This window comes from Mya arenaria, chromosome 14, assembly GCF_026914265.1.
Source record: "Mya arenaria isolate MELC-2E11 chromosome 14, ASM2691426v1".
NCBI lineage: Eukaryota > Metazoa > Mollusca > Bivalvia > Myida > Myidae > Mya > Mya arenaria.
In genome coordinates, this window is record NC_069135.1 from 40,019,889 (window position 1) to 40,132,783 (window position 112,895).

At 33.9% G+C, this 112,895-nt stretch overlaps 2 protein-coding genes across 8 annotated transcripts; one reads left to right on the forward strand and one right to left on the reverse strand.

Moving 5' to 3' along the window:
- The first annotated feature begins 5,766 nt into the window (after positions 1-5,766).
- On the forward strand, positions 5,767-101,454 carry LOC128217257 (filamin-A-like). Of its 7 annotated transcripts, none has more exons than XM_052924275.1 (57): positions 5,767-5,874; positions 8,677-9,147; positions 20,102-20,353; positions 22,255-22,352; positions 38,369-38,496; positions 38,847-38,985; positions 39,389-39,629; positions 42,818-43,159; positions 43,510-43,773; positions 44,161-44,354; positions 44,685-44,942; positions 45,596-45,716; positions 46,256-46,480; positions 47,954-48,235; positions 48,476-48,781; positions 48,948-49,229; positions 49,639-49,926; positions 50,204-50,281; positions 50,465-50,746; positions 51,094-51,375; positions 51,877-52,155; positions 52,408-52,704; positions 53,074-53,358; positions 53,694-53,969; positions 54,479-54,766; positions 55,275-55,559; positions 55,876-56,160; positions 58,316-58,600; positions 59,520-59,804; positions 60,990-61,274; positions 61,490-62,071; positions 63,293-63,466; positions 63,932-64,095; positions 64,285-64,444; positions 65,221-65,394; positions 65,898-66,021; positions 66,665-66,821; positions 67,335-67,524; positions 67,926-68,170; positions 81,275-81,322; positions 82,513-82,633; positions 82,912-83,052; positions 85,250-85,378; positions 85,737-85,910; positions 88,503-88,658; positions 88,909-89,112; positions 89,537-89,689; positions 90,901-91,029; positions 92,778-92,825; positions 93,917-94,183; positions 94,677-94,814; positions 95,323-95,453; positions 95,993-96,113; positions 97,358-97,528; positions 97,943-98,158; positions 98,718-98,915; positions 99,236-101,454. In XM_052924275.1, exons 2-57 carry the CDS (start codon positions 8,811-8,813, stop codon positions 99,421-99,423), a joined length of 11,952 nt encoding a protein of 3,983 aa, XP_052780235.1. In that variant the 5' UTR covers positions 5,767-5,874; positions 8,677-8,810; the 3' UTR covers positions 99,424-101,454. The 7 variants fall into 7 exon arrangements, with proteins under 7 accessions (XP_052780235.1, XP_052780233.1, XP_052780237.1 ...); XM_052924273.1 differs by lacking the exon at positions 5,767-5,874 and adding an exon at positions 5,881-6,013; XM_052924276.1 differs by lacking the exon at positions 5,767-5,874 and adding an exon at positions 6,265-6,287.
- A 2,163-nt stretch (positions 101,455-103,617) lies between these two features.
- LOC128218418 (uncharacterized) lies at positions 103,618-106,359 on the reverse strand. The gene is made up of 2 exons (XM_052926083.1): positions 106,234-106,359; positions 103,618-106,108 (listed from the first exon to the last, which is right to left on the reverse strand). Exon 2 carries the CDS (start codon positions 105,994-105,996, stop codon positions 104,797-104,799), a length of 1,200 nt encoding a protein of 399 aa, XP_052782043.1. The 5' UTR covers positions 105,997-106,108; positions 106,234-106,359; the 3' UTR covers positions 103,618-104,796.
- Between the last annotated feature and the right edge of the window lie 6,536 nt (positions 106,360-112,895).

Sequence of the window (112,895 nt, forward strand, 5' to 3'; positions counted from 1 at the left end):
ACGTATATGTTAGAAATCAATTTTGGCCATCTTCAGAAAATAGAGCGGACGTACCTCAAAATTCATCTCTTTAGACCAACTTATTCTGTGTTTGTTCCTAATGGTATGGCACCAAACGCGAAGTGCTTACACTGGTCATAGATAGCTGGGTGGAGCAGGCAGTTGTTTGGCCGACCACTTTTGTAAATAGGTGTGCAAGAGCGGCGCTCGGAGCTCCTCGGAGGCAATTTTCGATCGAAAACAACCTCGGATGTATACCTGGGGTCATTTTCACAAAACATCTTAAGTTATTTTCTAAGTAAAGTCATTGTCTTAAGTTAAGTATCTCTCAAATTATATGAGGTAATGGCGTATTTATAATAATAATAATAATAATAATAATAATAATAATAATAATAATAATAATAATAATAATAATAATAATAATAATAATAATAACAATAATGATACTACTACTACTAATAATAATAATAATAATACTAATGATAATAATAATAATAATAATAATAATAATAATAATAATAATAATAATAATAATAATAATAAAAATAATAATAAAAATAATAAAAATAATAATAATAAAAATACTACTACTACTACTACTACTACTACTACTACTACTACTACTGCTACTGCTACTGCTACTGCTACTGCTACTTAGTAGTAGCAACTACTACTACTAATAATAATAATAATAATAAAAATAATAATAAAAAAATACTACTACTACTACTACTTCTACTACTACTACTACTACTACTACTACTACTACTACTACTTCTACTACTACTACTACTACTACTACTACTACTACTACTACTACTACTACTACTACTACTACTACTACTGCTGCTACTGCTACCGCTGCCGCTGCCGCTGCCGCTACTACTACTACTACTACTACTACTACTACTACTATTACTACTACTAATAATAATAATAAATTGTGGTGTTTGAACGTGTAATTTGTGTAACTAATTGAAAATTGATTAGCAGTGAAGTGTACAATGGCATAAATGATTAAGATTCCTACGAGTAATGTTCTTACGTTTAACTTCTAAATTGAATTTACTATGCGATCTAATTGCAGCATAGTTTAATGTAATTTAAAAGAATTCTGTCACAGTACGCCGTCAATTCTTGGATGTTTTCGATGGGAAATGGCCGCGGTGTTCCGATTGCAAGAGAAGAGCGTTGCCCCGTATCAATTTTGCCTTGTCCTACTTGTCAAAATGTAAGCCTCACTGTTTTGCCCCAATGTAAAGACGCCAGATAGTTAATAACAATGTATCTGTATTCAGGGAATCTTTACTGTGACTCGTTGCTATGCGTAGGTGTACAAAGAATACCAGCATGCATGCAGGCTATTAAATCATGAATTATGTTTATGGTTTGTCACTGTCATAATGAAAAACTAACGCCGAATCTAAACCCCGGCCCGCTCCACGGTAGAAACGTAACCCGTACGACGACGTCAGTCTGCGCTATCCATGCCTTAAGTTTAGGCACTGGCTCATCTCCAACAAGGCATTTTTTAATACCAAGTTGTAGTGTAAAATGCGCATCCGGCTTAAAAATTCACGAGGGGACATGCACTGGCGGATCAAGGGGGCGCAGCTGGAGCCCCCTCCCACTATCATCATCCAAGTTGTCTTTAATGTATATTAATTTCAGTTTCGAGGGAGGGGCGAATGTCAAAAGGTTGTGTCCCTAAGTTACATCCCCTCTAATGTCAATTCCTTGAGCCGCCCTGGCATGCCCCCAACCCCCTATAACAAACATAAATCCAGATATGCCCCTTAGTAGCAATGCGCATGCCAAATATATTAGAATCATATTTATATAGTCTAATAAAAATGTAACGTTACATACGTATGTAGTTATTTTTTTTATATTATGAGAAAGTTATATTGTTGTTCGTTCGATAACCTCAGCCACAGTTAATCCTGTGAATGTCTCTTCCTGAAAATAATCACTCGTTGAGCAGAATACCACTTGGATTATTACCACATGACGTGCAGAAATTATTATAACATGACTGAGGGGGGTGGCCAGATGGAAAGATGTATGAAGAGATTCCTGACTGATTAAGTCACAGACACACTTCTGGAAAGTTCTGTTATCATAGGTGGTAAGACTGCGTATCAAAACATTGAGAAGAGTATATAGGTGCTTTTATGATTGGTTTCTAGTACCGGAGTGATTTTAATATTGGTCAACCAATATGTTTATTGCTTTGGCCTGACCCTATCCTTAAAGCTGCACTCTCACAGACATACCGTTTTTCCAATTTTTATTTAAATTTTTTTGTCTTTGAAAGAGTTTTTGCGTAAATATCTGCAAACCAATGATATAAGACTGCTGACAAGAGATCAGATCGCAGATTTTCATATTTCTGTTCGAAAATTAATGTTTTACGCTTAACTAACGGTTTTAGAAAAATGCATAAAACCTCATTTCTTGTTCTTAAATATAAAAATCTGCGATCTTATTTTTTGTCAACAGTCTTATTTAACTGATTTCCATATATTTTTCACAAAAATTGGCTCGTTCTAAGACAAAAAAAAAACAGTTGTCAAAAGGTTCAATCTGTAAGCGTGCAGCTTTAAAGGTGCTTTTGTGATTAGTTTCTATTACCGGATTGAGTGTATAAAAGGTCCACAAATATGTTTATGGCTTTGACCTTAAAGACGTATCCTAACACTAACCTCTAAACCTTACCCCTAGCCCTAACCCAGCCCTGATATATAACCCTAGAATGGATACTATTATGAATGTGTATAACATACAACGCAATATAAAAGTATTGCACTGTAAATGAATAAGCGCCAAGTGCCCCCAACCCCACCCACCCTCCATCCCCACCACACACAAAGAATAAAAAAATATAAATAAATATGATTCGTAAATACTAATACATTCCGAGCTTATCATAAATGCTATGACCAAGAACGGATCTAAATTTAACTCTAAGAAAAACCCAGAATGTGTTTTGAACAGATGGTGAATGATGTATTTTGAAGTGAATCATTTTTTATTACCTTTGGGTTATCTTGAGTACAACAGCATGTTACTGATAAGCCTTCATGGCTACGAATGTTCGAACCCACCTTGAACATATAGCTTTTATGTAAACCCCAACCAATGTATACTTTAACCGCTAGCATTTGATGGCCACACCATGTTAGAAGTCTGACCTTTCTATAAAACAAAAATACATTTTAAAGAGCAGTTAATGTCATAACAACATCATAGTCATGCAAATCAAGATACACTGCAATAAAGTGGTATAAGTCCATAAAGTTGTGCAAGGTCGTCAGTTTCTATTTTAATGATAAAATGCGTAATAAACATACTTTGATAAATTGATGTACTGCAGTGTTGGTAGTTTCGTGATCAAAAGATTTGTAATATACACGGTGATGTTGAGGGGTCATCTTGTCAAAAGTAAAAGTTATTTCCAATCAATTATTTTGAGTAGTGGAAATACATATTTCGAAACTACGTGCTTTATTGGGTCAGTTAAGGCGAACGGTTTTTGATTTTGCCAGCAAAACTTTAAATTCGAAACACTCACTTTATATTGAACTTGAATTATTGAAATCACAATATTTTGTTGTACGCTCTTTGACCAGCATCCAGAACTCCTCGGCCATTTTCCATCGAAAACAACAACCGGAACTCCTTGGTCATTTTCCAATGAAAAACACTCGGATGTCAATCGCTACATTTACTCGGCCATCTCCGGCAAGCTTCCAATTATGTTGGGTAATGGCCGAGGTGTTCCGATTGCCTTTATTAAGTGAAGTGTTTGAACGTGTAATGTGTTTATCTAAGTTTAAAATGATTGCCAGAGAATTGTATAATTGCGAAAACAATTAAGATTCCCTTCAGTAAAGTCGTTAAGTTAAACTGCTATATTGAAATTACTACTCGAGCTTCTTGCAGAGTAGTTAAATGTGAAGATGTCATTGTAAACCGCACATATATTATACATTCGTGGTTGATTTTGATTTGGCCGAGGTGTTCAGGATGGTTGACTATATATACATTATACTAGGGCTCTGTTTCGACAGACAGCTATGGCAAGTAATAACACAATGGGCTGACTGTTCAGAACTGTGTTCAATTTAGCGACGTTGTTAACAGTTTGCTTGTTACGTTTTTAAGGTGAACTATTTCTCGACATGCCCGTAAATGTAGATAAAAAAAACATTCACAGCTGAAACAGTCGTCCAAAATCTCGTTAGAAGAACCGCAGCTCACAAATGTGTTCATTAAACATCCACAATAGTGAAAATAAGTTTTTTAAGTTAACAACGATTAAGTTAACAGCGTTATTAACTTTAACCAAGTTCTGAACAATCGGTCCAATGACAGTTTTTTTTATTAAGAAAAACAGCAACATACTTGTAATACTTGTCAATATGAGTCATTCTTAATGTAATTCAAACTTTATCAGTATATGTATGTATATTTTTGATAACTTTGGTTCTAAGATTACGCTTTTATTGTAGACCGAAACGCGCAAATAAAATTCATTCATGAGCATAGTTTTTATATGATTATTCCTATTTCACTTTTAAGTTTAACTGAATTCCTATATACATGTACTTACAAAACGAAGCATAGCTTGGTAGTGTATTTGGGGGTAATGAGTAGAGAAGATATTTTAAATATTTAGTTCAGCCATATTATCATTAAAAACGAAGTATTCAATCCGACATTTCACTTAAACCAGTCTTAAAATGAACAGCTTCCAACGATATACGGCCTCTATTTTTAAATTAGTATATAAAATGTAAATTTTCGATTAAAATGGCGTTTTCCTTCTCAAACAGACACACGAATATACATTTACGAGGGCAAAACAAACACATCAACAATTGAACACATAACGATAATATCGTTATTTGGACATTTGTTTCCAATATCACAGCTTACACACTGTTACACGTGCGTCTGTCTGCTTCTGCTGCCTGGCCGAAGTCTGCACTTCATTAACTATTGACCCTATCAGATCAGCCATGTCGTTTATCTCCACAGCGCCAGGAAAAGCCCATTTTCTGTTAATTGATAACAATAGATTTCCTAGTAATCTGTCAGCACAGATAATCTTCGAGAATAATTCACTATCATCGGCGGTATCCCCGAAAGATTGAAAGGTAAGGCGGTACGTTTGTTCTTTCTATCTAAGAATATCTTTCGTTCTTAATATTGACTGTACTGGAATATTTATCAAAACATTGTATAGGAAAAAAAATAAGCGGACCGCCACGAAAACCAAATAAACCAAACTACGACCTTGTTTTACCAAAATAAAAGGACGCGACGTGTCAAAAGCGAGAACAAATATTAAGTCATTAATGCATAATCTATAAATTACACTAGTGCATTTAAATGCAGAAAAAAGATACATTTTAAATAAATAATCAAAACATCAGTGTGTTTCAAATGTCTGATAATGGTTGCTATATCAATGCACGAGACACAAAACCCCACACCCAACTATTCATTCTTCCCGCCACGCGCCATGTGCTAAAAACCTGCACCCTACCTCTGTAGATAATCAGTTTACCTATGATGAACCCCGCTTGCACAGGTAAGTAGTTGTATATCGGCGGTAATGACAGAACGCTAGCGCGGGCTATCAGCTTACACAGATCTTCCAAATTTGGAGCATCTGCTACGGTAAAATCAGGAGAATCTCGAAGCATACTACACGCGCTGAGCAGCCAGTGGGCTTATCGGTAAAAGCATCTATGTGAAAACCCCAGACTGGTTATGATTCTATACATTGGCAGCGAAAGCAGTGTGATGCTACAGTCGAAAATATTTATATAACCATTCTCTTGGACGCTTAGAGCACAGATAGTAAGTTGTTTTTCACTAAACTTCCGTCTCGCTGAGGTTGTGAACAGAGCTTTCCTCCTGGATCATCGTGTAAAGCAGTTGTCGAGATAGGACGCTGTGTGCGGATTTTAAATAAAACTTAGAATACATTAAACCACAGGTAGTGAAACATTATTTCAAATATATCGATATATTTTCAGAGGCTGTTAACGCGGCTTTTTACGTGGGCTTTTTCGTAATGATTTAGTACATGCGAATAGTTTCATACCTAGGCGCTTAATCATATATCTTGAATATAATGCATCGCCGTTGTATTTTCTTCACAGTGGATTACTTTGGTGTTATTCAAACAACAGCATATTTGTGCTAACGAATTCGTATTAAATAGTTGTAAGTGAGTGGAAATAGTTTTATAAGAGGCTAGGAAGGGATCGGTAGGTATAAAAAGCTGACTGCACTTCGTGATCGTATGTGATAAAATATTTTCGTTAAGAGATCTGCATGCCTGTTGATATCATTGGATACACTTAGTTTGTTTGTGGATGTTCATCAAGTTTATGGTCGAAATAGGTAATTCTATTTCATTTATTCCGTAATTTTTTGTGTAGCAATAATAATTCAAAATAATATTGTATGCATTGTCGATTATAAACCTGCTGAAAGATATTTGGACGATTTAAAGATTAATAATGAAATATAAAGGGATACCACTGTTTCTGTGTAAAAGCGTAGTTTAGCAGTTATCTCTCTTATACCAGTGGGTTGAAACAAGAGTAGATGCTTATTTAGGGTATTCCAGTTAATTTAAGGGTAATAATGTAATTTTCATGATTGATGACTCCATATTATACATTATGGCATCATATTGGGTACTGTTTGCTGGACTAACTATGTATTCAATGGCTGAAAAACAGTGTGTATAAGTGATGTTATTGTCCGTTTACCTCAACTGAAATCAGGTGTGAAATGGATGTTTTGGCAGTCTTTCAATATATTGCTGTCTTTCAAGGCCAATAAGCTTGATTCTCAAATATTCGATATATAATCACATTTTCTGTCACCATGAAATACAAACCTTTTTAAATAATACTAAAAATAATTGGTTAACCAGGCATTCTTAAACCAGTGCTTAAAAAGTTAACTGTACATCTTAAACATAATAGTGCTTAAGTCAACGCATGAATTTCTGCCAGCTGCACCATATGACGATGCTTACTTCAATTAGTCTGCAACAGGCAAACATTTCTCTCAAATCAAACGCTACAAAGTGCAAAATGCTTATGCTGTGGTTTCTTCACAAGAATGTACATCCATAAAACAAATCTAAAACCAGCACATCTTTCGTCGACAAATTGAGAGCACTTCTGGTCTTTATTAGCGGTTTTGTTTATACATTTTGTGGTACGAAAACTCTGAAATTTCCGAAACCACGGGATCTAAGACGTGCTCACGAAACATGAATAAAGGGCAATAACTCTAAAACACAAAAAATGAACAAAGGACAACAACTCTAAAACACTTAAAGAAAGAGTTATAGTTCCAATGCACTGCAAACCTTCAAATAAGATAGATGTGTGTATTAAGTTTGAGGTCAGTACCTCGAATACCCCGGATAAAAATAAGCATAATAAATGAACCAAGGGCAATAACTGTATTTATCTGAATAACACCAAGTATTCATTGTACACTCACGTGCATTGCAACGTGTCCCCATATCATTTTGGTATCATTTCAAATGGTTTCATGTGCAGTAAAAATATATTGTCAAAAAGTCAGAAAATGAAATAACAAACAAGCTTTATTGGGCCCCAAACAATTCAAAACAGGTTATTTCACGTCCGAGTATAATAAAAAACAAAACAAAAAAACAACAACAATAAAAAAAAGAAGTACAAACTACAACAACTTTTAGGTCACCAGGCATCTAGATTTAACATTATTGTCCATGCACTAGCCCATGTGTGGGTCGGACTCCTTATTTGGTATAGTCCACCAAGTGTGTGTTCCTTAAGGCATATATGTATATATTATCATAACACAAATGGTATCGTTATCTTCATAATTATATCCCTTGTTTTAACACGATTTTAGTTTTAAAAGATCGTATACTATCATATTTAGTATTACTGAACATTATCAATATGAAGAAATAATGAATTAGGAGTAACAGCATGAGCAACGATGATGATGATGATAATAAAGATGATGATGACGATGATGATGATGATGATGATGATGATGATGATGATGCTGATGATGATGATGATGATGATGATGATGATGATGATGATGATGATGATGATGATGATGATGATGATGATGATTAAGATGGTGGTGGGTATGATGATGATGATGATGATGATGATGATGATGATGATGATGATGATGATGATGTTGTTGATGATGATGAAGTTGTGTTGTTGTTTTTGTACCTGGAAGTACCAAACCTATCCATCCGTGGATGCCGCTATTAATCATAGAAACTATTTGGTATGGCCTTGTTTACATCAGAGAATCTAGCTACTGCTAGTAAGGTTTTAAACACATTACGTTTACATATCTCAAATCTGAGGATAGCCACTGCTGTTGTTGTTGTTGCTGCTGTTGCTGCTGCTGTCGCCGCCGATAGTAGTAATTAATGTCATTGACTTTAAAGATTTCTTATTATCTCTTTATTATCAAAAAGTTGTCATGCGAAACATAACGCATGCATGCATATGATCAATTCGCGTGTAGAATAAACATCCCCTGTTACAGATGACATTGTTCAAGTTGTGTTGAAACATTTAATCAAATGACAATTTAATTAATTTATATTTTCAGGTAGAAGTCAAATAGTAGTGTAGGAGTTTTTGAAAGCAGCCGCAGTCCATTCAACACTTGAATATTAATAAACCGCGACGCCACTTGATTGGTCAATTTATTTATACTAGTGACACTCCCACTAAACCGTAAACATGAGTGCATTCGACGACGAGCTTTTGGACGAAGAAGCAGAGGAAATGGCGTTGAAAGAGAGAGATTTAGCAGACGATGCTCAATGGAAGATTATCCAGAAAAATACATTTACAAGATGGGCAAACGAACATTTGAAGACCGTTAACAAGAACCTTACGGAACTAGAAACGGATTTAAGTGATGGCTTGAGGCTGGTCGCTTTAGTTGAGGTGCTTTCGGGCAAAAAATTCAAGTCTGTCAACAGACGTCCAAATTTCCGTACTCAAAAGCTTGAAAATGTCACCAAGGCGCTTGAATTCCTGGAAAGGGACGAAGGAATTAGGATTGTCAACATCGGTAAGTGCATAATCTCCCATATACAGCCTTTAAAACAGTTCCAATAAGGGTTGACACACCTGTTTAAAGGTGTGTTAAGTTTGTGTCATAGTATTTCGGACAGGTGACAATTCGGCTTCCTTTTTTGAGAGGCGGGTATAATCGCTATGACAGCCTGTTGCATTCAATTACGTAGTCATAGTGAGTTGATTAATGAAAGTGACAATGACCAACACCTGAAAATGACCTGTCATAAACAATAACATGCCTTTTCTTTGCATATTTGATGCACCAGTCATAATAAATACTATTCCAACACATGTTTATCGACCTTGACACTGCCCTGAATTTAGTACTCCTGGCTAATTGAATTATAATAATGCAGGTTAAGATGTTTATTTTGATCATATTAATGGCCTTGTTTATAAACATGAGCCATGTGTCCTTACCATGCCATTTAAACTTCAATTAAAGCAAAGAGGTGTATTGATCAATACACCTTCACAGGCATACACTGATACAGAAGTAGAGACATTTGCCTTTTAGGCATGGAAAGTTTACTGGTGTTTTACTGAAGGTTTCAAAGTTACTGAGTCATGTCAAAATAGATGGATTTTAGCAACCTGTGGAAATGAATTGAATATGGCTTAGCTTTAATATACCAAATACATTATGCATATAAGGTAAAAACCACTAGGCAAGCAAAAAACAGGATTAAGTATGAAAAAGTATAATGCACATATTAAATACTTTTGCTGTAATGAACTTGAGCTCAAGGTGGGGGTGAGGGGGGGGGGGGGTGTACATGCATATTTACAGACAAAAGTTATTAGTTTAGACGGATTGTACAATGATCTCAATCCTGAAAAATCCTTGTTTTAATGATACCAAATCTGGTGTTCAGTTTCAGAGTAAATGTTGACATAGATCTTATGATACCAATTCAAAATAAATATAATTTATACCATCTTGCATAGATGGATGATCAATATGATTGAGGCTTTTATCAGTAAAGGTATTAATCAGTCATGAGTAAAGCAGAAGTAAGGCTTAAATCGATATTTTTACTCAAACACAGGTGTCAATTTAATGTACAATATCAACAAAGTTTCTCTAAGTAATAATCTTTACCCTATATTTCATAGTATTTACAAGTTTCATGTATTTTGATATGTATGTTGATTGAAATATCATATTAACATGGCTAGTTGTACATGAAGTCGCCTCCCACCCAAGAGGTTGTGGGTAGGATCATCCACTAAGGGTTACTTTTTCATGGCCTCTTAAAAAAGAAGACACTAATACTGGTCTCTACCCTTATCAGCTTTTAGCAAACTTCACTGTGTATATCTAAAAGTATCTTATTGATGCTGTGACTTTTCCTTTAAATGTTCGACACTCAATGTAAAATAACTGGGAACAGACATACATGTCCATGTATATGAAGATATTCCATTTTTATGTCAGCATTTTGTTGTACAAAACTTGTCTTCTTGCAATTTTTATTTATTTAGTGGTAGTCATACCTTGTATGACAATTTATATTTCAAGCTTACAAACTCATCTAAACTTACATACATTGTTACCAATACCTTCTATTGTTAATGTTCCTGTCATCCATGTACAAAAATGTCATTTTAAGGACAAAATAAACATGTGAACCACCATCAGTAAGAGGTTAGGATTGCGATCATTGAAATACTAGTATTCTGAACATATATGGTCGGACAAAATGCTCATACAGCAAAAAGGCGTACCCTAGTGTTTTCTAAAGAAAGGATTAATTTAAGACGGAAGAGTCAGATTAATCTGTTTGAATGCATTTACCATGTAAGGTCATTGTCACTTTAAACTTAGTGTGTGGCAGGTAAAAAAATATAACAATGAAGCTATTCTCAAATGATTGCATACATTATAGACATAACATAATCATTGACTGTCTTTATATTTGAATGAAAATACTTGATTTAATGTAAAAACAATTGTTTGCACCAAGAAATTGAACCTTTCAATGTACATACAAAACATTGGTTTTACCCTTAATTGCCTCGCAAACAATTAAGAACGACAGTTGAAAAGTACAGGAGTTAATAGATTGAATAGAACATTTTTGGCTTTTCATAATTAGATCAGGACATGTCGAGTGTATTGTGCTAAACGGTACTAACTCAATAGAAATATACCATAATAGGAGGCATTACAACAGTCTGAATGCACTTTAAGCCGTCAATGAATGTCTCATTCGAAGACAATTAAGTCCATGCCTTAGGTTTATTAAAGCCCCTCTATCACAGATTGACCATTTTTTGTCTCAGAATCAGCTGATTTTGGCATCAATGCTTTCAATTCAGTCATATAAGAGTGAGCTATTAACCAGTGCTAAACAATCTATATCATTTGATGTGATATTTGGTTAATAACATGGCTTTGATCAGGAGGAAACTGTAAGCTTTTTTATGATAAATTATTCTGTGCTTATGTACATTGAGTCTAATCAGTAAATGTTAATGTTATAACAGTTACTGTAGAAACCATCGACTGACAGATGCTCTTGAACAAAGTCTAGTCCTATATTGTTAAGGTCAAGGTCACACGAAGCTCTGGTTGGCACTTTATATATACATGTCTTTGTGCTTAGTATTTAAATAATGTAATGTATACATCATAGTCGTCACCTTTACAGTGTCAAGAATTGCTTAGTTTTGTATGTGTAAATGAAGCAAATGAATTGTGAAATATTTGCCTCTGGCTGCCGTTCATTATAACGAATGATACAGCTGGGATGCAGACATGAAGTGTTTTATTAGGTTTTATGAAAATGTATGTGTTACATCTATAAATAATCAACCATTCGAGCGAGTTAGTAGCGAAAGCAAACATTATTACCCAGCAGTCATCAAAATAAGTCTTTCGGATAAGAGCGAGTAAGTAGCGAAAGCAAACATTATAATTACCCAGCAGTCATCAAAATAAGTCTTTCGGATAAACATGCCGCAATTCTTTCACTTCTGTTTGGCATCATCATGTTCAACAAGCCCTGCATGCTATATTAAAATCTAGAAATTGCAAGCCTGGTTCAAGCATTTTACAAGTGCACGGCTAAATGTGCTTAAATGTTGCCCACTGACAGAGTGTATAGATTAATTGACTGTTAGGCAACAGTGAACGATATTTTTTGTTGTTGTTCAAGAATTCGCACATTAGTTAACCATTTACTTATTAAAGCCTAACTGAAAATATATACTTGAATGTCTTCTGTCAGACTTGTAAAATAAGATTATATCAGACTGGGATGTGACTAACGTAAACTTCAGGAAAGGAAAGAAATGGATGTTGCATTGAGTCCCATTTACATATTAAATGGCTCAGTCACTCCGAATAGGTGAATATCACATTTCCATAGTTGGCAATTCTGTGTGAAGTAGTAACAATGCTGCCTATTTTTCTCCAAACAAGTTCAATTTCATGGTGAATTTGCCAACATTAGAACAATTACTATAAAGTACACAAGATTAATGTAATAGGATACTTCCAAAGCTTTGTCAGCCTCGCAACTTTGAACAGTTGACATTTGTTGATGTTTTTTGTACATGCCAGTAGTGATGATGGATGGATGGTCTTTATGAAAGGGCTTTAAGCTGCTCTTGTTGACGAAATCACTTTGCATTCTCTTAAAATCTTCACCCTTTCGAGGCCAAAGTCACAAAAATTCAACTGCAGGGAGCGGCTGCACAGTGGAACTCAATAAATGGTAAAAAAAATACAAAAACAAAGAGTATAAACGCAATCTTTTCATGGCCAAGGCAAAACATTGACAGCCTGGGATATCGCTGATGTGGAATTTTTGCCACATAGAATAAATTTTGGCACCGAAAGGATGAAAGACCACTATGTCATGATTGTAAGAAATTCAGTTCTTGTAGTTCTATAATTAAATGATCTTTCACAAGGTTGTTGAACAATAGCTTTGGTTGCGGTCTGTGTGCTTTGAGTACATTGGTGTAAGATCATATTACAAGAGACGACCACAATTTATGTACTTTTCTGACAATAATGCTGATTCAGTATATAAAGTTATATTATTGAAAAATATAGTTTGTAATTTAAGTGAATATATAATCCAAACTAAAATGATCAGTTGAAGCATTTACAAGATGTTAACCATATCTCAGTAGTAAAATTGATCGATTATTGGTGCATTCAATTACTATCATTTACATTATAAGGTGTTCGTCACACATTTTATGATGCATTGTAATGAAAGTAATCATATAGTAATGTCCTATAGGTCTCTAAACCCCTCTCATTTTAAATACATATAAAAGAGAAAAAGAAAGTGTGACTATAAGTGGTCAGGTTTTGCTAAGAAATGTTTCAATTTAATGACTAAGTAGCACTTATGAGACTCTCAGTGCGATTTATATTAATGTTGCAAACATAAAGGTCAAGGTCACGTTTGGAGGTAAATGGAATGTAATTTACCTCTTTTACCTATTTTTTTCTTATTGTTTTTTTTAAATGAACACTGTCACAGATCATCCACCCCCTGCAATTGACAATTGTAAACAACTTTTCTTATGTATCAATTTTTTTGAAAATTGTTGATTCTCAGTCCTTTAAATTGAGTATACATCTCCTGAAGAGTGTTGTTTGATGCTGAAGAAATTTTAAAAAAATATAGAAAAAAAGATACCAGTGTTCACCCAACAAACATGATAAAATTCCACAGCAATGTTGGAACCATTATAAATACACAAATATAATGATTCATAGTTTATTTATAAGCAGTTACCTAACATTTCCCCAGAAAATATATTCACCCTATTTATTTCTGGTAAAGGTTAAAGCCCACACAGTCAGTGCACTTACTCATATATTGTGAGTAGACGTCAAGGAATCCAGAATATTTGTACTTTGTGGTAGTATTTTTCCAATTAATTGCTAATTGTTGCTTCTTTCTTATCGCAATCCACCCACAAGAAAAATCTCTTTGGAGTGTCCCACTTGATAAGAAAATACAGAAGTCATCAATCAAGCTAGTTTTTCAACAACACTGCTATTATTCAATTGGTCTATGTAGAGTTATAGCTGCATGCAAAGTTTTTAAAACTTATAAAGTTACTTTCAGACCAATATTTTAGGGCCATAAGAAGTTTGTAATATATGTCGGAAAATACCTCATTAAGCTTAATATATATATATATATATATATATATATATATATATATATATATATATATATATATATATATATATATATATATATATATATATATATATACGTAGTACATGTTCTTTTAGTGATCCTTTACCCAACTTAAAACAAAAAATTCTTTTCTCTCCCATCTCCGATAAGTCTAAGATCCAAAAATTTGGCCATGCTGGAATTTCTTATCTTGCCCATGGGCAAAAATAAAACAAGTACCCATATGGAACTCCTTTTTTATTGAAATCACACAATTACCTCCCTTGTTAAAGACCTTTATCTGTAGCATCATCGAAACCTTGTCTTAAACCTTAAGTCCAAATTTGTTATTTCTGCTTCAAATTGCATCATAAAAAAGTTTTCACGCTCCATTCAAGAAATAATGCTGCACTCAGAACTATTTACAAATCTGAATCACCGCCCGCAATTATCCATGACAACGGCGAATTATCTAATTTTAGTTGAAATTAGCCTCTAGTTATTTTTAGAGATTGATTTCTCGGCTTTATTCTCTAGCCATACTTCATTTTTTGTTCACAATATACCCTCATTTGACCTTACTGTACACATTCTTATGTATGTTTATTTAGATTTTAGACCATATTTCACCTGTTTTTTGTGTGAAAGACTTGAAATAATGGCGTCTGGAATATATTTCAATGTAATGTTTACCTTACATCTTTATCATAGTGTTTTTTAACCAAAAGATTAACAGAGTTTGGTGAACTTCTAAAATAAACATTTTTCTCAAGCCCTGTGATATTTTATGTCCACCCCAAGCTAAACTTGATCTGCTCACAAGGAAATATAATCAGGATAACTAGTAATTCCATGTGGTTATATTTAGCAATTTAGGGTATCAGGGAGTCAATTAGGGGTTTCACTTGTGGGGTTATCTGTTTAGGGGCTTAAAGTGAAGGTCAAGAAAGGTCAATGTTCATTAGATAGTGATTGACCACCTGTGACCAAAACTTGGCCTAAATGTTGGACATTTGTGGGAAAAGAGGTGTTGCAAATATTGTTTTCACAGATTTATTAATACATCTGAATACTCTCATTCTGTAGCAAATTAACACAAACATCAATAAAACAGCTAGTGGGGTAGTTCTGTTCAACTGATTTACCAATATTGATTTGTGATCAGCAAAAGAATTTCTCAGAGAAATCAAACTTCTGGAGCTGCAGCCATCTTAACTGTTTTAATTATCCCTGCAAGCTACAGATTTCTTTTCAATTACCGTATATGTCCAAATACAATCTAATAGATGCACCAGATGCATTTGAAGAAATTTACTATTTTAAATCAAGGTTTATTTATGATTAATTTTGATAATTTGTCAGACACTATAAATATTACTAAAACATGGGTATCAATGAGACTGTCAACAATGACAGCCTGATGAAATCATAGTTCAAATCTTATCAAATTTATGTTTACCAATTTTATTACAATTCCATTGATAAATGTGCTCAAATATGATAATTATCCGACTTTTATCAGTCTGCTGATATGTTTACAAAAGGCAGTGTTCAATGATGATTTTTTTATCATTGTAAAGTAGGCGTATAAAATTGACATATACAAATATTTACTTCGTTCCACTGTACAAGTAGATTTTTTCAGCTTTCGGAAATATCACTGATTCAGGTTCTTTTCAAGTTGAATAAAAATGCACAGCGCACCTTTCAAAATCTTGACACCGAAAAACATGTCAATGAAATATTACATATTTTTAAAAACCTGAGTACAATTGCCTAATAAGGAGAGAAAGCCAGTTGAACACTCATAACAGAATGTGATTTAAAGGTGTTACGATGATGTCGACCTGGTAGTTTAAGTTATGTGAAGTAAAATTGTTGGCGTTTACTCGACTAAAACCAATGTAGACTAGCCTGTAATAAAAAGCCATTAACCGCAGTCATGTTTACAGTGGGTTATGTCTGATTCATATCTTGAAAATTTGCTATGATAGTAAATATTTTTGTTTGTTGAAAATGGGAAATGACTACATGCCATGTTTTTGAATGTAAGGATTGTCTTGGTAGAATAATAACAGGTCTCGCTGCAGATGTATATTTTTTTATTTTGCATTAAGTAATCTTCTACATGTACTATAGTGGAAAAACAATTAAATTGTATTGATTACAATAATTCATTTCAAAACAATTTTCATTGTGTTGTTGATGTATTCAAAACATACTTGACACCGCATTATTATGAAATTACCATTATGCGATTATTTATCAGGTATAAAATTGTATATGTACAGTATGCAGACTGAATTCAATGACTGCATTCATATAATAGTAAAATATAAACCTACGTGCAAAGTCTTGGGTTCATATAAAGGCCCCCCTGTTCTGTGAAAAATGGGCTTACTTTGTATGCATTTGATTAACTCCATAGGAGTGCATTTAATATTACAGTACAATGGGGCTAAATTACAGAAAAAATCATTAATTTTTGTAATTTCGGATCAAATTACCCTCAACACACAGTATTTATTGCAAGTGACTTCCTAAGTGACCGCAAAGGTGGATAGCCACATAAACAGTGCATTAACTGTCATTTATTTCATTAAGGTGTCGCTTTTCTTACCATTTCTAGTTATCTTTGTCTATTAATTGGTTTGTCTGATTTTCAGAAGAAGAAAAAACAATTTGTGGTATTGTCATTATTAATCAAGTTGGAAAGCTTCTTAAAGACCGTGTCATTGAGGTTCCCAAACTTGGTACAATCGCATGTTGCTTAAATGAGAATTCTCCTTGTTTGACTGGGAAGATTTTACTCATTTTTTTCAGGCTGTTCACAACATTATTATGAAACTTGGTACAGTCTCAAGTTGCCCTAGAGTTCTCCTAATGTTTAACTAAAAACAAGACAGATCAGTGTGTAGGTGACTGCGCTCTGCGGTGCTCTTATGTATACAATGATGATTTTCTAGGTTTTGTCTTGGCCGAAGTAAAACATTATGGGACATTTTGTTTACAAAATTAGTTATTATGAAATTTACTGGTAACATTCGGTATAGGTTTTAAAGTCTGTTAAAACAACTTGATAAGAAAGATCTTTTTCGTTCTCAGGTGCATATTTCTGATTCTAAATCTGCAAAGAAATGATAAAAAAAACTCTCTAAGCAACAGGTAATTTTGTGTGGGTGTTTTTTTCTGGATGGGGAGATTTAACAGACAGCTACTTTTGTGTCAGATTTATTTTCTTTCGGAAATCTTTACAAGAATTTTGATAACATTTATTTGGCTGTGCATTATGCACATTTTGATTTATATCATTTACCAATTTATTTTACTTGCAAAAAACCAAATGTCTATTGATGGTGGTTTTCTTCAACTGGTTGTGTGAATTATATGCTTATTTTAGCGACAAAAAACAGATGTGATTGAATTTTGTCAAACAGTTTATTTCATGCATGTAAACTCTTCACAATCTTTCACTTTGCTGTCTTGATAAATTATTTCCAAATCTTTACATATAAGCCTAATGCGCATTAATTGGTAGCTGCCACTTACAGGCTCGAACCTTAGAGCAATGACACAAGGTGCATATTGTAACTGAACGACTTAAGCACTGTTAATAAATAATGAGCCTGTGCAGTTAATTAATTAGTAATAAATATAAAGTTTGCACAGCCATTAGGAAAGGCTTATTAGCTAATGGTGGATCCAGATATGTATCATATTGGTTGTTAATAATTCCTGAGCTTCTCAATAGTATAGGTCACATGGTGCCTATCGCATGGTTGATTATTGAACACATGGCAGCGCTCATCAAATATTTATCTCTCAGATCATGATTTGATAGGTTCTTCAGTGAGGCAAAAACTCATAGTTACAAATTCCTTAGAAAATAAAACAGACAGCAACATTTGAACTTTGAAGTTTATTGGATATCTGAACAGAGATCTCCGAGGCGGTCTCAGATGAGCAAGCTTGAATTCATACTCTAGTGCTCGCCCAAATTTATACACTACGGGCAGTGCTGGCCTCAATTCATCCTCCATTGCTTGCCCAAAATCAAAGACTTTGCTTGCCCAAATACATACACTTTTGTGCTCACCCGAATTCATGCAACTCCAGTGTTAACCAAGTACAAACATATACCAGTGCTTGGCCAAATTCACATACAAGCGCTTGCCAGAATTCATACACTATGCTATGTAATTGTTATTGTTTAGCTTTATTTTCTAAACCATTTATTGCGACTGTGGCTGGGCACAGAAGATTAAAAATAAATAATAATGCAAGTGTTTCGCGCAAAATGTCTGTATAATGTCTAGCAAGCATGCACAAACCCCTGCACTTATGATCCTCTAAGTTAAACCACGTCATAACCAAATGGTATTATTTCATCTCATTCAAGATGAATTCATGTATCTGCATAGCTACCATGTAAGGTTCATGATTTGCTGGCTATCTGGTTACAGTTAAGCAGTTGCATCTTGTTAATTTAAATTTTATCTTAATGAATCATGACTGTTCTGTGCATGTACTCCATCCATGAAATTCATTGCAATCCAGTCTTCATGGACGGAAAATGGAGCTAAGTCATTTTCGATGTAAAAGGCATCAGTAGTTGGGTGAAGGGCCCCATGTCCCCCTCTTACTTTTACCATGCCTTTTTTTCACTATAGTTACCAGTATACAAATTTGCATTCCCTTTTGCAAGTTCTTTCATGCGTATGCGAAGAAATGGTCTTTCCATATTGCTTAATTAAAACTGACATATTTGTATGCCCCTGATCAGTTGTATAGATGAATATGTGTGTGTGTGTGTTTATATAATTCTGTTATACATGTACATGATTATACATGTTTATTGGTTTATGAAATCAAAGACCATAACAAATTGTTATTAGAAATAAGCAAACAAATTTGTGTGTGTTTATAAACCACCCACAAAGTTATTGCCCAAAGTAATTGTTATGCAGTTGTATTCTATAGAGCAGTGTTAAGGTCTGACTTCAACAAAATAAAGCAAAGCATTGTTTCAGTTGGGTTAAACAATATTGTTATTGTATATAAAAACAACCTTGCAGCCTTGAAAATTTAGCATACAAAACACATTTTTTTGCAAGTATCAAATGTTTCATATACATTTCTTGTTATGCAATCCAAATATTTTATCAGGCATATCAGAGATAAGCAAAATGGAAGCTTAGAGTTCTTCATTTCTCAAGTGTGTTTTGATCATATATACTCACTGTGCGTCAAAGCCAGTTTATTGCTCACTCAAATATAGGAAATTGTTTTTTGATGGCCTTCCGATGATGAAAAAGATAGTTGATACACTTTGAATACTAAAATGACAAAGTATTTGGTATTAATTGTTAGTCCTATGACTCAATATCAAAATTGCTGACTGCGCTATTATTTGTGTGTGAAGAGATACATTGTTAACAAGTAAATAAGTACTTGTCTAATTAATATGTTTATTGTATTTCATACAATTATAAGACTAAATTTATGTCAGTAATGTAAATGACTTCTGTGAAATGCACAGGTGTTGAAATTGTAGGTTCAAAAATCTTTAAAACATAAGACAGACACACACACACATAGACACACACAGACTTGCACATACATTGCCCTGCAGACAGAGGAAAATCTGGATTATCAGATTGACATTCAATGAGTTTTTAGTCCAGGTAATGAAACCACCATTTACTGCACACATTTAAATGTTTGCAATAGTTATTGTATCTGAAAAGGTGAAAAATAAATCTTAACCTATGTAAAAAATGTATTTTTCAGATTCTGGTGACATAGTAGACTCCAAGCTAAAGCTGATCCTTGGTCTAATATGGACCCTTATTCTGCACTACTCCATCTCGATGCCCATGTGGGAGGGGGAAGAACAGCAGCCCCAGGAGGGAGGCCCCACCCCAAAACAGAGACTGCTCAACTGGATCCAGGGCAAGGTCCCGGACCTACCCATCAAGAACTTCACAACCGATTGGAACGATGGCAAGGCTATCGGTGCTCTGGTTGATGCAATTGCTCCAGGTTTGTGTAATGTTTGTGACCCCATTCCTTACACCTAGATTTATTATAGAGTTAAATTGAAACTAGATACACTCATTTGCCATTTTGTGGCAGAATACAAGGTCATCAGTGCTATGGTTGATGCAGTGGTTCCAGGTTTGTACAGAGTATACCATTGCTACTTTGTGGGAGATGACAAGGCTATTTGTGCTGTAGTTCTTTAAATAAAAGTCAGCACAAAGGAATTATATAATAACTCTTGAACCACATGTTATCAAGATACAATTAACAATCTTTATTTAAAGTTGGGGAAATAATAACAAAATACTTCAGCTCAATGAGCTTATAATTTTCCGACATGAATTAGAAACATATATAGCATAACAATACAAGTAACAAGGAAAAATGATTTATGACTAATAAACTAACTTTACCAAGAGTAAGAGCTACTCACAAGACCAGTTGTTTTATAGAATGTTAAATTCTAGTGGGGCTGGTTATGTTCTGTACTTGCTTCAGACTGGGTGAAAGTTTGCATCCCCATTACTCACAACCAGCTAGTTTAATAAGGCTTAGTGTAATTTTATACATAACCTGGTATAATTATGACTACTGGCAGTGCAAATTGATCCTGATGCTTCAGGTTTGTATTTGTTTAAATGGAAATGAATATTTATGTAATCAATGAATGTATTGGAATTTTGGCAAACTGTGACTATCTGGTGGATTTTATAGAATGTACTGAGATGAATTGCTTATTGTTTAAATATTTTCAGTATCTTACCAGACAACAGTATGATATTGTTTTATCATCAAGTACATCACTTTGCAATCTGCTCAAACACTTTAATAAGCCTTCGGGCAGGCAGGAAACATACTGCAAGTGGTTCACTTTATTGAAGTTAAAAACAATTAAATTGGTCAGACTGAACTATTCATGAAATTCAGTACCAAAACTATTTTATCATGTATGATAACAAATCATTTTTAATAGTATTGGTAGCTTAATTTAACATGTTTATAAAAATCGTAAATCAGTCTAGTCTTTTTTAATCATGTTAATTGAAATGTTTATATGAAATGTCTGGCCACCTTGGCCATAGTTTGACCTTAATAGGAAGCTTGGACATAAATCTCCATTCAATAAGCAAGTCACTCAAGTGTCCGGATTATTTTCTGTCATCACAAGTTATTATTATAACTAATGGTAAAAGGTTGTACAGTATTTACAATATCTAACTGGCAGGGGGGAAATAAATGTGTCTGTTTAAATCCTAATCATATTTAATAAGCTTGTCATTAGCAAGTGCCAAAAGTCACAGAGACTTAGCTGTTTATAAGTTGATAAATTCATGGTTAAGGTATTATTTGATTAATTGGCTTAAACGGTGTCTTTGTTCTCTTCATTTTAGATTTTTGTTGGTATTTTAATTTAACAATTATTTTCAATGTGTCAATTGCAAACTCTATAACTTCCATTTGACCATTTGTCATGACCTTAAGTTGTCAATTATAACAAGCCAATATATAACTTTCATTTGTCTATGACCCTACAAATATCACATTAACCCTAGAACGTCCTTGACCTTAGAGTAATTAATCCAATTCCAAACTGACCATTACAAGTCCATTTTTCGTTGTTTTGTTTTGGAAGAAAAAATTGAGGTTTTGTGATAGTTTCCATGTTGTTGGCAGAGTTGGAATTGTTGTGGCACAAACAAATCAACCTTTTGTCTATATAACTGAAGAACCGTTCAAAAATTCTCAAAAATGGACGAGCATTGGCATAGCGCTCTTGTCTTGAGTTTTCTTGACCTTACAAATGTTGATAAACTTGATTTCACCTATCTACATATACTGCCAATTACAAGGCATATATATACACTCATTTATGACCTTGACCTTGTTATATTTTAATCCAGGTCTGTGCCCCGACTGGGAAGACTGGGACCCCAAGAAGGCCAAGCAAAATGCCAAAGATGCCATGGACGCTGCTGAGAAATGGCTCGATATTCCACAGGTAAGGGGTTGGCTGTGGGGATTTGTGGATAACAAATGCATTGATATAGGGATGCCAGAGAGAGATTGAGTTGTGCTGTTGATGTTACTATTTTACAAACTTCTTCTGCACGTTTGGGATCGGGATCACAGGGCTTGTGATTGTTTTGTTTATATTAATGCCAAGATCTATTGCATTCAGAACCTTTTTATGTCAGTTATTAAGCATAATAAAAAGCTGTCATATAATAAAAATAGTTTGCAAAAGAAAACAGAAACTAATTAAAATTTATGTATTCAGCAGGAACTTAATACACCATTGCTACTAACTGATACACATCTTTTTATAAATACAAAATGTGCAGGTTCAATGTCTTTTGTATAATGTTAATGAATTACGATTGGTCATTGACCTGGCTCATCATTATTTATATTTTAATAGTCTCTCTTTATAACAAATTAATTGCACAGCAAGTAGGGAAATGAATCAAAGCCGAAACATGATCAGAGGTATCAGGCTGTAATAGACATTAAATACAGTAATAAAAAAGCACTGATAAACAACAAAGTCAAGATAATGTATAATGAAGTATAAAGAATATCAAGTGTGTAATATAGGTAAGGGGAAGATACAATGTTTGATGTAATTTAAAAAGATAATTTTTTTGAATTATCAGAGAATCTTTAGAAAAGGGTCCATCTTGATGGAGGTTTAATTAATTTCATCAGTTTTGTTAAAGATTATATAAACATTAATATTTAAAATACCTTCGTTTGGCCAAAGAAAATAAAATGGTTTGGTTAAGGTTTCATCCTTTTCAAAAACAGGTAAGGTAGGTAGGCTTTTTTATAAGCCTTTATGTAAGAACGTAATTGTCATCATTGGAGAATGGTGGTAAATTAATATTCTGTTTTATAAAGGTTTTAAACAACTTATATTGAAACACACACACTAAATTTTTTTCATTTCTTTTACTAACTGACTACAAAAACGGTAAGGTCGGCACCAGTATATCGTAGGTTGGGTCTGGTTACCCGAAACCAATTTTTTTTAGGCCTTACTATAATTAAGTGCTCGTGAAATAGGGTTACTTTGCATTTTATATACATACAGCATCCAGCGCCTGTTTGCTAACTTCCATGTTAACCTTAAAAACCTTAAAAACTGCTGATATCAAAATGCAGGGTAAAACAAGTGGGACTATAATAAATTATGTCTTGAACTTTTTAAAGCTCATGCAATACTGTCTTAAGCAGTAAACATTAAATTAAAGATTCAAGCTTTAAGTTAAAAAGTTTCAGTTGTAAATTTCTATGTGATGCTATGATAAGATATTTTCCGTATTTGGGGCATTAACTTATTTTATAGCAGTATGTTTTAAGCAAACTTGACAGAAATTGAACTAGTTTATTATGATACATTTTTTAGGTGTAACTCGAATATTTAGAACACTTAGACACACTTATGACTGCCGTTTAAAGTCAGAGATAACATTTGATTGATTATATGCGGGTTTATGTAAATGTTTTAGAATACATGGGTGCTTAAATGATGTTTAAGGAGTTGGCCCATCATGGATTGAAGATGTCGAGCTGTCAGATAGTAGCTGAAAAGCCTTTTGATGTAAAGCGATATTATTGATACTTTAAATATGACTTTGATTTCTGGCTTAATTTAGGTCATGGTCAATTACGAAGTTTGCAAAAAGTAATTTGAAATGACCTGTTGAATATTTGAATAATGTCTGTTCTATGCATTTGGTTATAAGTGACAAATATATAGTAATTTCAGTTATCGAGTAAATAAAGTTTGCATAATTATAAATAGGGTATATATTTTAACCTTCTTAAAAGTGTTTTGAAAAACAATGGTAGACTTAATATGTATAATATCATTTAGATATTATAATATTTGATTTATTTCAGTTTTATTACCCATTATATGATTATAATAGAGAATATTATGATTCATATCAATTTTGAAAAGTTTGATATTGAAAAAGTATGCTTTTTTGTAACATACCCTGAAAAATAGTGATTCAAATCTACCTGATACGAACTGTGGGGGTGTTACATGTAAATACGCAATGAAAGAGCGTAGTGCTAAACTGAATTAAATATTCGAATGCATTAATATGATTTAATTGAGTTTAGTATGCAAAGCCCTTTCAATCTTGCTGATGCTCCTTGAAAAGTTTAAATTATTCATGAAATAATCTATCTTAAACACAACCTATAAATTGCAAGTTTGCTTAAAAGAACTGTGACTGTCTGCATATGAACTGTTTTAAATTTTCTCAAAATGATTATGTATTTTGTTCAAAGTACAACCATTACATGACGCTATATATATTTGGAAATAAACCTTGCCCCGTTTAAAATATAACATGCTGTATTTCAGTGGATTCAGTTTTGGAGTGCAACCAGCTTTATGAGCACATTTCAAAAATTTGTGCAACCCCAAAAAATTGTGTTCCCATTTTTAAATGTCAAAATCTGGATCTGGTGAAAATTTGACTTTCATATTTTTCCTCAACAAGTCATGTTTGTTTTTCATGAACTGTTCATGCCAGAATCATGTTTCAAACAGCTAGACAGTTAGAGTCTATTTAGATTTAGGATTAGAAATTATCATGACTGATGCCAACTGACTATCAATATGGCAGATTACCACAATAAATTAGATTATATTTGATGATATCAGTTCTAATTGCTGTAAAATTTATCAAGAAATAGGAAATCTGCTACTTTTTTAATACAGGTGCCACACCAATCATGTTAAAGGCATGTTAATATTATCAACGAAAAAATTATTCCTGAAAAAAAAATATTTTGGATATTTTTCTTCCAGTTATTTTAACACAACATGTTTTCTTTGAACAGCGTTTTTTTTTTTCCAACTTGAAAGGGATAGTGGTGTGGCTGTTTGATTGGGAAAAAAATATAGTTTTGTTTTTCAAAAAGGGGAAAAATTTAAGTAACGCATGATTCATATGCTTAACTTGTTTTCGAACTATTTTTTCAACAATCTTTTATCGACATATTCATGATGGGCACTATATACTGCTACATTCGCTCAATGCTTCTCTTAAAAAGTTAAAAGTTATTTTTTTACATGGGTGGGAAAAAGTATATATACCTTAATTTTCAGAAGGCGAATGGGGCCAATTTGGGCCCCAAAAACCAAAAAGGGCAAAAAAACACCTCTGACAATGAATATAACACAGGCATTCAGTCAAACATCATATTGAAAAAATGGAATTTACTTCTTCCTTGTCTCTCCTAAATATGTACCAAAACACACCTTAGGTTCTTGAGATGAAATGGCCCGCTGTATTTGAAAAAAAAATCCTTATGTTGGTAGTTGAATCATCTTTGCTGCTAATAATGACGTAAACCTTTTATCATCGGAGGCAACGTGTTTCTAACTAAAATTCAGCAACTGCAGGTAAATCTGCTGAAAGAGTTAAGACATATCTTATGAAATAATGCAGTTCTTTGTGGTTGCAGCAAATAATTGCAAAAAACCCTGCTAATTTACAGTTCAGAAACGACCTTGACACTGTGTTGTGGCATCTCTTGGCATCTTTGCAACTTTACCTTGAAATATTACTACTTAAGGATATCGCCATGGAAATGAATTAGGCAACACATTAATAATTATTGCGCAATCAAAATTGAGTGGCTTTCATACTGTTAATGAATTGGCTATGAATAATGAATATGCAGATAGACTTTATGGTTTTATTTATTGCAATTCAAACTGTAAAAAATGCAAGTAAGTGTCAGTCATTGATCATTATTGATCATCGACATAACAGCGATTGATAACCATTTATTAATCATGATATTCTATGCAATGCATTGACTTCAACAAAATGATTTTTTGAAATATGAAGCATTCAGTAAAATGTATTTTAGAATAACAAAACATTCATTTTCCTACTTCGGATACCATTTTCTGCAAAGTCAGCAGTTCTCAGTGGTATTACAAATATGTCACTCTTATTGTTACCGAGACAATTTTTATCATTTTTTGTTCTCGTTTCATATGAATAGAGTTACATAAAATACAGGTAATCCAAAATACTTCCGGAAACTATGCAGTTTTTTTGGTGTTTTTTTCTCTAGCGCAATTTTATTTATGAATATACATTTATAATTGCGTGTCATGGGATTCAGGGTATAGGTAAAATTCACAACATAAATATTGCAATCTTGCATAAGAGTTTTATACTGAAAATGTATCAATAGATGGACTGCCACGTGATTCTGGTGGCCTTCCCTATTCGAGCGTGATATCCTAAAGCTGCAGTTTGTTGCTTTTTTAGTTTGAAAATACAATCAAATGTCAAGGTTACCTGCTGACAGTAAGTTAAAATGTATCATCAGAATAGACTCACAGAGATTTGAACCAGATTCTGGTTGCTGGCCTTCAGCGTGATAGCCGTGATAGCCATGATAGCAGACATTTTTCATTAATTTGATCATGCGATTAAATGTCAAGGTTACTTACACTGAAAGATATGAACAGTATAGACTTGAAACAGAGATGCTGGCTGGCCTTCCAGCATGATCATGCTGTTACACTTGTCTGGAATATGATTGTACAATTAAATGTCAAGGTAACGTTAACCTACCCTAAAAATGTACTGACAGAGTACACGAACCGAGGATTGAACTTTATTCTGGCACCCATCTCCATAGCCAGACACATGGTACGATAATACAATTAAATGTCATGCTTTTTTAAAATATGCATAGTAAGCTGGTTTCTTCGTTCGTCCTCAAATGTACCTAATTTTATTGTTGATTGTATGCAGTAATTTTCCTGAAGATATTATCAAACTTATAGGCTCAGTGTACTAAGGTAGCATTTGGTTCAAAGTGCATATCCGGTTGATTTGAAAGATCTTGAAATTCTTATTTTGAAAAATAAAAACAGATTTTACATGATTACCCCCCCCCCCCCCCCCCGGTACAACTTGGTAGGTTGTTTGGAATTTTATTATCTTTTAAAACTGCATCAAACTCACCCAGGCATTTTATGGCAGTTGGGTCTGTTTTGGAATTTGGAGAAATCATGAATAGAGTATTGAATTATTTCGAAATGAAAACCACAACACTGAGATTGTGACATAATTTGTGCATTTGCCTTCAGGATGTGCAAGAGGCAGAACACTGATTACAAACAATTTGAAGCTATAAGTATACATTGCACTGTTGTACAAATGGCTTTAAAATTAACTGTTTACTTGTTGACTGTCAGGTATCACTTTGAATAATTGCAAAAACATAATGCGAAAAAAGCTAAATTTTCTTGTCCACTGTTTCCAAATCTTTAGGCTCATTTTAGCTAAAGTGAATGGATCAAGGGCAGGGCTTGGGACTCAGTTGTGTGCTATTTGTTTTTATCAAAATTCTGCACTAATTAAACTAAGGGCATAACCTGCCCACTGTTAGTCTAATACAGGGGTATATTTTTACTTACATTAGTTGATACCCAGGGCTTAATTGGGTTTTTCCTAGCTTTGACCACAATTCTGCCCTAAAACAAGACCTACCTGCCCATTTATTATTAATCTGGGGACTCAATTAACTTTGTTACAGTAAGTGCTGGGCTTGTGCTGGATTTTCTGTATGAGAAGAGACTCACCTACCAGCCCACTATTTTAAATCTGTCAGGACTTCATTTACTAACATTAGTGAACAACTTGTGGGCTAAATTAATTATGTGCTGAATTTGACCACAAATCTGCACCTAAACCTACATTCCAGCCCACATGTTTATAAATCTGGTGGCTTATCATACCAATGATACCAAGATGCATGATGTATTTTGAAGATATATTCTCTGATACTATCACAAACAGTAACAGATAGCTCCTTATCTCAAACATGCATATTTCTACAGATCTACAGTTGCTGATGATACAATTAAAATGAGAGGGATTGGGCACGTCTTATATTTTAATGGTTTTATGAATAGATAACAGAAATTTGGCTTACAATATTAGTTTAACCATTACCTACAGTCTTAAATATTAATTAAAGCCTTACTCTTACACTCTTAGTGTTCGGCATCAGAATTTTTCACCAAGCCCGTGCAGTGCTATGTAAACTCCAGAATTTATTTGAAAGCCCTGAGAAAGCCTTTGACGACTGCCTGGCTTGTGGGCTTGCAGGACTTGTGGGCTTGCACTGGGCTTGTGGGATTGCACTTATTTGACCGCTGATCATATTTTTGTATTTAAATTATTATATTTAAATTTTACATTGTAAATTTATAAACTGATATTTATAATCTGTAATTGTTGATTCATGTTTTCCAAAAAAATCAGAATGTAACAAAAAACGAAATTTTTGAAATCTTTTATCGAATTCTCAAATCTCTCAAAATTAGTGCTGTTTTCTGTATTTCCTGATAAAATTTGACTTGATCTGACAGAAAATGCCAACTGTATCTTTTCTGGTGGTGAAAAAGTGCTGGAATGTTCACATGGTGAATGCATTATAATTTGTTAAGAGACTGCCAATATATCTGGTTTTCCAATCATTTCCTTAAAGTGCATTTAAAGCTGCACTCTCACTGATTGACCGTTTTAAAAACTTTTAATTATTATTTTGTGTCTTAAATGAGCCAGTATTTGCGTAAATGCCAGGACACCTGAGTAATATAAGACTGCTGACAAAATATCAGATTGCAATTTATCATATATCAGTTCGAAAATGGATGATTTATGTGGCTTAAAAAGCATTACTTAATGCTTTCAGAAAAATGAAATTTTCGACAGTTTACAAAACAATTGAGATCTGTTCTATTAATTTTTTTGTGAGTTATCTCATATGACTGAATTAAAGGGATTGACACCAAAATCAGCTGATTCTGAGACAAGAGTTTAAAAAAATGTCAAAAGCTGTCAATCTGTGAGACTGTGCAGCTTAAAGAGTCTGCCAATCTATTAATTTTGCTCTGCCATCATTTCCTTACAGTGCATTTAAGGATGGAATTTATACCTGAACAGACTCACTATTGAATATCAGTGGCTAAAACTAAAATAAGGATGGCTTTGTTATTTTGCTTAAGTGCTTTTAACTGTTCAAAAAGTGCATTTGTAATTTAATATTGATATAGGATATGACTCATATCATTGAACACCTTAAATGTACTTGAGCAGTGTTTGACCACTATTTTTCCCACTTAAAATATCTCTTTCCTCTGTTCATTTTCAGTATAATTACAAGAAAGAATAGACATATACACTGTATATTGACAATTGTTTAAACCGTGATTGTGGTTTTATAGAAATGAAAATCATGAAGTCAATAATTTTATGTGGTGAGTTTATCAATCCCAGTGTCTGTCATCTACATAAAACAGATAGCTTAATAATTTGAAATGTTTATGTTTTTGTTAATAGTTTGATCATGTCAGGGAGAGGTGTGGGGGTGTATGCATGTAGTGGGGTGTGAGTCATTTAAGGGGACGTAATTCTATACCACAGGTGCTTGTTTGGACAGATTGGAGTGTAAGGCAGAGGTGTGGGGGTGTATGGGTGTAGGGGTTGTGAGTCATTTAAGGGGACGTAATTCTATACCACAGGTGCTTGTTTGGACAGACAGGAGTTTAAAGGACAGATTTGGGGGTGTATGGGGTGTGGGTCATTCAAGGAGAAACACCCCAGGTGTTTTTCCAAGCAGAGGGGAATGTAAAGGAGAGGTGTGGGGGACGTTTGCGTGTTTGGGGTGTAGTCATACAGGGGGACTTAATCTAAACACCCCTGATACTTTTTCAGTCTGATGGGAGAGACTGTAACCATCTTTTTAAAGGGCACAATATTCAGGGGCCTCTTTTTAAAGGAGTTGTCCGGACTCAAAAGAGTCACATACTCAGAAACTCAAAATTTGGCGTTTTTTAATTGATATGCAAGGTCACAAAAAAACTAAATTCTATATTTTTCATGCAGGATATGGATAGAAAATGAATGAGCATTTGATACGCAAGGGCAAGTGGAGGGGAGGGTGGAGCACCACCAAAGAGAGGGGTGGGGGTCAAAAGATTGGTAGAATTAATACAGCCAATTTAAAAGATTATATGGCATTTATGGTATTAAATTTTTACCATCTTTTTTGGCATACTTGTTTTTTTTTTCTGGGAGTGGGGTTTTAGTGTTGAATAAAAGAATTAATATCTTTTCATAGCAAGACTGATATATGTTTCAAGTCCATTTTGTTCCTGCTTCAAAGAATGTTTGATTAAAGTGTTGAGTAGCATGCATGCAGGATGCTTTATTTACGAGTGTTACCCTGGAGATATATCCATTGCTTTAAAGATACAAGATTAGCGCCTGTCAAATCTGAAACTGGCCACTCAAAAATGTATCCATGCTTAAATCGCTATGAAAATCCCCCATGAAAATTGATTAATATCTGAGTATAATCTTCATCTTTCTAAAGTTCTTTGATTCTGAAAAATAGTGTGGATATATAATGTGACCTTACATGACCCATATTTCACCTGGGAGGGTGTTGTTTTTTTGACCAATGGGTGGGCAGGAACTGATTAGAGTCAACAGGTGATTGGCTTATTACAAGTGTTTACCTTGTAATATTAACTATGATTGGCTGAAAATCTGTTTAAAACACAAGAGGTGCTGATAAACAACTGGTGAGAAAAAGAATAAAAATAAATTTTCGCTGGAGCTGTTCTGTGGCCAAAGAAATTTCTTTTCCATAGTAGTATTCTTTACTCAGTTTGGCAGAAAAAGATATTCTTAAATGTCAGAGCTGCAGATAAGCAGTGAATTTGCATAATAAGCAATTCAATTCACAGAAATTTGCCATTTAAAAATCGTTTATAAGCATGAATACAATCCCACACAATTTGATGGTTTATACAGTTGATGAAAAAATATAGCGTCATGTTATAATGTCTTTTCAGCATAAGTTGTACTAATGTTTACATCAAATAACCAATCAAAACATCAGAAAAAAAAAAGACTTCTCAGCTTATAGCTCAATTTATACAGCAAACATGAATTCAGCATGTGTATACATGTTTAGAATTTAATCGTAGCCTTTGATAAATTTTATTTTGTGAAACATGCAAGTCTGCGTCTGTATTTACCGCATTGGCTTCCAAGCAAAACAATATAAATAGTATTATAAATAACTGATTCATCCCAAATTCTTACCTGGGGCTCTGAATGTATTTCTGCAGACAGTAAAATAGATAAAGTATTCTTTCCTAAATCATTCTTGCTTAAAATACTTTGTGAAACGATGGGCTTTCTGATATGTGGAAATCACCACTTTACAATGAAAAAAGGGAAGCTAATCAAGAATTAAGATAATTGATACACAAGAGTTAGCTTTCTTTGTTTATTTCCCCATCTAGAGCTATAGCTAATAACTTACACCTGGGTAATAAAATAATGAATGCTGATGGAACCGTTGGAGATAAATCATTGGTTCGTTATTATTTCTTGTAGACTAAACAAATGGAAAGACCAATTTAATGTCTTAGGCCAAGAAATGTACACAGAATAGAATAATAAAATACTTAAGTAGGAAATTACTTAAAGTATGTGCCTAATGTAAGGCATTAAAAAGCAAACAGAAGTTTGGAGATATATATATAATGTAAATTGCACATAGCAATATAATTACCATGCCTGTGCATTTAAAAAAAAATAATCACAAGTGGCATATTCCACAGGCAGTAGTTATGTTGACAAGACTGATCCTATTTGCCCCCCCCCCCCCATTGAATTATAAGTAATAATAGAATACATTGGGATTTTTTGTCATGGAATTTTGGTTGATACGATTTAGGATTATGTGATTAATGATAATGTTCCAATTCATTTTGTCTTGAAAAGGTGTAAATAGAATCGGGGGGGGTCTTGGCAAAAGGGTGGGTCCTGTCAACATTATAGCCACCTGTGGCATATCCAGGAGTGCAATATATTAACTTTCGGTGTTAGTAAAATAAACAAACAAAAACAACCCATTCATGCAAATTGTGCAAAAAAATGTTCCATCCTGATCCAATTATTCCCTACGTCAGCAAGAAATATGGAGTCTAATGCCGAAGATATGTTAAAGATAGAAGTACTTTTCATCTGCATACTGAAGACAAGTTACGATCATCATAGATTCCATCAGCATTTAGGCAAGGCTGTCATAAGAATTATAGATGTCAGGTACGTTAGATTCTGTCATTCCTGATGTTGTACCTGGTCCAAGTAGGCTTATAAGTAAACAGAAATGCTTGTCCATGGTTTCCAATGGTGTTGGATTTCTACTAACTATACATAATATTGTGCTCTGTTTTCTGAGGAGAAAAAATACGAATCCTTGCATTAGTTTTTGACCAGGGCTTCTAAAAGTTTGGAACCTCAATCGGTCTGGACCCAGCGACACCCCCCCCCCCCCCCCCCCCCCCCCTAAAAAAAAAAGATAGACCTGTTGAAAAGTCCGATAATATAGGAATGTCACACATTTTCGTGACATGTATTCTGTCAATATTTTTTCGCGATGTGCCCGGCCAATTCGTAAGAGGGCTTATAGAGCCATCATAGCCGATTTAGATAGTCATTGATACAAGCTTACAAGCTTAATTCAAATGAGATCCATATCGAGTTCTGCGGCATTTTTAACAAGAACGACTGCGATCGTAATTTACTGCGGCCGGCGGGAAGAGGTCAGACGACAAAAATTTATTTGCTTAATGCTTCTACAGTGGGTTAATATTCAACTGATTATCTTAAATAGTAATATATATCTAGATTTACAATCGGGGCTTTAAGCTATAAGTTTGATATCGGCGACAAATTTTTCATTATTGCGAATTAAAATGACGTAAGCGGCGCGCTCAGCTCTCAGACTCTGTAGTTAATCAAGGGCGTCACTGTTGATATCCGATATATGATGAGGCTAATTAATTTGGAATATTAATGCTTTCGCGGATTAACAATGACAATTGCATTTATCTTTAAAACCGTTTTAAACCAGCAATGCTTCTTTATTACAATTTAAATTTAACAGTTTGGTAATCAACAAACGGATATATCATGTAATGGCCGACGACGACAAAGCATTGCCATGTGGAAATATGGACCGATTTTAACACTCAATCAAGATAGCTGCAAGCACATCATTAACACATAGTTTGTTTAATTGTGTCTTCTGCGACCTACCAATACACGTGATTAGACCGATTGCAAGCGTCTGCTAATTAACAGATAGGCTATAGAGTTCAGCGTAGTGAAAATAGCAGCTGGTTGCATTGGTCTGATGGTAACTAGGACACTTTTATTGGGGGTAATTTTGAATGTGTGAATGACCCAACAATGTTTGTGTATTAGAATTTTTACAGACTTAGTTGTTTTGGACTGAAATTATAAAAAAATGAGAACATTTCAGACCAATTTTTTTTACCCTTTTTGAAACTGAAATCGGTCTGGCTTGGTCAAAATCGGTCCAGACCGGCAAATTGCCGATTTTTTGAAACCCTGTTTTTGACCATTGCAATAAAACTGATATTTTATGAACAAAACTCCAAATGCACAACAACTAATCATGCTTCAGATTATTTCAACTTCTTAAAAGTTTTAACCTATTTGTCGTATTTCTGGATCACATGAACAATATTCTTCTTCCAACAAAGTGCAGAGTAATATAACTAAAGATAGCAATGTGTACATGTTACAAATCTGTACTTCTACTGGTGGAAGCAGGTACCAAAATCGCTGATGACTCTGTGGAAAGATGTCTTAATTACGGCCTCTTAGACACCCACTGCCTCTACATGATCTTTCTCCATGTTTAATTCCATTGTATTTCTCAACGCTAAAGAATTAGACATGCTGAAAGGTGAAAGAATTGGTTTCCAGCTATGCTTGTTGGTGCTGAACCTCAATTGCCCCAAGTTATTATTTTTTTGCAAAAAGTGATCATGTTTTTGCTTATTGTTGAGTGATATTATGATTCTCAAGGCTTGATGTTGTCGGTCTTTTATTATCAAGCCAATTTTCGTAATAGGTTCTTAAAAGCTTGTGTTTTCCATAAGTATATATTGTCAGACCAAAGGTTGGATAGGCCTCAGATATTCTGATCAATTGACTGGCCTTGAATATAAAAACATACAGCACAATCAGCATGTGCCTTGCCTAAATATTCCTAACAAGCTATATAGTCGATACTGTGAGATTTGTAGAAAAGCATATGTGTTTTGAATGAACCAGTAAATTTCGTATTTTCGTGCGGTGAATGCAACAAATAATGCCCCGCCAGGCCCGTCATGCGTATAAATGAAACAGTGTCAAAAGAGTTTCCTTAAGATTTCATATTGGCAAATTAAGTTACAAAATAAATTTTATAAATGACTCCAAAAAAATGCACCAGTCAATTGTAACCACGCCCCCCAACCACCCTGGTCAGGTGGTATACCGGGGATAGCTGGGGAAATGGGCCTTCCATGTGGCCCCGCAGTGTGGGTTGAATGCTGTGGTTTTGTGTTCACGCCAAAAAAAGGGGGGAATGGGCCTTACCTAGGGTCCCTTGGGTGTGGGGGCATTTAGCGGGGATTTTACCAGCAGTTTGTCACCACAGGGTGGGGATTTTACCCGGGCTTGGCAGGACCGAAAGTCAAAAGTCCCCGCTATTCCCCGGACCGGGGTGGGTGGGGTGTGTGGTTACAATGGACTGGTGCATAATGCTGAGTGCATTTGCATGCACAGTCTGTACCAATTTGGTACACACCTGAAAGCCCTGTTCTGATAATAATGCTCTGCTGTAGCTAATGCTTGAATTCTTGATTTTAAGTAGCTGCTTGCTGCATACTTAAAACTGTTAGTGCCAAGCACCTGAGTAAGAACATCAGACTTGTTCATCCAAAAGACTGCTATAATATAATTAACAGGAAAGAATCTGAATGCTTTCCTCTCATTGTGTTTCCTAGGTTCTTTTTACCTTGACTTCTAAGTTTCCCTGTGTGTTTTTGGCATTAAATTCTCGGTGTGGGAATTCCAGGCAGATTTCCATGGTTTTATTACACAGTGTCTGCAGGAAAAACCTGCATATTTATCATCAAGTGTCTGTTTACCTGTTTGCTTATTTTGTCAGCGCAATAGTCCAGCTGTCTGTTGTGTGTAAACAAAATATGTTGGCAGAGTTCTTGTCTGAATCAATGTTCAGCCATTTATATCTCCTGCAGAAATTTTACTTGAAAACCTTTGATAGAGAATAAAAAATGCCTGATTTAAAATCAATTTGCTTTTGAAGTATTATTAAATTATGATTCATGGGTATCCATTCAGAGAAGGAAGTGGGTGGTGAGGCTATGTGAGGGTGGGGCTACTATCACTATTAAGCCACAGGGACGACCACTGAACATATTTCAGAGCATGACGCCGATTATCTTTTACAGATACTTAAACCAAAATGTCTTTAATACCTATTCTTATAGTTAATTCATTTTGTTCTATTAATTTTGAGCATGATTGTGATTTCTTGTAATATATGCTTCACTTTGATAAGTATATGAAAGTGATTTTCTTTTACAAAATCTGTAATATTTCAAGTTCTGTCTAAGGTATGTTAGCAAAAAAACATATTAGGATAAAAGATATGTAAAAAATAGGCCTAAAAAAACATTTGTTTCAGGTTAGCCGACCCTACCGTTTTTATAGTCAGTTGGTAAATAAATAAATAAATGAATAAAATGAAAAAAACAAAAAAAACAAGTGTGTGTTTTAATATGGTGTGTAAAACCATTAAAGCTCTATATCGAATATAACCATTTGGTTTCTCCAATGACAATAAAGTTCTTATAAAAAGCCTAATGAAAAAAAAAAGAAAAAAAGAAAAAAGCCTAAATAGCATAACCCAACCTGTTTTTTTAAAAAAGATATAACCCTAACCAAACCATTTTTTTTTGGCCTTACCAACAACTATAGGAAAAAATGCCTACACAGCAAATAAGTGCATACTTGTTGGAATGATTACCTGGGAAATAGTCTTTGATTTTTGTGTCGTAACCATGGCAATATGAAAATAAAGATATGTTGTAATAAATGAATAAACCAGAGTTGGTATGCTTTTAGATGATTATTTTGTAATGTAGCCGAATAATGACTGAGTTTAATGGCTTTGATTTTTTATATTGGTAGACATCTTGCTTGTTCTTATAAAAAAAAGTAGTTAATGCACATTAATTGTTTCTTGAAGGGTATGAAATCATCTATGATAAGATATCAATAAATATAACAGAGCCTTCAGTGCCTCCAAAAAATATTTTCAGAATTTTAACAATATGATTGATTCAAAAACGAAAAAAAGGGTTTTTGTGAGTGCATTATAGTGGTTGAAACACAAGCCCACCGTACTGGTAAAATGCCTTCCTGACTTGCTCAATTCCTGGATTCTATGTAGCGAGCTCAGTAAAAAGAATTCAGGCCTGTGTTCATCAAAATTTGACGCGGATTTATTTTAAAATCAGTGGATGAGTTTAAGTTTCATCCCCTTGTGTAAAATTTTGGAAATCGAGGCCAAAAATGTGTATTTAATAAAAATTGATAGATTTTAAATAAATTGTGCAAATATAATTGTTTTGTATTTATATATCCTTGTTTATGAATAGAATGATGAGTCTGTCTTTATTAATGAAAAGAGACCAATTTAAAGGATATGGCTCTTTATTATAAATTTTATTGTAAAAAAATCAGAGATTGAGATTTTGTTATTGAATTTCATTCTGTAACCCAATATAGTTCATTAAAATCAACAAGTTTATCAGATATTTACTTACAAACGTTTTTCTGACTGTGTTTTGTATGTTTGTTTAGTGTATGGAACTCAGATAGATCAAGTTACTAAACATTTTAATACTTACGAGTTGTAAAATCTTAAGATGTGCTATAAATTATTGATAAACTTATAATAGGAAAGTAAACGTTTGCTAATTTGAAGACCTCTGTTATATTAAGTTTAAGAGTGTTTTAAAATCATTGAATTATTTTGATGAAAGGGTAAAAATGGATAAACAATCGGAATCTGAAGGCAAGGGGGCTACTGGGGTATGTCACTCATATTTTGGCTTTTTTTGCCTTCTATATGATATTTATATTGCATGTGTTGATATAACATGTTGGTTGATAAATACTGTTTTATTTTAGGAAGTATATGTTTCATTCCTGTTATGTTTTATATTTCTGTTACAGAATGGGAAATCAGTAGTTATGGTACATTTCTGTTACACCCTGCATTTCCATTACACCTAAAATGTACATTCCATTACACCCTACATTACCCTTCATTTCCATTGCACTTTATATTTCCATTACACCTTACATTACACCTTCAGGGATGTGATTTGTCCGCGGATTCGCGGAATTCCGCGGACCTTATGGCCCCAGAGACACACCCCCCCCCCCAAAAAAAAAAAAAAAAAATACCTGAAAAAAATGTTGCTTTCGGTTGTTTTAAGTTAATATTCCAGTTTGCTTCAAATTTAAAGTCAGGAGAGCCCTCAAAAGAGCTTCTAAAAAGCCATTTTTTCTTCTACAGCAGTGCGCTTTTTACCCAAAGAGCACCCCATAAACCCATGGCCGAAAATGTTTCAGCCCTTTGGCTGCCAGGTCAATCACATCCCTGACCTTACATTTCCATTACACCTTATATTTCCATTACACCTTACATTTCCATTACACCTTATAATTTCCATTGCACCCTACATTTCCATTACACCTTACATTTCCATTACACCTAACATTACACCTTACAATTCCATTACACCTTGCATTTCCATTACACCCTACATTTCCATTACACCCTACATTTCCATTACACCTTACATTTCCATTACACTTTACATTTCCATTACACCCTACATTTCAATTACACCCTGCATTTCCATTACACCTTACATTTCCATTACACCTTACATTTCCATGTTCTGTATTCCCCATTTAGCATTCCCAATTCCTGTTGTACTACCCCCGTTCTGTACTCTACCTTTCTTTTTATCTATTCCAGCTGATCAAGCCCGATGAGATGACCAACCCGAAGGTTGATGACCTCTCCATGATGACGTACCTGTCCCAGTTTCCCCAGGCCAAGCTGAAGCCCGGGGCTCCTCTCAGGCCCCGCCAGAATGCCGGCAGGTGAGACGAATATTTGTTTGCCTTTCATTTCTACCATCCTTAGAATTTGTGTACAGAAATCTGCATCATTTATAATACTTCAACAAATACTAAGGATGAAGGCGTAATGCCAAAACATTTCAATATTAGAGTTAAACCATTATGTTTTTGTGTGATTTATAGATATATATATATAGCATAAATTATGCAGATATTTATCTGATATAATTTTAAAAAGAAAGACACCTACTTCCACCTAATAAAGGTGTGGGAGCCTCATACATATATTATTTTTTTCTAAAAAATCAAGCCCAAAACCAACACTTACTCACATTTTCAAAACTTCATCAGCAATACCTTACTATCCACAGAGTTCGTGCCTTTGGCCCAGGCTTGGAGCCCAAGGGAAATGCTGTGGGAGCACCTGCCAAGTTCACTGTAGAAACATTCAGCGCAGGCAAGGGAACATTGGAGATTCTCGTTCTGGACCCAAAAGGAAAACAGGCTCCCGTAAGTAACCCTAATTGTATGTTACATATCAGAGAACTTCTTTGGAATGGAGTCAAAGAAAAAGTGTATGTTCAAAAATACCATATGCAATTTATTTTAAACTTATTGTTTGCACAATGTTACGTGAGGGTTTGGTCTTGTGATGTGGGGGAAACCGGAGTACCTGGAGAAACCCACTTGTCCGGCTTGTTGGTCACAAACCAAACTCACATTCGAACTGGCCGGGAAATAAAGCATGGTCGCCTAGGTAAGAAGTGATTGCGCAATCAGGACAAACTAATACACAATTTAAGGAATTTACACATGAATGACCCAGCAACGCGCCAAAATTTGTTGTTTTCTTTATAGTTGCTGATAGGATATTTTGAATATTGAAACTATTGTAAAGAAATCCATCTTTCAGTGTGAGAGCAAATTTAACAATGACCGCAACCAGACCTATTCTTGCCAATACATACCATCGATGGAGGGGGAATATCGCGTCATTGTCAAGTGGGGCGAGAAGGAAATCCCTAAATCACCATACAAGGTCCTGGTTGAAGGGGCTGCTGGGGATGCCAGCAAGGTCACTGCAGCTGGGCCCGGTCTCGAGAAGACGGGTGTGACTGTGACTAAGAAGACATACTTCGAAGTATATACAAAGGGTAGGTAGACTTTTGGTGAAGTGTTTTATAGATTGATTAATGAGTCATAATGTACATTTAATTTTCCAGACCTGTTGATCTATATTTATAGAGATAAGAACTATTCATGCAAAATTCCAAAGTCAGTTTGCTGGTTTGAAATTTGCATCTCTTTACTATTTTTGTGGTGGAAAACTTATAAGCAAGACTTTATAAAAAAACATATATTTATATTATATTAATATAAAATGTTGGTTGTATAATTTTTGAATAGTCATGGCATCATGAACATGCATTTCAGGTCATAAACATTCATTCTTGTACAGCTTCAAAATCTTTATAAGAGTTACTTATAGCAAAATCTCCAAATGGCATGATATATATCATGCTTCGATAAGTCAACTTTTCAACTTCCAGTGCCCATAAGAAACTGTTTATAAGGCCAAAAAAAAGGAATTGTTTAGGGTAACCTTCCCAAAATTTCTAGGTAGGGTAGGTAAGGATTTTTTTTTTTTAATCTGTCGTATGTTCAGAGGGTTTTCTTGCACATGGCAGTCTTTCCTACATTACTGTCATTGCCTGACTTTGTTTTATCATATAAACAATAATTCTGATTAAAATCTGCATTTATCCGCCCTTCGTAACTCTCTATTCGCTAACAAATATTTTTTTTGCTCAGAAACGGAAAAAAATAGTTATGGTCGGCACATTTTTATAGGTTGGGTCGGGTTACCTGAAACGGACATATTTTTTTTTAGGCCTAAGCTTTAGATAGTAAGCATGAAATTTCTATGCGAATGCTATAGAGATATTTAAGAATGCAGTAGAAAGTTATTTGGCATGTTAAATAAGGAACATGCGTAGATTTAATTCGAGCTCAAAAATGGAGTATATTTATTGCCATATATAAATGCTTTAATCAGTATATATTATTCTTGATTGGTATACAGTTTATTCATAAAACTATGTTATACAGTTTATTTATAAAACTGTTTTATTTTACTGAGTTTTATCAGCGACAAATAATTGTATCCAGAGAAAACTAATGGTAGTGTTTGACCTTAATGTTGCTTTGTTGCTATGGAAACCAGGACCACCAGCGAAAGGTCGATTACCAGCAAGCAAAACGGGTAGTGTTGGTGAGTTTGTAACCATCCCTGGCACCTGTATTCGGTTTATCCTAGAGTTTGGGCCCTTAAAACAGTTTTTTTCTGGTGACATACATATATTAAGTCTAGCTAGGACAAAGGCTCCATTTCGCCTCTCTCTAAAAGTGTTTATTTTGTACAATATTATATTTTTGAAACTTTGTGAAAGTAATGTTGAAACTAAGGTTGTCATAAATATGTGAAAAAAATTGCTTAGTATTTACCATGTGACCTTTTTTTCTCCCCAAAAAATGAAATATCATGTAAATATATAAAATTCAAGGTCTTAAAACATCTGAGGAAAGTCACCAGAATGGAGTGTTTCAAGGCCATCTTTTATTTTGAATATTGTGACATTTACCAGCAGGCACTTTTAGTTATCTAAAAACCTCTGACACTTAAAGTTCAAGTTGGAAGAAGTCATTTGGATACATGAAAAAAATCGCTGTTTTAAAAAGTAAAATATGCATGCATTTGTGAAAAGACGAGCCAGCTTTTTATTATTATATTTTTTTAGAGTGTTCTCTTTATTTGTGGAATATCTCGTGGTGTATGTTTATTTGTATTAGCTTGTCTATTTTTTTTCCAAAAAAGTCAAGGTATTTTCATAGCCTTGGTATTTTTGTAGGCTTTGGCATCAGAGTGACAAAACTTGGCCATGACTCAAAAAACATCATAGTTATTCAAATGCCACTGGTACAAATGTTGCCAGAAAGAATAAAAATATACAAAAAGGCCCATAACTCTGGCTATAATGATTATTGAATATGCCCCTTTTTCGACTGAAAATTTACGGGTGAGCATTCCAGGCTTTTATTCTTAGATGGTGCTCTTATATTTCATTCAAAGAGTTGGTTTTATTTCTAGGCTAAAGGGGTGCCTTTGTGACTGCAGTCAAGCAAATTTTTTTTGTAAAATTTGAATCACTATCTAAAACTAAAATAGTATAATCTTAATGATATCTTTTCAACTTTTGGCTCAAGCCTTTGTAAGATGATTTTATTTATTTTTTAAATTTTTTAAACATTGGGTTTGACAAGCTATTTCAAAAAGATTTTTTTGTGGGTGATAATACAAGTAGATGTTAATTAGTTTATCAATTGACACAGAAATTGTAAATAACTGTAATACGGAAGTTTTTTTCTTATCGAAGAGTAGAATGTTCTAAATGAAACCCATGGTCATTACCAATCACAATATTGCGATGTTGGAAATCACATTAAGAGTTAACAGTGTTTCATTCCTTGCAACCATTTGCATGTTTCTATCTTTTTTACCTTTACCACGCATTAGAAAAAAACATTGAGATCGAATACTTATTGTGAGTCGAGGGGCCTTATTCAATAACCATTTACATGTAGATCTAGTAGAATTTAAGTGTTTTGATTGGATTGTTAAAATAGCTAGTCAATAGACTGAATGGAATCGCTGAGGCATATCTAACAATGAGGATAAGAATTATATTGAATACGGCCCTAAACCCCAAGGGTCTTATTCAATATCCAACTAAGATCTAGCTGGGCTGTAAAAATAACTGGCCAATAGACTGAATGGATTCACTGAGGCATGTCTGAGGATTAAAAAAATATTGAATGCTGCCCCTGACTTATTAAGCGCCAAACTTAATGTCATGTCTCTAAGCGCTTTCAATATTGTGTGAATGGATGTTGTCATAATCAGAGAAAACGCTAAGATATTATAGTGTGAAATATTAGCGCTATCTTTTTTTTAAATTCTCTCTTAAAACTTGTAATATTTGCATATTAAGAGACATAAGCAGGTTGGACTGGTTAGAAGTTAGTTGTGTGCATTTTGTAGAATAGAGAAGTTGGATCATCGTTTTGAATGATATTTAGTAGCTACTTGTATAGTGCTTTCTATCATCTGTTCTATGCAGAACATGCATCAAGTCATAATCATTCTTTTGCACATACAAGCATAATCATTCTTTTGCACACGTTGTCATCATTTCACTGTATCCAAAAATATCTAAAGAAATCAGACAAGTTTTGTACCATATTTTTTACCTTTTTTGATCCTTGGCACCTTTGACCTTTTCAGATGCTGGACGAGGAACAGTTGAGGTGACAATTCTTGACCCCAGTGGTCATCGTGACAAGGTGAAGCCCACCATCCAGCCAATGAACAAGGAAGGTGTGTTCGTGGTTGAATACACTGCTATGGAAGTTGGTCTCCACTCCATTAACATCTCGTTCAGCGGAACCACTATCAAGAACAGTCCATATGGAGTCAACGTTGGGCCGGCTGTCAACCCCAAGGCTGTTTACGCAACAGGGCGTGGAATTCAGCCCAAGGGTGTCAGGGTGAAGCAGACTGCCGAGTTCAGAGTTCACACAAAGGACGCAGGACATGGAGAAGTCAAAGTCCAGATCATTGGACCAGGTAGGGGATTTTTTTTTCTTTTCCTTGATAATGAGACATAAGAGGCAATTTTATATATTTAAATATACATATTTATTTATATGCATTCAAAACTTGCTATGTTGAAGTCATTGGGATCTTAGGAAATACTGAATTCTAGATAACGAAATTTTGATATTACATGTATAACTTAACCCGAAATATTTGAATAAAAGTTTGACATAACCAGAACATTGAGATAACAAGTTCGACATAGCCAGTTTGGACTGTATATCTACATAATACAAATCAACAAATAAGCATTAGAGTTTGCTCCAAGGTGCTCTATTATGTTAAGTGAAGCATAAGTAATACATTATGTTTTGTTCTAGGTGGAGCCAACATCCCCTGCAAGGTCGTTCAATCAAAGACGGAGGAGGGCGTGTACGAGTGCGTCTACACCCCACCAAAGATTGGCCAGTATGTCATCAACATCACCTTCACTGGCCAGCACATCACTAAGAGCCCGTTCCGTGTGGACGTGGGTCCAGAAAAAGTGTCAAAGGTCGTTGCCTTCGGGCCCGGTCTTGAAGGGGGCGTGGTCAACCAGCCTGCCTGCTTTACTGTGGAAACAAACGGCGAAATTGGTGCTCTAGGTGCGTTTATTGGCAATTAATTCCCCTTAGAGATGATGATGTAGTACCATAACTTTTTTTCATATTATTTTGTTTCAAAAACATTAAACTATTCTTCTAATCATGCTTGTATGTCATCATGGTACTGCGTGAAATCAAGTTGTCGGTCTGTTTTGCCTATTGAGAAGAAATTAAAGAGAAAAATCTGCAAAATATTAAGTTTTTGATACTTCATTGAAAATATTAATGGTATTACATAACTTTTAAAATGAGCAAATTATAAAAGATACAAAAGGTCATTGACATTTAAAAACATTGACAAAAGAAGCATTGTCTTTACTGAATGGATTACTCTGACACTGTAAATTACATCACTTAATGTTGCTATTAATATTGTTTTATTTCCAGGGTTTTCTATTGAGGGTCCATCTCAGGCCAAGATTGACTGTAAGGACAATGGTGACGGGTCTGCGGACGTGACCTACTGGCCCACTGTGCCAGGAGAGTACGCTGTTCACATCCTCTGTAACGAGGAAGATATCCCACAATCCCCATACATGGCCCAGATTCAACCGGCAACTAACGCATTCGATGCCTCCAAGGTGAGTCATTGCATTATAGATTTACCACAAATTGACTTTTTGTTCTGCTTAATATCTTGCCCAATCCAATATGTGTTTTAATGTGTCTTTGGTAAGTTTTTCAAATGATTTACTATGCATTATCAGGAGATAAAATATTCAAATCATGGATTAAATTTTTCCTGAATTGTGTTATAACTACAGTGTTCAAATCTTATTATAAATGTTAAATCTTTCTGAAATGCTTTAGTAATGGTGTTAGAGTTAGGGGCAGCTTCAGAGATCTTTCTAAATATTAAAATCAAAAGTTAATCTGGAATTTAACCAAAAAAATATTATTTTCTCTCAAAGGTCATTGCCAAGGGCCCAGGCCTAGAAATCGACGGAGTCATGGTTGGCAAGGTGACAGAGTTCACAGTTGATGCACGCAAAGCCGGCAAGGCTAACCTTAACATCACTTGCATCGACGCAAACTACAAGGCTGTCGAGGTGGTCGTCAAGGACAACAAAGATGGGACATACACATGCAAATATCACCCGAAGAGCCCCGTCAGACACACGATTATCATCACCTGGGGCACAGTTGGGATTCCCAAGAGCCCATTCAGGGTGTGTTTAAATTTATGTTTCCTAATGTTAAGTTAATTTTTGAAATACGTATACAATTATATAAATATACTCAGAGCAAGGTCTGACCAGGTTTCTCTAATATATGTTATTAGAACCCTGAAAACCTGAACCAAATTCTCATGTATAAAACCCTGTCGATCATTTAAACGCAATGAGATGGAATTCAAACTTCTATTCTCCAAAATAGAATAGAAGCTTCCTCATCTTGAGAAGGACAACAATCCTATGTATAAAGAACCTTGACCGTGATATTCAACATTTTAATTTAGTGATATTTTCATTTGACATACTTAACTGATCTCCTTGGGTGAATGTAACAGAACCAGTGGAGCTTTGCAATGCAAAGGGTTTTTTTACCTCGGTATATAAGACTGACTTTTATACCTCAAAATAGTTTCTCTTTTGGTTGCGATGGTCAAGTGGTTATAGAATTTGACTCTGGATCAGACTCATCAGACATCTCACTTGGAGGTTCTTGGATAATTAGTCATGGTAAATGGATCTTACTCAGGAGAACATGACAGAATTTTAACAGGCTCTACATATATTTGGTTGCTAAAAAGCTCCACAGAACTTATGTCAAAAGTTCATCATTTGGGTCTTAAAAAATCTTACCTTTACATATATTTTAGGTGAATGTGTCGGAGCCAGTAAAGCCAGGAAATGTGAAGGTATTTGGTCCTGGTGTAGAAAAGGGCGTGAAGACCTTCGTGATGACGTACTTCACCGTTGACTGCCGATCTGCTGGCCCTGGTATGTACTTGTTGTATTCTTATGAAATATGAGAACAATATTAAGAGTTCTATTAAATTTTACTGTAGATAGTACAGGGTTGTTCTTCACCGAATGTGATTAAAATAATTGTTTGTTTACTGTTGAGTGTTGTTTAGATTTTGACAATTTTTCAAAGTTAATTTCTGGCTACTTAAAGAAATATATTGAAATTCATTTTGTGAATATGAAACCTTGATTTTTCTCCCCTAAGTATTAACAATCCTACTATTATCTATGGTAAAACTTTGCTACTGAAAATTGAGCATATATTTACAGAAACATTTAAAATGTTGTTCAAAATTTTTACCTGTTTGATATGATTGATATAGATGTGAGATTGTCAGTGGTATTTATAAATTAAGGTATGTGTTCTACAGGTTCAATGCACGTTATCAGTTCAAAATATTAATGGAAATGTCTTAAGCTTCTTTGAGGATGAAATTGCTAAACTAATTGAATGTATTTAATATATTGTGGCAAGAAATTTCAAATATTTTCATGATTATGGTCTACTTCAGGTGACGTGGCTATTGCCCTCGTTGATGAGCGTGGAAAAGACGTCCCATGTAACACCATCGACAACAAAGATGGGACATTCAGAATTGAGTACGAGCCCAAAACTCCGGGCATGTACGTCGTTCAGGTGTACTTTGCCACCCAGGAGATCCCCCAGTCGCCCATCAAGGTCAAGGTTGAATCCAGCATCGACCTCAGCAAGGTCACTGTGAAGGGATTGGAAACACGTAAGTTTGATAACGTTCTGATTATTTATAGCAGTAAATTGGATTATAACCATATATATCTTGTATTGTGTAATGTTAAGGTTTAATTGGGTACATTGTTACTTTATAGATTTCGGAGTAACTTGATTTCTGTGTGTTTAAACATGTACTATTCTTATATCTGTTAATGCATATTTTTTTGTTGAATACCAGTGGTTAGTGAACACTTGAAATTGTTTGTTGATGTTGTCACAGGACTTTATTACTTATTGAGCAATTTTTGTGTATAATATCAAACACAAATATTTCATTTCAGATTGTTCATTTATGATGTAGAAATGATACTATTATGTTAACCTTATTTTATGGTACTGTTATTTATTGTTCTTATGTTTTAGGCTACTTGATATTTACATGATAGCTTTTACATTTGACTTTACGTTATTAAACTCATATACATTGATGTTCATTTGTACATGTCTGTGTTTGATGTCTCGCATGACCATGTTCTTGATGTAAAAACTGTATGCTTATACTCTCTCTCGTTCCCATTCTTTAGCTATAAAGATCACTGAGACCAGAACTATTACCGTAGTTACCACAAAAGTAACTAGGAAGGACGCCCCTTGTACTATTACCATAGAAATGCCCTCCGGCAAGAAAATTGAAATGACCTTGACCTTTACGGTTGAAGGTTACACAACAAATTTCACGCCGACGGAAATAGGGGAGCATAAGGTGTATGTCACTTACGCTGGGCAAACTATTCCTAGCTCACCTATTAAAGTCATGGTGGAAATTACCATTGATGTGTCAAAGGTCATAGTCCGAGGATTAGAAACTCGTAAGTTTATCAGAAATTTGCTGGCCTATTTTCAGAAGCCTGAAAATTCCTTTTCATAGCGTGATGGGCCTTATCATTCTAACAGAGTTCAAATCGCCTAGTGCTGACTTAATATTCCTAATCCCTAAAAGGTTCTTGGAACTTCTAACAACTTTGAAATTGCCGCACTGACAAAAACTGTTTTCCATCTCTCATGCCTTCTATCTTCTTGGTGATGCCCCATTTCCTTGCCAGATGCAGAATTCACCAAATCATCCAAAATCTCCTTCTTCATTGCAGCCATTCAGTATCAACACTTGATGCCGCTGTTGCTATAATAACCTGTGCTTTTGGTTTTTTTTCATCATAATTCTTCCCTTGCAGGTTGATTAATAATTCCTCTTTCAGCAATTTACAGCAAACAGCTACAAAATTTATAGAGAAAATTACAGGAGAATATTTTGGGTGACATCATTTTCATATTAGCAGCAAGGTGGTTTGTATTAAATTTTATGTTACGTCTTGTATGTGTCGTTGTTTCTTGTTTTCATTTTGTCACAAACTCGAATATTATCAGGGCTCTGCCCAGATCGCTTCAACAAATGTGCATGTTTCGAGGGCTCATTTGTTTTTCAATTGAACATAGAAACTTAAACGTCTTATTTCTGTAGCTATAACTATCGGCGAAACGCGAAAGATTAGCATAATCACGACAAAAGAAAAGAAGAAAGACGCACCATGCGTGGTTACGGTGACAACGCCAAAACAGAAAACTGTGGAGTTGAAAGTTGAAAAGGCCCCGGATGGGTATACAACAGATTTCAAGCCAACAGAAGAAGGGCCTCATGAAGTTACTGTGGTATATGACAAGAAGCCAGCGGAGGGCTCGCCGTTTGATGTAGATGTGTTCGGAAAAGGCGGGCCTCAAGTTGTGGTCAGAGGCTTGGATGAGCGTAAGTTGCAGGATGATGGGTGGGGTAATGAGGTAGTAGGTATTTTAAGGTATATGTATGGTGATTTAATTTTAATTGCAGCAATCACTTAGGCCAAAACTTTCATGTTGATCTTGATCACGTTTTATGATAAAAAAAATCCATTTATTAAACAATTTCTTCTTATTCAAATTCTGTCTTGTTTTTGAAAATCTATTACATTAATACAAAAATCTACAAGAAGTGCACACTTGTTTACAGCAATCGAAGTTGGTGAAATGAGACCAATAGACATCATAACTAAATCAATGCCAAAGAAAGATGCACCGTGCAAAGCTACCCTTACCTCACCAAAAGGAAAAACAGTGGAACTCCCCCTGAAAAAGGGCCCCCAGGGCTACACAACCTCCCTGACCCCTACAGAAAAGGGGCCACACAAAGTGACTATAACTTTTGATAGCAAACCTGTACCAAAGTCTCCATTCACTGTCGAAGTTTACCCGAAAGGTGCCAAGCCCAAGAAAAAGGAACCGAAAGGGGAAATCACTGTACAGGGGCTTGATACTCGTAAGTTCTGTAATGGCATTTATTTTGTATTTGCTGAAATTATCTCTGCTTGAAATTCAAGAGATCACATAATCGTAACATTCAGAATAATACTGTATGTTATTCTTATTTCTAACATTGATAGTTGATATTTTGTTCATGCTCAAGTATTGCTTCATTTCATCAGCTATTCAAACTGGAGAAAAGCGTACAATCACCATTGTCACTACAAAAATGACAAAGAAGACAGCGTCGTGTGTAGTGACAACGATAAATCCCAAGGGCCGCTCATCCATTCTGAAGACAACACAGGTCACAGAGGGGTTCGAAGCTGTGTTTTCACCCTGGGATACTGGCGTTCACAAGGTCAAAATCGAGTATGATAATGAGGAAGTGCCGAAATCTCCTTATGAAGTTGAGGTCTACAAAATCAACATTGCAGCCATAGTAGTGAAAGGGCTTGAAAAACGTAAGTGAAAAGAGTATTTAATTTAAAAAGTCAAAAGAGTATTTAACAAATGAATACATTTGGCGTAACAAATAAATTTCACTAACTTAACCAACCTATTTTCTTCCTCTAGGCCCTACACATTTCATTGCTGTATAGTGTAAAATTGTTTTACAATTTCCTAAAATATTTACATTTTTTAGCGATCATGTTAAAATTTGGCAATTTTATATTTAAATGACTGATATGATTTGTTATAGGTCGAATTTTTACAGAGTCACAGTTACCTAAAAAAAGATTTAAAAGAAAAGTTATTCCTTCCTATTTTTTTCTGAGATTTTAGTGTAAGCAAAGAGCTTGATTTTGTTTGCCTTATGACATAAAGAGCTGATGAAATTCTGATACACCATGTTCCATTTCATATTTACAGCGATACCTCTCGGTCAAACAAGAAAGATCAGTATAATCACAAAGGACTGCGGAAAGAAAGATCTTCCATGCGTGGTGACATTAATTAACCCTAAGGGCCAAAAGTCTGACCTTCCGACGAAACCGAATACTGATGGGTACGAAACCGATTTCACGCCCGATCAGCCTGGAGAATGGAAGGTCAAGGTAGAATATGCCAGCAAAGAGGTCCCGAAATCACCATTCACTGTGTCGGTTGAGATCTCTGAAACCACGCCCTCACAGGTGGCTAAGCCAGCGGAGCAAACACGTAAGATTCTTAAGTTTTAACTAAGCAGCACAGATATTTGTAATTGCTGTTATGTGTTTGCAGATTTTCCTATGAAAGTTATTCTTAAAAATTCTGAAACTTTAGAAGTACACTTTTGGCAAACATAACAAAATAATTTTTCATTTGTCTGGAGATATAACGAGAGAAAAATGGAAAAAATGAAAAACCTGATAACTTCTTATTTTAAATTTCATTTATATAGTTAATCCAACAACAAAAGTACCTGTCCTTTAACAAAAATAATTTTCTATTTCAGCAATTGTGCCGGGCAAGGCTGAACCTACTAAGGCAGCACCAGGATCTGGCCCTGTCACTGTGAAGGGACTTGAGACTCGTAAGTTAATATCCTTTGTTAACCGTACATTAGGATTTTACGGGTTTATCACTATTCTTTTCCTTATACACTTTTTAATTCATGTGAGGTGTTAAGGGCATTAGTTTATAAACTTTGTGTTAATAACTTGAACAAATTTCGTAGCAGAAATAAAATATCTATAACATTTTCTGTTGTTTTCAGCGGTCAGCCCAGGTGAAAAACGCCCAGTACTTGTTGACACAACCAAGGCACCAAAGAAAGACGCTCCAGTTAAGCTGTCCATGACCAACCCCAAGGGTCGTACGGTTGAACTCAAAACAAAGCCCGTTCCTGAAGGTCATGAAACGACATTCTCATCATGGGATAAGGGAATGCACATAATCAAGGTGGAATATGACGGGAAAGAAATCCCCGAATCTCCGTTTGAAGTCATGGTCGAGAAAATTGATGTGTCACAGGTCTCTGTGAAGGGATTGGAGACTCGTAAGTGTTTTTGGCTCGTACCACAATTAATACTATTTTACAACGCAAGTTAGAAATCTGAAGGAATTTATGTTTTCAATACAAAAATCATAAAGACTTTTTGTTTTTGTTTATATTAAGGAAGGACTACTCATTGTACGCAACTTAAGACTTTTTTCATTTATGCACAAACCAGTTTTTTTTCTGAGAAAACATGAAAAAATTATCAAAATAGTTCAGGAGACAAGGCTGGTGACTTAAAACTCGAAATTATGTTGTGTGTATCAATGAATAATATACAAAATGCATGAAATGCTTAAATTACAAATCATAAAGATGATAAAAAAAAATTTTTTTTCATTTTCCAGCAATCCCATTAGGTGAGCCCCGAAAGGTCACCATATTGACTCACATGACTGACCGCCCAGACGCCCCTTGCGCAGTCACCGCACTTACCCCCACGGGTAAGACGGAAGAAGTCCCAACAAAAGTGACCCCTGAGGGCTATGAGTGTACATTTACACCCAAGGAAAAAGGCGACCACCAGGTCAAGATCACATTTGCAGGAAAAGAGGTGCCGGATTCTCCATTTACTGTCAAGGTGGAGACGGTTGATGTGTCGGGTGTAACTGTGAAAGGACTCGATAAACGTAAGTTTGATTAAGATAAATGATTTGACCTTTTCTGTTTATAAACTTTATATTATAAAGATTTAAAGTAATATAGTCTGAGCACTTTTTAATTCCATCATTTTAATTTGTATGTTCATGTTTATGATGTGTTCTTCATAAACATTTGTACTTCCAGAACTTTTATATCAATTATGGAAAGTTGAATAAAACATTAAACTTGAATGTGGGTATACAGACAAAACCATTTAGCTCTATATCACTTGGCTCGATTTCCTCGTTGGCTCAAAACTTGATGTAAAGGACCGATTTTTTTTTACTGTTTACCCTATGTAAGCATTTTTTCTTGACTTCATATTTGCAAGACTAAAGTATTTTGGCTAGTCCTTTGAATATCGGTCAACGGGTTTCGACTGTATAAATAAGTATAAAAAAAGAAATATATGATTTTATGAAAAGACATCTTATCATAACAAATGAAGCTGAAACCTATTTTTGACGTTATTAATATTTATTTTACAGCAATCATGGTTGGAGAAAAAAGGAAAATCTCTATCAATACGACCTCCACTGGGAAGAAAGACATCCCAGCCATTGTCCATGTCACAAATCCCAAGGGTGTCACCACCGAGCTTTTCACAAGTAAAGCCCCAGAAGGGTGTGAGACGTTTTTCACGCCCACCGACCTTGGACCCCATAAGGTCAAGATTGAGGTCGCGGGTCAAGATGTGCCGAAGTCAGTATTCACTGTTCAGGTCACCAAGTTCGAACAGAGGGTGGACGTGGAAGGCTTGGATACACGTAAGTTAACACTGCAGATAGTGTTTTAAAAATTGAATCAAAAATGTTTTAAAAATTGTACAACCCCAAGTGTTTTAAAAATTGTTTGACCCCAAATGTTTAAGAAATTGAAAGACCCTTAATTGTTACAAAGTCTAAACAAACTATAAAAAATTTTAAGACTATCCATTTCTTATGAATAATTCATTTGTTAGTTTATATATGTTAATTTTTTTTTCAAATGTTAGACTTACTACGGTATTTTTATTTCAGCAATGGCCATGGGAGAGAAGAGGGTCATCAAGGCCCTAGTGACTGCTCCGGCCAAAGCCAACCGGTTCGCTCCAGAACCAACTTGCAAGGTCACTGTCCAGAACCCCAAAGGTCGCAACTTTGAGCCCAAGGTCGACAAAATCCCACAAGGATTTGAGACTTTCTTCACCTCCAACGAGCCTGGCCCACATATTTTCAAGATTGAATATAATGGAAAGGAAATTCCAGATTCCCCGATAACGTGTGAGGTCGAGAAACTGGAAGTGAGAAAAGTGGAGGTGAAGGGCCTTGAAGAACGTGAGTATAAGGTTGAATATGCCTGCTTGATTTATGACTCTGTAGGTTGAATAATTTACAACTGCTCTGCTTGATGTGATCACATGCCCAAAAGGCTTGGTTAAATTTTTGCTTGGCTTTCTCAAAATCTTATATGGCTGGGCTTGTTATTTGTAAATATAATCCAAAAAGTATGTGATAGATGTTTGTTATAGTGTTCATGTACACTGTCCGTTTTCTAAAGATTGTCTTAAGTATTATATTTGGATACAAATTTGCGTAAGCAAAATGAGGATATTTTTATAGAAGTATGTTTTAATGATATTGTGAAAAGATCTGAGCAATGTTTTGAAATAAACTATTTAACCCATTTCCTTATTTTTTTTTCAGCAATTGAAGTTGGGGAAACACGACCCATTACTGTTGACACCACAGGCGCTGGCAAGACTGACGCACCTTGCAAAGTCACCGCCATCGGACCAAAGGGCGACACAAAAGATCTTCCAGTGAAGAAGGTGCCTCAGGGTTATGAGGCTTTGTTCGCGCCCTTGGAAGTCGGACCCAACAAGGTGAAGGTTGAATACGCAAACAAAGAGGTTCCGAAATCTCCCTTCCCCGTCGAGGTGAAGCCAAAGTCAAAAGACGCGCCAGTAAAAGTGAAAGGGCTTGAAACTCGTAAGTCAATAATTTTATCACTTATTTATTACATGGAATGGCATCCAGTTAATTTATGTTATAATCAAGGATAATGATTTATTGCAATGTATAGTGTTAAACAAATGGGTTAACTTTAACAACATAACTGAAATTCTATCTTTGATGAAAGGTTGATAAACTGTTCCATTATATTGAAACAAAATGTTTGAAAAAAGAATATATATATATATTCTAAATTTTGATCTTACGGTAAACAAAATTATCTCTGTGATAATCTGCTATTTAATCGTCTCGTCTGTTTGTGGATCCTGATAGTTTTACAAAAACTAAGTTTCTCATACTGTACCTTACAGCTGTGACAGTCGGAGAAAAGCGACCAATCACGGTTGAGACACCCAAATCCGAAGCCCCCAAAATCACTGCCACAAACCCCAAAGGCAAACCCTCCGATCTGCCCGCCAAGAAGACCAAAGGTGGCTTCGAGGCCATTTTCGCTCCCTTGGAAGAGGGCCCATACAAAATAAAGGTGGAACAGCCCGCTGGAAAAGAAGTGCCAGGCTCGCCTTTCGGCGTTGAGGTGCAGCCTAAGACGGATATTGGCAAAGTCCAAGTTAAAGGCTTGGAGACACGTAAGTTTCCCCCTGAGGAACCATTGTCTGAGAATTATTGAGTGATTAAGTAACATTGATGTTTCTGGGGGCTGTTTCAATGATGGATTTAAGGCGTAACCTTAAATCTGTTAAAACGTCACAAAATGCAATTCAATGATTTTTTTTATTATTATCCCAGCTTTTTGTACATTTTCAAAATAGGCAACAAAAATTGTAACTATGACACTAAAAATTTAAAATTAAGAATAAAATAAACTAAAATCTTTGTTAAAAAGGCCCTTTAAAGGGTGATCTACTTGTACTTAGTGTTTTTAAATTGTGAAATGACCTACAAAAAATTATATTTCTAATAACAAACTTGTTAATGTTATTATTTGAAAGTCCTTTCTGGAAAAAAATTTTCGTAGGGAAAAGTCAGCCATTTTAACAAAGGATTAATATTCTGTAATTATTATTTGTCAGTAAATAGTATTACATTAAGGCACTCTCAATATATATCTTACATACGGTGAATAACAACATTTCAGCCATCAAGCCTGGCGAGAAGCGACAAATTGCGATCATCACTCATGAGGCGAAGGCTGCACCTAACGCACCATGCAAAGTGGTCGCCACCAGCCCCAAGGGTAAACCCACGGATCTACCCACCAAGAAAACCAAGGATGGCTTTGAGACCATTTTCGCTCCTTTGGAAACTGGGCCACATCTTGTGCGAGTTCATTTCGATAACAAGGAAGTTCCTGATTCCCCATTCAGTGTGGATGTTGTGACTCCAGTTGACTTGGCTAAAGTAGAGATTAAAGGATTTGAAAAACGTAAGTTAGAGTTAATTGAGTCACCTTAATATTTTACTTTAAAAAGAAGTTTTCCTCATATCTTCCTTGTGTTGTTTTATTGATCAGAATTTGTAATTGAAGATATAAGATTGGCACCACCATGTGATGTTAAGTAATGTGACACAAGAATTTGGTTGGATTAAAGTAATAGTCACTAACAAATTCAGCGGGAAGGCAACCCCATTTAAAATGTTAAAAATTTGGTTTAATGGAAAGGGAAATGTCAAAATGTTGTGTTCCTATGTAAGGCCCCCTCTAATGTCAATTTCTGGATTTGCCCTTGAAAAGATAACTAAAAAGTGGTCGAAGATGTTTTTAAATATTTCACTGCCTATTTTCAGTTTATCAAGTTAATGAAAATATTTTATTGTCTGTATTCAGCTTTTAAAAAGTTGTTGTTTTCAGATATTGAAGTTGATGAAAAATGATCTCGTTCAGTTATTGAAGTTGAATCTGACAAATACGATATATCATTGTCTATTTTCAGCTATTGAAGTCGATGATATTCGACCAATCCAAATCATCACTAAAGACACGGGCAACGAAGAAGCCCCTTGCATCACTACAGCAATCTCTCCAGATGGACGCGAGATATTCCTAGCAACGAAAAAGGTTCCAGGTGGATATGAAAGCACTTTCAACCCAAGGGAAAAAGGCCCTTACAAGATTTATGTCAAAGTGGCGGGAAGCGAAGTTCCGAAATCGCCTGTCAGTGTTAATGTAGAAGATAAGCTCGATATTAAAAAATTGCAGGTCAAGGGGCTAGATACACGTAAGTTGGAGACGTTTGGTTGTTGTGCGCCTTTTAGTGATAGTTTCTTTGAACATTATCTATCTTTGTGTATTTGTGTATTTCTTATTGGTTTTGTAAAAAATTCTTGTTTCCTGAGCCAAAATACAAAAAATTATAAACATTCCATTTCTAAAAAGTTCAATAAAAAAAAATATGGAAGATATCAAATCAGCTCCAACACTGATGAAGTTGGTGCAAATAACTGACTTTATTCTTTAAATTTCTTACTAATTTTAAATTTTATGATTATAGTTTTGAAAATTTAATTCACAGAACCTTTTCTCTGTACTTATAGCTATAAAACTTGGAGATACAAGGCCCATTACTGTAGTAACGGCACAAACTGGAAAGCCTGATCTACCTTGTCGTGTCCTTGCCAAAGGTCCTACAACTCCTTACACCGAACTGCCTACTAAAAAAGTCCCTGAGGGCTATGAATGTCTATACACACCTGAAGAAGGGGGAAATAACAATGTTAAGGTTGAATATGCTGGCAAAGAAGTGCCGAAATCACCTTATCATGTTCAGGTTGAAACCCCAATCGATGAGTCTAAAGTTGAAATTAAGGGGTTGGAATCGCGTAAGTGGATTAAGAATGGAAAATTCGGCTCTTGTGTTGCATTTTGGGTATTAAATTTTTGCTGTATTTTTTGGCTGGTGCACTCTGCGTTATCTATTTCTTTCCGTTTTTCTGTCTGTAATTTTTGATTTTCTTTTTAAAAGAACGCTTTAAAAAGCATGTTACATTTGAAATTTTCAGCAATCTTTTTTATTGCGGTTGTATTGATTACTAATTCTTGAGGTCTCAAGCCCATGATTGGTGTAATTGTGCATTAAATATGATTTTGAATAATGGAATGGTTTCAGAAGTTTAATGCAATATTTATGCAAGAAATTGTGATTTATTTGTCAATTCAAATTAACCGAAGGATCTTTGGCAAGACCGATGGAGCACAAGGTTTTTAAGGTAATTCCATGAATTTTTTTTTGTAGTTCCCATGGAAACCAGAATTTTCAAATATATTTGTTTGTGACTGATATTTAGATGGAAATAAAGGAACAAATTCTCCTGTCTTTGTGATAATTCATGGTCGAGTATCAAGGTTTTGTGACAAAATGAAGCCAAAGAAACAAAGCATACTTGTGCAAACAACCATCTTACGCCAAAGATTAAAAATTGTATTTACTAAAACCCGGCAGTGCTTTATTGCGTATTTGTGTAAAACCACTGTGCAAAAATTGTAACTGAACGTTTTTTGCAAGCAATATTAGCTGTTTGCTGTAAGAAGTATGCTTTATTTTTAATTGTCATCGGTGTGCTTTTTTATACTTGTAACTAACAAAGTATTTTGTTTCAGGAAAATTTGTAGATCCATTTTCAGCGCATGTTTATTGGACAGACATCTGACTTAGTTGTCACTTTCTTTTCTCCCCAAAAGAAAAAAAACATTATATATCCAAAAGTTAAACAATGACCCCAAAGTTCATTTTTGAACCAAATTTTTTAATTCCCAGCAATTGAGGTTGGGGAGCCTAGACCAGTCATGATCAACACATTATCGACCGGCAAGCCTGATGCCCCCTGTAGAGCCACAGTAACGACCCCTAGGGGCCAAGTATTTGAACTCCCTACTGAGCGAATCCCTGAGGGATACGGGACAGTTTTCGCGCCCGTAGAACCCGGACCCCATATGGTTAACATTAGTTTTGCGGGTCAGGAAGTACCAAGGTCTCCTTTCCCGGTTAATGTTACTCCAAAAGTGAACGTGGGTGCTGTTAAAGTAATGGGATTGGAAACTCGTAAGTTTCCGCATGTCGATGTCAGTGATTTTGGAATGATCGGTGTCCATATATTATATCTAATACATATACTTTTGTTTGTATGGAAATGTTTTTGTAGTAACTGGTAGTTTCTTGATAGTCCTACAGTTTGATTTAACTTGATGGAGGTGTGAAAAAAAGTTTTTTAATTGTAAATTACAAAAAACTTACTTAAAATGGCCTAATCAGAAAAAAAATCAATCACAAATACTGGACTGGTGACCTGATAAAAAAATGGTCTCTCACACCCCTTTCTCCAAAAAAACAGAGATACATTTCAGAAAAGTCAATACAGAATTGACCTAGTGTAACAATGACCGCCATTTTTTTGTATTTTTATAAAAATGTCAGCATGAGCTTGTTTTATAACATCAAACATTTAACATGATTTGCAATAGTTGATCATCTCTTATGTTTTAACAATTATCATTTGACGTTTCTATTAATATCTTGATTTGCAAATATTCTAGGAATTTATTCACTTGAAATGCTATACTTTTATTTTGTAATGCTTTATATTATAAGAAATAGCTGATTGATAAATAGTATATTAATTGTTAATTCCTGTATCTAATGACTCTCATATTTTCTCATATTTTATTTTATGAAATAAGTCAAAAATGATAGTTTAAAAACTTATATGATAACAATATATAATCAGATAAATGATTCGAGACTATTGCAATTAAATGCAGTTGTAAATGTTGTGATTTATAACATAATTATAGATTTTGATAGAGTTGAAGTATTAAATGTTGTCTACAATTAATATGAGTGTGCTGTATTTACAAGTGTGAACTTTGGGGCTGTTAAAGTCATTGGTTCTAAAGGAGTACATAGCTTACAACAATAGGACCAATTTATAATTCAGCAGGTTAATGTTAATTGACAAGTGAACTCATTTTCTTAACCAGCGATTGAAGTTGGAGAGACTCGACCGATAACGATTGACACATCAGCTACTGGAAAACCTGATGCTCCATGCAAAGTTTCAGTTACCAATCCAAAGGGCAAGACAGTTGAAATTCCAGTATCGCAGAAACCCAACGGTTACGATACTGCATTTGCTCCTCTTGAGCCCGGCCCGCATAAGGTCAATGTTGAATTCGCAGGCAAGCCTGTGCCTGACTCACCCTTCAAGGTCGATGTCAAGCCCGCACCTGAAGTTGGTACTGTTCAAGTTCTTGGATTGGAGACTCGTAAGTGTAGAGCACTGGCAAGATGAAAGCTCGAGATCTGAGTTCAGTGGGCTTGAATACAAAGCTCTTGCATGGAACGTAGCCCCAAAAAAACTGCAGTACCAATATTTACACACTTGGCATCAACACGTCTTGGCTTAGAATTTGAGTTCCAATTTTCCTCAGTTGTAGGTTAAAAATGTGAATGTTGTAGTTAGTAAAGATGACCAATATACAGGAAGTGTGGGGGGGGGGGGCTCATAAATGTTATTTTTGTTGCTTATAGAACACTGGTATTATAGATGCCTATGGTTTCAATTTTGTGTCACACTTGAACAATGATATATGAATATCTGCTTTTTCTGTATCTTCTAAACTCATTCAAATGCATATGTGACAAATGTAAAACATTGAATACCAAGGATTACAGAATTTTAAAATAGGGTTCCTCTATTTGGTCATACAGTAGTTAGTTTACTTCCAGAACAAAGATATCAGGACTTCAAGGACACTTCTTTTTGCAGCAAGGACTTAAAAGATTTTTAAAACTCTTAGATAATGCTTACATACAACATCTAGCTTTCAGATTCAATGTTTCAATACCAAGGAAACCACTTTGTGCATGTTTTGTTGCCTGTGGCTTCCTTTAATAACCATGTTTGCATTCCTTTTCTTGACTTTTATACTTTTAAAAGATACAAATAATTTTTTCTCATATAATGGTTATAAATTTCACTGTTTCAAACTTTCTCGTCTTTTAGTGTGTTAATTTTTTACAGTTCTCTTACTATTGCTCTACTTTTCTATATGTAATAGTGTTTTTTTTGTTACTAAACGAAAGCTTATCCCTCTCAATTAAAATCTGTTCACTTATGTGAACACTATTCTTAAAATGTGGCCAGTGTGGCGTTGCTTTAAGCCAAGTGATGAAATTTTATAGCTATCGAAGTCGGCGAATCAAGACCAGTCCAAATCAACACGTCAAAGACTGGAAGACCAGACGCGCCATGCAAAGTTACTACAACAAACCCACAAGGCAAAACGAAAGAACTACCTGTCCAACAAACGCCCGAGGGATATCAGACGGTTTTTGCTCCACTCGAAGAGGGACCACACAAAGTCAACGTCAATTTCGCTGGCAAAGAAGTGCCAAAATCGCCGTTCCCGGTTAATGTTGAACCAAAAGTTAACCTCGGAGCAGTTGACGTGTTAGGTCTTGACACTCGTAAGTAGGCAATGCACTCTGTTCTCGGGAATGGATAAACATCGATCTTCATCCTACCAGAATGAAAAGTCTTCTTGCATTTACCTTATACCCACATCAAGTTGTTGTACAAACAGAAGTAGCAGCTTCTGGCTGTTTTCAATTCGCTTTGCCTATGTGAAATACCATGAAAGTTCCATCCTTGTGCTTGTCGTTAATGTATGTCGGAATGATTTCTACTGTTTTATGTCGATATGATTCAAATGTTCCTGAACGTTTTAAGCTAACTTTGAGCACTGTGGAGATTGAAAATTGCTGTGCTTAAATTTGCTGTCTTTTGCACTGTGATGAAAATTGCAAAATGGAAGCTTGAATCTTTGAGCATGAAAATGAAATCAAGCATGAAATTGAGATGGAACAACTTCCATAGATAAAGCATGATTTTGGATGTGTAAGATCTACAAGAAACACTCTTTGTTTTAAAATTATAAGAATTAGATTCAATAGCTTTCAGCTCTTAGAATGTAATACAACGCTTTTATTGTAATAATCAATGTTTATAATGAAATGTGAATGCTTCTTTATACATTCTAATTCTAATTATGTGGGTTGTGATCTAAATGCTGCTCTGTTAGATAGGCTGTTAGAAATATAGACAGCAGCAAAGGCTAATTAAGCATTGAGTTTTAATTGAGCATATATTATGTAATAAGCTGTTCAGTGTCTTATCTGCTTATTAGGGCACTTTTAATATTATTGTATCTCTTTTACATCGAGCTTTACGTGTTCCACGTTTAGATACTTACAAACTGATGCTCTGTTTAGATATTTACGAGTTAATGCTATAATAAGTGTATGTGATTTGCTATTGAGAATGCTGTGGGAAGATGCTGCACAATTTGAAGTGTGGATATGCACAATCATGGGCAAACATAATTGCATGTGTGTGTCATTGGTTGGTTTATTATGTGTTTCATATTATGTTCAAGTAATTTATCTTGTAGATTTTCACAAATTACTGCTAATGAAATATATTGCTATTTATGTTTAAATTTTCGGTACCACTGTTTTAACTTTTGATCAAAGGATGAAGACGTTTTTCATTAACTATTCTAATGTCAGGATTTGTTGATGATTAATTTTGTTGTGATTATCACTAGGTTTGAACAAAAATTAAACATTTTATATCATCACCCCACTTTCTAGCAATCAAGGTCGGAGAACCAAGGCCGATTACGGTCATGACCTCTACTACTGGCAAGCCAGATGCCCCTTGCAAAGTCCAGGTCACAAACCCAAGAGGTCAGACCATGGAACTGCCAACTCGCAAGATTCCCGAGGGGTACATTGCCACTCTGGCCCCGCAAGAGGTTGGCCCCCATCGCGTAAACGTGGACTTTAACGGAAAAGAAGTGCCCAAGTCCCCATTCAATGTTATGGCTGAACCTGCCATTGATTTCAGCAAGGTCAAGGTCACTGGACTTGAACAGCGTAAGTGTGATCACAAAAATAATTCAAAGATATCAGGTTTAGTTTTAAATTGGCCATTTCAGAGATGGAAACTTATAAAAAGCCTAGAAATGTGTTGTCACTATTCTGCCATACAATAAAGCCTTTCAATCCAATTGTGTTTGATAGTATATCTGTTTCAAATATGCACTTGTTTATTACTGCAATTAAAATAATTCCTTTATTTCTGTTTTCAGCTGTTGAAGTGGGAGAGATTAAACCGATCATTATTGATACTGCCGAGACTGGAGTGGTTGATGCTCCTTGCCAGGTTACCGCTACCAACCCTGTCGGCCAGGTTAGAGAACTCCCTGTACAACCCACTGCCCGAGGCTACCAGACACAGTTTGCTCCCCTGGAAGAAGGCCCGCATCTAATTGCTGTCAAGTACGCCGGAAAAGAAGTGCCAAAGTCGCCCTTCCCCGTCAACGCTACACCCGCAGGTCCCCCATCTAGCAAGGTCAAGGCCTATGGACCTGGTCTCGAGAAGGGAACTGCTGAAGCACCTTGCCGATTCACAATTGACACAAGAGAGGTTACAAAACCAGGCGGAATCGGTGTTACCGTCGAAGGTCCAGCTGAGAGCAAGATCGAATGCGTCGATAACCAAGACGGAACCTGTGATGTTACTTACTACCCAGAAGTTCCCGGGGATTACAACATCAACGTCACATACGGTGATGAGCATATTCCGAAATCGCCCTTCAAGGCAAACGTTACTCCCAGTGGAAAGATTGATGTCAGCAAAGTGCGAGCGTACGGACCTGGGTTGGAGCCTGGTAAATTACACGGTTTATCGGCATGGAATGGAAATTTTTCTTTTGTGTTTCTGAAACTTTATGCACCCAGTTTTCTTTAGATGTTTGAAAACTGAGAATCTTAGAACTTGTAAAAATGTGCATGAAAAATGTAATAGGTAGAATTTCTTATAACAATGCCTGCATGTTGAACGAAATAAATTTTGAATGTAACATCTTAAGCAGTGTTGATTTTCAAACCTCTCTGGATGCAAATGTTTAACACTTTCTTTTGTTTTCTTTTCTTTTTCAGCATCTTGAAATGAAATTGAGTTTTCATTAAATTTAGTAGACACTAACCTTGGAGTGAATTGTCTCTCCTTATAAGATATATGTGTAATAATCATTGCTTGTAGTTAGGAAATAGCTTGAACAAATCCAACTTGTATTTTAACCTGTATTTTTTCTCTTGTTTGACATAAATAGATTAACATGTCTTTTTTATCAAGGGGTCGCATTTACAAAGCATCTTGGCAAAAAAAATAATCAAAGTAAGAAAATTTCAATTAAGTAAAAATGTGGTATTTTTTACCTTTAAGAATATTTTGCATCTCCTCTATAACGTATTAAATTTAGTTCTAATTATGTTTTAACTCAATTGACTATGTTTTTCTAGTTTTTCATTATTTTGGGGTACAAAATTAAGTATTTCTTAGATTGTTCTTTTTTGAAATTTTAAGCTAAATTGAACATTATAAAGTTGCTTTATAAATATGGCCCCAGGTCTCTGTTTTTTCAGCAAACTATAGAACTAATATTCTTTTCAGCAAATTGAGCATGGGAATGCTGAGATGACTTTTTTTGCTTTTAACAATTTGATGTAAATAATGAGCATTTTTGGTTTGGTAAAAACTCTTGTAAAATTTCCTCTGAAATAAAAATAAATGTATTGTAAGAAATATCTATAATTCTGTCGAATATACCAACTCAAATGTGTGTACAGATGAATTCAAATTTCCAAAAATTACAGCTACAAATAACCAAATTTGCTCAATGTTTTACATGTAACAAAATATTTGATTTGCTTTAATTTGTGTTTTTATAATTCATCATTAAAATGACATTGTTGATATTGATTTATGATGTCAAAAAATGAAAAATGATATTTTTCTTAGTTAAACACTTAGTCTTTTAGATTTCAGATTTGATAAGAATAAAAAACAAGGATGTGAATTTTCACCAAACCTCTTCTATATTTTCCAGGTGTGTTCCTGGACTCACCAACCGGATTCACGGTCGATGCTAAATCAGTCACCCCTGTCGGTGAGGGCAAAGTCCGTGCCATTGTCACAAGCCCCGACGGTAAACGAACAGAAAGTCTGGTCAAGAATAACAATGACGGAACTTACGATGTGCTCTACACACCTTATGAACAAGGTAGACTACTCTTGAAATCCTTTTTGGATTATTTGAAATACTACCTCCCTTTGTTGTATACAATGTAGATTACTGATGAGATAATTTTTTGGCTATTGCTTTTATTACCTCCCTTGGTTTTGAACAAGGTGGGCTACTCTTGAGGTATGTTTTGTGATATTGTTTTAATTACCTCCCTTGGTTGTTAATAAGGTAGATTTCTCTTGAGATATTTTTGGGATTGTTTTAAGATCATCTCCCTTTGATGTAAGGTACTTTGTGTCTGTGTTTTGTATCAGCCATAGTTAAAATGTATATTGAACAATATTAAGTTATTTCTGGTAAAAGACTTATATGCAGGTAGACTTGAAATTTTGACTAAGGTATTCTGGACTTAATTAGTTTACAGACATGTTGAACATGATTTTAAGTTTTAGTAACTGGGTGAATTAGCTGAATTTTGAAATAATGATAACCTTTCTTCAGGCCCGAACACTATTGATGTGACCTACGAAAACTGCCCGATCCCCCAGAGCCCGATCAAGGTGAACGCCACCCCCGGGTGTGATGCTAGCCGCGTGAAGGCTTATGGGCCTGGGCTTGAAGGTGGAAACACAGAAGAGAAACAGGTCTTCACCGTTGATGTCAAGGTATGTGTTAAAAGTTGGTCTTTCATAGTTTATTTCATAGTTTATACAAGTTACTTAAGCTTAATTTTGAGGATTGCTTCATGTGTAAGCTGTTATAAGTCATGGTCGATTCCTGTTTAGAAACCATTACTGACTGATAATTTACACCCTAACAAATCAACAATTAAAATATACAATCTTTTATAACAGGGTGCTGGACAGGGCGGTCTTGCCCTGGCTATTGACGGGCCTGCCGAGACCCAGATCAACTGCAAAGACAACCGTGATGGCACATGTGAGGTGGAGTACCTTCCAATCAAGAAGGGAGATTACGACATCACTGTCAAGTTCGCCGATCAGGATATCCCTGGTAAGATCATAATGGAGATATATTGGTTTTATTAAGTTTTTACTCAGCATTTAAAGCTGCACTCTCACATATTGACAGAATTGCCTTTCTTTAGTTTTTTGTCGCAGAATAACCTGATTTTGGCATTAATGCCTTCAATTAAGTCATGTAAGATAACTCACAATAGAACAGATCTTAATTGTTTGAAATACTGCTGAAAATTTTGTCTTTTCATAGAATGTAGTAATGCTTTTAGCCATAAAACATCAATTTTCGAAGGAAAACATGAAAGACTGCAATATGATATTTTATCAGCAGTCTTGCAGGTTTCCAGACATTAAAGCAAAAATTAGCCCATTCCAAGACAAAAAAATAAAAAGTTATCAAAAATAGTTTGTGAGAGTGCAGCTTTGAAAATTATAATCTTAAGGAGGCTTAAATTAACCTAAAAGGGTGTTACTCATTTGAAACTAATTATTACTTTTTAGAACTGTTTATTTGTGATATCTCATCACATCTTTCCATTTAACTGATGTAGTTTTGGACAAATAAAATGTGGTTTTAATTAATGGTTCATTTTCTGTGACAATAAAAGATACTATAATTGCTATAATTACTGTTGGTTGAATGAAAATAACTTTTTGAATTGGTCAAAATGGTAATAGAGACTGATATTTGATATCAGGTCAACTAATAAAATTTGGGTCTGGAGTCAGAACAAAATATTATGTTGCAAAAACTGTTGTATTTTAATATAAATACCACTTACACCAACCCATGCTTTGTTTGGTGTCCAGGGTCACCGTTCCATGTTGGAATCAAGCCAACAACCAACCCAGACAAGGTGCAGTGTTACGGACCAGGTCTCGACTCGAGCAAGGTTAAGGCCGGCAAGCCCGCAACCTTCACAGTCAACACAACTGAGGCTGGAGAGGCTCCAATTGATGTTTCCTACGTTACTCCAACCAATGGTAAATACTTTCAAAAAAATGTTTTACAGCTGGCAAACCAAATGAACAATATTTTCAAAAAAAAAAAATTGGGGTACATTTTATGTCACTCTAACCTGTTTTTGTTTTTTTAATTCATCCAATTTTCATTATCTTGTGGAAATGTCTGGAGTCCAGGAGGGAACATGCAAATATTTCCCTGTCATATGAATCTCTGAAATAACACAGAATATGTTTCTCTGTACACCTCAGATACAACCTGTTGACATTATGCACTGACAAAAGAAAATGTAACATCCCTGTTATCTTCAAACAAGATTATAGCTTAAATGTCTGAAAGACTTTTCCCATCCAACCAGAAGACAACCTGATGACATGTGACAAATACTAGTAACTTTTACGAGGTAATATAATGCACACAATATCAAAAAAAGAGAGAAAATTTACTTTCAAAGTTTCATTTTACAAAATGTCCTTTAATATTAAACATCACTATCAACAAAAAACATCGATCCCTCTTTCAGCCCAGAGGCAGCCAGCTGACATTGTACCAGTTGCGGAGGGAGTCTATGAATGCACATATTATCCAGAGGATGAGGGAAACTGTACCGTCGATGTCACCTTTGACAACAAGCCAGTACCCAACAGGTGAACATGTTTAAAAAGTCTTTAGTGATCTGTTTTACAAATATACAGAACTATGTTTATTTAAGGACAAAAAACAAAACAAATATGAACTACTGTCTAAGCTAAATGTTTACATAATTTTATTATATCAAAGATTTTGTCATATTTTTTATAATAAAGTATTGTATTCACTCATTCAAGAATATTAATAGCCCTCACTCTGGTATCATCTGGTAATCTATCCTTGAAATATTTTGGCCATCTTAATGACAAGTGTACATGTAAAATGGTAAATCCAGAAATTTAAATAAATACTAGATGAGTATCAGAAATCAAAAAAAAAATTTAATTTGCATATTGAAATAAACCTAGTGAAGTCTTTCTGGTCAAACTACTCTTTTTTTTCAAGAATATGGCGTAACAATCAGGAATGAATGTTTTGTACATTTAGTGGTGTGGTAAGCTCATTTATAACATTCCGATTTAAACCCAGGGGACAGACTAGAAAATGATTGAATAAACTCCATGGCAGTGGATAAAATTTCATTGTTCTCTTTTAAAGAACTTAAATGACACAATTGTGCCAATCTTAGTATTAAATACACATTTAGAATTTAAGCTTTTATCCCATTTCAGCCCATAACTCTTATTATCCTGATTTCAGCCCATTCAGAGTGGCTGTCCAGCCAGGCTCCCCAGCAGACAAAGTGCGCGTGACAGGTGATGGTATCCAGCCCACTGTTCTGGCCTCCATCCCACAACAGTTTGTGATCGACACCCGTGCCGCTCCCAAGCCTGCAGAGACAGATGTTGTCATTCAGGTAGGGAAATGAATGAATGGCTCTTATGGACTTTGTTAATAGTATATTGGTTGAAGAAATAGGTAGATAATTGTGATGCCTTATAATGACTAGTTGAACGATTTCAAAACATAAAAAAAACTGGTTGATTGAGAGAGTTGTCTAGTGGTATATGTGTTCAGTTCTCACCTAAGAAATCAATGGTTCAAGCATTGTAAGGGTAATTAAAATTTGTTGATCATAAGTAAAGCATACACAAGAAAGTATTTCCTCAGACGTAAAGATTTCTTTCTCCCTAATATAGAATCCCAGTCCGCCTATTCAGAGGGAAAACTGTAACCTGTGTAATATATAATGGTATATTAAATACATACAGAGCTTCTAAATGTTTGAAACCTCAATCGGTTCGGGTGCACATCTGTTCCTGAAATCAGTCCGGTACAGTCAAAATCAGTCCAGACCAGCAAACTGTCGGTTTTAAGAAGCCCTGATCATATATAATATAATATCACTATCTTTATCTCGCTTTCTCAGAGGCCCGATGGTACCTTCATCCGCCCAGCCATCCAGGATAACAAGGACAGAACCTACACCGTACAGTACACGCCTGAAGATTGTGGCCCGTACAATATCAATGTTACCTACGACAAGGAGCCCGTTAATGGAGCTCCCTTCCAAACCACCGCCCTGCCAACTGGCGATGCCTCCAAGTGCAAGATCACAGGTACGTTGATACTTGGTGGTCAATATTATGAACATGTGCAATGAAAATGAATGCGGTCAGTTTGTAATTGTGTCATAACGTGTATGTAGCTTTGTTCTCAGGTTTTGCCAGTGTTTAAAATATTTTGAGGTTTCTTTGACTTTATATCCAGTAGTTACAGGCTTTTATTTTTTTTCTTTGATCAATTTAGAACAGATATATTTGAATGCTGTCTTAGGCTCTTAAAATGCTTCTTGCTTTGGAGCCTAAAGTTGGTTCTGCCCCTTGTTACCCCCACCTAGGAGCTGCCCTGGACTCTGTGTCCTTGATTTCCTGCTTAAAGTTCAGAGATTTTTATGTGTACTCATTCTCACCCCTTTTAATCACAGACATTTCATTGGTTAAATCTTCCATCATTTCAGACGGTTTCCAGCCCACAATTCCTGTGGACAAGGAGACTGTTATCACCGTTGACGCCACAGAGGCCGGAACCGGAAAGGTCACCTGCAGAATCCGCAGTCCGACCGGCGCTGAGATTGACATCGACATCGTGGAAAACACCGACGGGACATTCAGCATCAACTTCACGCCAACGTTCCCTGGTGATTACAGCATCAGCATCAAGTTTGGTGGTCAGACGATCCCAGAGGGAGAATACATCGTACAGGTACATCTAGTTTTAAATTTTTTTATATAATATTGATGAAGATTGCTTTAAATGTGGTTTATATTTCGAGATTTTCAAAGCTTAGTTTTTATCAAGCTATTATAATACAAGTAATAAAATCTATAAAAATTAATCATTGCCTTCAAAGTGGTAGTATTTTGTTTTTAGTCAAACTGATATTTGCAATATTATGGAAAAATATCAGAGAAAATATATTCCTCATAAAACTAAAGCAATCTATAGTGTGTGTTAATTATTATGTGTGTTGCTATAACCCTTTTATTGCATGGATGGTTTGAAAATTTAACCAATCGTGTGAGACGTATGATAACTATTATAATTATATCATTCTTTAGGCTTTTCTGTCAGTATTGTACGCTTTTTTTTTTAAGTAGCATTGAATAAAGCATTAAGTAAATGACCAAACGCTGTTCAGAAAAGATGCACTGGAAAAGCTTAAACAAGTTGTGACAGTTATAGCATGCATTTAGTCTATACCTTGATTCTAAAACAATGAATATTGAATTTTAGTATATAATGATCACTAAGTCTCAAATTATTATATAACTATCTTGTCTCATTTCCCTTATAAAAAGACTTCTTATACTTCCAGGACTAAAAACATTGTACTTACTTGAAATTTGACCCAATAAATTAATTTAGCGTCTGACGTGCTCATTGAGCCAGCCCTACGACAATGGAGTTGCTGGATAGATTTACATTTAATCATTTACAAGCTCTGAAAAACATTTAGCAGATTACCACTGCTAAATTACCATTTAGTCATTTATTAGTTTTTCATTTTAAGTGGGTTATTTAGAAGGTCGTGCTTTGGTACTGTGAAGTTTAGAGGCATTTGGTGCTAAACACTAAGATTTTTTTTTTTTGTATTTTAAACAGTTCAATCAGTGCTGAGAAGCACCCCGCCTGCTGGCTCGATTGTTTAGAAGATTAAACATAAACACTTGATGTTTCATTGAAATCAAAATTTGTTAGCATATCATAGGGCAATCAAACTGTTGAAATAATGGAGTGTGATTTTTCGGCAGTTACAAACGACTATGATCAAACAGTGTTTGATTCCATTATTAATACTTATAAATACTGGTAATCATTTTGAAATAAATAAATTATTGTTTGTTGTAATAAAATATTTTGAATGAAAGCCAAGTTATAATTATCTATAATTTCACATCAAACCAAAGTATTTGGAAAAGACATTAAGTGTGAAGAATCATAATGAATCTATCAACTATCTGTAAGTCGATCCATTTGGTAAGCTTATTGACGCTTTAATATGATCATTTTTGAAAAAGGTTAATTCCAGAAATGATAAAAAATTGTTTAAAATTGTGCATCATGGGATTTTGTTACCTTTAAATACAGAAAACGGCATATTGTTTTAATTCAAATGTGCTTGATTTTCAATATGATATAAGCATATTATTTTTTATGGTTCTTGAAAAAAATAAATGATTGAGAGATAAGAATTTTTTTCCTTGAATATTATTTTTCCCCAAAATGCATAAACGAAGTAAGATTTTTATTATGTAATAAGATTATTGCCAAGAAATGCATTAGTTTTGTGACCAGGAATGTTGCAATTTTAAAGCATATTTTAAAAGTCCAACCTATAAAATAGGTTATATTTAAGGAAACTCTATCAAGGTACTTTCATGGGGCAAACTGGATTGGGCGATTTACACCTCACCTAAAAACTTTTACCATCAATCTATTTTATGAAAAAACAACAACATTCAACTAAATATGTTGGTTTTGTGAATTGGGATGTATTTTTTTTTCTTCCCAAACCAGGTTCTCAGACAAACTGTTACCCATTGTAGGGCTGAGTTCAGAAACCAGCAATGTCTGTGATGAAAACAAGATGAGTGCATACATGTTGTAATTCTGCAGAAGAATCTTGGAATGAAATTAACCAAGGTTTTTTATTTCAGTAATTGAAACAAATTGCACACGTATAGTTAAATATTTGGTAGGAATAGCATTATAGAATATACAAATTTGAAGTTAGACCCATTTTGCATTGGGTTTAGATCTTTTTTGTCCTGATACAGCCCTGGGTGGGTATTCATAAAACATCTTTACTCATTTCCTAACTTTTTATTTTCCTAAATTAAGTAACTTACTGGTCATTTGTTATAAAAGCTTAATATTATCTGAAATCTATATTTTTTATTAATTTTATTAAATAAACATACTTTATACTTAATTCCAAAATCATTTATGTTTTTTTCTTTAAATTTGATTATGAAAATTTTAAGAATTTGACTTAAGAATTATTTTTTTTTGAGATGTTTTATAAATACCTGCCCTGCTATATTTTATATCGAGAATTAATAAGCTCCGAAAGAATTTTACCAATGCAGGGCCTGCAGGCTTGTCCAAATTTAGACCAGTGACCCTTTGGTTCGATTATATCTCTGTTAACTTCTTCTTGGCAGTTCAGTTCATTATTTCCTATCCCCCATCAGCGATGTTGGTTTTATCTGGATAATATTTGTTTCAATTAGGCTCTGCAACTGTAGATGGTCAATTTGTCTTGACCATTTCACCCAAATACTCTGTTTCTATTCAACCAGAAATTTTGATAAGAAATCATTTGGTTTTGGTCTCAGTAATTGTAACATGTGATTGTAAGCAGATAAAATTATGAACAAATGACCTAAATCCGTATGGTATATAATATTGCAATTATACCAGCGATCAAAACTGTGCAAGCCCGCATTCCTGAAGCAATCCCAGGCTTGTAAATAAATTCGGCTTTTGTTACATATTTATGTTTTTATGCTTGTTGGTTATATTTGCCTAATAGGAATTATAACAACTTAAAGTATTCAGGTGTCTTTAAGAAAATTTCCATGAATGGTATACAAGTTTTTTTTACCATTGGTCAAAACTGCCAATTTACAGGAAAATGTCTATCAAAATAAAGACAAATGCAAAAGTATGTAGTTATATAGTAAGTGTCGATACTTTTGACAGAAATCATTGGAAATCCGAGAGTCATCTAGATTTGCCTGTAATCCTTCATAATCATTTAATTGAAATGGACCTTGAGATATGGACAAATTTGCTGGAGAATTTCCAAGGTATTTAGCATTTTAGTTTCGGAAAAAAAGTCTTGACATTCGAAAGCAACATTAAAAATAATATTTGTATGGCCTAAGGAATACAGTTATCACCGAAACATTTGGTCAGCTTGTTAGGCCAATCAGTGACCAGAGGTCAGTTTGATAATTGGAAATGGGATGATTTATCAACATAAATTGGCTGGCTGCATGGTTGTTGAACCATCAAAGAATCCTAGTTTGTGTACATGTAATGGCTAATTATTGGTAGAAATTTGTATTATGTAACTGATACAGGGCTATTTCAGGGAAGATCCTCATTTTGGAAAATTTGAACCCATAAAAGTATACATATTCAATTTCAGGATACATGTATATAGATATGATACTTACAAATGGCACACATTCAAACAAACAAAATTGACAATTTAACATTAAGTGACCAGAGTGACTGCCTTTCACTTATTAACAGACCTTATAGGGACTATTTGTTTTGTTGCATCAAAACACTATATTACTTTCCCACACAAATAGAAGGGGTGTGATATAGTATTTTGATAAAACAAGACTAAATATATTTATATAAACCCATAAGATGTTTTTTTTATATCTCTTCTAGTTCCGTGCATTGTATATTCAGATCAGGGGTTGTAATTAATATTCAAATTAAGTTAATCTTATGCTCATACGTCATTGACTTCATTTACTCTAATACTATTGGTCAGTTATAATAACAAGTAAGCCGATTAGCTACATCGTTCTTAGACCCAATTAAGACCAATATTGAATACCAGCCCTGATCAACATGACATAAAAAATTAGAAAACAGTTTTAAACCAAAAAAAATATGCAATTTGTTCTTTTCCATTGCAAAACATTGGTTACCATGAGGGGAGGAATAATGCATGAACATTTCTGCACGAAATGGTCTCGAATCAACTCATTAATTTTCAAGAATTCTCATTTAATGTCTCAAAGCACCAGATTTTTTTTTTTATATCTAGCCCTCGTCTGCGTTTCTTTTTTGTACCGAAGTTTCCTTTTAGTGATATTTAAGGTTTTGCTGGTTTGATAACTTATCATCAAATTTGGAATAAAAGTATAATTTAATATCCGTGAGCAAGTTTTTTATGGTCGATGTATATGAAATGCCTCGCAAAAGACAGTTTCGATAACTTGTTAAGTTTTGAAAAAAACTAACATTTTTATATATGCAAGCAAGATTTTGATAGTTGATGTATATGAAACGCCTGGCGAAAGACAGTTTCTTTGATAATTTTCAAACTTGATATCATAATACACTGCTCATGGTTTAAGTTTATAACGGTTCGTTATCAAGTCATGTTGGATTTTCTGGGAGATTTAAAAAGATAAGGTATCACTTAAAAAGAAGAAAAAAGATACCAAAGTCTATTTTTAGTGTAGATATTCTTATTTCATCATAGACATTAAGTGTAAGATTCCGGAAAAAAATGCTGCAGGCATTGAAAAAAATCTGGCATATTAACTGTTGGTGGGTGAAGTAATGAATGGTAATTTATGAAGTGAAATGTAAAAAAAAAAATAGTAACCTGGAGATTTAAAGGTAATATGGCAGTGCTAATGTTTTGCCCACTGAATAAGGTTTTGGATTCACTCTAATAAACTCCAAAAACATTTCACATATAGATTTAAAAAAAATAATAATTGGGATCTTGAAGTGTCATGAGTCACTATTGAAAAAACATATCGGTTGCTATTGAAAAATATCATGAGTCGCTATTGAAGTAAGATATGAGTTGCTATTGAAAAAAGTAATTAGTAACTAGTTGCTATTGCAAAAAGTAATGTGTTGCGATTGAAAAGAGTCAACCAATTGTGTTTTAGTCCTCTTACATAGCAGCCCTTATCTGCACCCTAAATTCATATTAACTTAATTTAGTACTGCCTGTCAACAAAAATGGTAGCTTTGTGTAAATAACATTTATTCAAATCACCTAAAACAACAAAAGTAAACATTTAAATTTTGATTTTTTTTTTGCTGCCACTTTGAAAAATTCTGATATAAAAATAGGTAAAAAAAAATCAATAAATTTCAAACCATGTACTTGTTGATGTGTTGCCACATATTTGATTACTTTAAAACTTGAACTTGAGGGACTTTTAAAGAGTTCTTATCATATCTTTAAACTTAAATCTTATTGAAGTTGTAAGCAATATTCATTAGATATACGTTTGTTTGATATATATTGTCGCTGATATTTCTTAAGTGTCTGTTACGTAATAAATATCTAAAAGATTTTTGATGTCGGTAAATTATAAATAATAAGCTGTTTTAAAGTGTTTAAGACTGCTTAAACCCTACTGAATGAGATATGATGAATTGTACTTTTTTCCATATGTTTTGTAAACCATAAGTGACAGATATAATTTAGGGAAATAGCTGGGATAAAAATGTATAGTTTCATGAGATTTAAAGATTTTAAGCACACAATATGCATAATTTTACATGCATTTTATGACAATAAAAATAATAAGCTTCACTTTCCCAAAAAAATATTGAAAAAAGATAAAATAAACAACAACAAAAATATTGACTTTTTAAGGCTCAAAAATCTCTGTCTATGTTTTGATGGATGTAAAAATACAGGTAGACTGTTGAATTCTTCAGTAGCACCTCTTTTAGCAGATACAATGTTACAGGAAATCTGATGCTAGCTGGTGGAAATTTCTTCGTTTGATTCTTAGTATTGGGACTCAGAAAATCGGTTAATGCTTTTTTGCTTTGAGTGTGCGGTTTTTCATTAAAATTGACAGAAAAAGGTGAAGTTATTTCATGTCAATTTGGATTTTTTAGGATTTTTTAAATAATTTAACTCGATTGAAGGTGTATGAAAATATAAAAGAGTACTATTTGGAAAGAGTAAGTGGAAGTTAGATTAGTACTTTGTAATGGAAATATTATTTCTGGTATTTTTTGTATGATTTGAATAATAATACATTATTTATAATTTGCATTGTATATTAGTATTTGCTTCTTTTTTTTTATAGAAATATGCATGTAGTTATTCTTTTTATATCTTAACTGTTTTATTTTAGCAGAAGAACACTATCTACAAAACATACTTTTATATCAGTCTGTTAAATTTAAAAGATAACTTTTATCAGAAAAAATTGACATCTGATTTTATTCTTGAGCGCAAGAAAAATGATCATTTTGACAGAATGAATTACAGAGTAAAGATGCAAGTTGCAAACATAGGTGTCAAAAGAATTCTGAAAATAGCTGTTATATTTAAAAGAAAAATAAACTTTTTTTGCATTTTATAGTGATAGGTGTCCCTAAGGTCTAAAATGCCCTTAAAAATGTCATATATTTATTTTCATTGCTGGTGTCTTTTAAGCTTGCTTGTATTTAAACAATAAGTTGATTTATTATCATAGCCTTCAAGTTGTCATAGGTGTAATCATTGGCATAAAAACATGAAAACTTTGGTAGTATTTAATTAAAAAATGTAAAATGATTTTAAATGAAACTCAAGGCAAACAAATTTTGTAACCTAAGAAATAAGACACATAAAGCAAGCCTATAGTTCTGCCTTAAATTATTATTGCGGAGTAATCCAGTTTGATTGACATAACTCTGTTTTAATTAATTGTTGAGTTATTCCCTTAATTGCATGGAAATTGGGGGTACAGGATACACTCCAGTTAAAAATTGTTTTACTCTCGCTAAAATGTTGAAACGGAGGTGCACACCTCTGTGGTAAAGTTATAAAAAAAACAAAGTTCCAAAACATAGTTTAATGTGTTGTTCCCCCTTGGAAAATGATTAACAAAAATCGTATTTAAATGACTTCTTCCTCTTGGATAAGTGATAAAAACAAAGTTTAATGACTTATTCCCCCTGGAAAAATGAAAAACAAAACTTTTAATGACTTATTCCCCTTGGATAAATAATTTTTAATAAATGACTTATTCCCCTTGGTAAAATGATGAAAACAAATTTTAATGCTCTTGGTACAAAGTATTAAAAAGAAGTTTAATATGTTGCTCCCCTTGGTAAAATAATAAAAATGAAGTTTAAAGTCTTATTCCTTGTTGAAAAATTATTAAAACAAATTTCATTGTCTTGCCCCTTGACTTTATTTAAGAAACAAACTTTAATGACAAAGTTTAATGACTCATGTTTCTTTGGTAAAAAGTGTAGCATCTGTTTGCAATGCTTAACATTTTGCCAATAAATGTTATATGGGAGCAATTTTTCTTTCACCTGCATAAACATTTCCATGTCAGTTAATGCAAGAGTTGATAAAATCTCATGAAACTTGGTAATGCAGTTCGATAATGCCACATTTATTGCGATGTTTTAATCTCATATCAAAATGCAAGAAACTGTTTTAATAAAATACATTCTAGAAAGTCTTAATGCATTTGCCAATTCTGTAAGGATTGAATATAATGTGAATATTAATCACAGCTGGAATTATGAAATGAAATGATAAACGTATTGAAAAGATGAAGAATGATAAGAAAAAAGCATGGTTTTGTTCCGAATTGAATAAGAAAAAAGCATGGTTTTGTTCCGAATTGAATTAGATGAATACCTGTGATGCCGCCAAAATGGCTTATCATGATTCCATTTGAATAGCCTAATGGTAAAATGATAACTATGAGAAACCAATTCCATTTGTGTCTTGATATAATATTTTATGTAACTGTCTCTTTAATTATTCCAGGGTTTTCAGGTGTGTTTTTTGTCTAGAAAATCAACCTGTTTAGCCTCTTATCATGTGTTCCACAAAATTTTACCTTGACATTGAATGTGACATTGACCTTGGTAAGGTCATAATTGATGCTAGTCTAAAATTGTAGTTTTTTAGTTCTGTCGTAGTATAAATTTCTGATCAAACATTTCATGTTTTACACATGAATTTGTAATTGAAATAAAATAATGAAAATAAGCAATGAATTCATTGCATCCTTACAAATTAGTCTGAGATTCAAAATACAGTTTGCATGATTTGATGATCTCATTGACCTGTTTAAATTTGATGAAATAAAAAAGAAAATGCAAAAGTATATGCTTCAACTAAATGTTTTGTTTTAATTAATATCATCTTCAAAGATCAGATAAAAGATTTCCAGCTCTTGTCTGTATTTACTTTCCTTCCATTAATTCTGCTAATCATCATGCAACAAAAATAAAATGATGAAAAGAATTTCCAAAGAATTTAAATAGAAATGTCAATTATAAATGAGCAGAATCCATTTTGTTTATTTCTGGATAAGTTGTAGTTTCTGGAGAAAAATGAAGAATCATCCTGGATTCTGGGAGCATTGTATCAATGAGAATTTCCTGTGGTTGATAAGAAAATGTATAAAATGTACATTTTTATGGGTTTTCAAAATGAAAAATGCATTTTCAGTTGTTTTAGTTGATAAAACACTTGATCAGTGAACAGTGTATTTATAATGGTATTTTACAATTGATGCCTTTCTGATAGATTTACTGTCTGCATTTTGTACTGGTTATAACAGTTGACACATATACTGTCGGCATTTTGTACTGTCGGCATTTTGTACTGGTTATAACAAGTGGTACATATACTGTCAGCATTTTGTACTTGTTGTAACAGTTGATACATATACTGTCAGTATTTTGTACTGGTTTTACCAGTGTGTACACTATACTGTCAGCATTTTGTACTGATTATTAAACGTCAGCTTTTGTACTGGTTATAACAATTGACACATATACTATCAGCATTTTGTACTTGTTATAACAATTGATACATATACTGTCAGCATTTTGTACTGTCAGCATTTTGTACTTGTTATAACAATTGATACATATACTGTCAGCATTTTGTACTGTCAGCATTTTGTACTGGTTATAACAGTCGATACATATACCGTCAGTATTTTGTACTGGTTATAACAATTGATACATATACTGTCAGCATTTTGTACTTGTTATAACAATTGATACATATACTGTCAGCATTTTGTACTTGTTATAACAATTGATACATATGCTGTCGGCATTTTGTACTGTCAGCATTTTGTACTGGTTATAACAGTTGATACATATACTGTCAGCATTTTGTACTTGTTATAACAATTGATACATATACTGTCAGCATTTTGTACTTGTTATAACAATTGATACATATGCTGTCGGCATTTTGTACTGTCAGCATTTTGTACTGGTTATAACAGTTGATACATATACTGTCAGTATTTTGTACTGGTTATAACAATTGATACATATACTGTCAGTATTTTGTACTGGTTATAACAATTGACACATATACTGTCAGCATTTTGTACTTGTTATAACAATTGATACATATACTGTCAGCATTTTGTACTGTCAGCATTTTGTACTTGTTATAACAATTGATACATATACTGTCAGCATTTTGTACTTGTTATAACAATTGATACATATGCTGTCGGCATTTTGTACTGTCAGCATTTTGTACTGGTTATAACAATTGATACATATACTGTCAGTATTTTGTACTGGTTATACCAGTGTGTACACTATACTGTCAGCATTTTGTACTGATTATAACGTCAGCATTTTGTACTGGTTATAACAATTGATTCATATACTGTCAGTATTTTGTATTGGTTATAACAATTGATTCATACACTGTCAGTATTTTGTATTGGTTATAACAATTGATTCATATACTGTCAGTATTTTGTATTGGTTATAACAATTGATTCATATACTGTCAGTATTTTGTACTGGTTATAACAATTGATTCATATACTGTCAGTATTTTGCATTGGTTATAACAATTGATTCATATACTGTCAGTATTTTGCATTGGTTATAACAATTGATTCATATACTGTCAGTATTTTGCATTGGTTATAACAATTGATTCATATACTGTCAGTATTTTGCATTGGTTATAACAATTGATTCATATACTGTCAGTATTTTGTATTGATTTTAACTTTTGTTTCATTTTGCTGCCAGTATTTTCATTGATGCAATGTAACACTGCCAAGACCAATAAACTGTCAGGAACAATTATTTGAAAGTGATTGAGACATTGATGGTTTTGACTGAAACATTGAATTGCTTTAAGGCTTAACATTCTGGCAACTGCCAATGATAAGAAACAAGAATTCATAGAATTTCACCTGTGAACGAATAATGTAAAGGATAACTAAGCTGTTACTTTTGTGGTAATGGCTATATCTTGCCTAAAATCATGAAAATCGGTACAATGTTCTTAGTTATCGATGTGTTCAGACATTTCAAGGGCTAAACTCTTAGAGAGTTACATAAAAACGTATTCCGAGGATATGTGTTCAGAATCCCTGGTGTTCAAATTGTTCTATGTCGAAATCAATTTTCCTTAGAAACAGGTGCACTTGTGTTAATACTGGTAATGATTTTCATTAGATAATTTAAAACTGGCAGGTAGTAAATATTTTAGTGGAAGGAGTTTTCAGTTATTTTCTCATTATCTGAAAAATAATCTTTTTATTACTAGATGTATGTTATTTTTGAAGCATAATATTATAGATAATCATCTAGTTGCTCAACTTATTGTTTCATTCCATGTTGCCACCCAATTTCTATGAGAAAATTCTCGATTAGTGATTTACCTCTAGTATGCTAAATATATGTTTTTTCCAATAATTATGTCCCTTTACAATTATTTTAGCTATTACAAAATACCTGTAGAATTTTTACTGGCATGAACATCTTTAAGATGTTGGAAACCAGTCAGTACTGACATTTTAAGCTATAAAAAATGTTTGTTGCAAAATAATATTTTGAAATGAACAGTTTCCGTGTATCGAAATGTATATGCAACTTTCTAAACACTGTAAATGTCATTGCATATGAAATATATGCCCTCAAATCATGTAAGTGTGTTATAAGACTGTGTTTCATATCTATTTATCCTTGATGATAAGCTAGTCATAAATATCTACATATTTACACAGTTATCTGCTAAATTGCATAAACAAGAAATCTTTGCAGAGCTTATCACGGCATAGTTATCTCCCCTACCTCACAACTGTCGACACAACGTTTCAACCAGGAAAAAAAGTTGACAGTTTTCTGGAAGGGAAGACATAAAGTTGTGTGCCAAAATTTTGTCATAATGTCTTCCGTCTTATCTGTATCGATCTCTGGCTGCTTAGTCTGCAAACTTTTTTTACAATTTAAGACTGGTTACCTATCGTTCAGATAATTATATCACAGGTAAATGATTCTAAGAAGTAAGTGTTTTCTTGGTAAAGGAGAAACCAGTCTAAGTGAAAGACCATGATTGTCTTGACAGTGATTGTACGTAACTTCCTTGATATTGACGAAAACATGGAACTACCTTGTTAAACGGAAGTGTTTTGTGCATTCCAAAGAAATATTTCGAAAATTGTTCTTCGATGCACTGTTATGCAGAATTATTGCTGTTTAATGGGACTGGTTTAATGAATTGTTATATGCGAGATACATACATATCGGATTTGTGTTAAGCTATTTTGTGATAAAAGAATTAAACAAAATCTTTAACAAAATGGAGTCTAGTTCATCTTTTAGTTTTATAAAGAAAACTACAAAAACTACAAGAACAGGAGTAAGTTCTTCCTTGAATTTTGAATTTTTGAGTTGTTCGTTATAATGTATTAACTTTATTGACTATTGATTGATGTTTTACTTTCTTTTTTAGAAAAAAAACACCTTCAAAACTATTTAACCAATTATAAATATTTAAGTGTTTTGCATATAAAAAAAAATGAAAAAGAAGTAAGAAATCTTCAACATAGATTATCATGATGAATTTCTCCGCAAAAAATAAATTGTTTCCCGTGAAAACAAACTGATCTTTTGTTCCATAAATAGAAACTTTTATTTTTTAAGAATTACTTTTGTAAAATATCTAATCACTTTGTGTCGTTAATTTCTGTGAGGCATTATTTAACATAACAAATAAATAAGTCAGAGTTATGTCACTTAATAATAATTTTTAAATTTGCAGTGCAGTACTTTTACTTTCAATGATATTAATATCTAAATATAATACCTCTAACATGAATGTTGATCTAATGAATCATCTCTTCTTATATATGGTTGTTTAGAAATATAGTAGACAGGTATTGAGAAACAGAGCCAAGAACAAAAGTATTTCCTGTAATAAATATGTATTCTACTTGCTATTTTAAAGGGGCTTTACTCATACATGGCAGTTTAGTAATATACATAACAGGTTGTCTACCTTTAGTTTCCAATAAATCTGAGTGGGCAGTATCATTATGTGCTAATGATGATAGTGAATTCCAGGTAATACAGCATGTTTAAATCCACTGGGCAGTTGGCAACATTTTAATGCATATCAATACTATTTACAACCACTGACCATAGTATTACATTGTTGCAGTTTTCAAAACCCAATGTCAGTGAGAAATACAATTGCCATTGTCATAATATTGATGTGTTTCTTCCAGAAACCATTAATAGAACCCTGAAAAAATCTCTTTGCCATCCATCCATGCATTAAGAGGACAGTTGATCATTATAATACTGTTGCCTTCATTATATGACTGTTTACATGTGTAGCTTCTTATAATGACTGCATATTCTTAAAATATAATTCTATAGTATTATAACATCTTTACTCAAGAAAATTTGTGCTGTGCAACTATACATTAACTAAAATAGAAAATATGATCATCAGGGTTATATCCAAGGGTTCTGTTTTAATAAAGATTGAGGTCATAAGGTCAGTAGGTTTGTTCATTTTTCTGTATAATTGTATGGAACTAACTCAGTCTAAAGTAAAATCTGATAAAAAAGTTAAAGAAATCTGAAAAAATACAATTTTTTCCAGTTTGTGATGTTTCCACAGACTTATATATGACTTCAGCAATTTTGACTTAAGTCCTCTTGTTAAAACAGGCCCCAGCTTAAGAATGGCTTGTGATACTCTTTACATATTTTATGTGGCTCAAAATAAGTGTTGCATGTGCATGTGTTGATGTGAATTTCTGCATGTTTTAGGCTGTCGATGATGCAGAGTGGCAAGAATACCTACGAAAACATCCTCCGGTAGGTGATCTTAATGTTTGAAGATTTCCAAAGATCTTAATAATGGTTCTTGGAGGCTTATCAGTTATTCCTAGATTTTATTTATTAAGGCATCCCACAGTCATGCAAGATTTTCTCAGTGGTTTTTTAAAGAAAGAGATTGTTTATACAAATTTTCTATTGTGGGCTGAATGAATAAGAGCGCTATGTAAGACCAAAAAAATGGCTAAATCAGAGGTCGAATATCAGTATTTAAAAAAGGCCAAAAAAAACATTTTTTAGCATTACTTTTGAGCATCTGTTACGCAAGTTTTGTTTATTATGCTTGAAATATTATGTAAGCTTATAGAAAGGCAGTTATGAGAATTTTGACCTTGACATTGTGCAAAAAACCTTGAAAATCAATGTTCCATCCAGGTAAAAATGTTGGAATTATAGGCTTTGGATAATATCGATTCCTTCTGATATGGCTGGATATGTATCAGGTTGTTTATGGGGCTTATCAGCACTTGTTGATAGACATAATGATTCTCAGGCTACCTGCAAAACTTCCTCAGACCAAAATAACCAGCCACGTTTGTAGATATTTAGACATATGTTTGCACTCCTAAATTGAAATTCCTTGGAGAAATGCTTCTGAATGAATAATGGAATGTTTCCTACTTGTTTTATGCTTGCAATGCTCATGGTTATGAGTGTATATTATGCATGAAATGTTTACATTATTAGAAATTTAATATCTTACATTTTGTAAATACTAACACAGCAAATGCTTGGCAGTGATTTATTTGTAATATATCACTGATCTGTCATGAGATATATATCTTGCAAATAGATAATATCTTTGCCAATCCAGCAAAAAGGCATACTACATAAGTTTGTTTCATAAACAAGAATTTTAAAATGATAACCAACAGTTCAAGGGGAGTCCAGATATTTGAAAATACTAACAATAAATATTAACCATAAAACATGGTTAATTGTTCCTACAACATGTAGGTAACAATAATAGTTGGGATTGTTGTTTTATGGACAAATTAAAAAAAAATATGAAATAATCCTTTTCAAATCATTTACATGTAAAAATAAGCCCATATGTTTTCAAGCATGAAATATTATCACTTCTGATGATGCACACTTAACTAACAATCAAGTTTGTATATATGGATGTTGACATTTAAGCTAAATGTTGGTTTTTCATGTGTTTCTAGGTTGGTGAAGACTTTATCACCGCCGACCAAGTTGATTCCACCCAGGCCGCTCCAGGCACTGGTGTTTTCCAGCCACAAGAATTCTGTATCCCAGTTGGACCTATCTTCAACTTTGTCACTGGTAGGTAGAGTTGTAAAAAATGGGTAAATTTGTTCTTAGCAAATAGGTTAGTGTGACCAGCAGAAAATATTGATTACTGGCAATACTAAAGATCAGGTTTAATGCAAAGTAGAAATGGCTATGGTTGTGCAGTATGGGGATACTGATGAGTAGATACTGTTGAATGAGTACATCAAGTATGACTAAAACTTCTATCAGACCTTTGTGTTTGTTAGTTAGATGAAATTTTTAAGAATGCCAGCATATGAATTTTTTACATATTTTTGATAATCCTTCAGCCTACATCACAATGCCATCCGGAAAGAAGGCTATTCCCAAGATTGTGGACAACAAAGACGGCACTGTCACTGTGAAATACCAGCCACAGGAGACTGGCCTGCATGAGCTTCATGTCTGCTACAACCAGCAGGAGATTCCAGGTATGGTTCTGCAATTAGGGGATGTTAAAGGGTAGAATATATTGAGTGAATGCATACAAAATTCCAAGGGCAGGTAAAAGTAATGAAAAAGGTACGGCTGGGAAATATTGGGGATGTTGAATTAAAAAGCAACAACTACTATATCAAGTTTTAAGCTCATTTTTAGCTGGTCTGTATTTTGAAGAAAAAAAAATTGGTTTGTCGTTGTTGGCAGTGTCAGCATTGTCTGTGTGAATAACCTTTCATGTTGGCTATGATAACAAAACTTTTCAAGATATCCAATTTACATTTGATACTCATGTTTACAGAGACAAAGGCACATATTCAGCAAGGCCCTTAACTTTAGCTTAAATTATTATATAAAATATTTGTGGTGTTATGCCCCTTTTTTTGACGAAAAAAACAATGTTAATGCAAAACATTTGTTCAGAAATCAAATGTTACAATATTTAGTCTGTTTGCCGGCATACCACATTGTACTTTCATGTGAGAAACATTATCAGTAAAAAACATAGTGTAATTTTTTTTCGACCAGGATGTGTAAGAAGATTAAATATGATTTAATGACTAGTCCTGTCTCTTATTTTGCAGCATTTTGCAATATTACATGAAAAATAGGATACGATCAGAACTGATCCAGACATATTATTCATAGGAGAATAATTCTGGAAAACTTCATATATATACTGCACAATTTTCTGGCAAATAGATAAACCCTGATCTTATCAATATTTTCACCTGTAGGAGAACCAAGACTCTCAGACTGAATGCAGAACTGAACTATGTTTTATAAGAGTTTTAAACAGATACATGGTTTTGTTGTAACGTGTCATGTTTCATGTATGTAAGTGTTAGGAATGCTTGTAGTACCCACATATATTCAAAGGCCGAAGGTCAGATAATAATCTATATCTTTCCTATCATTTATCCTTTTTTTTCTCTTTCATTATTCACAAATTCTTCATTACTGAGAAATTTTAAGCAGTTGGAGTGAATCAGGGTGATTCCAGAACAAACGTCTAAGTGTTAAAAGACATTTGAAAAGTTTGGAAGTTTAGTTGTCTGCATCACCAACATTGAAATTGAATCGGTTCGAAAATTGAAGTGAATTAAAATCAGGATGTTGAAAATTTCACTGAGTAAGCAACTTGTGTGATTATCTTTGTGTTTTATAGTCCATGTTAGATCATTCACATTTAATATTAAGTGTATTGATAAACGATATAATAATATCGATATTGTGATGAATGTTTTAAAAAATTATGGATCTTTCTTATCAACGGCCATAAATTAGATCAATAAAACATGCAGTTATATTGATTATGTTTAATTATCAAAAAAAAATCACATGATTTTTTTTTTTAAAGATTTACTGAACCTAATTCAATAAAATTGATTGGTTTTGAAATTAGTGTATAATTATTTGAAGAAAAATTGTAATAAAACAGTAATATATGGTTTGAAGATCTTTTAAATGGCGGTTCCGTGCACTGCAGACATTAAAGCAAATTATTGAAACATAATAAGCAGTTGTTGCATCTATAAAGTAATTAAAGATAATAATGTTCTAGTTTGTTATTAATTAGGGAGTTGGAAGCTATCTTTATGCAACATTACAAAGCTTAAAGGATTATTTCCTGATTTTAAGTGTACGTAGGAAGTTAAAATGGTGTAAAACTTCACTGAAATAATTACAACTTCCGAAGTGGTAATGTTTGATCTTAAAGGATGCAATCAGTTATTAATGTTTTTAAATTATAAATGGAACTGTCTGTTTATTGAGATTGTAATTCATTTCTTAATGTTAAATAATAAAATCATGTCAATTTATGTAATGTGCTTGTAAGATTTTGACATATATCTCTAAACATGAATGAAAGATCTGAAAAAAGTGAATGTAATAAGCAATAGATTTGGTTGCTAATTGTTTTGAAGAATATTTTGAATTGGGATGTACTAAAAAGTTTTAATGCATGTTTTAAACGATTTTACGATAATAAGTGAAGAGAATTCATTTTGCAGTTCCATGTAAATGCCACTTAAAGGATTAAACCTAATGATCTAAACGTCTTGGAAATTTCAGTACGTTTACTTGTGTGATCGCTCTGATTTGCAGGTAGTGAATTTACGCTACTTGCCATAACCTTATACTTACTTATTACAGTGCATTAACCAGTCTGGTTACTTCTATTTGCAGGCAGTCCATTCAAGTTCCATGTGGATGCAGTCAACAGTGGATTTGTGACTGCCTATGGTCCAGGTTTGAGCCACGGTGTTGTCGGCGTACCTGCTGTGTTTACCATTGTCACAAAGGATGCTGGCGCTGGTAGGAATCTTATTAGGATTTTTAATATCATTGAAATAGAGATATTTGACATATTTTTATAAACAAATACGAAGCAGCAACCAGCAGATTTGCATTTGAACAAATCAAGCCTGAAATAGTTCAATTTTTGATAACTTTACTATTGCTTTTCAGCATTTTTTTTTAAATAATAATAATATTAATTAATGATTAAGCTCTTACAGTTTTGATGATCACATTTCACATGAAATTAATTTTGCATTGTTTCACCCAAAAGATTGTTAATGAGTCCTTGGTCAAGAAAATTGAAAATTGTGTAAATGTCGCATAACTAATTCAATTATGTACCAAGTTATGCAAATCTTTGTTACTTTCATAGGTGGACTTTCCCTGGCCATTGAGGGCCCATCAAAGACCGAAATCAAATGCAAGGACAACGAAGATGGAACATGCACCGTCACCTACCTGCCCACAGCTCCAGGGGAGTACAACATCACTGTCAAGTTTGCCGACAAGAACATCTCCGGATCACCCTTCACCTCCAAAATCACAGGTAGGATCACAGTAGGCTTTTTTCGGCTCTTTTTGGATCTAAAATTCAGCCCCATTCCCCTCCTGAAAAAGTATATATTTCCCCACTTTTTTGAGGTGCCTTGACCACTTAACATTTAGCATAAATGTAGCAATATAGTGCCATTCATAAATATGATGAGAGGTTTAAAATAAAAAGGTTTAAGCATAAAGTTGAACATTATATAAATCATGCATGTTAGAATTATCCCTTTTGCCTATCAAAATGCCAGGCCACCATTCCCTTAAAAGTGGAGAAAAAAAACAGTTCCATTGAGGTATTTTAATATTGCTAGTGATCATGTACTGGTCAAGGTAATTTTTATTCACATGAAGTTATCAATTATGATTTGGTGCCAGTCTGTTTGATATGAATAACCTTTGCATTATAATGTATTTTTTGAATGAACTAATGAGGAGTTATATTTACATAATGCTTTATCATAAAATTACCAAAAAATATTTAAAACACTGGTTGGAGATACATGATACTGGTTTAAAGACCTAGATTTAAATATTGGCATGAAACTATGGAACTCTATGACATAATATTGGTGTCATTTACCACTTCATAGTTCAAGAAGTTTTATATTTTGATTTTTAAAACAGAAAGTTCCCATCAGCTGTAGATGAAATGGAAATATTCTAAGAAGTTGCTTTAGGAGTTTTTATATCACAGGAGATGCTGTTTTTTTATTGTTTGCACCTTGCTTAGTTCTGAGAAATACACCCTGTAGTGATTCCATGAGGAACAAAATTTGGGAATATATCAAAACTGCACAGACCTTGATAAAGCTGATCATCTTCGATATGGGCCTGCTTGTGGATTATAGGAGGAAATTTTGTTAATGGGTTTCAAAATTCAGTTAATAGTGTTTTGATTTAGTTCATGTAAATAATTCAAGTCATTATCCATAATTAAGAAAATTTAGTTTGCAGTAGTTAATGTTCAGAACCCACGTGGGAGGGGGGATTGCTTAGGAAAAAAGTGTGCAAAATTAACTATAAGTGTAGTTATTAATATACTTTGAGTAAAACATTAATAGAAGTGCTTTCTGAGGTTATATATTGAGAACATGCATTGTTGTTTTTCACAACAGTACTTCAGATCAAACAGAAAGCAATTAAGCAAGAATATAGTTCTGCACTATCAAGTCTAAAATTGCACCATTCTTCTGCTACATTCATTAGAAACAATATGATATACCTTTTAGCAAAACTGTTAACAGCATATAGATGTTTCTGCCTAAGCAATAATCAGTCTATTTAGATGCCAAAGACTAAAAGTGTTCAGACAGCAGTGATTCTTGGCAATTATACCAATAATAAAATTGTTCATGGGCGGACTCAAAATTTTGATGCCTTCTCTGTGATCTTTAGCAAATGGCTGGGTGCTGTTTAAAAACCATTAACATAATTATTCCCCCTATTAGAAATTTGTCATTAAAACATCATTTGTTTAAACTAAGTGAATAAATGTCTAATAAATATTATGTTTTTTTTTCTGAGAGTACAAAAAGTTCATTTTTTTTTTTTTAAATCAATAAATTACGAATAAATATTACGTTATAGTTTTGAGTGAACTAAAAGTTCCATTTGGTTAAAAAAATTCAATAAATTTCTAATAAATATTTTGTTTGGGTTTTGAGTGAACTTAAAGTTTATTTGAAAAAGTCAATAAATGTCTAATAAATATTTATTAGACATATATTTTTGTGCAAAAGTTCACTGTACAATTTATTTATAGGATGTTAGGTTTTAACTAACTTCCCACTGTATGTTTTGTGAGAAGAAATGCAGGTTACCCAAACTAAGGTCTCAAAAGTTGTAGGTAGTCTGGAAATTCCAGGAATTTAAAACTTTTTCGGATTCTCCTGAAATAATTGACAGGTTTATTTTCATGGAATTCCTATGCTTTCAAGACTTTCTAAATAGATGTGTAAATATCACGAAAGTGAAGTGAAAAAGAAATTTTGTTGTAAAAATAGTTTTAACAGGTTACAAAGTTATCCTTTGAAACAAGTGCGTCTTAAAAAGAGTTATTTACACAACAGTTGTTAAAACATTGATGTTGTCCTAATATTAGCTGGGTCAAAATATATATTTTACAGTTGTTTAGAAGATAGAAAACTTTTATCTTGGCCACAATTAGCTTGGTCAAAATTTATATCCAACAACAATGGTTTAGAAAACATCAATGGTGGTCATAAGCTGGGTCAAAATCAATATTCTATGGTTTTAAACTCTGTTTACAAATTTTTCCATTCAGTTGATTTTCTTTAGGATAACCCCATCCTAATTTTCCAGGTTTTTCTTGGCTACAGAAAATTTAATGATATGATATCTTAGCAGTTCACACTTGTTTATTTAAAAATAAAACTGAAACAGGTTGTTAGAACATATTCCTACCTCATTGGCAACATAACAAAATAGCATGAAATATAAACATTAAATTCAACAAATATTATTTTTTTCTCAAAAAAAAATACACACAAAAAAACCTGGTCAATAGATGATATGTTGACAATAAACTTCACAATTAACAAAATTTAATCATATGTGTCTCTACAAACAGCTGGAGAGCCAAAACAAAAAGCCCAGATTGGCCGAAGCAGCGAGGTATCTCTCAAGGTCACAGAGACAGACATCTCCAACCTTACCGCCTCCATTAGGAGCCCATCCGGCCTTGAGGAGCCGTGCATGCTGAAACGCCTGCCCAATGGCCATCTTGGTATGTGGTTTTGAATTTTGGGTTCAAATGTAGAAAAATGAATATGAGCTCAATTTTAATAATTTTAATAGTAGTAATAAAATTGTGTTCATTTCAAGTAATTTTAAGTGAGTTTTTGTGCATTAGGAAGATGTGCAAACCCTCTAGGGATTTTAATGGAATATATCATTGGTTTTATAAATTTGATATTAATAATTATACTAAAATTTTGGGTAGTAGTTTATCTACATCAAACAATCTAACATTACAGGAATCTCATTCACACCACGTGAGGTCGGCGAACATCTCGTCAATGTTTACCGCAATGGACAGCACATTGCCAACAGTCCATTCAAGATCACAGTCGGAGAAACAGAGCTTGGAAATGCAGACAAGGTCAAGGTCTACGGCAAGGGTCTTGAGGAAGGCATGGCAAATGAAGTTAACGAGTTCATTGTTGACACCAGGGAAGCCGGTTAGTTTGAGGACTTAAAACTCATTCTTTTTCTTCACATAGAAATTAGTGTTTGAAGATTAACTTCATGCACTGTACTTCTGTATTGTGGCTGAAATAATTTAAAAGTAAGAAATGTGGAAAAAGAAAACAATTTTCAAGTTATGATTATATGTTGAAATAAATAATTTATTATGAACTATTAGTAGAATCGAAGTTCTATCTTATGATATGGCGGCCCATTTAAGTAGGCAATACGAAATTCAGCCTTAGATGTTATAAATAGCCTAAAATTCTATTTCCTCATTGGAAAGAGTGAAATCAGGAATCATCAATTAGATATTCATCAATGATAATGTCTTATAACTTTATTCTTAAGCTTAACATGAATCTTTCAGTACTTCTGTAATGATACCAAGAATCTAATTGTGTTCATTTTCTCAAGGTTATGGTGGTCTGAGCCTGTCCATCGAAGGCCCAAGCAAGGCTGACATAGAGTGCCATGACAACGAAGATGGAACATGCAGGGTCACATACAAACCCACAGAGCCTGGAACTTACATCATCAACATCAAGTTTGCTGATGAGCACGTTCCAAGTATGTATATTACTTTAGGGTTTTAGCGAGAAAATTATGGGAGGGTACTGCACCCTGTCTTTCTTTGAAAGCACCCTTCTGCCCTCATGGAGACCAGCATGTGCACCCTCCTGCCTCTTTTTCAAAGAATTAAATGCTTAAAATTATCAAATATTTCTTTTAATTTGGTTAATACTTGGAATATGATTATGAATTCAAACAACTTAAACCTAATATTACTTCAAATAAGCACAATTTTTAAAATTATTGTATGAAATTCATATTGCTTTAATTATAATATGGTACAATATGCTGTTTTCTTCCTCAGCACTATGTCCCTTTTTAAAACCTGGCTCAAACCCTATTACTATTTATTAAAATAATTGCCAGGATAAAGTTGATTCATATCAGTAGTTATTCATTGTGTAATAGATTTTCATTTGATAAAGTTATCTCATAACATAAATAAACATAAATAAAGAAACAAATCTATGATTTTAAGTGTGAATGCGTTCTACTCAAAAAAGAGTTCTTATGTAATTCCCATTATTTAGTACCCCTATGGCTTATCAATATTATCTGAACAACAGTCGAGGTATCATTCAGACAATAATCTGTCTGGTGTTTACTGATATAAGGTGATATTTTCAACATAAGCTCTGACAGAAACAAAAAATAGTTGTTGAATGATTTCATGAATTTTGGTGAGCAGTCATTGTTTAGAATTGATATCTTGGTATTGACATTTATAGTCAGTTATAAATCTTAAAGAGTAGGTACAGGTAAATTTCAAAGTTGCTATAATCATTTTGATATGTAGACCACCCATGGTATGACAGTTTAAGCCCAGTGACCTACATATTTATTTTCTTTTAATACTTCAAAGGAAATCTGAGGAAATTACAAACAGTTATCCACTTAAATTACAAATAATTATCTTAATGTTTTCAGTAAAAAAAAATATGTTTACATTTTTTTGTATAACTATTATTTATATTACATTTAAGAGATATCTGAAGTACCCTTGACCTTACACATTTGACTGTTGTTAAGAAATTTTATGAAGCGATTTAAAGTAAAAATCTTAGAAAGAATATCTGCCAGTTACAAAGGTGCCTTGACCTATTTGTTTATGTTTCAAGCAGATTCTAGCTGGCAAAATTCAGACCTTAACATTGACAATAAACAATGACCTTTAAAACTAACCTTGACCTTCTTGTTTCTGTTTTCAGACAGCCCATTCAAGGTCAAGATTGGAGGTGAACCATCTGAGAGAATTACGGAGAGAATCATGCGTCACCGTGATGCGGTCGATGTCACCCACGTCGGTAGCGAGTGTGAACTCAGCCTGAAGATTCCTGGTATGTATTTAATAATAAATAAAATAATAGTTCTTATGGTTAAATGTTAATTGTTATAATTGCTACCAAGGTGATTTTAAAAAAAAATCAATATTTTATTTACAAAAAGTTTTAAATAAAAGATATTATTTTTTTTTATAATTTTTTTTTTTATGTCATGGAAAGATAAAAACACTCTCATAAAAAAATCATGTATTTCCTTTTGATCTATCAAATTAGTAAAACTATTTTAAGGAGAATCAAAATGATATGTGCCAAAGGCCTAAAAAAACAACATCCCTCAACATCAAGTGACATCCTTTTTTTAAAAAAATATAGCTTTATAACAACAGCAATATATGAGTGACATTTGCAAGAAATAGTGCTATTTGCAAGAAAATGGTCTTGACAAAAATCATATTTGAAAAAAAAAATAACTACTGACCCTTCCTAGTATTTTTAGGGATGTTACCCTAAACAAATAATTATTTTTGTAGGCCTATATAAAGTAGATGTTTTAGGTCTTGTTTAATGAATTTAGTTAATGGGAGGGTAAACAGATATGTAAGAAATGCGAAAATGTCAATGTTTTAGGATTTATATGAAGTTATATTTAGTAAACAGTTTAATGAAGGCTAAAAATCAATGTTTTCTTACAATCTGTTGATCTATAATCTATTAGCTATGTTTCTCAGACTTTGAGTGTTATAATTCCATGATTAGTCATTAAAAGTAGATAGTCCTCAGCCTATGATGATAAAAACTCTTAAAAACTTGATAAAAATAATAAGCAAGAAACCATGTATACTGTAAAATTAACCAATATATAAAGATATGATGATTTTATCATTGAAAATTTTTCTATGAAAAAAATAGGTTCCAGAATTTCAGACATTTAAGCAATGTACATGTAAATACAGTTTTTGTATGTTTAATTAAAATAGTAGAACAAAAAAAAGCAAAATGTATTTGGATACAAATTTTCCCCTGGAATTTATACAATTAGTTAAGGAATTTCTTGGTAAGATTGATTTGGTTTATTTTTATCTTTGATTTAATTAAGAAAATGCTTTTTCAAGCTCACAATTGGAATTACAATAATAATAGTGAGTAAAATTCTCTATAAATTTGAAATAAACTAGTGTTTGTTATATTGCTGTTCAATATAAGTTTAAATATATAAATATTGTCTCATCGTTGTATTCATGTTGTCAACTCTTGGAACAAAATATACAAGATATACAAATGCTGTATTCCGAATGTGTTATATTATCGCGTCAATGCCAAAATATACCAAGCAACAATAAAGCTGCACTCTCACAGATTGACTATTTTGACAACAGATTGACTATTTTGACAACTTTTTTTTTGGAATAAGCCAATTTTGCAAAAATGTCTGGAAACTAGTGATATAAGACTGTCGGCAAAAATTCAGATCACAGTTTTTCATATTTACAGTTGAAAATTGATGTTTTATGGCTAAACGCTTTTAGAAATAGGAGTTTATTGGCATAAAACATCAATTTTTGAATGTAAATATGAAAAACAGTTGAAAGTCTGTTTCCAATTCAAAGCTTTGATTTTTTCATTCAAAACAATTCTAAAAGTGACCCTTTTCTGCTTACCTTACATATAGATTTAGTCAGCATAATGCTTCCCATAAGCCGTGTAGTTTTTAACTTTAAGACTTGCAAAATGTTGTAGCTTGATTTATGTTTGCCATAATCATTGTAGTGTCTTACTAGAATTTTCTATTGAAACTCTTGTAGCTTCATACCTTATGAGTATGACTGGATACAAAGTCTCCCAAGAGCCAGGTTTGTTATATGAAAACATCTGAATTTTACTTGCAAACCTTTACTTTTCCCAAAAAATCCACAAATTTGTCTTGAGCCTTAATTAGCTTTGAAAAAACTGCACGTGCCAAAATATACTAGCAGCCGATCTTCGCCACAAATCTCTTTGCTTGCAACCTGTTCTTGTTGAAATTTACTGTTGAAAAGGGCAATGCCTACTTTTCCAGATATATCTTTGTTTCTTTGTCCAATTCCAGTTTGTGCAATGTTCAATGTCTTTGCGCATGATTATAAACAAATTAAGAATATGGTATTTGTGTTTTGTCTGCCTCATCCTGTCTTAATGCTGTGAAATCATCAATGAGATACTGTTATCAACACATATTTTAATTCTTATTTACTTAATTTATACCAAAGAATGCAAACAACAATTTTCCAAAATGTGCCAAAAAATAATGAAAAAGTTAGAACCAGACAAATCTGCCATTTTCCAAAATGTGCATTTTTTGGAATAAAAGGAGAAATATACAAAACTTCCATTTTTTCAATATGTGCAAAAAAAATTGAAAAGATGAGGACCATGTAATCCTGCCACCTTCAAACGTGTGCAAAAATGATGATTCCACAGTGTATCCATTTTGTGAACCACATTCTACATCATTTCATGGTTATGTTACCTCCATGTGTATTTGTGTGTGTGTTTCTGTGTTTGTATCTTCTAAAAAGAACTCTTTCGTAAATCTATCTTGATTTGTAGAAAATAATTGGCTTATATATATTCTAATGCATAGAATTATTTTATAAATTTGCAGGAGTATCATATTCTTCTGCTTTTAGATTTTGTACGCTGCTTTCAAAGTATTATAGTCACTTAATAAATAGTCTAGCCTTAAAACTACATGTACTGAATGCAGCTGGTATATCTGTGAAAACATTTCATGCTTGGTATAATTTCCAAAAGTTAATTTACTGCAATGTTATGTTTGAATTTATAAATAAAATTCTGCAAATAAAACACATCATTGCTAGGTGTTAGTTGAAATGTTTTCACATTATATGCCATCCAAAACAACTAAGCTTTGATTTAAAAGAGAACAATAACATCCTTTCAGGCACTAGTCCATTCGACATGACCGCCTCTGTCACCAGTCCCTCTGGCGTAACCGAACTCTGCGACGTTGTCAGCCTTGATGACTGCCACTACAGCATCAAGTTTGTACCCAAGGAGATGGGAGTCCACACTGTGAGCGTGAAGCACAAGGACATGCATATCCCAGGCAGTCCCTTCCAGTTCACCGTTGGCCCCATTGCCGGTGGTGGAGCACACAAGGTCCACGCTGCAGGACTTGGTCTTGTCCGCGGAGAGGTTAGCCAGCCAAGTAAGTGTTGGGTTTGATTTGAAATTATTGCCCTTGAAGTGCTGCAGCCCTAGCAAAGGTATTTTTAAAGGGGGGTAACTTTGTACAGAAAGTTGTGCATTATTGTATTAGTTATTTCTCTTTGTACAAAACATATGGTACACTGATTGCTTCCCTTTGTATTGGAATTCAGTATATTACCAAAAAAGTCATGCCCTCATGGGCCTCTTGTTTGATACTTGCAACATTGTAAAATTTTAGTATTCTTCTCAAAAGTATGAATGATTTGACATGTTGATCAAGTGTATCTTACTATTCCATGTATTTCGATATGGAATATTTAATGAACATTTGGAAATTCTACACAGAGATACAGTTTGAAATCTTCTTTTCATACCAATGAACGATAAAAATCAAAAATATTTTGTTCAAATATCACCAACAAAAGCTCTTCTTTAAATATCACACCAAAAAGCCACAAACAAAAACTAAACTCCCGACCTTTTTATGCCAGATGAGTTCAACATCTACACACGTGAGGCCGGTGCTGGAGGTCTCTCCATCGCTGTGGAAGGCCCATCCAAGGCCGAGGTGGACTTTGAAGACAGGAAGGATGGATCATGTGGTGTCACATACATCGTCTCCGAGCCTGGTAAGAAATTTATTCATAAAAATATTGAAGGGATATTTTAGGATGTAAGGGATACTAAATGATATTGTAGGGGTTTCTTTGTGTTATAGGGGGTAGTGAAGGATATTTCATGGATAGTTAATAATACTACATGGGTACACCTTGATACTGTAGGGGTACTATAGGTTATTGTAGTGATAATAAATGATACATCGGAAAAATTTGATACTGCAGGTGCACTGGTACTAAAGGGTATAGGAGGGATACTTAGGGATACTATAGGGGTTCATAATTTCACTGTACTTACTTAACTAAACTGTATGGGTACTTAAAGATACTGGAGGTGGGTACTTAAAGATACTGGAGGGATACTTGAAGATAATGTAGGCTTCATTAAGTCAAAGAAATTTTGTAGTTATTAGAGATGATTTGTTGGTAATTTGAAACATTTATGGAAATATGGACTTTTTTGGGTGTACATATAAACTAGCTCACAACATATAAAATATCACACCCTTCCTATTTGCAGGGGAGTATCTTATCTCCATCAAGTTCAACGACGAGCATATCCCAGAATCTCCGTTCCGTGTCCCAATCTCCCCAAGCATTGGCGATGCTCGCAAAATCTCCGTCAGTGCCCTCCAACAGAAGGGCTTGGCAGTAAGTATCTGAAGTAGCTCACCTGATCAAAGGAATTCTTTTGATATCATTTTGTGCCATGATAATGAAAATGTTTGTATTTGAGTACATATGATATACATGTGTCACGCTTAATATTGAGACTTATATAGAATGATGGACTTAATCATTGTCGAAGTGCAAGAAGAATAAATTTAAAAAAAGGCTCCTGCATTAGAACATTGCAAAATTGAGGAATATGTTTTTCAGAAGAAATACATGTATTATACATTGAATACTTTTTGTATTTTGGATCATTTGAAACATAATTTTAAAATTACAAAAAGAAGCTGGATGGTTTTGGTTTATAATTTCTATGCATGTTTTAACTGATCCTGGAAATCTCAAGAGAAGTCAGCTCATATATCATAGCACATCATCAGATTATAGTTTTGTGTTTATTTATGATGAGCAGTTAATAATATTGTTTCTCATGGGCAAAGTATAAAAAAGAATGAAAGATACTTATTTGATGACAGAATCTGATAAAAGAAAATATAATTTTACACTTTGCATTTTAGATTGGCAAGCCCTGCTCATTTGTGGTGAACTTCAATGGTGCGCCCAAGGGTAGACTGCAGGCCCGCGTCGTCAGCCCGTCTGGTGCTGAGGAGGAAGCCCTCGTACAGGAAATTGATGAAGGTGAGGCAAACCTGGCTGTTTTTAGGGTTTATAGGGGGCTTGTTGCTTTGGGTTTTGTAGTGTGAATGTAGTATGTACTTATGAGAGTTTGTATTTGTTGGTATTACATAATTCAGTTAAACATGGGATTAATAATATTTCAGGTTGAATAATGATAAAAACATCTGTTCTTTAGCTTATATGTCTGTAGATGTTAACAGTTGAGGATTTGTCCCAGACTTGGTGTCAAGGTCATCATTGTACAAAAACTTTGGCTGGAACTTAAATCCATTCAGTATATTTGAATGAAACTTGGTACATATGTTTCTAGAAACAGCATGAATATGTAAAGCTAGGGCCATAACTCTCAGGCTTAAATTGTAAAATTATATGACCCCTGTTTGACTGTTAAAAATCAAAACTTTCTCAATCAAGTTCTTGAAATGCCATTTTGTTTCATTTGTAGCAAACCTTCAATCATTTGCACTAATAAGTGTGATCAGACCGCAAATAGGTTTGTTGATGTCATAAGTATCATCCCATTAATATTCCAGACTTTTCACATTCTTGTTACGAAAGTACAAAAATGATCCTTTGAAGAACGTCCTTGTTTGAAGCAGTGCCCAAATTTAAATCAAAATACCATTACACCGAAACCTTTTGAAAATTTATTTCCTGTATATTTGGAGCCAGCCACCTTAACTTTTCATCCAAAACATTGACCATTTGCCTGTAATAGTTCATTAAAAAGCTGTTTGAGCTGATGTTTATTGTAATTTCTCCTTGCCAACTTTAAATAAATCTTATCATATTGCCTATCAAGCATGTATCCATATAATTCATCCTGATTATAGAATAAATAAAAGGAAAAAAAACAACAGCAACAAACAGTCCTTATCATCCATTCCTATTGCATGCAAACTATTTACTTACTGTGAAAGTAACCTTGTTATTTAAGATAGATTGTTTGCATCAATGAATAAAAAAACATATAAACAGACAAAATTCAACATATTCTGAAATATAGATTTTGATGTTTAATTTCAATCATTTCGCCTGGATCATAACTTTTTATATTCAGATATTCAACCAATGTGACTAAATGCACTAAAAATCTCTTTGTCATCAAATCATCGAATAAAAGCATTAAAATAATTTAAAGGCAGATTTTTGTGTTGACAAAGCATGTGACATTCTGAAAACTATTGTATGTTTGTCACTGTTTTTGCCGAAAAATTTAACTAAATTTGTTACCCTTCTTACAGGAGAGTATGTTGTACGTTTCATCCCACGTGAGAACGGCCCCCACCTCGTGTACGTTTCGTTTGACGGCTGCCAGATCCCTGAAAGCCCGTTCAGGATCCAGGTGGGCTCCGTCCACGCCGACCCCGGAATGGTGCAGGCTTACGGAGATGGGCTCAAGACTGGCAAAACTGGTATGGGCTTATATAATTCATTTCGGGTGGTTAATGCAAGAAGCTCCTTACACCTATATTTCAATTATGCTTGATACTTTCTTGTATTAACCCTACAATAATGAAACTTAGAACTAAAAAGTTGTGCTTGTACTAAACAGCTGCATTTAAGTGATATTCACATACATTACTGTTTGGGGGTTTAAGTATTTTTATATAAATTTTTGTTGGAGTAATTCAGTGCCACGCTCTTTCTTGATTTTAAAATACTGAATAAGAAATTATATTTATGCCAGTATTAATTAATTTAGTTTTCTTTACAATGAATCTTCTAGTGGTCTTGTATTGTTTGATAAAGCTACTGTGAAAGAAACAGGTAATAAGTGTATAACTTACATGTACCCGTATTCAAAATCAATATTTTAACATTTTCAGACCAGACAGCCAAATTCATCGTCAACACAGTGAACGCCGGATCTGGTGCCTTATCCGTCACGGTTGAGGGCCCATCCAAGGTGAAACTGGAATGTCGCGAGGTTGAAGACGGCTACGAGTTCTCCTACACACCCACTGCCCCAGGCGATTACCTTATCTCCATTAAATATGCCGGCACAAACATCGCTGGTAGCCCATACAAGGCCAGAATTGAAGGTGAGAGTTGTAATGATGACTTCGATGACTAAATGCTTAGTATTACCATGGACTTACATACCAGGATAATTTATATAGGTCCATGTTGTTATAGATATATATATATTTCATTTTAGCCTTATCTTTGTTGTAAGCTAATATCTTGCACATTTAAAAAAAATAATGAAAAAGTGCAAGCATAATAGTCAATAAGATATGCTTTACTTTTTTGGATTCTGGCATTTTCGATTTCACATATAGTTAATCAATGTACTACAAAGCTTATGTTGTAAACTTGCCAACACTGATTATAAAGTGTTTCAATGTCTTCTTTAAATCAAAGACACATTATTAGGGCCACGCCAAAAAATTCAAAGTTATATAGTACTTTAGAAAATACCCTGTCCGTCCGTCTGTCTGTCTGTCCACACTTTTCATTTTTGTATCTTAATTACTTTACAACGATTGAAGATATCAACTTTTAATTTCCTAGAATTACTCACAGTAACTATATGCTAGTTATACAACTCCAATTTAAATATTTGAAGAGTTTAATTTTTATTTTCTCCTGAAATTACAGGTCAGGGTAAACCCAGTGGCTTCCAGGAACAGGCTTCCGTTGTCGTGGAAACCGTCACCAAAACAAGCTCAATGAGCAAATTCGCATCGTTCGCTCCATTCGTATCCGACGCATCCAAGGTCACTGTTGAGGGCAACGGTCTGAAGAAAGGCTTCCGAAACAAACAGTGTACCTTCAATGTGGACTGCTCACATGCTGGTATGTATATATATCGATTGGTATTTCATTCTTTTGGAGATCAGAGGCCAAATTACAAGAACGAAAACACTTTTCATAAGTTTTTATTTTATTCAAGAAAACGTATTCTTAAAAATTGGCTATACAGGTTGTTGAACATATTAAGAAGAAAGACAATCTTACACAATTGAAATGTCAAAGAAATTTCTCGTGAGCTTCTTTTAATGTTCAAATCTAGTTGTTTCTATCCGGTTGTAAAAACTTTCCGTATTAGTAAAAATGTGCATTAAACTTTGATGAAAGATTTCATTTTCACCCATGTGTTTTTGCCTATTCTCTAGGTAACAACATGCTGTTCATTGGAATGATCGGTCCCAAAGGCCCATGTGAGGAACTGTGCGTGAAACACTACCCAGGACAGCCGTACAAGATCACATACCTCGTTAAGGAACGCGGAGACTACATGCTTGCCATTAAATGGGGCGAGGAGCATATTCCCGGATCACCGTTTTACGTTAAAGTTGAATAAAGGACTTGAAACTTATTGCTAAAATTTTATAGTTACAAATTACAAAAAACTTACATTTCATGTTTTCAATGTTTTCATTGACATGAAAAAAACTTTGATAAAATAATTAAATTAGTTAAAAATAATCATTTCATGCATTTTCAATGTTTTTCGTTGATTCATCGACATTCTAGCTACATGTTTTCATGACAAATTTGTATATGATTTGTCGTGTATTATAACATGTATAATCAATTATCTTGCCTTTTTAGCATATGCAAGTACATGTTGCAAAGGTGTTAAAGCATAATCGACCCTGCGTCTGTTCTGTAGATTTGAATGAGTATCGCAAATGATGGATACAGTATAAATGAAGCTGAAAGAATATTTTCGTCTGTTATTTGTGAATCAAGTTTGAATCTTGCATGGAACGCAAAATTGATCGAAAGTGTTTTCATTGTGATTAATTAGTCTTTATTAAAATGAATGAATGACTTAACTTGTTTTGAAAGACACAATGTGAATGGAATTTACTCACTACATAATGGTGCTGATGAACAATATTAAAAGTAGTTACTGAGCTACTGTATAACAGTTTATATCTATTTTGTTTATTAACCATGTTGTTGTTGTATTTGTTTACATTTTGGAATTGTGTACCAATGTACATCAATGGTTAGACTATGCAATCTATGTACATATAAATCTAATATTGTTCTTTTGTAGCTGGATTCATAATTATGAAGTGCTATATTTATAGAATACTTTTCATAATGAAAGAAATATTGCCTGTTGAAAAGGTTTAAAAAATTATAGCGGCAGCAAATAAACTATCACAATTAAAATTTCAAATTATTGTAGCATTAAATGTTTCCGTATTTTACATACAGAAGTTGAATCTCTATGTCTTTTTTATGTTGTATACAATATATATTGAAATATAGACTTTTTCTGTGTAAGCTTTTTTTGTACAGGTCAGTGCAATTACGAGTGTTAGGTCACTTTAATGAATTTCATCTTATGCTTACAAAGTTGTTTGCAAAACTTACTTAAATTCCTTACAATGAATAAGAAAGTTAACATTGTTTTGCATTCAGCTATTGCTATGTGTTTAACTTAATTAGGCTTGTTTTCATAAATTATCTGTTACAAATGTTTTGTATGTTTCCTGCATATATTTACTATTGTTACTATTTTTTTAATGTTTATAAAACTTTATTAGCCAACTATATATTGTTAAACAGCAGTGAATGTTATTTTTACGTTTTCATATTGTCTTTGTTCTGTAAATAATACATTGTATGTATCATATTTAAATGTGACCCCCATAATTTATCAGTGGTATGTTAGATTAGCAAAGGTCAAGGTTATGAATTCAAGGTCATATTAATTTCAGATAATTTTTCTGATATTTCAAACAATAAATATTCCTTCACCTTAAGCGATAAAAAATTATGTTTACATATAAAGGATATAAGATATCAGATATAGAAAGATATTCCACCTGAATTGATAATAAATGACCTTGACCTTTATATAGAGTTTTTTTACTGAACCCCAATCGTTAAGAGTAACGCTATATGTATATAATTCTGAAGGATTGTTAAGATATTTTTTTTTGTTTTTGGAATGCTTAATGTTATCCCTAATGCTTTAAGTATGTGTAGTCTAAATATAGAAAAGCATCTTGTGCTCTTTCATATCATTTTTAAAGGTACATATAGGCTTTCTGATACTCAGAACAGACTTGAACGTTTAATATGAAATAGTGTAGGAATTGAATAGTGAAGTTTTGTTGGAAAGATTTTGCTTTTATAGTCAAAGCTGATACACGCCAGCAAAAACGGTGAAAGAAAAATGAAATTGGAATGATCCATGAAAGGAATTACTCTATGGGTATGCCAAAAATATGGTTGAAAGTTCATATTCATTACTCAATGAATTTGGTTTATATATTATATTGCTGGTTTTTGGATGTTCAAAGTATGATATAGAAGCTTATGTAGCGCTAACAAATATGTTACATTTGTCAATAAAAATGTAAGTTTCTCAGTCTGTGTTATTTTGTTATATTGCACAAGGTCATTTACATCCATCAGAGGTTGGACAATGAATACAATAACATTCTCATCCATCAGAGGTTGGACAATGATAACTGTAACATTCTCATCCATCAGAGGTTGGACAATGATAACTGTAACATTCTCATCCATCAGAGGTTGGACAATGATAACTGTAACATTCTCATCCATCAGAGGTTGGACAATGATAACTGTAACATTCTCATCCATCAGAGGTTGGACAATGATAACTGTAACATTCTCATCCATCAGAGGTTGGACAATGATAACAATAACATTCTCATCCATCAGAGGTTGGACAATGATAACTCTAACATGATAACAATAACATTCTCAGCCATCAGAGGTTGTACAATGATAACTCTTAACATTCTCATTTATCTGAGGTTGGACAATGATAACTCTAACATTCTCATCCATCAGAGGTTGGACAATGATAACTCTTAACATTCTCATTTATCTGAGGTTGGACAATGATAACTCTTAACATTCTCATTTATCTGAGGTTGGACAATGATAACTCTTAACATTCTCATTTATCGGAGGTTGGACAATGATAACTCTAACATTCTCATCCATCAGAGGTTGGACAATGATAACTCTTAACATTCTCATTTATCTTTGGACAATGATAATTAACTCTTAACATTCTCATTCATCTGAGGTTGGACAATGATAACTCTTAACATTCTCATTTATTTGAGGTTGGACAATGATAACTCAACATTCTCATCCATCAGAGGTTGGACAATGATAACTCTTTAACATTCTCATTTATCTGAGGTTGGACAATGATAAATATAACATTCTCATTTATCTGAGGTTGGACTATGATAAATATAACATTATGGTTACGGTCCATTGCACATTTACGACTACAAAACTAAAATAGAAAAACTGATAACCCACAATGACTAGGACTAAGATATATGCACTAGTGTCCACCTGTTTTATGCAGACTTCTATAAGAAGTCTCATGAACAGCGAAGGCTAGATTTTAATAGTTATGTTGTTTAAATCATTGTCAAATGGTTCTCAACCCTATTTCTTCACATGGTTATCACGGGGATAGAACTTGCCCAATGTTCTCTGCGCATTAACTTTCTCTTATTCCCAAATGAGCGATATAAGGCATTGGCTCTTTGCCGTCTTAAAGCGATTTTTCAACGAGTAAACGTAAGCATCCATAGCATCCATAGCTACTCAATGATGACGCATACAGTCTGCAAGCCCTGCCAAAGGGACAACTGGCCAAAGGTAATAACAAGAGATTTAGACGATAAGCTGTTGCCCAATGGATCACAATTTACTTACAATGTATGATAGACGATCCGACTTGACTTTCGTCGTCTTTTCTATCTCATTTGAAATCATACTTAATGCGGATATGATCTTGCATCGTTATTTAAAGAGTTCGTTTTAAATAAAAAAAAAATTCTGTCCACGTGTCCAGGGTTACAGCGCAGTAATACACGCTGACCCTTTATAAAAACTCTGCCAATCGGAATTCCTCGGTCATTTTCCATCGAAAACAACCTCGGATGTATATGGACGGTTTAAAACGTCAGATTTTTTTTACATTTAACGACGCTGCAAGTAGTTCGCGTAGCAATTTCAATTTAGGAGTTAGACCTTAAGACTATACTCTTAGGAATATTAATTATTTATGCAATAATACACTTCGCTAGGAATCAATAAGTAATAAAAATATCATGTTAAGACAATACAATTAATATATAATATTAATTTTATTATTATTATTTTCACGAACTTGTTCTTACACTGTTCGTATAAGACGTTGTATACTTTTTCTTACCATTAAATAAAGCTATCGTTATTAACAGCGGGGGAAAAGTCTGACTGAACACCAAATATTTTATTATAATAAATGTTCTTAATGAAACAGTATTTCATAAATGATATAAAAATTAAGCATACGACTAATCTGAAATGAGCAAACAAAAATCCCACTGAGTAGCACAAAACGAACCAATTGAATAGAGATAAGATTATATGGAATGCGACGAGAATGTTTGGTCGTCATGACTCAAATCATTTACCGTGCCGAAATATTAATATTTGTGAAATAAAAGAATGATAACTGTCAAAACCCGTTTGCTCGAACTCTCTTGGATCGAACTCCTCGTTGGGTCGAACTCTCTTGGATCGACTTCCTTATTGACTCGAACTCTCTTGGATCGAATTCCTCGTTGGCTCGAACTAGATGTAAAGGAACGATTTCTCTATACTAAAGGTTAGCATTTCCATTTGACTCCAATTTTCCGAGCCTCGAGGTATTTTCGCCGGATCCTGTGAGTTCGAGCCAACCAGGTTTGGCTTAATTTTATATGTGAAACAGAAGTATTAGTACTATTTACAGGTGAAATAGAAATATGATTAGTATATACATGTGAAATAGAAGTATGCGTTACTTTATATTTGAAGTAAAAATATTAGTATTATCCATGTGATGTAGGGGTATGAGTTTTATATGTGAGAAATATAACAATGAGTGACTATATTTGTATATGATTAGAAAAGTAGGAGTACTGTTTTTGTAGTTGAAGGACGAGTTATGTAGAAGCGGTTTCCCACGCATGCGTACTTTGTATGTGGAATTGAAGTATGGGTTTGTTCTTGGCTTTGTTTTGGCTACTGCTCGGCAATTTCATTTATTAACAATTGAGACATAATAAATTACGTTTAAGGTACCCAATCAAAAAAAGCTAGCTCTCTTTAAGTATCTTAAGGTATTTGTTTACTAATTTATTTCAATATAGGAGGAAAAAGGGTAATAAAATACTTCCAAAATGAACCATTTCGAATTAAAATTGGTTGACATTTTCTTGTGGGAGAACCCCTGAACCCCCTACCATCCGTCTAAATGAAATAAATTTCGGTTCTAAGAAAGGGGCGCAAGTCAAACGCTTACGCCCCTCAGTTACGCCCCTCTTACGCCAGATTTGGGTCCCGCCCCTGATAACTTATAAATCAATGGAAGACCGAAAGTGCATTACACATACATTCGTAACAGTTTGAATTTAATCTTATTTATTTCAATTGAAATGGCATATACATGATATATTTTGCAATCTTTGAAGCTCAAACAAGTTGGTTGCCTTAGTTTTGGTTATGTTCTACATCTTCTTTTCCAGCATTCGCAATGCCTTTCACTTGATACCAACATAATAAAGAGTCACCAGTTATCTGAAAGATGTGGGATTGATATATAAAATGAACTGCTGATGCCATGGAAACTTATTTAAACAAGTCAGCATTCTGTAACGGTTGTTTTTCTACCCCGTCTAGCAAGTCATTTGCGTTGTCGAAGGTACCTGCATGTAGACATATCTGCAACAGGTCGCAAAACCACGATGCAAACAATTTCTATCACAATATCGTATACAAGGTAGAAAAGCATGGGCATTTTTACAAATGAAAATACATATTCATACAACGCATAACCCAAGAAAACGAAGCGGCACACGTTTTCTACATACTGTATGGCGTGTGTAATTTTCCCTACGGGAGAAAAATCATCAACTGCAATGTGATGTAAGCATAAGTTGGTCATTGTTCTGTTAAAAAGTGGCGCGTAAACCCACCTTTTTCGATTTAAGAAAGTAGTCCACAATCTAAGGTATACTGTGAAAATAAACAAAACAAAAGCTAACACAGACCACCATGTGAGAATGCCATACATATAAGTAAGACACAGACTTCCAAGTAATTTCAATGTACCAATACATATAGGAAAAAGCTTAGACGATCCGGTAAAATACACAAACATTGGAAAATACGAGTTTTTAGAAACGATTTCCCACCCAATATAGCTCAAAGAAGAAAGGTTACTGAATCCGAGCATTAACGAAATTCTGTTCGGGAAAGTTTGTGAGTATTTATATTTTGGATCGTTAGGATCAATCCAGTCTGATTCCACTAAATCCTTCAGAAACGTTCTATTAATAGCGTCCCCACACAGGCACTTGATATTTGACTCAATAGTTTCTATTTGCTGTACGAGAGGTACTGTGGTGTTTGGAATACCGTGTGATTCGTCGTCATTGACTTCAATGTTATTAAGTAAAATTGTACTAAACTTTGCCACAAATTTTCGATTAATGTGTCCGTTAAGTAGTGCTTGCTTTTTTCCTATCCGAAAGCTTAACAAGTCCAACTTCACCGAAAAGGTTTTGAAAATGTTTAAGATACACACATACGTCCACAGAGATTTCAGTACTTTCTTCGGCAATTTAATGTTATCTTTATTTTCCTGTTCAATAAAAACTGCATGGTGTACATGTTTTGATTCATTTTCTCTTCCTTCAAGCAAGTCATTCATAAGTCTGTTTTCAGGAAAAGCTTTCATGATGACACCCATGTCCTTTCCCCCCTTCCAAGTTTTGCATTGTCGCCGACAAACCGGACACTTAAAATTGTCAATTCCATGATTTCCGAAGCAAATTTTCTTGATTATTGTTTCGATACATTTTTGCAAAAGGTATGCTGACATGGGAGAATTCTTGGGCTGTCAAAGTTCTCCATACATATTTGACAAGTTAACAAATTTGCATCAACAGTGATGTGTATTTTGTCACTTGGAAATGCTGTTGCCATTTTCTTTGCTGAAAGCACACAAGTATATCTCAATTACATTCCATATTTGTTATTAACTGCACAACACGTAAAAGTATATTAATTATATCGTAAAGTAAGAAGTTGGCTAAAGTCAATGAAATAAAATATTTACCTTTTAGGTCAGCCAATTATTTTTGATAGACACTACCACTTCATTGCTTATTGGGCTTAAGTTATGTATTTTTAATGTGATAATCAATATTTTATAAACGGTTAAAAAGAGTTTATTCAATAAAGGTATTGATAAGGATATTGTCTATTTCTTAAACATGCTTTATATGTTGCAAAGATGGCATTGAAGAAGTATAAATCGATCAAATGCATTCATCTATTTACCACGTTCTTTCTTCAGAGACTCTCCAAAACCGCCGTATAAAATTAACCCAAGTGAATTATTCATATTCACTTGGGTTATTTCTATACGGCGGTTTTGGAGAGTCTCTGGAGAAAGAACATGGTAAATAGACAATACATACCATCTCAGCGGGAACTGCAACATTTTATTGAGAAAAAAACACAATAAGTTGATATGAAAGGCGCGAACGAAGTGATGTTTTGTCCGTATGTTTGTTGGCTCATGTGCCGCTAAACATGACCACTGCAAGGTATCTGATCCACAAATTAGCTAGCTCACAAATACCTCAATTAAATAGAATGTCACATTGTTATGACTAGTGCATCCTTTATCATTGATTCAGTTACAAAGGGTATTGTAATTGCTAATGATGCAAAACTAATTACCAAAAATACCTTTCTATTTATCGCTTTATTTCAACGAGGGTCGGACGTAAAATAACCTGTTTTGCAATCTTTCAAGGCATAAAAAATATTTTGTTAACATTGCTTTCCTTTTCCATTTCTTATTCAAATGATAACTAAATAGAACAAGAACCTCCATGCATAAACGTATGGACCACACATGTGTTGACGATTGAACATATTCACGTTAGTCATTGGCTAATTGGAATGAATCTTATTAGCACTGATACAAGAAAATTCAGCCTGGTTTAATTCAACAACTGCTGTAAAGGAAAAATCGTTTTATGTTCTACGCATATCAAATTTCCAACTTCATCACAGTCTGACTAAAGCAGCTGATCCCCGGCGTCAGGAAAACTTCGGTTGAACTGGCGTCGGACCCGCGGCGCTTACTCGACACTCATCCTTTCGCTTTTTTGGGCTTCATATCTGTTAAAATATATTTCCACCCTGAACGTGTTGGCTTAATATCAGCAAAGTTTAACTAAAGACATCATTTAAATGATTTGGATAGAAATAAAATTAATAAAATAGTGTGTGTTATAATATGTACATATACAATACGATATTTCAACACTATAGATCGAAGTAGGAAAAATAATCATGTTAATAACCGACCGTCGTAAGCGTATTTGACCTCGCACTGTCACCCATCTTAAACAAATTAATTCGGTATTTATATGGCAATATGCAGATGTCACTTAATTTAATTTTTTCCCTTTTAAAAAGGATATGCAAATATGTAAAAGAAAAAAATCAATACCCATGAGTGGGCTCGAACTCGCACCCAGGTCAATGCACTATATTAAGCCAACACTTTCACGATGGAATTATATATGATCAGATATGAAACCAGCAATAAGCAAAAGGATGAGTGTCGAGTTAGCGCCGCGGGTCCGACGCCAGTTCAACCGAAGTTTTCCTGACGCCGGGGATCAGCTGCTTTAGTCTCAGATGAAGGATCAGAAATCCGCGACGCTACGGCTCACCCGGTATTTCACCACCAGTATCGTGTATATAAACTTACCACTTACTCAATATATCTGGTTGCAGCTATAAATAGAAGTGATAAAAACATACATGTTCGATATACGGGCGATTGAAAAGATCTTGTATCTATTTAAGCGTTTATCAGTGATACAAAACTCATCGAATCAATTTAAGTGAATGATATAGAATCAAAGTTGAATTATATTATAAATTATCCAGATAATCTCCCTTAAATGTTCAAAATAACATGAGTCGGCGGATAGAATTCCATATATTACGAAAGATATATTTTTGGTATTGCAGATTAGTTAGCCAAAAATATATACACAGCCGTTGTTTGTTAAAATAATAATTAGAAACAGGTATGAATTTAACATAGTTTGATGATTAACAAAAACAAATCTAAAAAATAATCAAATATTCATGAGCGGGTTCGCACCATCATCCAGCTCAATACTTGATAATAAAGCCAACACATTCAGGATGTAAATGATTACAGCAAATATTCGATGTTTAAAATTATGATTGACCTGCAAAACAAATATATACAAAAATGCAAAAGGATGAGTGTCGAGTTAGCACCGCGGGTCCGACGCCAGTTCAACCGAAGTTTTTCTGACGCCGGGGATCAGCTGCTTTAGTCTCAGATGAAGGATCAGAAATCCGCGACGCTACGGCTCACCCGATATTTCACCACCAGTTTGGTAAATATATACTTACTATTAACGTCGGTGATATAAATAGTTGTGACCAATTAATACATTTACTCGTATATTAATGCAAAAGCGCATATCAGCAAAATTTAACAAAAGACATCATTTAAATGATTTGGATAGAAATAAAATTAATAAAATAGTGTGTGTTATAATATGTACATATACAATACGATATTTGAACACTATAGATAGAAGTATGGAAAATAATCATGTTAATAACCGACCGTCGTAAGCGTATTTGACCTCGCACTGTCACCCATCTTAAACAAATTAATTCGGTATTTATATGGCAATATGCAGATGTCACGTAATTTAATTTTCTCCCTTTTAAAAAGGATATGCAAATATGTAAAAGAAAAAAATCAATACCCAAGAGTGGCCTCGAACTCGCACCCAGGTCAATGCACTATATTAAGCCAACACGTTCACGATGGAATTATAAATGATCAGATATGAAACCAGCAATAAGCAAAAGGATGAGTGTCGAGTTAGCGCCGCGGGTCCGACGCCAGTTCAACCGAAGTTTTCCTGACGCCGGGGTTCAGCTGCTTTAGTCTCAGATGAAGGATCAGAAATCCGCGACGCTACGGCTCACCCGGTATTTCACCACCAGTATCGTGTATATAAACTTACCACTTACTCAATATATCTGGTTGCAGCTATAAATAGAAGTGATCAAAACATACATGTTCGATGTACGGGCGATTGAAAAGATCTTGTATTTAATAAAGCGTTTATCAGCGAAACAAAACTCATCGAATCAATTTAAGTGATTTAGATAGAATTAAAGTATAATTATTTGATCAATTATCCAGATAATCTTCCTAAAATGTTCAACATAACATGAGTCGGTTTAAACACACAGATAGGGAGTACATTTTCATATATTCCGAAATGTATAGTTTTGGTATCGTAGATAAGTTAACCAAAAATGTATACACAACCGTTTTTCGTTAAAATTATAATAAGAAACAGGTATGAATTTAACAATGTTTGATGATTAACAAAACCAAATGTAAATAAAAATCGAATATTCATGAGAGGGTTCGAACCTTTATCAAGCTCAATGCTTGATAATAGAGCCAACACATTCAGGATGTAAGTTATTACAGCAAAAAGTTGATGTGTAAATTATGATTGACATGCAAAACAACGGTATACAAAAATGCAAAAGGATGAGTGTCGAGTCAGCGCCGCGGGTCCGACGCCAGTTCAACCGAAGTTTCCCTGACGCCGGGGATCAGCTGCTTTAGTCTCAGATGAAGGATCAGAAATCCGCGACGCTACGGCTCACCCGATATTTCACCACCAGTTTTGCGTATATAAACTTACTCTTTACATCAAAGATATAAATAGTTGGGACTGATTCATTCATTTACTCGTATATTGATGCGAAAGCGCATAGCAACGAAATTTAACAACGGACATCAATTTAAATGATTTGGATATAAATAAAATTAATAAAATAGTGTTAGTTATAATATGTACATATACAATACGATATTTCAACACTATAGATAGAAGTATGGAAAATAATCATGTTAATAACCGACCGTCGTAAGCGTATTTGACCTCGCACTGTCATCCATCTTAAACAAATTAATTCGGTATTTATATGGCAATATGCAGATGTCACGTAATTTAATTTTCTCCCTTTTAAAAAGGATATGCAAATATGTAAAGGAAAAAATCAATACCCAAGAGTGGCCTCGAACTCGCACCCAGGTCAATGCACTATATTAAGCCAACACGTTCACGATGGAATTATATATGATCAGATATGAAACCAGCAATAAGCAAAAGGATGATTGTCGAGTTAGCGCCGCGGGTCCGACGCCAGTACAACCGAAGTTTTCCTGACGCCGGCGATCAGCTGCTTTAGTCTCAGATGAAGGGTCAGAAATCCGCGACGCTACGGCTCACCCGATATTTAACAACCAGTATCGCCTATATAAACTTACTACTTTTGTGCGACTCAGTCTTTTTGACTGAAGCTATAAATACAGGCGCGTAGGAGCTGGGGCCGCAGGGGGCCGCAGCCGCGGCCCCAATATTCTGGCTAGTAACTGCAATGGGGCCGCGAATATTTGATACCGATTTTCTTAATAATAGTATTAAATAAAGCTACGCGCATATAGGTCAATACCAGTCTGACACGATATTGAATAAACAGGTTACCATGTCATAATTAAACCTGTGACCATTTAGCTAATTGGCGTGTGAATGGCGTGAAAACAGTCGGCAATTTATTAAAGACGGGTAAGTGGAAGAAGACAATAATAATTTGTATCGTTTTTGATGTTTCAAAAACTGTAGTTGATTGTGATAATTGCAATTACTCGTTAAAACAGAATTGTCATTAAACAGTCAGCAATATGTATTATTTTAAACTTGTCACATTAAAGTTTGACTTTAAAATGGACGTTCCAAATCAGCCTAAAAGTTTAAAATTTCCGAAGATATCTTTTGGCACTAAAAAAACTGAACACAGGGCATTCAACTCGCAATGGTTCCAAAGTCACGCGTGGCTTCACTATGAAGAGGTAAACTGCGCATTTTTTTTTTATTTAACATACATTTTGAGACTGCGCAAATATGAATATTTATAAGTAAATAAATACTGTTGTGTATAATAATTAATAATTTATGTTTGCACAATAATTAACATGTCGCTGTTGCTCATAATGTTATTTTAACCGAAAAGAGGTTTAGATGTAAACATAAAAATAAAACCTGAACTCACTGGAAATCGAGTCTTTCAATGCTTAAATTTGAAAAAAAAACCTCTACAGGAGGGGACACCCCTCCCCAGTCCACCCCTTCCGCGGCCCCAATGTCATTTTCCTTCATACGCGCCTGAAATAGAAATGATAAAAATATAATTGTGTTTTGATGGTTCAACACATAATTTCTTTATAGAAGCTTTTATTAGAGATACAAAACTAGTAAAATATTAAAGAGTAAGGTATGTTCATTAGTGCTTTGGAACACATCTAATAGTTCCATCAATTTCCTTCAACACTAAGGCATAATTTGTATGGATTGGTGAGTGGCGTTTCGTACATAACTGAGCTTTAGCAAGTATTAACGATTAACACAAAGATGAGGAAATTATAAAAATCAAGTTCTTGACAAGTGTGCCCCTATTACAGATTTAAGATGTTTGAATAAGATCCTTTTATGCAACGTGCTCCTGTGTATTAAACATAAGCATACGTTAAAGCAAAGTCAATGGCATAGTTAACTTATAATATTTAAACCAGTTTAACGTTGAAAAAGATAATAAGAATATTGAACAGATAATGCTAATAGTTATGTGTATCTCCGTTTAGATAAAAATAGAAAATTGCTGAGTTCAGCAAATTAAGCATTTTGTATACAAACGTGTTCTATGAATTAGGCGGTATTCCCATCATTTTTCAGACAAACTATTTTGTGTGTGGTCTGTCTGTTGTGTTTGTATTTGTGTATGCGTTGTTTATATAGTTGCATCTCTAGTTCAGTGTCGTGTGGGCCCTGCGGCTTGTGCGCTTGAACAGGATTTATTTTTAAAGTTTCGAGAACTGAACTTGCCGCTGTAGTTACGATTGTATGTTACCATCATACGGTGCTTAAACGTTCAAGAATCCCAATATTATATCCCGAATAGCCAGACGTAAATAACTAGCGAATTAGTTATGTCATCTTTCTGGAGCGCCACTCATTGGCGAAACCAATTGAATACCATATCAGCTTAATGGACCAGAACAATCTATTGAGGGTATGGTTCATGAACATTTATCAAGTTTGGGGACCAAAAGAGTATGTGAACCGCCTTTTTTCAAGGACCTTGACATTTGAAAACTGACTTCAAGTATTTATCCGTTACTATTGACCAATATTCCAACCATTTTTGAGGACTATAAAACTAAAATTTCTGGACATACAGCATGTATTAGCGGAGACTGTCAGTTTGCGTGTAAATGTCACTACTGAACAAGATGCATGATGCATATACTAGTCATGCTCAACGAAAAAGTTTTAGGACTATGCGATCAAACATCTATGATATTCAGGCGGAACTGTTTTTCGATTAAAGATCCCGACCTCAACTTTTGGTCAATGGATCATGGGGTCATGATCAGGAACGCTACTAGGGTTGAGCCAATTAAGGACTACAATTATGATCAAGTATCTTTGAAAAATGGAGTTTTTTTTCTAATTAAGAACACTTAGGCAGTAAATGGTCGATATTTTCGACGTTTTTTTAATTTTTGGTGTATATACTGGAATTCCTTGACCTCTCCTAAAATGCCTTCATTTGTGTATC

Coding starts and splice junctions, on each gene's coding strand:
- LOC128217257 (XM_052924275.1), top strand. CDS start 8,811: ATGAGTGCATTCGACGACGAGCTTTTGGACGAAGAAGCAGAGGAAATG. Junction 43,160..43,509: donor AGTCCAGATCATTGGACCAG/GTAGGGGATTTT, acceptor GTTTTGTTCTAG/GTGGAGCCAACATCCCCTGC. Junction 50,282..50,464: donor TGTGAAGGGACTTGAGACTC/GTAAGTTAATAT, acceptor TGTTGTTTTCAG/CGGTCAGCCCAGGTGAAAAA.
- LOC128218418 (XM_052926083.1), bottom strand. CDS start 105,996: ATGTCAGCATACCTTTTGCAAAAATGTATCGAAACAATAATCAAGAAA.